The sequence below is a fragment of the Brachycentrus maculatus genome, unplaced genomic scaffold, assembly GCF_059751285.1.
Source record: "Brachycentrus maculatus isolate JH-2025_06_01 unplaced genomic scaffold, ASM5975128v1 h1tg000396l, whole genome shotgun sequence".
In the NCBI taxonomy this organism is placed as follows: domain Eukaryota; kingdom Metazoa; phylum Arthropoda; class Insecta; order Trichoptera; family Brachycentridae; genus Brachycentrus; species Brachycentrus maculatus.
Genome location: NW_028281145.1, coordinates 1,761,944 through 1,863,801, shown reverse-complemented (window position 1 = coordinate 1,863,801; position 101,858 = coordinate 1,761,944). Strand labels below are relative to the sequence as shown.

General features: G+C 34.7%; 4 protein-coding genes and 1 long non-coding RNA gene across 6 annotated transcripts; 1 reads left to right on the top strand and 4 right to left on the bottom strand.

Moving 5' to 3' along the window:
- Nucleotides 1–3,965: 3,965 nt before the first annotated feature.
- PIG-N (Phosphatidylinositol glycan anchor biosynthesis class N) lies at nt 3,966–18,092 on the top strand. Of its 2 annotated transcripts, none has more exons than XM_088270805.1 (13): nt 3,966–4,469; nt 4,541–4,996; nt 5,765–5,895; nt 6,104–6,285; nt 6,985–7,212; nt 8,309–8,573; nt 9,401–9,585; nt 10,472–10,659; nt 11,570–11,796; nt 12,317–12,510; nt 13,498–13,605; nt 14,445–14,636; nt 17,892–18,092. In XM_088270805.1, exons 1-13 carry the CDS (start codon nt 4,270–4,272, stop codon nt 17,967–17,969), a joined length of 2,634 nt encoding a protein of 877 aa, XP_088126931.1. In that variant the 5' UTR covers nt 3,966–4,269; the 3' UTR covers nt 17,970–18,092. The 2 variants fall into 2 exon arrangements, with proteins under 2 accessions (XP_088126931.1, XP_088126930.1); XM_088270804.1 differs by lacking the exon at nt 17,892–18,092 and adding an exon at nt 16,401–17,615.
- Nucleotides 18,093–18,632: 540 nt separating this feature from the next.
- On the bottom strand, nt 18,633–23,257 carry holn1 (CD2 antigen cytoplasmic tail-binding protein 2 homolog holn1). The gene is made up of 3 exons (XM_088270806.1): nt 22,868–23,257; nt 22,240–22,555; nt 18,633–21,508 (listed from the first exon to the last, which is right to left on the bottom strand). The coding sequence occupies exons 1-3, from the start codon at nt 23,063–23,065 to the stop codon at nt 20,988–20,990; spliced, it is 1,035 nt and encodes a 344-aa protein (XP_088126932.1). The 5' UTR covers nt 23,066–23,257; the 3' UTR covers nt 18,633–20,987.
- Nucleotides 23,258–27,352: 4,095 nt separating this feature from the next.
- On the bottom strand, nt 27,353–39,540 carry LOC148302953 (ras GTPase-activating-like protein IQGAP1). The gene is made up of 13 exons (XM_088270845.1): nt 39,274–39,540; nt 38,938–39,191; nt 37,086–37,163; nt 35,298–35,442; nt 34,122–35,201; nt 33,032–33,861; nt 32,074–32,945; nt 31,271–31,496; nt 30,834–30,998; nt 30,167–30,346; nt 29,611–29,881; nt 29,020–29,413; nt 27,353–28,007 (listed from the first exon to the last, which is right to left on the bottom strand). The coding sequence occupies exons 1-13, from the start codon at nt 39,311–39,313 to the stop codon at nt 27,644–27,646; spliced, it is 4,899 nt and encodes a 1,632-aa protein (XP_088126971.1). The 5' UTR covers nt 39,314–39,540; the 3' UTR covers nt 27,353–27,643.
- Nucleotides 39,541–41,728: 2,188 nt separating this feature from the next.
- nkd (NKD inhibitor of WNT signaling pathway naked cuticle) lies at nt 41,729–79,154 on the bottom strand. The gene is made up of 5 exons (XM_088270820.1): nt 78,306–79,154; nt 49,084–49,241; nt 45,435–45,548; nt 43,791–44,509; nt 41,729–43,348 (listed from the first exon to the last, which is right to left on the bottom strand). The coding sequence occupies exons 1-5, from the start codon at nt 78,421–78,423 to the stop codon at nt 42,361–42,363; spliced, it is 2,097 nt and encodes a 698-aa protein (XP_088126946.1). The 5' UTR covers nt 78,424–79,154; the 3' UTR covers nt 41,729–42,360.
- A 20,938-nt stretch (nt 79,155–100,092) lies between these two features.
- LOC148302951 (uncharacterized) lies at nt 100,093–100,965 on the bottom strand. The gene is made up of 2 exons (XR_015838558.1): nt 100,859–100,965; nt 100,093–100,666 (listed from the first exon to the last, which is right to left on the bottom strand). It is a non-coding gene; the product is annotated as an uncharacterized LOC148302951 (long non-coding RNA).
- Nucleotides 100,966–101,858: the final 893 nt, after the last annotated feature.

Here is a 101,858-nt window from a genome sequence, read left to right as displayed (position 1 = left end):
AACTGTATTTTTGCAAGTTAGCCATACATTATGTGCGCGGAAACTTAATTTTATATTTGCAATATTAAAAACGCGTTTCCTTTGAGGCATGCTCATAGTGCAATATGCCAAAAAGATTTAATATATTATGTGCCTTTAAAATGGACCCTTTTTAATACACATATGTATAAAACTTACTAATATTTTTACAATGTGTTGCGATTGTTTCACTTGTTTTGTATTATTCAGCATTACATATTGATGGGTGTGAGGTAAACAATCGTTAAATAATCTCCAAAATGTGAAATATTTGGGAAAGCCAAATGGATTTTTTAAAGATTTTTTTGCTGCTTTAGGAACAAATTACTATGTTCAATATTTTTAAACAGAAATTTATTCTTCTAACTCTTATCCGCACCCAATGGTGTATAGTGCATTGCACTGCACTGCTGCGCTTCGGTGATCAGTTCAGGGTAATATTAGAGTGTAAAATTACCAATATTTATTTTCAACCCCTCCTGGGAATCGAACCCGGGACCTTCAACACGGTAGCTAAAGTCGCTAACCATTACACCACGGAGGCGGACAATCTGAAATGTATTAAACTTATATTATAATAATGAGTTGGCCTTCTAAAATTTCAAAAAAAATCACTGCACATTTGTCTCTCCTGAACATGTTGGCTTTTGGTTACGATTATTTATGTACTAATATTATGTTTGTAACATTTTTTTTTATTCCATAGGTTGTAATTCTTTTTTACCTGTTTTAATTCCATTTATTTTTTTAAATTTCATTTTAAATAAGTAACATTAATCTTAATAATCTAGCTCATTTTGTATAATTTTTTAAAAGTATACTTACTAACCTTTAATGTATGGAATGTTTCTTTCGAGTAATAATTATATTTGTTGAATTACTTACTAGTTTAATTGAATAAAGCTTATTGTTGTACACAGTAATTGTACTTAAATAAATTTATGCCTTTTACTGCCTTCCCCCAAATCTACCGTCTTCTGTAGTGTTCAATTCACGCATTTAATTAAGTATTATATTTTTTTAATTAAAAATAGTAAAAGTATTACCTGAGAATTGTGATTTCTTTTGTTGTCAACGAGTCGTTTTTGTTATCGTTTATATCTTAAGGCTGTTGAAATAATGTCGAGTCCCTGTGACAGATTTGCCCTTTTTATGGCACCAAATCTTGTAACGCGCTTACAAAATATTATGTTGATGTTCTTTCAGATGCATATTCTAAATTTAGTTTGAACAAATTTATTTGCAAGAAGAACATTAACTTATAAAATTATCTGTCGCAACTCACATTTGATGCTAAATGATTATTGTTCATTGTTTATATGTAATAGTAATTGTTTCTGAAATGTTTATTTAATTTTAATAATAAAATGATATTAATTTTTACAAAGTGTTTCTTTTTATACCATGTTAATATAAGATTCTGTGAAATGTATACTCATTTCATGCATTGTTGTGATTAGTTGGGTGGATGCTTGGTTTGATTCCTGCCAATTACAAAATAAATTCAAGAAATATTTATTTTCAACGGGTCTGGGTATTTGTGGTGTATTTTCGCACTTATCTTCTCTATCCTTACTATCCTACTTAAAGACAAACCTCTAAAAATAGAGACAAGGTTTTTTTTTTAATTTGCTGAATGTGCCATAAAATTCAACAATAGTAACTTTCGAATAATCACAGTGATAATTGAGCCCACAACTTTTTAATAGTTCCAATAAGTTGTCATTTACAACATTTTGAGTGTGTCCAAATACTTGTTTACAAAATCTAGATTATCTCCAATTACTGAAGTTATTTTCATATTATTTTTTGACATCTCATCAAAGATGAAGAAGAATATGGAAGTCTTCCAAGAATTTGAGTAGTTTGGTTGTCAATAATGGGTAGAATTGGTGAATGTTACATGTGTATAAAGTGATCACTTAAACCAGCCTATGACGGTCGTCAGCCCCGTAAAAACCCAGACTTCCATACTCTTCTTCATCTTTGATGAGATGTCAAAAAATAAGCTGTGATTTGTCTATAGAGATATTGTGCTGAGTAGCAGATCACATTTATGGACACAATAGTATACTCTTGCGGATTACATCTACAGACATAATTTAACATGGTCAAAATTCACTTTTCGCTGATAAGGATCTATGATGAATTGGAGAAAATAGGTTATATCCTTGTGTATGTATTTTACATATTGAGTATGTACATCATAGTATCGAGATATCAATCTGTACTTTGAAGAATCTGGACTCATTAGATATTATTTTATTTATTTCAAGCATAATATGACATTTCTGTATCGATTTTTATATTCTTTACTCGGCAATGGAATAAAACAGTGTGGCATGGAGTTTTTTAAACGCATAAAAGTGATTATGCATTTCATTTTTTAAAACCTATGTTAAAACAACGCTGACAGATAATAAACCGAATAGAGAATGATTTGAGGAAAATATTCTATTGCTGTTGCAGGAAAATATAGAATTTTGCAAAAAAAGACAATAAAACGAGTTGTCAAAATGACCAAATTTTGAAAATATGCTGTCCAATTAGGATTTTATTTTTAATAATGCATACTAGAATTCATCACAAACATTGCGCATGTAATTTTCATTTGAAATATAAATATTACAAACAAAAATGTATATGGTTAAAATTTAATTTAGGATAATTTTTAGGAGAGCTAAATCCTTAAAATTAAATAAAAATAAATTGTGTTAAATACATCAAACTTCTTAGCCGAGCAGTTCCCTTTGAAAAGAGTGAATTAAGGTGTGCGAATTTTTCATACACATATAACATATCCCGCAAGTCCCTCGTCTTCTCGTCTCTCAGTTCCACATTTTTTACATCACGCTTTTTGTATAAATTCTAATACACATTTTTTACTATTATTTATGCCTTAATGAATGCCAGAATCTTGGTTAAGGGAATACAACGCAACACAGAATTCATTCACCGGCCGACCGACGTAGACTTAACACGTCTTTCCACACCCAATTTTTTCAATGAATGTATATTGGATATTTTTTTGTTTTTTTTTCGGAGATATATAGAGAAAAAAAATTAACTCCTAACCTTTCAATAACTCTTTTCTTTTCAAAACCATATAATTATTTCGAAAAAACTTATTCTTTCAATGTGAAAACGATGTTTTAATAAAAAAAATCATTTCACAAAATGTTACCTGAATTTAGAGAAAATTAATTTGCGAATACTAGGCCTCAAAGAGTTTAATTAAATACCAACCCATTTTTGGTAAAATCAAAGGATAGCATAACTCTATTTGTAAGTACTCTAAGCAAAGGATCAAAAAATGAAGAGTTAACCTCGAAAAAAATGTATAGGCATCGTTGTCGTGATTTTTTATGCAATACTATTCTAGAATTTCATCGGAATGAAAAGGACGTAGTTTTTAGATTCGATCTAGCATTCAGAATCCGAAAGACGAAAACGCCCGTTTGCTGCGAAGCTAAGGGCTAGGTTTACGTGGTTGAAAAAAAAATAACTCGACACTGGCTATAACACCTTAATGGGTGAAAAGCCATTAAAAAGAAGAAGTGGTTGAAAAAAAATTTGATACATAGAATTTTTTGAAAACTCATGTACTTCATCAGAATCATACAAAAAAATAATTAATCTGCAATTAGTATTTTATTACGTTTTTTGACGGAATATAAAAAATAAACGGCCAGAACTGTGCCGGTAGGACAGGGGAGACGCCGATCTTTCGTATCTAATTAGAATTATTATGTGCTTTCGTTTTATGTCAAGTAGTCATTTCATACCAGTCCGTATCATTGTTTTTTTTTACTCTCGGTAAATAAAAAATACTATTTTTAGCCGAGAATCTAAAAGGGATTCTATTAGTTCAGATAAGTTTAGTTATTTTTTGTTGGTAGGTACTCTCTCAATTTGTCTTATCTTAGTTGATTCTATATAAATTAGTTAGTCTGTGGTCTGTGGTTGACTCCTGTCAGCGCTGTCAGCTGTCAGATCGATTAATAAATCTCTCTAGCGGCTTGTATGTCCGATAAAAAAATAATATTCAGGGAAAAAATTGTTCCGTCAAGCTATTTCCACCCGTCCATCATTGAAACTCACTTCGAGATGCCGGTGTCGAGTTTTATATCACAGTATCATATAAAAGTACCGTTTTAAATTTGAAATATGTGTTAAAGCCGGTGTTTATTTATAAGTACTATTTACAAAAAAAAATCGTCACTGAAATAAGTATTGTGCGTTGGTTCCAGAATGTTAATTTTATCCGGATTTGTTATTCATGTGATATTCTTGGCGTCGATTTTTGATATTTATTTCAAATCTCCCGTTATTAATGATATCCCTGAATATACTCCCAAACACCCCGGTCCTGCTTCCAGACTTGTACTTTTTAGCGCCGATGGATTGAGAGTTGAATCATTACTAAAAAGTCCTAACGCACCGTACTTAAAGTATGTATATTTTTTCAAGTTATATTTTTACTTAATTTGTGCAATCTATTAACCCTGATGTTTTGGTTTAGGTCAATAATGAAGGATAGGGGATCTTGGGGCGTATCCCATACTCGAGTGCCGACGGAATCTAGACCTGGTCATGTAGCCATTATCGCAGGATTTTACGAAGATCCGTCCGCCGTCGCCAAAGGCTGGAAAGAAAATCCCGTTGACTTTGATTCGGTGTTCAACCGAAGCTCGGTGACCTGGTCCTGGGGCAGTCCCGATATTCTTCCGATGTTCGCTAAAGGAGCTGTCGGCGGACACGTCCACACCGACTTTTACAGTCACGAAGAAGAAGATTTTTCTGGCAAAATATCTTCTACCGAACTAGACGCATGGGTATTTGACAAAGTTTCAGAGTTTTTCTTAACAGCGAATAAAAGTATTTCCAGACAGAATAAGTTGAAAAAAGACAAAATTATATTCTTTTTGCATCTGCTAGGCTTGGATACGGCTGGCCACACTCACAAACCACATTCAGAGTAAGTAGGATTTTATATCTCGCCTTATGTCCAACTTCCTTCTTTTCTTACATTAGTAATTCTTCCATCATAAAAACAAAGCTACTCAATCTTAAACATTTGTTATTAATACTATTTTATTCCTCTCCTGTAAAATATATTAAATGACTTCTCGTGGCTATGACTGAACCCGATCAGTATGGCTTTTCTGCTAGTACTTGAAGTTTAGTCATTGTTTTTGTAGGTAGATGTTGGTGCAATGTCACCGCATGAATGATTACAAAAAATGCCCTTACACTAAGACCTCAATTTGCGTCGTAGATACGTTACAAAATATCGCGACGCAAATTGAAACAATGCAAAGTGAATTGCTATTTTCCATTGGAAATCATTCAAACATTAAAGATGGCGAAAATGAGTCTTAATTCGGTAACGACGCAACTTAAAAAAAACGCAAAGTGAAACGTCGCAAAGCGAGGTCTGAGTGTACTTTAACGGATAGGACTCCCATTAGAAACGACAAGATTTACCAGATGACACGCCTTTAAATTTGCAAATTGATTTATAAATGTGTAGTACCAACATAATAACATAATCTATTGTTAATATTTATATACAAAAAACTTATTTTGTAAACATCTAATGTAGAAGTGGCCTCTCCACTAAAACCATAATACAGGTACCTTTTGGATGTTAATAGTTTTACTATCCCATGTGTCATTTGTACATTTACCTGTTGTACCATTATGGTTGAATTGCATTTTCATGTTTTGTTATTTTTTAATGCAGCGAATATGAAGAAAATATACAGGTGGTTGATGAAGGTGTTAAAAAAATGGAGGAACTTATTGAAAACTATTATGGAAATGATAAAAAAACTGCATACGTCTTCACAGCGGATCACGGCATGACCGACTGGGGTAGTTATTATATAATTTACTTTGAGATTTCTGATGTGTTAATAAACTTATCAGTATTTCCATAGGTACTTCTAATGCTTGTTCCTCAGTTTTGTAACAATTTTTACCATATTTATAGAACTTGAAATGGAAAATCCATTAGTAGTATTCTCTGGTACATTCCGAGCCCTGGTTTTACAGTATTTCTTATTATAAATGTTTTTTTAAGGATCTCACGGAGCCGGTGATGACCATGAAACTGAAACACCATTAATTGCATGGGGTGCCGGTATAGAGAGTCCTAACGGGACAATAGAGAATTATCTGGACAACAGGAAGGATGTCAACCAAGCGGATATATGTCCCCTCATGGCCGCCCTACTTGGAATTCCTGTACCAGTCAATTCAGTGGTAAATAAAGGCTATCTATCTATCTAAATAAAATATTCAATTTCGCTAGGTAAGAAAATATTTATATTCCGGCGTGAATTATTTATATGACAAAAAACACTGGCCCTTATTCGCATTGAATTGGTACAATGTTGATCATTAATCATACAAAGGCACAGTCATCACTTCTACGCTAAATGTACCAATCCAGGGTAAAATTAAATTATAATTAAAGTGAAGAAATCATTTCGATCTCCTGGGAATGGAACTGTGTAAATAAATCTGTTACCACTATACCGTGGCGGCAGGCAGAGGATGTCATATAACTGTAATATGTAATAATAATATTTTTGGATAATTTATGTAGCCTTATTTTTGTAAAATACCACCTCACGCCCGCTTAATTGTGATTGAATTCATGAAAAGGAGTTAGCACAAACGATTTAGAAATGTTGGTTAAAACTCAAATGTAACGTAGATGCTCTTTTATATTTGCACAAATGTAAACAATTGCCATCATCAGAAAAGTAGTCAAAGCACCAAAATTAAATTATAAATGTACAATGATTTCCTTTTTCGTATTTTTTTCCTGTTTTTTGTTGTTTTTATTATGAATAAGTTGTGTCGAGGAAATTGTAGGATTCAATTAATTATATGTTTATAGATATTTAGTGTATTCAAATTAATTTATTTACATAAAACATAATTATTTTTGTTTAGGGGGTTCTTCCAGAAACGTATTTTGGGTCTAATACAGAATTATTAGCAAGGAGTTTCCATAGTAATGCCAGACAAATGATTGCTCAGTATGAAAAAAAGCGGGAAACAGTGGAAAAACATGTGATCCAGCTACTTTATCGTCCATTCACTGAATTAACTGAAAACAAAGTGAATGCAATTATAACCCAACTGAATCATCAACTCCAGAGTGAGGATTATCCAGGAGTGGTAAGAAATATGTACATATTCATCTTAATAATGAGCACAATATCCAATGTGACAAACTCTTTTCTTTCTTTCGTATTGCCTATTAGGAATATATACAATCAGGGAATATTTTACTGTAGTTTTTTATGTATTAATTATTGTTATTATTGAATTATATCTTTTTCTTCTTCTGTGTGTGTCTAGTCATGTCAGGTCCCCCTGATGTCAACTATCTTTTAAGGGTATATCTTTTTAGATTTTTATAATGTGAACTGCAAAATAGAAACATGAATAGTTTTAAGCTTACAGTGGAATAAAAACAGACAAACTAAAAAAAAAAATCTTAATATTGGTTTTTCACTGATATCAAAAAATAATATTATCCATCTACTCACTCAACAATTTTGGATGCATTCTATTCTCCTTCTCCATCTTAGTCTTCATTACTGAGGGTTATGACCCTTGTCAAAGCAATGACTCTTCTCCAGTTATCCCTTGAGTTCGCTGCACATAGCGCTCCAACCACCGAGGTGCCTGCTGCTGTCTTAATTTGATCAACCCATTGTGTGGGGATCTTCCTCTCCCTCTCTTCCCCTCAAGGCTACCAACCACAACCAGTCATTCCAGGCTATCCTCATTGCCACGCGCAACGTGTCCAAAGAACTGAATAATCCATCGTGTTCAGACATTGACCAGAGTCAAGCCATCCAAGTGTAAATCCTGACATGCGCCTCCAACACAATATTCCAAACATTGCATAGGCTTAGGAAATATAGTGAGATGCAATCCTTTTCTTCTAACCCTTACCCCCACGTAATGGTGCCCGGGGCAAAACATTGCTTTGACACAGTGTTACCTTAAACGTTAATTATGTGAAGTCTGGTAACCAGTCCTGCGGTTTAGGCACCAGCCTGGGATGATATTAAATAAATATTAATGTGAAAAATTAGATGTGTTTTTGATCCCCTCGGGAATCCAACCTGGGACTTCTAGTGCAGTTGCAACACCCGCTAACCACTACGCTAGGAAGGTGTAACAAATGGTTATGTATCTAATAGATACATTGAGCCTATTAGAGAGTTTGAGATGATTATCATAAAATGTTGTGTGATTTCAGATAAAACTAAGCAAAGAAGCCATTTCACTAAGCTTACTCGGGTTGGACTATTACCACAACTACTATCAAAGAATTCTCTTAAACTCCATGACCGTTTCCTTCTTGGGTTGGATATTTTGGCTCATCACTGTGATTCTCCAAAGATCTGTAATGATTACTAAAATAAGCAAACCACAGGCTGATGAAAAAAAAAATTCACTTAGCAAGGGATTCGTACAATGCTTTTTTGTGATGCTATCCTTCACTGTGATATTATTAATATACGGTTGGTATTCAATATTAATTTATAGGTATATAAATATATAGTTTATTGAAAGATACTCATCATGTTCAGAATGGAGTCTTAAATTTCAATTTAAGTACAGTAGTAAAATACAAACTTTTGGATTCATAGTATTCAGAATCCGGAATTCAAGGGTTGTTCATCAAGATAAATTCTTTTGAGGTCATTTATTGTTATTACTTTAACTAACAGATGATATATGCTAGGTTGATCACCATTCTGTGTACGATGGGTTTTGTCTTTAAACTGCACTTCAAACAAAATACCATTATGTACTTGGAAAATTGTTTTGTATGCAATCTATATAAATTAAAATGTAAATGTTAGTTAGTTCAAAATCTTAAATGTTCTTAAGTTATAAACCGATTGCTTTGAAATTTTGACACATCCATTCGAATATGCGTGTGTTTTTATATACCTGTGACAGGTAAAATATATATTTTTTTTAACTGCTTTTTTTTTACTGTAAAAGTTTTTACTTAAAGTAAGATCAATGCACGCAACACTATTGACAGCTGCTTTCACTGAGCATTTTTATGTTTTTAATTGCATTCTTGTTTCTTATATTTTTTTAATATTTTCATTGCAAGGATTGAGAAATTAAACATATTAGAAATGTGTGCCTTCTATATTATTTCTTTTCTATTTAACCAGACCGAGCCACAGCAATGTGTGGCTGGGTACAGCTATTAAAAATAAAAATTGAATATTCTCTCAATTTTTTTTCAATTCTTATATTTTAAGCGTACATAATTATGTTAATAAACTTTCAATAACACTAATCAATTTGTACTTTTAACAAATTCCAGTTCAAAACCTTGAACTGAAGTATTACATATACTTTCTCCTTCCTATATGTATATGGTGGAAAGTAATGTTATCTTATAAAGTTTGGACTAATTACTTCCAATCGGTGAAATTGCGTGGAAATATTTTTAAAACACTACAATTTATTGTAGTTTTGATTCTTTACGTGTTTGGCATTTTAGTACTGGTAAGTAAGCACTCAATATTTATAAATAATATATCTTAGTTCAATCCTATTTTATTTTATCTTATTGTTGAAAAAGTAGATATATAATAATAAAAACTGCTTATTTGGCACGACTGAGAGGTGGGTACAATACTCTGGTCGGGAAAATTTATCTACCAAAATAACATCAATTATAAAATAATACAATATGAAAGTATGAGAAAATAAAATAAATATAATTAAAATGAAATACGAATGGATGGATTAAGGTGGGGACTGACCGGAGTATTTCGTCGTAACGTAACACATTACGATGCGAGCATTCAGGCAGTTAGTACACCGAGCCGAGCGCTCCATCCATAGTTTCGGATGCTCGGTGATGCTCGCCGCGAGCGATGTTACGATGTTATGTTACGACGAAATGCTCCGGCCAGTCTCCACCTTTAGATGAACAGCTTTGAAAACATAACTGTTTTACTAGCTTTTTTTTAGCACTGTGTATTTCCCTTATTTACCCCATACATATTGTGGTATTTAAAAACTTGGCTGCCATGGACAAACTCTCGGATTTGATTCCTGAGATAGTTTACATAAAAAGTATAGTGTTTTCACTTTTACAATGAAATTAAAATATCTTACCCTGGACTGGTCCAATGTGGGAGACTTATAACTTGTTTTTTTTATGTATGTATTTGCCAACTAAGATAACATCGTATTGACCAAACGCAGTGACTTGTGCATTTTTTGTATATATAAAGCAGAAGAGAACAATCCATTAATCCATACAAAATTCCATTCAGTTGCGTAATTATTCAGTAAAATTATTTTTTCAAAGTCACTAAAAGTTTTGGATATATGCATACACTACCAGCAAGAAGCTCGTTTACATTGTGTTTTGTTATTTCAGGTGTACACATTCTTCCATCGCTGGTTATTAAGCATCGCTATCAGTGCTTTGGCTATATTTCCTCTACTAAATGCCAACAGAAATAAGGTGCCGGTCTTGTTACTTGTCCCCTGGATATGCACTAATTTGATGCTAATTTGTTTTTCATTAATGCCAGTTGTGGGTAAAGATGATAATGTACATCTGGTGTAGGTATATTTTTATATTACTAACAAAACATATAATGCTAAAATTTAAAAATACTCGGTAAGGTATTATAAATTCAATTAAATGTTTTGTCTTCCAGCAAGTGAGTTTTGAAGAACTAAATTGTATGTAAGGAGTGAGCTTTTGTAAACTACAACAGTGTAGTAAATACAGAATTGATCATGAGATTTTACATCTAAAATTATAACTTTTATTTTAACTGTATCGTAGATTAACCAAAAATATCTTATAGTCTTTTAAAACATCAGGAATAGCATTTCGAATATTTAGGGAGCATTTTTATAAGTCTTATTAGTTTTAAAAGAATTATAGTAAGAGTGTTATCATAAATAACGATAATGTTTTCATAAACATCTCACATCAGTTTATCAGTTTATCATCATTAAAAGACGTCATAAGCATTGGCGACAACCCCTTGTACGTGCCAACCCAACGGTCCCATTTATGAACTGCCCGTTATGCAGAAAGGAGCTAGTCTCCATGTAACTCTGGGATAATGAACTTTAAAGTTTGGAATGCAATATGAACTTATTTATTAATATTAAACCTTAGTGGATTAGAGGTGTAAATGGGATAGGGTCTTGTTTCCAATATAAAAAACGCATTTCATTACTTCTTTATTTAGTTCCATGTATATAAATAAACATAGTCCAATGCAATTGTTAGTTTTATCATATAAATATCTGAATACTTTAGTACAAAGTTTATTATTACGTTACTAGCGCTTATTAATAACTAGCACACGTACGTCACTACAAGTCCCATATTTTTAATGAATTCAACAGCCCTTGAATTATAGTAACCTTTAGGGCTAGTTTTGTTTGGAGGATAAGGTCCGCTCATACCCTACGAGGGGATAAGATTATATTCAAAATGATTTTATTTTTACAGTGCATTTTCGGGCGCGTTGTGGGTCGCGTGCTCTCTTGCTTTTCTGCATTACTATGCCCTCGAGACACTTAAAAGCGGACTAGAAACCAAAACGCAAAGCCTGATACTGGCAATCCCTCCCTTTTTCATAATTTTAGCCGTCCAAGTCAAATATTTTGTCGATGCTCAATTCATCAACAGGAGTGGCCTATCTTATATGTGCCAGTCAATGTCATGGAACTTGGCAGGTATGTACATTTTGATTTATTTATTTACTAATTAATTTCTATACTTACAGTTACATACTTTACTTATTACGTTTTACACTCTCCCGTAAACTAAGCCTAAATGGAGTTACAGATTAAGCTGTTGATATACACATATGAGCATATTGATGTGTCAGTTCCATATAACTACAAAATTATCTTTTTATTTGTCTGTGAATATCGCTATTTTTTCAGTTCCATAAAGGGACAACTCATTAAAAATTATTGGTTAGTTGTGAAATTTATATTTCCATTAGAAATATATGAACGTAAAAAATTTCTCGTAAACGTAAAGATTATATCTAGACATCCACTAACCATTGATCTTTGGCTACTTTTTTTATACTTGTTCAAATTTACATAGGTATATGACATTAATTTACTTCCATTTTTTGCCACTGCTATAGTGATAAGTTGAAAAGCCCTTATTTATTTATTTTTGACTTTTAGTTCACTTTAGTTAAGAGCAAACCGACTGAAATTGTGTTCTTTTTTTAACCAGTTTTTAGTATCATAACTCCGCTGTTTACGTCGAAGTGGATTATATCTCGCTTGTATTCCATCTTCACCAGCTTGGCAGCATTCTTCATTCTCCTTTCCATCAGTCATGAGGCAATATTCTTGCTGGCATTGGGAGTGAACTTGCTCTGCTGGCTATCCATCGAACATTATCTGATCAACGCTAAGGAATCAAAGGTTTACCTCTCATATTATTATTGTTTTATTACACAACACCAAATATTATAATACAGCAGGAGAGTGCAAGTAATAAATAGAGTACAAGATCCACCTACTCATAATAATGTTATGATTTAAGTATCTTGGCTACAGTGGAAATTATAATGACTATACTTTATTTCTTTATCTCCCATATTTCTTTAGAGATTTTAATTACAGTAATACTGATTACATATCTTGTGATTTTTGTATTACAGTCGAATTCGGTTATTACCAGGAAGAGGGACCATCTGAATTAGCTCTTATAAGCGTTACTAGTTATATCTGAGAATAGTTTTTTTTTTTAATATTCCCAACACACGAAAATGTGAAATGGAATAGTCGCATAACACAAAAAGTTGCAATTCAAACAAACAAAAACACACAATACACCTGTTACACACGTATGTGTTGTTTTTCTGTCAATACACTTTTCCTATAAAATTTGGAAAATCCTGCGCTTCTTTGAGTACAAAATTATTGTAGCAAAGCTCCATCAATGTTTGTACGATCAAATTTCCCAATTTTTATAAATATAATACAATGTATTAAAAATAAATATCAAACCACTTAATGAACTTTATACTGTGCAACAGATCTTTTTAGGTAAAACCTGAAGGTTTTTTCTCCATTTGAAAAATATTTAGTATATTTAAAAAAAATATTAAACAATACCTTTTCTTCAAAATGCAAAAACAACACTTTCTGCCCTATAGCGGGTAAATATTAAGTTTAAAATATGCCTCTTTTGCTGGGATATAGTACATTTTCTGGGCATTCCGAAAACATGCACAACTGAAAATTGAAGATTTTTGATTTATGACGTTCTTGAAAGGAGTGAGCGATATCCGAGATCTCGCTTTATCCTCTATCCGCTATATCTCTCTTTATCGATAATAGAGTTCGACTGTATTTCATTTGCTTAATGGAAAATTAAATAATAAGGAATATTAATTTCTATTTCAGATTTCTCAGTGTACTTTTGACCAACCTAACAAAAATATATTTTTTGGACGATTAACAACATTTGAAAGACCTCTCAACAGTGAAGACGTCAGGCGATCATACATATTTGTATCCTTTTTTTATTTTAAATTAAAGAGAAGCATGATGGATTGTGACTTGTCAGTTTAAATATCGATCATGTTTGTTCATTTATTAATTCGGTGACTTTGTACTTTAGTAATATCTGTCCATATTTAAGTAAGTTTTACTTGGCAAATACCACTATTCTCCTACTGACAAAAAAATAATAAGAAACAGCTACTTTTCCCCTCTTTATCCTTCAACGTCCCAAAGACAAAACATATGGTATTTGAAAATGATGTGAAATGCATTGAAACGCATGTCACAATAGATTTTAAGAAATAGTGGTATTTACCAAGTACATAATAGATAAGTCATGTAAGTTAGATAACGCACAAAAATAATTATTGCTGTTTACAAATATGTATGTACAATTAAATTTACAACATAATATTGGCTGTAGAAAGAGAAAAAATGAGAAAAAAAATGAGAAAAAAGTGCACAATAAGTACTTTTTTATTTATTTTTTCGGCATTAACTTTGTGGTAAGACATGTTACAATGATTAAAGAAAACACTTGTTTTTTTACCACTTGAGTTTTATTATAGACTACATGTTTCAGAAGTTAAACTTCCATCATTCAGGTCTGTATAATATTATTTATTATTTATTTTAGTTATTATACAGACCTGAATGATGGAAGTTTAACTTCTGAAACATGTAGTCCATAATAAAACTCAAGTGGTAAAAAACCAAGTTTTTTCTTTAATCATTGTAAGTACTTTTTTGTTATAATATTTGTAGCGATAAAAATTTCCATTATACAGTTATGCTCATATACCACATTTATATTATTTAGTATATTCCTTAACATACGTTATATCCAGCTGCTTTACGTAATATTGTCTTTCTTCGGTACTGGAAACTTGGCGTCCATTAACTCGTTCGACCCAAATTGGGTGCGATGTTTTGTATCACAGTTCTCACCGTTCCTGATGGGTTCCCTTATTTTGTGCAAGACCCTGATTCCGTTCCTCTTTGTGGCTTGCACTTTCTATGCTGTTAACCTGGTCGTGAAGGTATGTATATGCGTACTCAATAGTATGAGATCGACGGCCCCTACGTAAAGTACTCTATCTGCAAATCGGTTACTTTACAGGAGAGAGCTTAGAAGATTTTTTCAACATATATTTTATTTATTAATTAACAGTTTTATATGAAATTTTAAACTAGTATTGTACTGTGTGTTAAATCGTTTTAAAACTTTATTCTTTGTCGAAATTAAGTAGTTAGTGTTTTAGGAGTGAAATTCATTTTGAAAATTCGATGTAGATGGCGTCTTATACGCCTGAAAACTAGGCGTAATTTATTTTATATATTTTTTTTATTTGTTTATATATATGTAGATAACGGTCAGTTGATTACATACACCAAATACCTCAGTATTGACAAAAATGTAGTTAGAGCACTTTACGTAGGGCACATCGAGATAATAATTATAACAGACGACATTTCATAAAACAATCAATTGTGCAGTATGATAAAATTTTGAAAGAAATAAAGCAGTATATATCAAGTTTATAGACTTAATTGTATCATTACAATATCAAAACTTTTTTATTTGCACCACATCAGACTGTGAGCAGTTTTAAATTGGAATGAATAAAAAGGTAGCAACATTAATAGGGGACAATGCAGAAAGTATGAAAATACTTTTACCCTGTGGCTACATTTTTACTTACAGTGTATCCTCAGGGCAGCACGCTCGGCTACAGTACTGGAGGTCCCGGGTTCGATTCTCAGGGGGGGATCAAATAAATACAGGGTGGGGCGCGGTCACTACCTTTTTTGAAACTCTCGCCACAAAACGACAGTTACTCCTAGAATGCATTTCTATAGCGCGTTTGAAAGCACAGAATGTTAATTTTTTTTTAGGTTAGTTTAATATAAATCATGCCATGGACGAACGAGGGGCCATAGAGGCCTACTTTTTCTTCGGCCGTTCCGTCATCCCAACTCAGCTAGTAGTAGGGGATGTGTGGTTCCAACTCGATGACGCAACGGCTCACACGACACAAACTTTCATTAGTTTTTTGCTGGAACACCTTCCCGAACGGCACATCTCTCTTAGGGGCGATCTTCAGTGGCCAGCGCGATCCCCAGATTTAGCTCCTTGTGTCTATTTTCTGCGCGGCTACCATAAAACATTGATTTACACTAATTTTACAAAGACTCTTGGTTAACTGAAGGACAATATTCTTGCTGCTAATGCCGACATATGCACGGATATGGTGGAAAAACTTGACAAAGTGTCAAAATTCGCCTACCTTAGCGCGTTGACAATAACAGTAGCAGCCTTTGAGATGTTGTTTTTAAAACTAAATAAAAAAAAACTTTAAACGTGCCCCTGTATATAGAAAAAAGAATTCAATCCATACTGACAATACTTTTTGTGTTATAAATTTTTAAAATAAGGAATTGACGACGCGCCATCTGTATAAGTATTTTTTTCACTGTAATATTTATTCAATATTACCCTGGACCAGTACCTAAAGCGGAGGACTGATCACCTTTGTATTAACGATCTGCATTTATATGATGCAGTGCCCTATGCACCATCGGTTGCGGATGAGAGTTTGAAGAAGAACATACGTATATACAGTACTTATATGGAAGCAGATATATGTAGTACAAAGCAATTCTTATCTGTGCTAGTGGTGAAAAGAGAAATTGATTTTTTGATGTTGTCAACATTCCCCACCACTGACTGCATAAGTAAAGCGTGCGGAACTATGGAGTTAATGCAAGGACGCGAGATACATCTGAATGTTTTATATTTTCAGGCACCTACAGGACAACTATTTCTGATAGTTTTAATATTTTCCGATTGCATGGGCCTCTACTTTTTGCATCTGGTGAAAAATACTGGAAGCTGGCTAGAGATTGGAACATCGATATCTCATTATGTCATCATGGAGACTACAGTTTTATCTTTATCTTTGCTTTATGGACTGGGACAACTTCTAACTAACTTATCAGTATTGCCTGTGAAGCGCAAGGCGCAGTAATTCACGGAACCAAGGAACGGAACAAGGAAACCAAAGTATTAACGAAGTGCAAACTAAATAATCATTACTTTATTAAATGATAAATGTTAGTGTCATAAATGTCTAGCGTGTATACACATACACAATACCTATTTATCGTTAAATCACACATCAATGTATAAATGTTGTAACATGTCAAGTTGTGATTTTGTGGTAGTGATACAGACTTCAGATCTGAGATTCCAGGTGCCACATATCCAGTTACAACTTGATTCCTATGTTCAAGCACAATAATCATTTATAGCACAAATGTTTGGATAGATTATAAAAATCCAAATATTTATTTTCTTGTTATTCTATGCATTCTAAATGTTACCGTAGAACAGGGCTACTCGAACTTTGATGTGTTACTTGAGCCCAGTACAAAAAAAATATTTAGATCTGTATTTGGTCTATAATAATGAATGTATCGACATGATTCATTGTTTCCCTGACAGTGACACTTATTGTCACGATACGTTCATTATTGTAGACCAAATACAGATTTAAATCTTTTTTTGCACTGGGTTCAAGTAACACATCAAAGTTCAAGTAGCCCTGTTCTACAGTACTTAAACTGATTATTATTGTTTATCTATGTTAGATACCTATAAAACATGTATTCTTAATAATCAATTACCTTTAAACACATACATACTATAAAACAATGAGAGATAAAGATTTTATTTAGTTTTAATTTTCTTATGTGAAACACATGTTGAAAGTTAAAATGTCCTTTTTCTAAATTAACTGTTCTTAAAAATCTCAGATTGATTAAAAATGTTATCTAAATTTTATTGTGTTATTTGCACTTGAATTGCATAAATTATAATAAAATCAAATTTTCTGAAAGTCAAATATCTAATACAATATTTTCACTTATTTGTTGTTGTAAATTGTACAATTAAGAATAATGTATAAAATATTTTTTTATCAGTGTAAGTCCTTGAATTACATTTAAAAAAACCTGAATTTTTAGTTATGTTGTTCTCGTCAATAGGAGGTTTAGTAATTTTCAGATTTTCTTTACAATTAGAAATACCAAATTTTTATCAAATCCAGATGATGCTGTCAAAATACATGTTGACAGCGGGGATGACATACTTATTTAGCCAGAACTTTTTTTTACTTATTAACTAACCATTACACCACTGCTCCAGGGCTAGGCAGAGAAAAGAAAGCCACACCACTCTGACTTTGCATTTCCTCATATATTGATTAATTAATTAAACCATATCCGCTCCCTAGGTGGAGCATATGGAGTTCACAAACACTCTCCAGGCTTTTCTGTCGGCTGCCAGCTCCCTTGCATCCTCCCAAGTCTGATCCGCGTCCCGAAGTTCTGATGAGAACTGCCGACAAATTGTCAGCAGTGGTCGTCCTTAGCGGCGCGAACCTGATGCCTTGTAAAAGAGGCAAGCTTGATTAAGGCTCTCGGAAGGCATGCGAAGTACATGGCCAAGCCAACTGAATCGCCTTTTCTTGACGACAGTTGTGACCAAGATTTGCTGCGTCCTACGCCTTATCTCTTCATTCCTCACAAAGTCAAACCACCGCACCTCATATATACCCGCCGATTATTCCAACTCCTGACCTGACCACTTTCAAGTATTTCTAATACTTGATTCGGCTCATAAATTTGTTTTAACATTCTTTCCTCACTCATTCGTTTCACTGTCCAGTCCATCTTAACACAATTTTCATAATTTTATCGATAATGCTCATCCTTAGCTGACCTTGCATTCTTTCCGGATTTCACCATTCAAACATCTATCATACATCATTTGACTGCACATTCATACTTGCTTTTTCTTACTAGGCAAAGTTTTAAACTTATGGGGAACAGGGTAGGTAAAGAAATTTGAAGCAAGATTTATGAAACACCCTTATTATATCAAGGAAATTACAATTAACATTCCGAGTGTATTTATTCATTAATTTAATTTGAATGTACTGTTATTGGAAATAATCATAATGATAAACAAATTATTTAGGGTATATTATTTATTTTTCGAAACAATCTTATAAAATCATTTTTATCTTTTAATACATACATGTTATAATAACTAATAAGTAAGAATGGTATGTTGATTTTACCTTTTTAAAAAACAAAAATGAGCTTTTATAATGGATTTGAAAAGCTAACTGCATTTCATCAGAACCATTTTTTAAATTTGATTGAAAATTGATTCACAATGTACTTGACTCTTTACTAGACTAATCAAATAAGGTAAAAAAATATTAATCTATTTTTTACCTTTTGTATGGTGTGAATGGGAATCAATTCTCTAATAAAATTTTATTGATTTTAGTTATTAATTATATAAGTAGAATATTATATTGCAAAGAATTGTGTTATCAGGGGTGCCAACACTAAGGACGACTTGCCTAGTAAATTCATTTTAGGTTCCTATTTTATACCTTACTCAAAATAGTGTTATTAATATTATAAACCCTTGATGAAAAAAAGGACATTACAATTCAAACAATAAATAACATTCATAAATTCACTGAACCAACTTCTTCATATTTCATTGTTTTAGTAAGGCGTTAAACTATATTTTTTTATCAATTTTTATTATCTTATAAAAAAAATCACCATGATATCAATTATATTTAGAATGTTCTAGTCATACTCGTCATAGTAAATTAAATATATGTTGTATGTGCAAAACAAACAGCCTTTTATTTTTAAATGTTATATATGTATGAGTTTGGTGCGTTTAATGTTGCCATTAAATCAAGCCCCGCCCAATTATGACCCTACCCATATTATGTATCTCAGTATCAGTACCTAACTAAATTATTTTATTAATTTTATTGCCTGTTCTTAGTTTGTATTCTAACCTGTTGATAAGAACATCTGTAGTTCTATGAGCTGACTCCCTCAGGATTAGCAGGGTTTAGAAGAGTTGGCCTCTTTGGTTCAACTCTTCTTTCTACACCCCCTCCTATCTTAAGGGCAGCCCACAAAGTCAGAGTTGAACTAACTGAAAAATACAATTTATAATGGGATTGAATTTGTCCTATTTTATGGTACATTTCAGTATAATTATATTCTTGAATCATATGTCCACACAAACAAAGAATTTAAAAATAAACTATTTAAGTAAGGCATATTGGTGATGTGCAAAGACCTCTTATCTTACAAAGACTTTATTTTAAACCTGGGATTCCTGCGGATGTTTTTTCGAAACATTTACCCGTATTTATGAGGTAAACAAAATAATTGAATTATATTGTTAATTGTATTTAAAAAATAAGTTTTTTTTTGCAAAGCACCGAAAATTGAGTGATTAAAAATACATTATGCTTGATAAACCAGAGGTGTTAACATTAATGTAATCATGATAAGATATGCGAAATTGAATTTTATGTCAAATGGGCACATCTCAATATGTATTACCTACAATGCCAGATAAGAGGTATACACACATCGCTGTCGATATACAAATGTACATATATCATTTCAGATTTAACACTTACTATGTACATACATACATATATCACTCTTACAATAGTTTGCCAATTAAAAGTTACATTATTAGTTGATTGAAATCTACACACTGCTCACTAAAGATAACATGGAACTAGGTAAAAGATGTAGAAAGTATAATAAAGTCACATGGATTGTGTATGGTCTCGCAAAAATGAGAATAATACACAAATTTATTTATTTTTACTGTAAACCGGGGAAGAAAGACGAACTTGTTGACTCTATTGAGCTGTGTATTCCAGACGAATTGGTTGATAGATATCTTATGCTGCTTCGATTGGCTATAACAAATGCATTGGGTAAAATGATCTTACCAAGTTGCAACCCGCGCACAAAATTAGGAGATTGTGCCTTTGCTGTTGCGGACCAATGGTGTGGAAGCACTTCCGCCAGCAGTTAGAAACGGTGAAAGTGAGATGATCTTTAGAAAAAAACTAAACACGCATTTGTTTGCTAAATCATTTCCAATATCTCCCTTCCTCCAATTTCATCACAGTGAAACACCCTCGAGGTAGTATTTTACGAAAATCGCGCTAAATAAATTATCCAAAATTATATTATGTGACTAAATGTGACTGCTGCATACTAAACGTACATTATTATATAGCTGTATACTAAAGTTACCTTACTATGCAACCGAATATAATAATGTAACTTTAATGCACGCTCTACATTAAAGTTACATTATCATGGAACCGAATCGTGCAAGCTATACATTAAAGTTACACTATTAAGTAACCGAATATATGTACGCTGTATACTAAAGTCACATTATTAAGTAACCGAATATATGTACGCTGTATACTAAAGTCACATTATTCAGTAACCGAATAAGCCCACACTACACGCTAAAGATACAATTCAAAGTCTATTCTATTTGATGTGTAAAAAGGTCCTTCCTGTCCGCACTTTCTAACCCACACACCAGACTTGAAGAAACCTTCCTCCACCCACTGCTGCATCTGCTGTGTGCTGTTGGGTCCGTGTACCTCGGTGTCATCACCCTGACTCCATTTAAATTCCCACATTAATTTGGCCTCCGGTTCCGTGGTTTCCTCTTCGGCGACTTCTTTATCCATCTGATCGCCTTTTTCGTTCTTTTTTTCTTTCTCTTTGGTATCAAAATCATCAGCATACATGTCCAACTCCTCGCCGTCAGCTTTAGATGAACAGCCCGCTGCTTTTTTGGATTTGCCAACTATTGAAGTTATTTTTTCAAAAGTTTCTTGGTAAATATCCATATTTCCGGTCCTAGTTAAGATTTCATTAGCTAGCGATGTCAGTTTTGTAACACTTTCTGAACTGGTGTCCACAATCCCCGCCTTCTTCCTTTTCCATCTCTCGGCGCTGGATATTTTATTACTGGCACCTACAAAAAATTAATACAAATTAAACTTCACATAAAAATAAAGCGCTTAGTATGGAAAGTACGAAGTTTGTTCTGCATTACTTTCAATATAAAATAGTAGAATCTGGTGGAAGACCGAAAGTAAATTTTTGGATTTCCGCTCGTTTAATTTTGGATTTTAAATTTTGTAGAAGCAAAGTAAACTATTATTGTATTCCAATTTTTTTTAAACTACACCATGTCAAGAATTAATGTTATAACAAATTTATGCCACTCGTAACACCAAATCTAAATTGCTAAAAGTCAACTTCAGTCAACAACTGTGAATATTTTATTGCAAACCTCATTGATATTATTAATTTTTATCATTGAAAACCAGTGGCGGGCCTACCATTAGACGCACCTAGCACAAACCCTTGGCCACTGGCTTACAAGGGAGGGGAGAATAATATTAATGATATTACTAGAAAAATGCTAGACGATATTATGAGATATTTGGTGTCAAAAGTCTGAAAAAATATGGTTTATTCCCTTAAACAACACAGCTGATTGACAGTTATCCACGTTAACTATTTTTTTAAACAAACTTATCTCCATTCCAATTCACGAGACAATTTCCCTGTTACAATTTAATATTATAACATTAAAACTACACTAGCATTTAAACTATTTTATGTTCTATGTATCATCAAAACGTCATCAAGCTATATTCCTGGGGCATTAAGATATTTTGTATATAACAAAAGACAAACCTAATCGTTGTATCGACTTCAGGACTGTTTCTTTTGGTTTCATGAAGGCCAACATCTCCGCGTAGGATGCCTTCAAATCAAAAGATTTCCCGTCCTCTGTTTCACTTTCACTGCTGCTGTCATCACCGAGGCCCTTGAGGAGGTCGTCCTTGTGCACTTTGTACTTGTCCTCGGGTCGACCTTGAACCTTCACCCAGTCGATGTTGTCCAGCCAGCTGTCCTTGATCTCCTTTTCTTTCTTCCAATGGTAATGACCTTGGGTGTCGAAGTGACCCTCTTCCAATTCTTCTTTCATGTTGAATGGCGTTATTGTCACCTTTAATATTAAATCAACTATTACACATCAACCAAAACACATTAGATATTCATTTCCGAGTTACAAGCATTTTACGTCAGAGAGAGGCGAATAGATTAACTGACACAATCCTAGTTTTTAGAAAAATATTTCCATGAAAAAAAGGCGACTCGAATTATTATAAAAAAATTATCATTGAATCTAATATCGAATACACAGCTTTGAAAAAAAGGTGAGAAAGCAGTAATATAATCATTATATTTAAAAACAAAGTGATTTACGAGTTGTTTTGTATGTTGTACATTGTAACCCGAAACAAAACAAAAATACAACCTCTCCTTCCATTCCAGCAATGCCATCCTCTTCGCCCTCAATATCATCAGCGTGCAAAACATTCGTCTTTTCTTCTTCAGCACCACTGTCCTCTTCATCCGAATCTAAAGAATGTTTTTTTCCATCGTACTTTCCGGCTACATCTACGCGTTTCTCGTCATCCTCGAAATAAGTACTATCCAACTTTCTTTTAGGCATTTTGAAAACCAGCTAAACAAATTTACAAAAACGAATAACTCATATCAAAACAATATCATACACAATAAAATCACTGATCGGTATAATAAAAGTCAAGCGCGCGCGAATCGCTTCGACCAAAAATTTGCAAGTATTTTGGATTTACGATTATAGACAAATATCATAGATTATGTAGTGACAGTGACATGAAAACAGAATGCTAAAATTCCGTAAGGCTGCTCGCACACTGGCATTTTTCGCTTTCGTAATTTCGAACGCTCAAAGCCTGGATTTTTCATGCATTCAGAATTATGAATGAGCGGAAAACGCTCATTTAGTAATTATTTTTATTTTTAAAAAGACAAGTATTTGTGATTTTATCATGTACAAAAATGCTTCAATTTCATACTATTTCTGTGAGCCTAAGCGGTTCATTATTAAAATAGGTATCAAATTGTGGTAGAGTGGGTTCGAACCGAGAAACTCTGACTCAAGAGCCCGCTGCACTTACCACAATCCCGCACGTTATATTATGTTATTGACAAAAAATATCACGCTATTATTAATTTACAACATTTTGAGTGTGTCCAAATACTTGTTCACAAAATCTGGATTATCTCGAATTACAGGAGTTATTTTCATATTATTTTTTAACATCTCATCAAAGATGAAGAAGAATATGGAAGTCTGGGCATTCACGGGGCTGACAACCTTCATAGGCTGGTTTAAGTGATCACTTTACAAACGTGTAACATTCACCAATTCTACCCATTATTGACAACCACACTACTCAAATTCTTGGAAGTTCTGTATACATGAACCAATTTAGAAACCTTGTTCTTGAATCACTAAAACTTCACTAGAGACATCTATTGGTGAGATGTAATGAAGCTCTTTATTAAGCAGAAACTCTTATATTAGTATGTGAGGTCCAAATCCTGGATTTCAATCACACACATGAGAAACGCCAGAAAATACCATTTTAATTTTTATTACTTAAGCTTATAATTTAATTATTAATTATTTTATTTATGGGGTTGAGTTTGTTGGTAAAGTAATACAACAATATGGATGGTGGTGGTATGGAGAAAATGATAAAATCGTTATGGTGGGGACTGACCAGAGCCATTTTGTCATAACGTAACGATGCGAGCATTCGTATAGTCAGTACAGCGAGCCGAGCGCTCCATCCATAGTCGGAGTGCTCGCCGCGAGCGACGTTGCGAAGAAATGCTCCTTTCAGTCCCCACTTTTAGAGATTCTCTCGGAGGTGGAAAACTCGAATTCCACGATCACGCGTATGAATAGACGGTAACTTACTATCTCTCCGTGGACCGAGGCCACGGAAACATACAATGATCTCCCGATTCCCACTCAATATAACACGGAAGAGTACGTCTTGATATTCCGAGTTTGCGTGAGATGGAAGAAGAGCAACTATTGTCGTTGTTGGTTATTCGCTCTATATTAAAACTAGTCATGATAATTTATTTATCTAGCCTATTGAATTTAAATGCCCATAAGAAAGAAAGAACCCAACTTGCAAATAAGATGAAAACGAGTAAAGGAATGATAATTTAAAAACTTGAATGCTGTATGTGTTTATTAAATAATAAAACATGTTGAAAATGAGTTACCTAATCACACAATACATGGAATTAAAAAGAAAAACTTATGACTAAGTGTCCTTAACTAACCAATTCCGATCTTCACTCAACAATTAAATTGTAACACAATTTTAGGGGCGAGTCACTTTGTGAAGAGTTGACAAGATAATCCATGTGATTACATATACATGTATGCACATAAGAAAAACAATAAGAAAGGAAAATTTTACATTATAAAATAAAAACATTTAATTGTAAAAATGTATTATATTCAATAAATTTTTGCACACTATAATAAAATATTGACACTATTAATACAAATAATATTAAAGATAAGATTTGGTATAAAAGTAACATTAAGAGAAATAAATTTAATGGACTTAAAATTAGGGAATGTTATTAAAGTACACATTATACATAATTAGAAAAGAAAATTAAATACCATATCAATTAATTCTTATTATATTTAGCAGACTCTCATTGTACATACCAGGGCACTTCAACAATTTCAAAAATAAAATGCACAAATTAGTTTTACATAATTTTTAAGATTCTACATTTTGTGTCTGCCACAATGAAAAAAACCAACCACAGTTCATAGTTGTTCTGTTACAGTCGGGTGTTAACGTTTTGCAGGGGCTAACAAAAAATGTGAGATTTCTGAATATGCAGGTCTCTGGTCACATTCATGACGCATGGTAAGTTTGTACAAACAAATTTTTCATTTATGTGTGAAAGATTATAGGCATGTATTTAGAAAATTGTAAAAAGGTGAATATTTTTTGAAGAACCAGGAATTTTGTTTACGAGAATTTTTTTTAACCATCTATCCTGATAGAGTATACTGTGCATAAAGAAAAAATAAAGACAACATTTTGAGTGTGTCCAAATACTTGTTTACAAAATCTGGCCGCGTAAATGCCCAGACTTCCATATTCTTCTTCATCTTTGATGAGATGGCAAAAAATAATATGAAAAAAATACAGATTAGAATCAATAAGCTATTTTGTGCCAAAAACTTTTTAGATAAAAACATTCTATCAATTTGAAAAGGCAAATCATATATGCATGTAAGTAGTACAGTTTTTATATTTAAATTTGATATTTTAAAGCTTTATTATGAGTAAAAAAATCTGTAAAAAATTATTTAATCGTAGATGATCGATTTAGATACATATATAATATAAATATTTTGATAAATTATGCATTAATATTTTGAATATGTAAAATATGTACCTATATTATAAATGCCCTAATCCAGGGGTTCCCAATCTTTTTCAGCCCGCGGCGCACTTAAAAGTTTAGTATTTTAGTAGTTGGGTAGAAAGATGCTAGCTCTCAAAATATAAATGGTTGCTTTATAGGTACCCGAGAATATTTGTAGTTTCGTATAATGATAGAGGATCGACTCACGGCGCCCCTCTTGACTTTCTACGGCGCACTAGGGCGCAGCGGTGCACACTTTGGGAGCCCCTGCCCTAATCAATATTTCTATAGGTTAGCGCGTTTGACTGCCTTGTTCGCTTCTCAGATAGAATAGGTGATTTTTAACTCTAATATTTATTTAATTACACCCTGAGGTAACAACCTAAAGTGCAAGACTGATGATCTTTGCCTTCAAATAATTAACAATCAAAATAATACTGCTTTGATACACTTCATCACTGCGTGCGGATAAATGTTAGAGATATTAAAGATATAAACTGTTTAAAAAAAAAGGAACTTCAATAATGTCACGCTAAGTCAAGTCGCATAATAATTATAGCAAAACGATTTTACAAAAAAATATATAAAAAGTTTAAATCGTAAATATGTAATTTAATTACTAGATATTACAATCAAATTATTATTTATATTTAAAAACATGTACACATCACTTTAAGCTTTTTGTTTCAGAATCTTAAAAATGAAAATGTCAACACAAAATTATTTTTAAAAAACTCCATCATTGGATACAAATACAAAATGAGAAAAACATCCAAAATAGTAGTCCAATAATTAAAAATATCTAATAATAGTGTAAAAAATATTTGGTATCGTTTTTTGTATGCATTTTATATTTTATAATTTGGCGCGTGTTGAGTAATGGATGAAAAATGGGTAAAAACAAGTGCATGCGTATTAACTAATTGACATGAGTTGGAGGGACCAGAAGTTAATATTTTCAAAATTTATGGTAATATTGAATTATCGTTTTTGAAATAAACGAGCTTTTATTGTATCCTTATTTTACTTCTTAGATGTACAAATATAAATGTAATAGTACTTGTACATGTGAATGCATCACAATTTGAATTTGTATTCTGTAGTACAGAGGTGTCAAGCTCAAAAGGCACCAAGGGCCGCATAAGCTATTTTGGGTACGCTGGCGGGCCACATAAAAAAAAACTCGAAAATCTCATTTTCATCTTTATCTAATTTTAAGTGAATAATTTACTATCAAAAACAGTCACATGAGGCACAGTAGATCCAACTTAATGATTTTGTAAAAGAATATCATATGTTCATGGGAACAAAAGGGAGTAATGAGGAATTAAAAGAAATGAAAAATACAACCGCAGGTATCCGTGGGCCGCAAAAAAAATACTTGCGGGCCACATGCGGCCCGCGAGTTTGACATGCCTGCTGTAGTACATATTATGTTTTTTGCTGTTCAAAAAAAAATATTTGTGATGTATTACGGCTATAATATTGTTACTTATTTATTTTTAGGTAATAAAAAATACAGATCATTAATAATCTGGCCCTTAAGGTTTATAATTATAATTAATTTTCACAACTTTACAGGAAAGGCTTTTATTCTTTTAAATAATAAAAATTGAATTTTTATTAAATGGTTTTGTGGAACATGAAGATCAGACCAAACAACTCAAATATTTTTTGGTAACAGGGATCTTATGAGAAGTTATCAGCTTATTATCCGGCAGTTTAAGGGTGAGAGTTGTTTTGTTACTAAACTAATGCATATTGTGTATCGCCATAAGGTATCCAATTATTTAGTTTTACCATAAAACTTGGCATTCAATAAAAACAAAAGTAAATTGACATTGATTTTAGCTCTTCCAAACAGATCCATAATGCTGCAACCGTCGTACTGCAATTGTAGCAAATGTTGCACATCTAATTCTATTTTCTCCACCTCTACTCCCAGGAACTTTCCTTTGACACTGAATATACCGTTGTGATCCGTGGGTGATATTTCAAATAATACGTTCTTGAATTGGGACCCATTGAGACCATCAATCTCTATCAATATTCCCTTTTCATAGAGTTTTTGGGCCGAGTATTTGACAGACAGCTTGGATTTCACCTTCCCTGGCATTTTACTTCCTTTTCGACCTAATGAATGTATTACTCTGAAAAAAAGATAGCAACAACACAGTTAATTTTTTTTCAGATTTTACATAGGATATATGTATTTACTTTCATTATTAGCAAATAAATTTGAATTAAAATCACAAGATACCATTCTATACCATTCTTATTATTATCTGTAAAGAATTAAGGGAGGATTAAACTATCTATATTTTAAGTGTGCAAAAAGTGTAAATTGTGACATTATTGGGTGAGACATCAAAACTTGTTGTAATTCCTAAGTTCCCTAGCATGGACCTCGTCATTGTATTAACAATAGGGCATATTAAGGGGTAATATGACAGGCGAGAACACATCTTAGCGTTACAAAATTATCAACACAAAGTTATGCATGATGATGTAAAATGTCAGCACATTAGCAAAATGCTATTCATATCTCAATAAACTGATTTTACAAGTAAAGTGAAAATACCCGGTATAGTGACCAATAATAACTATACTGGAGATCTCATTATTTCTGTGCTCATTGTTATCAAGTTTCTTAACTTTCCCCTCCCAGTGATATGTATTTACTACAACTCGACATTAAAAATGAGAATATCTATATAAAATATAGCAGACATGGGCTCAGAATTTTTGTATTCCTCTGTAATAATTTTACGTGTTACATAAAAAGAATTAAAATGTGTAATAATAAAGTTATTCATTGCAGCGGCGGAAATAAAATTGGGGATAAAATCACTAATACACAAAACGTTTCTCAGAGTATGCGTGCGTGCCGCACTTTACCTACACACGCACGCGGCTTCATACTGTTTCCGAAGATCTCATTTTAGTTGCGCACAAGTCGTCGTTCAGGGTGGTCGTGTCACTACACTAGCTATGGCGGCTACTAATTTTTTATTTTTTATTCATATTAGCATTCAGGAATATTTACTTTTTCCCGTTTTTAAATCACGTTTTCATATGGTGTACAAAATGCATATTATCGGTGCACGCGGAAGTTTTTAGCACTGTAAGGGAAGGGTTAATATGTAACAAAAGAATATTTACCTTTTCCCTGCATTTAAATTCTCTAGACACTTATTTATGTATCGGTTATAATAACCACATTGATCTTCATAGTACTTTGTCTTTTGGTCGAGGCTCTGTTTGGTTCTCCTCATCATCTGCAGAGCGTTGAGCTGGCCGCGCCGGTACTTGCCCTTGTTACACAGGTCCATGGCGATGGCCGTCATGATGCTCTGGTAGCCGTCCTCTCGGGTTACGTAGCCCTTCTCCTGCAGGGTGTCGAGGTATTTCCGCAGCTGGGCTATGTGCTCCCTGAGTGTCATCTTCTCGTTGGGCTTAATCATGCCGGAGTACAGTTTCTGCTCAATGTATGCCTTGTATTGGTCCTGTTGGTGTTTTGTCGTACCGATACATAACGCTTCTAATAGATGATCACCTGAAAAAACAAAACAGAAAAGGTATATATGTAAAACAATTCCGAGAGTTTAACTATAGTCTAAAGATTCAAGTCTTTGTTCTTTGCATAAGCTGTACATAGACCGAGACATTTCTTTGCTTTTCACTGCCTAAATACGCATGTAGTCAGTGAAAAACAAAAATAATGTTACTAAAAAAAAAGGAGAGAGTTCTTACCATTCAAAAATGGCAAAACAGACACGCACAGCTCCTTAGTCTTGATGAAGAGCTTGTTTATGTCAGTCATATCATCAGCGGGGAGCTGAAACTTGTCCACAAGAGTGAGGCAGACCTCGGTGTTGGCGATCGGAGAGAGGGTGGCAAGCGGCATGACCTCCCCGGGATCCGTAGGACCCAGTGCATCCAACAACTCATGGAGAGGATCCGACGCCTCCGGGGCTATCAGATCCTCGTACTCCACCAACAGACTGTGTGTGTCGCAAATCTCCTGTGGAAGAGATTGTAAATTAGTAAATGTATGCTTTCCAACTCGCGAATTTCAATGTCAGATAAATTAATTTAATTTAATACTATTTGTCAGTCGCTTGAGCTCACTTTTTTTGTTGGGTTTATCAACTTAAATTTAATATTTTATTGATTTGGAATTACCTTCGTGGATTAACATAATGATTTGAACATATATTTTTTTAAATCTGTCATTATGAAGCAGTGTCCTGCGGACCGATGGGTGCGATAAGAGTTAGAAGTAAAAAGTTAGCCAAAAGAAACATACCTGAGCGCTGATGTATATAACTGGTTTGTACAGAAGGATGGCTTCAGAATATTCATTTACAGAAAAGTGTTCTTCTAATGATGGCCCTTGGCAACACTGCCGAAAGAAATTCTTCATTTTCTCATGGCACTCGATAATAAAAGGATTCAAACACTGCAGATGTGCTGATTCTTCTCCAAACTGAAATTTAACAGTACATTAATAATAATACACTTTGTTGTTTTTTTTAAGAAGAAATAATAGTAAAAAACAGGTCCAAAAAAAGTTGTGTATATATTTGAAAATAGTTTCGCATTTGTAATAAAAAGTTCTCAGTTATGAGTACTTAACATAGAAATTTCGTCAACTGATAGCAGCACATTAATTTGGAAGATGTAAAACATTCCTGTCACTCAGAATATAGATTTACAACTTTTGAAATTATTATTGTCAACCATGGACGGAATTTTATACAGTGTAAAGTGATATTATAAAATGATGACCTATACCAGCCAATATTAGCTTTTAACACAGTTCTTGATAGCTTATACTATGGTCTTCCGTATTTCTACATCAAAAACTCTTAATCTATGTTGATATTGTCAATAAAATCTTTAAAGTTAAAAATATCCATAAAAACTCAAAATTAATAATTAGGTCTTAATGAAATAGAAAATATATTGCTTACCCCTTTTTTAGATGCGGAAAAGTGTAAAATCTTGGCAACCGAAGCGAGATTACGGCGCTGGTCATTGGAGAGTGCTTTATCGTGTGGTAAAGTTATGATATCAAAAGCATCCGGAGCTACAATTGCAGCATTGATAAACTGATAATACACCAAATGGCCAATAACCTGTGAAAATAAATAAACCAAATATAAATCACTAAGAATTAAATTGTTACTGTAAAATGACAATCAAATATGATGAGAAATATTTCAAATCGCAATTAACCTTCTGTTACCTATAATTTGTATCGACGATTTAAATTTCAAACCAAAAGTAGGTATGAAAACGACTTGATTTAAATTCAAGGCTTAGAAAAATTTGACAAACAAGTAAATGCTGCTCACTCAATGTCCACCTTCTAGAGAGGCCTGACGTTTAAAAAGCTTAGTTACTTTACCTTGAGAATGTCTTTCTCGGGAGCTTGAGGAAACCTCTTCAGTAAGGCGTTATGCAGTACTCGCGCCATATACAGGATGGAAAAGGGAAGCATCGCTTTACATTCTGTGATGCGGTTCAGAAAAAGAGTAACAGTCTCTTTGAGAGTCTCCAATCCGTGGTGTAATTTTGTTTTCACTTCGTTATATATCAGAGCCTGCTCTTGGGTTATTGTATGGGGAAGGTGTCTGAAAAATGGTTTAAAATGTATTTAACATTACGTAAAGCAACATCTGTTTGCGAAGAAGAAGTCAAACAACAAACAAATCTTAACACATTTCGGACGGGTGTTTTTTACGCCTGCGGACCGCTGGCGACAGGATTTGAAAATTATGTACATATAGTTGAGACCTTAAGAAAGAGATTGGTATATAATATTCATATAAAAACATTAAATATGTAATTCCTTATTTTCTGACTTTGAAATGAGGTCAGCGCAGAAGGTTAAAACACCCTTCTCATCCTTTTAAGCATCAATCGACCGAACGGGTAGAAATGCCTTTCCCACCCTGAGTGTGTTAAAAAGATGCATTATTCAGTTTGTATATTTTAAATATACCGTTCATATGAATAACATAAGTACACATGTCATTTCTCAATCCTTTTTTTAAAACCAAACACAACTTATTACATGTCATTAGAAACATGTTTAAATAATATTTTCAAAGAAAAGTTTTTATTTAGTATTAATCATAAAGGTGAGAAACAATCGCATAGCATAAGTTCAAAACAAATGTATAAAAAATAGAGTAATATAAAACTTACGAAATTTGTCCAGTTTGTGATTCCATACGATTGCGCCACGTCTTGTATATGTCCACAGGACTGGTGTCTATACTCAAGCTCTTATCGTTGATCATCCTTTCTACGAGTGGTCCTAGTATATTTCTCAAACTACTTTGTCCGCTCGATTGCCTGGCATGGTTTACTGCCATCTTTAGTACGATCAGATTCCCCGTTATGACATCCTGAGGTTTACTAAATCTGGATTGTATCTCTTCCTCTAAGCTACTTCTGAATAGCTTCAACAAGAGGTACTCGTCTCTCGTATTCGAGCCAAAATTATAAAGTGTTAAAATGACATTTTGAAGGAACTGATTTGCCCTACTTTGAGGTAAACAAAACAACAACTTAGAGAGGTAAATGGGATTGGTCTGGAGCATGTAAAAGAGATGTTGGTAGCCATCGAGTAATTTTCTACTTTCTCTCGTGAGTGATTTTAGACCTCTGGTGCTCGTGGAAAGAAAAGTCTTGTTAGTTCCCGTTTTAGAATCATTGGGCTTAAAATTATCGCTGTGAAGAGTCACATTCTTTCTCTTCACTAGATCATTCAACTTAGTTCTATGCAGGACTATTTCCTGAAGGGAAATCCTGTTCTGCACCAGAAGTCCTATTTGGAGATCGAGCTCCTCGACTTGTTTAGAGAGCTGCTGGTTCCTACGGATAGCCTGTACGGCTTCCGCTCGCAATGTTTGCAGCTGGATTTCCTTCTCGTAATCTTCGGTGGAGAAGTCCAGTAACGGAACAAAGTGTTTCACTACTTTGAATGGTGGACACTGTTGATGAAACAAGGAAAGGAAAGCCCTCCTAGCACACCGACCTCTCCAAAGTGCTTGAATCCGAACAATATGTTTCTCCTAAAAAGATAAGCATTTTAGTACTGAGAAAGAGAAGAGGACATGCGCTATAATAACAGTTTTGTTACTGAATACTAAATAATTACCTGTGATTCATAGTAAGCGTTTAAATCTTGCGGTTTGCTTTTGATCGATCTACGCTTAGTTCTTTTCTCGTCGAGAATAGCTTTATATTGTCTACTTGTACGGAGAGCTCTCCACCAAGCCTGTATTTTAATTATTTCAGATTTCTTGCTGAGAAGGAAATTTCTTCTGTTCAATAATCTAGATCTTGTCAAGAAACCGCGAATATGCGCTTGTAACTTAATAATATTTTCTATTTTCTTCCGTTTTAAATTTTCTGTGTTACTTTTATTAGACTTCTGAATCAAGGTTTGAATGTCTTTCATGGACAAATATCGAGAATCCGGTTTAAAATCTTTGGGAGTGTCCCAAGAATAGGAGTTGGTCTCGATGTTGATATAAACAGTTTTACCAGATTTGGTATGGTGGACCACCCAGGAACAATTATTTCTACTGTTCTTACTTTCAAAGTATCTCAGAAAGTCCTCAAATAAACTTCTGTATATATCATTATTTCCGATTATTTCAATATGCGCGGCTTCTAAAGCTGATGCAAGACTCTCCGCATTGATTTGAAGTACTGCTAAGTTTACTTTAGTTAAAACATTGCAAGCGGAAAAGACCTCATTAGTTTCCTCCGCTATATCTGAGATTATGTTTTTTATATCCTCTAACCAAAGTTCTCCGTCGCACTTTTTTTTCATAGCCACTTTTAAATTTTTCAAATAGAGCGTTGTATTTTCCTCCAGCAATAAATGACCGAGGTTCAGATTTTTATTCCTCAAAGCAGACATTAGCTTCTGGATATCATCCTTCGTGACGGCATCATTCACATCATTTAGAGTATTGATCACTATAAAAATAAAAAACAAAATGTCAAATAAGAATATAAAGTGATGCATAATCTATCAAGATTTAAATGTGGTGCAATATTTTTAATAATAAATTCTTAATTCCGGCTTCACTAAGCACTGGCTGCGATACTAAGTCAGCATATTGTTTACAAAAATATAGTATAAGTAGATATGATAAAACAATAAATAAAAATTGTTAAAAAATATCCAAAATGATATATATCGATAAAAATTATTGTTACGAAGGGCAATCACGTACGTTCATTAGTGTCATCCGCATTCGAGTTGACTTCATCAACGCAGTCCTGGATATCGGAAAGAGTAAGTATGGAGCAGGATAGATTGGCATGAATCTTGGCTTGCCGCGCCAACATGATAGTTTTGCAGTATGACATGGACAGCTCTGTTTGGAGGCCTTCAATAGGTAAATTGCTGTCCACCAAAGCCTCCCACAACTCTTTGAAATTACACTGATCCACGGCCTTACTGATGTTCGCTATAGACATGAGCACTTTGGTGCTGCTGAGAATATCCTCATAAGTCAGATCTTTTCCGCATTCCATTCTATCTAGTTTCATCTCCTCGTACAGAAGAGGAAGAGCGAATTCATCAATGTGTACGCTAGCGTATTTTTTAAGGTTCAACAGATTATCATACAGCTCCCTTAAGCCGTCATCATCCAAAGCTTTATTTACACTCTTGACAGCCATATCGATGATTGAACGAGTTTCTCCTTTAGAGTTTGCTTTATTGATTACTCCTTGTAATGTTTTGGAGAATTCGACCACATTATCAATATAGACTTTATTAAAAATTGACTGTACATTTTTTATCTGTTCCATGTATAAATCAATATTGCTATATTTCAAATACTTTAGTTGAAGCCAATCAGAACTGAGATGGTGCATAAGAGCCTTTTCATTTTCTTCGTCAGCCGCCTCTATAGCTTTCCGCCCCGAATAGACGCAATTCACGGAGGTGATATACCCTTGGATTTCTCCGTGAGTGAGGAGTTCATCGTAGACATCCGGGACGTAGCTGTCATTCATGGAACGATTGAGAGTGTTTTTTATTTTTATTTTTTTTGCTTTTTGTAATATGGCTTGGTAATCTGAAGCTAATTCAGGAAGTACATATTTCAAGTTAACAGCGGGGTTAAGCAGAGAGGATTCTATATTGCCTTGGGAATCGATTGCCTGATTCACATTAATGACAGCCGCATGAAGAACCGCCATATCCCCTTCCAAATTTGAAGAAAGTAATCCGGCAATCTTTTGGAATGCGGGCATGGTTATGCCATACCTGCGGAGTTCCTCACTCATTGCGTCAATTTCTTCATCTAAAATAGAAAATAACATTTTTATATTTAAGAGATATGTAATAAATTAGGGACCCCACTACCCACTCCAAACAACAAGGACTTTATCAAACAAACCTGTAAAAGTCGCCTTCCCATACAGGTCTTGAATGAGTGGAGCTCGACCGAGTTTAAATAAGTGCGTGCTCAGAGCGTGAATGCAATATATTACACGAGGCATATTCTTTTTATCGTAAACATCCGTAGTTTCCGGATGGAACGTCTGAAAAAGAATCGATATTTAATACATAAACTAAAACATTAATCAAAAATTTACCCTCAAATATTAAATTTATATAACCAATCTTTGACATAAATATAGCGCCTTAATTCAAATACGCATTGGACTTCCTTCCCATCAGTTCTCAGATTGAACAGGAAAAAGGATAAATATGACACTATCATTGATGTAATTAAAATGATTATAAATTTGATAAAAGCAAGGTAATCAGTATTTATCTGAGCAATCAATACTGCCTTTCCGCCACATAGAAGTAAGAACATATAATAAAATTTTGTAAGTGTAACACATAGTCTTCAAGAGGCAAATAGTTACCTACACATATGGCAATGATATTAAAATTATTTTTGCGCATAGAGGATAAAATTCATTCAATATCATTACTATATACTTATCTACAAAGCTCTCACATGGCTTTCCTAAAAATCTACCGTATTTTACGGACTATAAGACACTGATATTAATTTCAAATATAAGACGCACCTGAATTTTAAAGGCAATTTTTTTAAGAAAACAGTGCCTCTTATAGTCTGTAAAATATGGTAATACTGTACTTTAATGGCTATACTGCTACTGACCCATATCTGTACTGCATAGGGCACTGCACCACATTGATGCATTGATAAGTTGATTACTAAATATATGAAGGCAAGGTGGCAAGTCCTGCGCTTCAGGTACCAGTCAGGGATAGTATTTAATAAATATTAAAGTGAATAATGCTTATATTCATTATGACCCTGCCTAACTAACTAACCATCACGCAGCTTCCCCATAAAGCAGAGAGAATAGAACACCATACACCCTTTGCAAACATTATTTGCCTCTTCCACATTCATGCATCTCGTCATACATATCCGCCGATAATTTCGACTACTGACCCGGCTGCATTCAAGTATTTGACATACCTGATTGTGCTTAGTTTTCCTCGGTCTTCGTCTGCTTCTTTTGCCTCATAAATTTGTTTAACCGTTCTTTCCTCACTCATACGTTCCATATGTCCATCTCAACACACCTTTCTTAATTTTATCAATAATGGTTATCTCAGCCTTCCATTATTTCCTTATTTAACCACTCAAACATCTATCATACATCATTTTGCCGCACATTCGGCTGAGGGATTGCATTCCTTATTATAACCTCCCCTGGGAATAGAACCAGGGACCTCCAGCACGGTTGCCAAATGTACTTACTACATTATGGAGGAGGTGGATGTACAGAAGAATAATTTTAACAAAAAAAATATTCTTACTCTCTTGCGATGTATTTTTATTTATTTTTTTAGTCTTTAGAACTTCAAATGGCTTAGAAAAAATAATAAAATATAAGATAAAACCCTTATCCGCACCCCAATAGTGAATAGGGCACTGCATCATATAAACGCAGTGTTATCTTGATCGTTAACACATGAAGGAAAGGTGATCAGCCCTCCGCTTCAGGTTACCAGTCCAGGGTAATATTGATTAAATATTAGTGAAAAAATCACTTATATTTATTTTACCTCCCTTGGGAATCGAACCCGGGACCTCCAGAACGGTAGTCGAGCGTGCTGACCATTACACTATGGAGGCGGACGATACAACAAAAAAATATTGATCTGTTTGTAAAAAATATATATATATATTTACCAATGGCAGCTCTGTTGTTTTTAAAACTTTCAGCCAGTGGTTGATGTTATCCGTGTGACGGAATTGCAAGCCTGCAATCTGAAATGCATCAATGCAAATTACTAAGGGTTAGGAACAATGCAATGAGTCATGCTCATTTATATATAAGACATAAAGTCTAACAGGCCTAATTCAATTAGGGAAGGGATAATCCCTAGCCCCTTTTAATGACCTGAATTCTGATCCTTATGGAAAACCCAATTTTACAACTTACTGAGAAAGGGTATACTTTCATATCAGGTATACTTAAATGAGAAATGTTATTTTATTTTTAAAAGGTTAAACCCCTATTGATGGAATTGTAATTTTAGTGGGATGAAAAATATGGAAATAATAATAACAAACTAAATATTGTTACTATATACTTTGGAGTTATATTAATTTTGTAATTCAAATGTAACTTTGTTTTAAAATCAATTTATAGTGATTTTAAAACAAAGTTACATTTTAATTATAAAATGGAAAATCACAAAGTTAGTGCTTCAAATATAAATTTATTAAATTCAACAGATCTAAGTAGCTTCTTCTTTTAATTTATAACTCATAAGTGTGTATATCTCTAAAAATCGTTATCCGCACCCAATGGTGCATAGGGCACTGCATCGTATTGACGCAGTGTTATCTTGATCGTTACTAACATGAAGGCAAATAGATCACTCTTGTACCTCAGGGACCGGTCCAGGGTAATAATAAATAAATATTTAGAGTGTAAAATCACTAAGATTTACTATCATCCCCCTGGAAATCGAACCTGGGACCTTCAGCACGGTAGCTAAACACGCTAACCATTACAGAGGTGGACAAAGTATGTACACTTTTTTCATTTTAATTTTTTGTTTTCAGTTAATATCTAACATTTGGATTTCATATTAGCATTTTCAATCTATTTACATTTTTTATATCTATTGTATTCTTCTTGTACCCTTTATTATAACCTAAAATAAAATTTATATCTACACACAGGCTATGTGGGATATTTAAAAAAAAAATAAAGTAATATAATTGTATTTTGTACTTGTAATTATATTATATTGTGAAATGAAAAAAATTCTAAAAATTTTAAATATATTTTTAAAATATATTTTTATATTTTTAAAATATAAAATATCCCATATATTCAAGAAAAGACATTGCAATTTAGATGGCATCCAGTCAACAAAAACAGAAAATAATCAGAGATTACATTCAAATTTTAAAATACTGTGTATACTATAAAGCGCCCATGTTTCACAAAAACGGGACTATTTAAATGAAACATTATTATTATTACTATTATAAATAAACCATTTTATGGTGCAGGATAGTGGATACAAAATATATCATTAGAAGAGTTTATTTTGAAAACAGCTATACATTTGATGGAAATGAAGAAAAAAAATTAGTCATATTTTGTTTACGTTTGAAGTCAACACATAAATAAAAAATACTACATTCATAAAAATATCGGTAATCTAAAGGCAAAGGGATATATCTGTCTCAGACAAAATTTTACAGGAGAACAAAAACAAACCTTGTGAAATTAAATAACTCACTTATTTTATGCATTTTTATATGTACATATCTTAATAAAACTAAATAAGTATTCAACTACAGCTATATCCTATTGAAGGATTATGGAATACACTATTTTAGACATATTGTAAAACAAACTTTGAAAATGAAAAATTTGACAGATATACCCCTTTTCCATTACACTACCGATATACAACATCATCAAAACCTATCTGCTCGAAGTCATACATACATTCTTACATGTTAAAACACTAAATAAAACTAAATTCTAATGTTGACGTAAAATTAATTCAATACTAACCTTGTAACGTTTCTGCTCCGCGTCGTAGATTTTGTTTAGCGGCAATATTTCAGGAGATATAAAATGCCCAAGCTTCGCAAGATATACTCCATTACGCAGATTTTCTTCGAGGTCTGTCGTCAAAGGCAGCTTCTCTTTTAGACAGGCTTCGAGCCAGATCCGAGCTTCTTCAAGATGACACAAATATTCGTAAGCCAACGTTCTGTGGCGCATTTCGTCCATCTCCTCGGCTGTTCTACGCTGGTCATCATAATCTGAAGAAATATTCAATGATTTTATAAGCTCACCAAAAGAATATCGGGAATAAATAACCACTAAAATGACAATAAGAACAACCTTTGTTATCAAATTTTCTAATATAACACTCGATGTCCATTTTTAAGCCGACATTAAAACACAACACGCTAGAATTGGAGTAACATTCGCTTATGCGATTTATATAAACGACTTTTAAAAAACTTCACAATAATAATAAGTATAATATAAACAGGTTTGAAAACTTTGAAACCGAAAGTCTATAACCGTTGCCGAGCACCATCAAGCCGTCAATTCAAAACAACAAATTATCAACCAATGAGAGAACAGCAGCTCATGCGATTGGTCATTGGTCGCAAGAGGATTTAGTATATAAACAGCTGTTCTTTGTGTTGCCAGTACACGAAGAAAATATTTCTATGGAAATAAGTACTTACCTTGTTCTTAACTAATATCCTTGGGTACTTATTTATGCTTTATCTTCAGATTTTCCCATCTCAAATGCAAATGACATTGGCCTTTTTTTAAAAAAGTTTCTCTCTAGCTTTGGTGTATTTTTTCCTCGAAGAAGCTCCAAAAAGTTTTTTTTCTGGTGATTTATGTAAAGTTATGAATACTCCCCAATTTACATTATGTTTTTTTTTGTTATAAATCTCATATTTCTTATTATACACACGCCCTGAATCTGAGTGGGAACGATTACCGAATAAACATATAATAAAATGTGGGGACAGTAAGCAAGATTCGAGATAAGGATTTTTTATAACTAATTTTAAGATTATTTATGTCAATTATAGTCATATGTACTTTTAGAATTTTTTTTTTTTTTTTATTTCTTAATTTTTTTTATAAAGGAATAACTCGCAGAGTTTATTTTAGATGCTTGTCTACAGGTAGGGTAGTAAGGATAGGTAAGGGAAATGTGAAAAACACATCACAAACATCCAGACTTGGCGGGAATCGAACCCGCGATGCCAGTTTCGCAGTCGAGCGTCTACCCAACTACACCACGGCGCCTATCTTAAGTACATATTAGATTAATAGAATTATCATAATATAAAAATAATAATAATAAAACCCTTATCCGCACCCCAATGGTGCAAAGGGCACTGCGTCATATAAACGCAGTATATCTTGATCGTTTACACATGAAGGAAAGGTGATCAGCCCTCCGCTTCAGGTACCAGTCCAGGGTAATATTGAATAAATATGACAGTGAAAAAATCACTTATTTATTTATTTTACCCCCCTTGGGAATCGAACCCGGGACCTCCAGAACGGTACCATTACACTACGGAGGCGGACATCATAATATACTTATATTTAATTGTACCTGTATTTATATAAAGTACCAAAATATTCTGAGCCTTTAATTCATTTATAGGCCTTCTGTATTTTATTTATTTGTCTTAGTATTAATAGGTTAAGCCGAAATTTAAAAAAATATCATTATACATAGGTTTGAAACAAAAAATTTCTTTATAATCAAAAATTCACCATCAACAGTGATGCTGTTGTTTGGTCCTCAATGATTTTTCTTATTTATTTTATGGAAATAAATTATAATAGAGTGAGAGGGGTGTTTATTTGTCACTTTTCAAGGAGAAAGTGTAAAACTGATCGAATCAAAATAAGTTTTCTGTGCTATTTCTGGAGAGTAGATTCATTTCAAGATCGCTATATAGCCAATACCCTAATAAGTTCTCTTATTGATTTTGTAATTGCTTAGTAACTACAGAACCTCGATTTTCTTCTACTACTACTGCTACCATCACGCCGTTTCTCAGCAGCGGTAGGCAGAAGGGATGGAACGCCACACTCTTCTGTTCTGACACACACTCCCTCACCTCCTTCACATCCATACATCTAGTCATATTTCCTAATCTTTTAAATTATTCCTTGTTCAGCCTTACATTCCTTTCTCATATCTTCGTTTTTAATTCTGTCATACAATGATTTTCCACACATTCGTCTGAGGGAGCGCATTTCAACAGCATTCACTCTGCTTTTATCCTTCATTTGCCAGTTCCATGTTTCGATCCCATACGTTAGTGTCGGTACCAGCACGCCTTTGTGAACCAGTAGCTTGGGTTCCATTGACATATTTTTATTTGCAATCACTGTTCAAAGCACCATTTATTCTATTCCCTGCATTCACTCTTCTCTCAATATCCTTATCCACTTTTCCATCCCTTGTGAGCATGCTTCCTAGATATAAAAATTCTTGCACCTGTTCCAGGGATTCATTGTGTATCTTGCATTCTGTCATATCTTTCTCTCTTTCAAACACCATGACCTTTGACATTCTTTTATTCATTGCAAGATCAATTTCCATACATACATCATACATTCTTGACACTATTAGTAGCAAATCTTCCGCGCTGCTCGCTAGCAGTACGGCATCATCCGCTTCCGGATGATTTTCATTATTTTACTTAATTCGCTAGATACAGCATCAAGCACAACTAATACAGAATAATTTTCTTTTGATTTCTATTATGTGTGATATTAATTTAATTGAAAAAGAAAAGACAGATTTTATTTAGAGTATGGTTTATTAGAGCAATAAATATTTTAACACTACATCAGTTGTTTATACATATAACAATGTACAAATATCAATATTTATATAATAATACATAATTAATCTATCTTAAGATTCTCTTTGAATTTAAATATTTTTAATGGGGCTTTATAATTTCAAAGGGAAAAATTACCCAAAACAAACAATTTAATATAAATCCATTGGACATTACATTATTTTACATACATAATACATATATGATAAACTGAATGATTAAATATCAATTAAAAAAAGAGGTAGTTTAATTCATTGAGAATTCTTCTCCACATCATTTGGAATACTGTAGTGGCATAAATACATAAGTAATACAAATTATTTATTTACAAATTTAACAAATAAAGTTATATCCCAGTTCACGTGATAAAAACTAATGTACATAAATAATACAATAATAAAACTGTTCTTCAATAATTAAGTACTATCAGGCAGTTAATAAATTAAAAAACTAAAAATCTATAATATATACTAAATCAGTCAATGAAAAAATTTGTCTTAATAATTATATCTTTAAAACATTGTCTTTAAATATGGTGATCACTTAATTGTCATGGCTATTGGTATAATTATAAATAACATACAATAACTTATACTACTACAGCATTTGTGGCAGGTATTTTATCTTCAAAGTGATGGTAGTGATGATGAATATGTTCATGTACATATCGGTGTACCAGGGATGTTCCTGCACTATCCGCTCCTTCCCCTTCTGCTTCTGAACTACGCAGTAATCCTCTCCACTCCACCGAATCATTAATATCTATATTAGCTGTTAAGTTATCTACTTTTTCTTGTATTTTGGAATCATTTTCAGTCCATTTCTTTTTTGCATTTTTCATTAGCCGGGTATTATTATCATTCTCTAACCACTTTTCAACTTGAGCCATCGCTCTAGCGTGATATTTTTCCCTATTTTGATGTTTTAAATGATGAGGTGAGCATGCGTGATTATGAACCGTAGCTTTTTTATTGATATTAGTCTTGCGTAGAGCTTCTATATTTTGTTCAAAGTCGTGAGATTTCGATTTTAATTCTGATCGATTAGGTTTATTTTTCGCATCAGTGGAAACATTTACTCTGTGTACAATTTCTTGTTCCTTAGCATAATCAAACGATTTGGCTCTTGTATCAGTGCTTGTAGTAGTGGGTTTTAGAACTTCCGGAGCATCGGGAATGACACATTCGTAGGGCTCCAGGAGAGTATACCGAAAAGGTCCTTGGTCCAAGTCGTGCGAGCGTGATCTGTGATGACTCTTCCAAGGTTTTTGCTGTACTGTGGCTGCTGCAGGTTGTCCTTTCAGATGGACTCCCGTTTTAGCATGCTGAGAAGAAGAACATATCACAGCGTGGAGAAAACTGTCATATCTGCATAAATTTGATTCCTTATGTGAATTGATATTTGTGTTTGCCAAATCCAAATATCCGTTGTTTGGTTGGTCGGTGAAGGCTGGACGATTAATTGGTTCCATAGTGTGTTTTCCAGTAAAGGTATTAGAACGGTTTCGCTGGCGCTGTTTGCTATTCACGCTTTCACATTCCAAACTGTTTATTCCACGCTGGTCTGGATAATGTTTTCTGTGAACAAAATAAATCTTGAATGAGATTTGAATAATAGCGGTCCATTTTGACTTTTTAATGTATAAAAGTTTGTTTAACGTATAAGAGTTTGTCAATAAGTATAAAAAAAATCCATTTATTTCTCTTATCCATATAGCGCTATGCACTATGTATCCACATATCAGAATAATGAAAGGTTATCTTGATCGTAAATAAAATGTGTACAGACGGTTAGATCAATTAAAATATTTCAGTGAAAAAGACAAAATGTTTAAAAACAATATATTTGTGCATTGGGTGTATAGAGTTTAGATCTTAGTAGATAAACTGTGAATTTTACAACAATATTACTTAAACTTATCCAGTTATAAATTATAAACAAACATGACTAAGAAATGAATCTAGGTACGATTTTTTCAATTGATTTATGGGAAAACATAAAATAAATGTTAATAATTACCTCGAAGTTTGAAAACTGAGGTGATTTTTTTCCATGTTAGCTTGAATTATTTCGAGAAGTTCACGCCTTTGTAAACTGCCAGATCTCTTTTTATCACCAGTTTTAATTCTACCTCCGCTTCCTTCCCCGGACATTCCTCCAGCCTGCTCGGGACTGGAGACACTCAGCTGGCCTTCGGGTAATAGATTCTCCTTTTGGGAATTCCAAATATCATTCCGATGGTGGCTGAGATTATTGTGTTGGTTTCTGTATCGCGGACTCAAGTTATTCTTTTGATACTGCCTCTGTCTCAAGGTTCTTTTGAAACCTTTGGGAGTTCTTAACCTTTCTGAGCAATCGGATACATCATCGTCGATGGACAATCGGGAGCGGCGCTCTTCTTCATTAGAAACTAGAGGCTCGATCGGGTCTATTTCGAGAGCGCAGATGGGCGGTGTTGCCGGTAAGGGTGGGGTTGCCCTCTCGATTCGCTTCCGTCGAGGTTTACGTCTTCCTTCTCTCACGTGGGCGCTGAGGTCTCTTTTATAGCGAATTTTGGGATCATTTCTCTGCGGGCTTACTCCCCCCACCCTCTTTGTCCTCTCTGCGCTCTCTTCTACACTTCTTCTTTGATCTGGAGACACAGTTAGTCTAACCTGTATAGTTTTGGACCCATAGTGTGGTACTGTTACTGATTTTCCCACCGATTCATAAATGGTCGACACTATTCCCGCTATATCCTGCAAAGAAAAATTAAATTAATTAATATTTGTATACTTTTTATACAGCAATTTAATGTAGAAAAATAGAAATATAATAAAAAATAAAATGTTAGATAAGTGTCTTAGTTTATGTCATAATAGAAAAAAGTTTTTTTTTTAAGATACCATTTTTGCAAATTGACAGGATTACCTCCCAGAATACATTACCATTACGTTTTTACACACACATAGGTGTATATCTTTATGTAAAATATTCATAGATAAAATGTGTTCAATATATTATCATACAGCTTGTCCGAATGAATGAAGCCAAAGTTATCAGTAATAGCAGTATATTAATATATTGCATAATAACTAATAATAGATTCTTATGGAACTACAAATGTTAATCATTAAATATAGTAGGTGCATTATAAAAAATAAACTGTTAATTTGTATATGTTTATATAATAAAAAATGAAAATTTAACAGATATAAAAATATTTTTGTGTTTATGATTTGTAAAAATCATGTAAAATAACTTTATAAAATAACTTTTTAATATACATAGTACATCGGTTTGTAAGGACATAAGGGGTCAAAATAATGGGAAAAAGTTTTGCATAGATGAAAAACGAAGCGTATAAATTTTTCAAAGACACAAGTCAAATTATTAAATAAATAATATTATCATCAAAAATTTTTGTCTGTGTGCTCTTTGTACACAAAAACTTAATTTAAAGGGAGATTTCATGAGAGATTGTAAGCCAATAATTTGTCTCTTTTGATATATTAAATGGCATAGAATGTAGAACAGTTTTTGTTTCCTCATATTAAATTTGGTCCTGGTAGGATAATAGATATTTCAGGTTAATTGTTGAAATACAACCGTACAATACGTACGGGTTTGACACTTATTTAGTTTTCCCATATGAAAATAGTCTTAGTGAAATTGAATACTAACATCCTTGGTAATCCGTCCATGACCATCAAAATCATATAGGGTGAAGGAGAAATGCAATGGCTGAGGACCTCCTGCTGCCTCTCCTCCTCGTACTTGAACATCACAGGTAAATTCCTGAAATAGAAATAAAAAAACATTTATGTTACATTCCATACATTATTAGGCAAGCTAATTTTTTATCAGCCATCGTTCACATCGTTACCCAGGTGTTGCAATAATATAACACAACAATATTGTGATATTGACATTTTTCAAAATTGTGAAAAGATATTTATTTTTTATCATCATTTTTTTTTTAAATCCGCCTCCGTAGCATAATTGTCAGCACACTTAGCACCATTCTGGAGGTGCCAGGTTTGATTTACAGGGGGGGGTCAAAAAAATAGAAGTGATTTTTTCACTCTGATATTTATTCAATATTACCCTGGACTGGTACTTGAAGTGGAGGGCTGATCACCTTTATTAAGAAATTCATTACATGATTAGAGTGAAAAAAACTTCAGAGGAAATAAAGATACGAAAATTTTTCGATGGAAATATAGGAATACCAAAAAAAAAGTCGAGGATCACATTTTCTTCATAATTTTCTTCACCAGTCTGATGATGTCGGCAACGACGAAACCCGGTCGCTGGTCAAATAAAAATAAAGTGGAAAAGCTAAAAATATTGGTTTTAATCTAATAATATATTAAAAATGCAATTCCATCACGAAGTGTCAGTGGATAATATAAATCTATTTTCTTCATAAAATTAATTATCAAGTTGACCTAAGCACCATATGTGTTCAGATAGAAGTCAGAAATTTTAATTAATTCGTGGATAATTGTAGAATCTCAAAGGAAATGAGATTACAATCAAGCCTCGATCGAAGCCGTGCAAATAGTAAAATGTCTCAGGATTTACAAGCTGGCAAGATAGTATTATTGAATGATTGCGTATATTACAACTCTCGGTCGCTTACTACAAAGCTTTTTGATAAGATTACGCGCGATAAAACGGGGGAAATCAGTCAATAAAGCGATATGTCACATTGAAGATGGCGCTATTGTCATTAGCGGGAAACATGAAAGCGAGTTATATCTAGCGACTTTCCAGCGCTTCACTTCATGCTTCGCACCGAGGTGATAAGCTCGACCTCAGATTGCTCTCCATTCATATTAGCGGCGAACGTGCGACGTCTGACGTCACCTGAGTATAAAGTACATAGCATAAAGAACAAGGCGGACTCGGTCGTCTCTCGTGAGAACGTGCGTATAAGACCGGCTTACACAAACACACGTAATAACAAATCACTCCGCGATGGTCGGCGCGATTCATGTTTCCACACACATACACGCGAAATAATTAAAGCGAGTTGAACAGGAATGATACGAAACAGATTTGTGGAGTCCGCGTTAGAACAGGCGAGTGAAGTAACGAGAGACGATTTGTTTTGTACACGATTCATGCGTAGGGACTAGAACATTCTCGAGATGTCATTTATTGAAAAGAGACCACGGGGCTTCGTGCCACGCATGCAGATGACGAAACCTCCCACGACGCCGTGCGACGGGATGGATACTAATAATACCTACGCTGACTTGTGGCGGTATTCTATGATCCTGTAAAAAGTTTGACCTTGTAACGAAAAGTTCACACGAAAAATACTAAACGGATCTTCATGCTCTGTAGCCTACCCATACAAAACCTATTTTCTAGTCAATTTACAAGCGCTCAAAACACTCACGTACAAAAATAAGTAACGCAACCTTATTGTTATCGATTCTTGGCTGATTGGCGATTCGATTAGCTGGAAAAAATTATATGATAGGAGAAGTGACAGGCAGTACGTTGCTGGTTTTGCGTTAGGTTAAATCAAACGAATAGTTGACAAAATTTAAGAATTCTACCATTGCAATACCAAATATCCATTCCCGTATTCTACAAACATTCCTTTGTGCCGTTCTCGGAATTGGAACACTAGACACAAATCTACAACATTTCCACGGCATACTGAACATTCCAAAGAGCCAATTATGTGAGTCATAATAATGTCACGCTTTTCTCAAAATCATATTAATGGAGCATTCATTGTCCGAGTGCAAAAAGAAAAAAAAACGTATATGCCTTTTCGTGGTTTAATGCTATTACAAACAGACATATAATTAGTTGTAAGAAGATTAGATTCGAGCGTGTCGGATAGATTAGAGAAATAGTAGACGTTGATCCCGCGCTGTCATTACGTGTAATATCAGGTACACGGTACGCGGTATCGGAGTGCCAGGGCTAGCGTTAATAGAAGACACGATGAGAGAGCTCCGCTGCGGCCACAGGCAATGTTTTATTTTATCGCGCATCAAAATAAATGGCAATTAAGATTTCCAAATCTCATTCGAGGTAATAAAAAAGCAGAAACGAACAGCCGGCGCAATTGCGAAACTATCTTACACCCGGAGATAACAGCATTCCGGCGCATTTATGGCCGAATGGTAATGACCGCTGTGCTTTGGAGAATCGAGTGAAATAAGTGACATTAGCGGGCGAGTTGATCAGTTGATCACAGCCGAACAGCTCACAGCCGGGGCCGGACGACTGGCTTCTGACCACTGGCCGCTAGTCACTGGCCGATAGTCATACTGGCAGCATGCGAGTACGGGAGATGGAGATGAGCGCGGATAGTGACTAATCTCGCCGCAACGTAATTACGGCGGACACGAACCACTGCGCACCGCCATCATCAACTATACGAGCTACTGATCGGATACTAGCACGGCTGTTCTTCATTCTTTTTTCAATTGCTTTTAAATTAGACAATTCGCACGTCATGGAAAGATTTGGATTCCGAGAAAGACGAGTGCTTTTTTACTGACTCGAAACGTAGAGCGATACGAAATACAATGACTTGCTGGCAGACATTAATTTGTAGAGCTATTGTAGCAGAAACAATCAACACCTGAAGAATTTCGCTCAGAATGAATGTTTCGCTAATGCTACGGCTGACATTTATTTTAATAACCTTCTTGTACAGAATATAATATATTTTCATACATATTATGTATGTGTGTATATACATTAGCGAGCTTAATGCTATGAAGCAATAAGCAAAGACAAAGTTCGTACCTTATACAGCTATTAGCGAGAAGAAATGAACACGTATTATTGGGATGTAAGAGCATAAGATTGTTCCAAAAGCATTAAAAACAATAAAATAGGTATATCAATTTCGATAAAAGAATTTCCATATCTATCTCAAAAGCGTTGTAAAAAATATTTTTTCCAAAGCTAGAGTTAAAGAAAGAAAGAAAACTATTAGTCAATATATATTGCCTATTTATCAAAGCAAAACATGGTAAACAAGAAAATAATAATCGATGTTAATAGTAGACATGGGCGATCGAATTTAAAAAACCTTCGTTAAAGAAGCCGTTACTTGATTCGGCTATTGGATTCGATCATTTAAAGCTAATCACGCCAATCAATGCATAAGTTTGGTCGCGTTGTGCGTGTTTTTAGCTCCTAATATATTTGACTATTTGAAGTCAAAAACTTAAGCTGGGAAGAAATAACATATAAACCGAGAAAAGGTAACCGAAACTATTCCAATCGAATAACCGAAAAAGTAACAGTTACTCATCAGTCACACCTCTAAAATATAGTGAGTGGTGTATACCTCAAAGTGCACCCTGTCGGTATGGGGGGCTGGCTCCTCTTCCTTGGGGGGCTCCGGGCAGGGGGGCTCGCTGGGCAGCAGGTCGGGGGGCGCGGAGCACTGCGAGGCCGCGCGCCCCACGAGCTCCTCCGTGTCCGTGCGCTCACCCTCCGCCAGAACTGGAAATATAAATAACATTTATTCAATACTCAAATTCTTGGAAGTTTTATATATATGATCCAGTTTCGAAACATTGTACGTGAATCGATAGAATTTTCAATCTATTGGTGAGATAAATTCAAGCGGAGGGCTGATCACCTTTCCTTCGTGTGTTAACGATCAAGATAACACTGCGTTTATATGATGCAGTGCCCTATGCACCATTGGGGTGCGGATAAGGGTTTGAAGAAGATTGATGAGATAAAGAAGCTTTTTTACTGAGCAGAAACTCTTATATTTATATGTGAGGTCCGAGTCCTGGATTGTAATTTGAGTAGTGTAGTTGTCAATCATGGGTAGAATTGGTAAATGTTACACGCGAGTAAAGTGATCGTTTAAACCAGCTAATGGACGGTCGTAAGCCCCGTAAATGCTCAGACTTCCATATTCTTCTTCATCTATGTTGGGATGTCGAAAAAATAATGTGAAAAATAACTCCTATAATTGGAGATTATCCAGATTTGTGAGCAAGTATTTGGACACACTTAAAAGGTTGTAAGTAAAACCTAAATTGAAAAAAAATCTTATTTGAGCATTTCGGCTGCAGTTTTACGCACGGTGAAAATTGTTTAATTTTGAAATTAAATTTCCCAGAACAGCAGCGGGCACAATAATAATGATTATTTCCCGACAATGCTTCCATACAGGGGGGCAGATTCGAGGATTCGGCACAATTTATTTAAGTTGGGTTTGGTTTTATTGTTGATACGTAACAGGTATAACAACGGCGAATTTCCGAAAAGCATACAAAGCGGGGCCGAAGCCTTTGTCAACAGGGCCGAGTTTAATTTGTACCTGAAGAAGAAGCCTTCTGGGAATTTATTAAATGATTTCGGCATACGAAGGAAGACGTATTATAATATAACATTAAAGGCGGCTGCCCACGTCTATTTTAGTTCCACTGCAATAATAACTATTTACTTTAACCGCTCTTAGAATATCTCGAGTAAAAAATAAAATGAAGAACAATTCTAATAAACGGATATAAAATATATATTAGCGAGGTTTTGCCTAGAATTTTCACTCGTGAATTACATGAAATTAAAGTAATTTTAAACATAAAGAGTAAATCCACTCACGAGTTGGCATAGGCTATAAAACTTAAAAATTTTAAGCCTGAGTAGGGTCATGATAAGCGGTGTTGCATAAGCCGTAGCTAGATATCAGAGTCACTTGGACGCTAGGTAGTTAAAAAAAAAGAAGAAAAATATATATACATGTATATATTTATAGTATATATTTACAGATATATACTAGAAAGAAATCTGGAAATTCTCATATGGTTAATCTGGAAATTGTTATACGATTAACATTATCGGTAGAAAAATTACTAATAAATATACAGAAATAATACATTATATGTACTTATTAATATCAAATCTCGTTTTTTTAATGTCCTTCTTTCGGTACTTTTATTCGCGTTAGACATGGGCGAACGAATTAAAAAAAAACTAATTAAATAACGATCTCGCTCAAATAATACCTTAATACGGTTTTTGGATTCGACTATTTAAATCACTCCAATCGGTGTTTAAATTTTGTAGCGCATCGCGTATTTATAGATCCTAAAATATTTAACAATTTGAAATTAAAAACTTATTCTGACAAAAAATATAAACCGATAAACAGTGACGAATACCATCTCGATAAAAAGTAGTATTTTTTATTAATTGTTATTATTATTTTGTTTCTAAATAAAAATCAGAAGAAAAAACATAAAAGGCAGAAACATCTTCTCATTGGGTGACTGCCAAAAAAAACAGTTACCTATTAAGTCACACTTCTAGTTCGTGTACTCATTTATTTTTTTATTGTGAGTTTTATTAATTGAAACAAAGTTCACGTTGATTTAATAAAAAATGAAAATGCTGGTATTATATAAATTTAATAAATAAAAAAAGAAATGCGCACTATATTACTTTAATAGAGATTATAAAAAAGAGCGCTGTCTAATAGCAAGTAGGTAAGAGGAATCACGAAAAACCGTGAGATAAAATGTAAAATGTACGTATGTTTATAAAAGCAACTCGGTAATGATAAAAGCTTTTGGCCGAGACATCAAACACGGCGACTCTTTTTTTATCTCACGAATAAAGATTAAAGCTCGCGTTTATCCTTTGAAGTATTTTACGTTTGGGCATTAAAAAGCGAGCGATTGCGGCAAAAGCTCCGAATACATCGCGATACGCGGGAGCTGCGGTATCTACAGCACTCAGTGTAGCGATTAGGAACTATTCTCTCGTGAACCAATAATAGTACGTATTTTATCATTAGACACATACTACGTAGTGACTGGTACGATACCTTTACACCTAGGGTTTGGGTCGACCCAACAGTGAGTAGTAGTGAGAACCGGCTGGCAGGAGAGTGACCAACTCGGTAGCGTATGTCCGAGCGGGACCCCTGTTCTCGCGTTTCCGAGAACATCGGCCGGTTTAGCGATACTATTAATTTATTTATAATCGAGAATATTTTCCACGTGTGTCAGAGTGCGCGCGTGTGTGCGTGAGGCGAACAGGGAACTGGCAGTTCATTAGAAGCCGCTCGAGGCTTATCTCGGGACGACGGAGAACGGAGAACACAGACGCCGGCGACAATGCGGCCCGGACCGGTTCTCATCAAAGGGGAGGCCGCGGCCGCTCCGACGGCCGCGGATTGTCAATAAAACACCGGGACTATCAGTCAGGAGGGCGGCGGCGGGCGGCGGCGAGCGGCGAGCGGCGAGCAGCACGAGCGGCCAGCTGGGCAGCCGGGCCGGTGACCACCTCCGCTATGTCGGCCGCTTCCATCCGCACGGCCGCTCTTAATGCGAAATTCGTGATCGGTCATTGTGATACATTAGCGGACGAGAAATATTGCCGCACTTTCGCGAGTGCGTCGTCCCGGGCATTATAGTCGGCGCGCCCTTTACTGGTCTCGGTTCTGGAAGATGTCCGCACAGCCGGCAGTGCCTACCCGCTCCGGTAGATTGATGGACCGATGGTACCGCTTTAGAGCCGACCGAACGAGCGAGAGTAGGTACGCGGAATTCTTTCCAGAGAATAATTATGATGAATGGTAGAGAGATAAACAATTTCCGATTCGTACGAATCCAATCGGTAAAGTAATAAAAGATCGCGGCTTGTGATTTGTACCTACTACTTGAGAGAGACCGAACTAGAAGAACTACATTCCGCGGAGCGGTACGATTACCGGCAGATACCGTAGGGTTGAAAACAACTGATCTCATACCTACTAGAGTCAACGTACCGAAGGTATTCTACAATTTTCGAGAACTAAACTCTACAATAAGACAACAAAAAACTAAACTCTATAAAACAAACGTTTCGCAACACATATCAGCTGTTATTCGTAAACTTGTTTTCGACATGTATCATGTACGCCGCTACATTCAGTTTTGCCGCAAAATTATTATGTGTAATGAAATTTAGTATGTATGCTTCGTATGTAGGAATAGTAAGATAAATCAATATTGTATCACACGTGTTAGCAAAAGTGTTAATTTTGTTTTGAATATCAACAACGTTTACAAGTATCGATATGTTGAATATTTATACAACATATTGTAATGTTTACAACATATTTATAGTATAATATATCCCTAACGTATAATTAAAGATTGAAACGGGTTGTCAGGAAGTTAATAATACCGAAAAGAAAATCAGTGATAAAAAACGAATTGAAATGTATTTAAAGTTATCTACACTACACATTGTTAAAATACTTTGCTCCGTGTGTAATCTATGTTCCGGAATTTTTTATTTCAGACAATTCGGTTAAAACAAAAAGGAGTTTAAAATATCCTCAGTTTACTTGCAATTATTATTGCTAAAGACGCTCGTACTTATTTCCAGTCTATTGAATGTAGAGGTACTTTAAATTTAAATGAATCAAAATCAACATACTTCATTATATACGAACATACTTTAAGTGGCTTGTACTTGTACGGTATTCCAGAACCAATGGAGCAAGAATATACTCTCGCGTGTAAACAAGTTCATCCTTGATGAATTCTTGGTAAATATTTGACGGAGATCATTAATGACTCGATGGGACCATTCACATTTCATCGCGAAATGTTTCGATATACACCGCACTACATATATGTACAATTATGTACGTAAGAGCAAGTATATCCTGCAAACCAATTGACCCGACTACATTTATTGAGAAAAAAAAACGGAAAAATATTTTTCAAATGTGAACATTTAATCACAAACGATGGGAATTAAAGAAAATATATATGATTTGTGTGATTTGTCTTTGACTGCATGGAAAGTATTTATAACCTAGATTTTGGGATTTTGAATATCTTTATGAGATAACATAGGTTCACAAATCCAATATACTAAACGTATTTACCATATGTGGCATAAATATTGAATTGTAAGCAACGTTGGATTAAGGAACTTTACAATAGAGCCAATAAGGTAAAATCGTATTATTTTTTTTTTTTGAGATAATCCAGATTTTGTGAACAAGTATTTGGACACACTCAAAATGTTGTAAAGGTATAATCGCATTATTCTTCTTCAGGGATGGTAGCATAGAATTTTTTTTTTAATAATTATTGGAATTTGATTTTTAGAATATACTTGTACATGGATTTTTTTTTAAACTCCTTATCTTTCAATAATTCTTTTTTTTATTAAATATTTATTTTGAAGAAAAACTAATTTTTTCGATACAAAAACAATGTTTTAAGAAAAAATTCAATTACGTTAAATGTTACCTGAGTTTAAGGAAAAATAAATTGTGGATTCGATTATCCCGCCTTAAACACACGTGTGCAGGTCGGCTGTCCAAATTTAAAACACAGTAAGGGACATTTATTTGTAGTAGTTTTTTTTTGCATTTATGGACTAAGTAGACTCTACTTAGTCCAAAAATGCAAAAAAAACCTACTACAAAAAAAATGTCCCTTACTGTGTTTTAAATTTGGACAGCCGAGGTATGGTTATGAGTTTTTGTGTAATATTCCTTTATGCTTCATTTAATCTACAGAGATTACCCTTTCGTCGTAAGGGTATTTAAAAAAATGTAAATTGGAATTAACTCAAATGCTTGTATCGTTTATGACGAGTTTGCAATTAGTATTATAAATACTTATCTGGAAGTATTATTGTTTGATGAAGAACATCCCAAGTAAATAAATTATCATCCTACGGGTGTAACATATGGACATACATATTGAATTTCAGGTTTTTATCTCTCGTATATATTTATCACATTACACAAACAAACGTATTATTTACACCACTTATCGGATTGATTTGTGAATGTAATATAATGAAACTTAGTAACCAGTCTCCTAGTGATGATGCTTTTACTGAAATCAAAATACAACCCGGTCACCGTCTGAAAACTTCACAAACATGTCGATGAATTAAGTTAACATTAAAATACCATACGTGCTAGAACGTATAAATACGTGAGCTTTAGGCATTTCAATGTACATAGCAATAGATGATCTTCAGAAAAAAACTAAAAACATATTTGTTTGATAAATCATTTCCACCATATTCTTTTCCACAATTCATTCACAGTGAAGCGCCCTTGAGGTAGTATTTTACGAAAATGGCTACGCTATTTAAATTATCCAAATATATTATTATTGTTATACATGTATAATAGTAGATACGGTCGACAGTACGCCGTGGCGCAGTTGGGAAGACGCCCGACTGCGAAACTGTCGTCGCGGGTTCGATTCCCGCCGATTGCAAAATAAATTCTAGAAAGATTTATTTTCTTTTGTTATGGGCGATTGTTCACGTTAACCTTATATATCCTCACTATCCTATCTGCAGACAAGGCTCTTAAAGATTTTGCTAGCTATTTGTTAAAATATACACGTATTATGTATGTTTATGTATGTATATTATATATATATATATATATATATATATATATATATATATATATATATATATATATATATATATATATATATATATATATATATATATATATATATATATATATATATATATATATATATATATATATATATATATATATATATATATATATATATATGTATATATATGTATATATATGTATATATATGTATATATATATATATATATATATATATATATATATATATATATATATATATATATATATATATATATATATATATGTATATATATGTATATATGTATATATATGTATATATGTATATATATGTATATATGTATATATGTATATATATGTATATGTGTGTGTGTGTGTGTGTGTGTGTGTGTGTGTGTGTGTGTGTGTGTGTGTGTGTGTGCGTGTGCGTGTGCGTGTGTGTGTGTGTGTGTGTGTGTGTGTGTGTGTGTGTGTGTGTGTGTGTGTGTGTGTGTGTGTGTGTGACACGCATGCTAAAGGATGTTTAAAGGAAAATAAATGTCAGACTAAATATTCGTAATATCGCGTTGATGTCGCCGGACTTCGCCGCCAAAGAAGATGTAAAAATAGACAAACAAACTAAGCAAATGCACTCATCGAAAGGAGGATGATTACAAGCCGTGCAGCGATCCAACGTAAACACTTTAGTGTACCGAAACACGCTAAGATGGAACGGAGATAGTTTTATTTGCAAATGTTTGTTTTAGACTAAAGGCTAAATAAATAATGTGTTAAATGAAGACCTCTTCTTATTGAAGTATATTAGCTTCCGAGTAAATTTGAATACACATGTAATTAGCCACAAAGAAATATGACCGGATAAACGCCTAGTGATTTTTATTCGGTTATTTGTGTAAAAAATAATGAACGCATTAATAAAACATTTGAAGACTTATTATAAGCAAAAGAAGCACCGCCAGACAGAAATTGAATATTATTTGTTTACACCGTGAATCATGAGAATAGCCGAGTGTTTAGTCTGATCGGATGTCTGGGTTAATGAACGGCTGCACCTGTGACCTGGTAAGCGGTGCATTCGGGCTACGGCCCACGGAATAGTTGTTTACCAATATTACGCATATCAGACTACCAAATTGGCCATAGATGAGCACACAGTCACGATAGGAAATATCATACTCAAATGGAATAAACACGTTTACTGCGCACACATGATAGGTTTCTCTCCTCGATAAGATAAGTTAAATTTAAAGACTCGGAAGAAATAAATGCCTTGTTTGGTGTGTGCTCATGGGACAATATCTAAATGGCCATCGCGGAGTGGCCGCCCAACATTCCGGCATTCCTTGGCGGTAGAGCATTCGGTATATTAAAACGCCTTCTCAACGATAATTTAAAAGAACGTCTCGCCGATATCTAAAGCCCCTGGACACAGTAAGGCTACACCTCAAATCGTCGTAGGGTAGGAGTAATTAGCAAACAGAATAACGAAGTAATGGGACACGCGATATACAAGTTAAACGTAAAAGAAAACATCAAGTAGAACTAGATGGAATAAGTAAAACCGAAGACTGAATTGAGATTTCATTGAAGAAATCTACTCGTAAGCTACCAATTGCATCATATTTCAAAAATATATATACATGGAACCAAAAAAGAATGGTGAAATGCAAACTGGAATGGAAATTTGAAAACCTACTTATCAGTTCCGATTATAGTGAAATCAAGAGGCTCGTTATGTCGCGACATCCATTACTGAATGCGACTGGCATTTTAACATAATGCGTCGCGTCAGTAATTGAACGCAATGTCCGTTACGCATATTTGTAGCGCTTATCAGTCCGCTTGAGCTTTCCATTCCGAGAAATGTTAATCTTCACGTCGTGAACCTTGAATAGTGAATACAGTCAGTCCCGGTGGACGAATGGACACTCCCAGCGCTCGACTGGTCTATGGCGCCACGCAGAACACGGAAACGTCTTGATAACAGTAAATTACACGCGCTTAGCCGAGTACTCCGCTCGAAACCATATTCCTGGTGCTCGCTAGGTGTCTTCTCCAGCTATTATTATGGTAATTAAAGACTGAGCATGGCCAAGGCAGACGCGATCTGTTATCCACTCGTTTCAATTGGAAGATGGTCTGATGAACACTGCACAAACTAAGCGCAACAGAAACATATTTTCAAACAACATATTTGAGCACTTCAAAAATGATCGAATCTCTTCAATAAGTTATGATACATTCATTTAGAAAGTTATCACGTTAAACAATTGTCCGATTTAGAGAATTAGATTCCTCCAAGAAGGCCTTCATCAAATAACAAATTAACCAAGACTAAGATATTCCTAACTCACCAAATTTTAACCGAGTTACCAAAGTACTGAAATATAACGAAAGAAAATGAGAAAAAGCGTACATGTAAAAGATACAAAAGGTAAAAAAACTAAATTGAGTTTCAAAATACGTAGAATACCACCAATAATACACCCAGCAGTTGGTTGTAAAAAATAAATATTTAAAAATAATAACACACAACAAAGTGTCTGTTTCCTGTAAGATTAATCAACTTAGCTCGGCTCTTTGATCTTGAAGGATACAAAAGTAAAGGATGAAATGAAAATATAAACACGCGAACGTCGTTCTGTGTACACATGTGTAAGTTTGTTCGTTTTGCTCGCGGGCGGCTCATCCAACTTTGTATACAGAATAATCACGCGTCTCCTCGGGTGATGAGAACTGCTCAGCACTAGATGATGGCAGGACTGGAACCTACCTACCTCTAGAAGCTAAATCTAGACATAATGCCACGCATCAATAAACACTACACGATTGTTCGAAACACTTTCCATGAATCGGGTTTTAGTAATTACCAAAACACGTTCGAAGAATAAAACATTACTTTTTTAATGGTTTCTCGTCAAATTCAAAACAGACATAGGAAAATGCACCAAAATAGGAAAATTTATACATAAAAGAGGGAGTCAATATGGGGGACGTGATAAAAAGTGCGAAAATTACTACTACTACCATCACGCCGTTTCTTCGCAGGGGTAGGCAGAAAGGATGGAACGCCATACACTCTTCGCCTGCTTCACATCCATACTTCTAGTCATACATGCCCTCCAATCAAGCATATTTTTGACACCACCAGATTTTAGATTCTGATTGATCTGATCGTGCCAAGTCTTTTTCGGCCGTCCTCGTTCTGTTTTGCTCACATTCGCCACGCACATTTTCTTAGTCATTCTCTCGCCATTCATTCGCTACACAAGTCCATACCACCTTAAAGCACTGAAAGCAATGAAATTCAAATCTTATGAGATTGGTTGCCAACATTTCTTATTTTCAGCAGAATTTCAGGCGATCATGACTGAAATATGACAATGTCGTACATTTTCTTTGACATATCAACATAGATGAAGAAGAATATAAGGCAGTCTGGGCATTTACAGGACTTACGACTAGATTAGAATAAAACAAGAAAAAGATCTGATTTGTGAACAAGTAATTGGACACACTCAAAATGTTATGAATATCAATTTCCATTTACAAATGTTTATCAGTGACTATTTGCCTGAGAAGTAATAATTTTCCATATATAAAAAACGTATATTTTTGTATAATAGATGGTTTTTTTCACACTTAAAAAAAGTTTTGATTTATTTTAAACTTATTTTTGTATAACTAACTGTCGGCTTTAATGGACACCTACTCCCCCCAATAAGTCCGTTTTATCGAGGTTTTACTGTATTGGCATATTGGATAGTTGTTATCAGTCAACTGTCGTACTTTTGAGGCTAAAATATAAAGCTAAGATTTTAGAGCACTAACATTACGTGATACAAAACGAGGAGTGTTGGGCGAGTGTGTGTGTGTTTGCATGTATCTGTGTGTGAGCGTGTAGCCGGGGAGACGCAAGAGTGTGAGTGTGGCTACAAGAATGTAACCGCTATAAAGTGTCGGCGGACGTTTGATCCCTCTCCTCTTTGGCCCAAGACTCTGACCGCCGCCGCTAGAGGCTGCCACTACTTTTTGTTCGTCTTTTTTGTAAGCCTTCGCACTGTACCCGGTACCCGATACCGGTACCCTCACCCTAGCTAAAGAGGTACCTAGATATCCGTGATTTCCTATCGCGCGCAGCGGCATATAAATAATATACTAATCCGTATGAGCTATACTTGGTAACAAACAACATATCGCTCACTCTTTTCAAGAACGTCATAAATCAAAAATCGTCAATTTTCAGTTGTGCATGTTTTTGGAATTCCCAGAAAATGTACTATATCCCAGCAAAAGAGACATATTTTTAACTTAATATTTACCCGCTACAGGGCAGAAAGTGTTTTTGCATTTTGATGAAAAGGTATTGTTTAATTATTGTTTTAAATATCCCTATACATTTTTCAAATGGAGAAAAAAATCCAGGTTTTACCTAAAAAGATCTGTTGGACAGTAAAAAGATCAATAAGTGGCTTGATATTTATTTTTAAAACATTGTATTATATTTTTAAACTTCAAAAACGATCTCCTGAAAAATCAAGTTTGTTGATATGTGACGTTGTTGAAAGGAGTGAGCGATATATGAAGCAGAATATGGACGTCGTGGCACTTACAGGGCTTACGACCGTCATAGGGTTGGTTAAGTGATCACTTTACACACGTGTAACATTAACCAATTTTACCCATGATTGACAGAAACTTCTAGATTTATTGATCAAACTCGTAACACAGTATGCGCGAGTTCAGAATAGCTATCTATGGTGGGATAAGGAAAGCTTTTATTAATCAGAGACTTTCATAATTTTATTATCATTCATATATTTATTCGGTGTCACTCGGTAATAACGACTTTGAGTTTTATTGCATTTTTTGTTTAGTTTTTATATTTTCTTATTATATGTAATTCGTCCGCCTCCGTGGTGTAATGGTTAACGTGTTTAGCTACCGTGCCGGAGGTCCCGGGTTCGATTCCCAGGGGGGGGGGGTAATGAATATTAGTGATTTTACACTCTAATATTTATTTGATATTATTACCCTGGACCGGTCCTGAAGGAGTGATCACTTTGCCTTCATGTAAGTAACGATGAAGATAACACTGTCAATACTGTGCAGTGCCCTATGCACCATTGGGTGCGGATAAGGGTTAGAAGAAGAAAAAATAATTCGTATGCAGTACGGCTGTCCAAACTCAAAACACAGTAAGGGACATTTTACGTTTTTTTTGCATTTCTGACTAAGTGTTATTTTACTTAGTTCAAAAATGCAAAAAAAACGTACCACAAAAAATGTCCCTTATTGTGTTTTAAGTTTGGACAGCCGAGTACTCTAAACGCAATATTACGTAACGATGAAATTATAGCTTTTGCCGCCATAAAACAAGATACGTAGGTTTGCGTAGGTAACAAAAGTTAACAATAATAATCGCAAGAGGACATGCAAAAAGACGAACAGAGGACATTACGAGTGTTAACTTGCCAGCAAGACAATAGGGCTTGGGGCATTTTTACAACACTCTCGAAAACTAACGTGAACAAATAAACCCGCGTTACTTCTATGATTCGTTTTTAAGCATGGAAAACGTAATTTATGACGTGTGTCTGTTCGTTTACCGAAGGTGTAATATGCAAAATATGCGACAAACTTTTTAGATAGACCTTTTTACTTGACAGTAGCGGTAAATGGAAACAAAAATAAGTGTGCGTAATAAAATCTATTGTAATAAGAAAAAAGTTTCATATTCTTATTTTTTATTTGACGTTACATCTTTTAATATACGAACACATACGCTGTCTACAGTGGCGGTCATCTATTTTTTTGCATACATTAAATCTGATTTATTTCTGTGGGGTATTTCTTTAAAGCAATATTTAGATATATTACAAAAATAATTGTTTAATGGCAAAAACTCACATTATATTCACATTTTAAAGAGAGAAGATTTTTATTGAACAAAGCTTAAATTTCTAATTGCGAATACGTGATTAGACATATCGCTCACTCCTTTCAAGAACGTCATAAATCAAAAAACTTGATATTTCAGGAGAACGTTTTTAAAGTTTAAAAATATTACACATTTTATTAAAAATAACTATCAAGCCACTTATTGAACTTTCTACTATGCAACACATCTTTTTAGGTAAAACCTGAAGGTTAATTCACAATTTGAAAAACATTTAATATATTTAAAAAAATAATTAAACAATACCTTTTCTTCAAAATGCAAAAACAACACTTTCTGCCCTGTAGCGGGTAAATATTATGTTAAAAATATGCCGCTTTTACTGGGATATAGTACATTTTCTGGGCATTCCGAAAACATGCACAACTGAAAATTGATGATTTTTGATTTATGACGTTCTTGAAAGGAGTGAGCGATATGTAGTTATATTTGGATTGGACATATCGCTCATTCCTTTCAAGAACGTCATAAATCAAAAAACTTGATTTTTCAGGAGAACGTTTTTAAAGTTTAAAAATGTAATACAATGTATTAAAAATAAATATCAAGCCACTTTTTGAACTTTTTACTGTGCTACAGATCTTTTTGGGTAAAACTTGAAGGTTTTTTCTCCATTTGAAAAATATTTAGTGCGTTTAAAAAAATAATTAAACAATACCTTTTCTTCAAAATGCAAAAAGAACACTTTCTGCCCTGTAGCGGGTAAATATTATGTAAAAAATATGCCTCTTTTGCTGGGATATAGTACATTTTCTGGGCAATCCGAAAACGTGCACAACTGAAAATTGACGATTTTTGATTTATGACGTTCTTGAAAGGAGTAAGCGATATGTAGGTTAATAGACAAAAGTGATTGCGTTTGCTATTTCTTTATCTGTGTTCTGATATTTAAATAACTCATTATAATATAACAATTATTTGGATAATTTGGACATGTGGAGCGAATGGATGACGAGAGATTGACTAAGAAAACATATGTGGCGAATGTGAGAGGGAAAACAGAACGAGGACGACCGAAAAAGACTTGGCACGATCAGATCAATCAGAACCTAACCTATCTGTCGGTGTCAAAAGTCTGCGTAATCGGACGGCATGTATGACTAGATGTATGGATGTGAAGGAGGCGAGGAATGTATGTCAGGACAGAAGAGTGTGGCGTTCCATCCTTTCTGCCTACCGCTGCGGGGAAACGGCGTGATGGTAGTAGTAGTAGTAGTGTATAGCGCCATTTTCGTAAAATACTACCTCATGGGCGCTTATAAAGACTTGGAAAATAATAATAATAATAAATATTATAGTGATTGAATTTTCGGCGAAATAACTCGTTAGTAAGTATACATGTAACTACTCTGAAATACTAAGAAACATGCGCCTTACTGTGTGATAACAAAAGTATTTTTTCTCATTCAAAGAACGCCGAATATGAGTCTGCTGGAAGTGCGGTCTTCAAAGTTTAGCGCTTTAGACATAACCCACCGAGGCGTGTGCACATGGTAATGCGGCGGCCGAGGGCCCGAATTACACGCCGACTCCTGCCCTTCACTGCGTGCCCCGGCCGAAGAAAAAAAGACAATCCCGAAGTTAGACGTGATTTCAAAATTACACTCCAGCATGTGGACGGAGATGCAAAAACCACAGTCGACAAAAAACACGCATCGCCACCATTACTACATTATATTTTCCGAGAAGAAATCTCGCCCCGAATGTTATTGTATAACAGTTAACAACAAAAAAGGAGAAACACAATCGGAGAAACGAGATAACAGACCGCGTGTGTCGGAGAGGGATGGAGGCATTCTAATTCACGGGCTCCTTTGGGAAGGATCCCAATTCTCGGAACACGGCACGGAACACAGGACCAGCTTGCGTCGGGCGGCTCCAATTGTACGGCCGCTCTAGCTCATCCACTTCGCGTGGATCTACCCATATATTGAATCAACTATTTTCACAGTTATATGTAATAAGCAGAATGTGCAGCATCTAACTGTGAAAATACCTACAAATATGAAATGATTACAAATAAAGTAGATATTATGTCGGCTATTTACTAAATATACGAGTACATATATTCTATCTCAAAGGCGTCTAACTTATGATAGTGATATTTTTATTTATTGTTTCGGCATTAACTTTGTGGTAAGACATGTTACAATGATTAAAGAAAACACTTGTTTTTTACCACTTGAGTTTTATTATAGACTACATGTTTCAGAAGTTAAACTTCCATCATTCAGGTCTGTATAATAACTAAAATATAAAATATAAAATTGTTCTATAAATAAGGAGAGGGGAAAGTAAGGGGAAGGGGTTAGTCAAGGGACGGAGTTTGAAAACAAAGGAAAAATGGAAAGCAAAGGTGAAGAATTTTTAAACAATATATTATTTAATAAATTATCATTAGAATTTAGGTTTTTTTGGATATCTAAATTTTCTCCTTATTTATAGAACAATTTTATATTTTAGTTATTATACAGACCTGAATGATGGACATTTAACTTCTGAAACATGTAGTCTATAATAAAACTCAAGTGGTAAAAAACAAGTGTTTTCTTTAATCATTGTGATATTTTTATTTTATTTATTACTTATTACTATTTATACTAATTTTTATTATTAATACGGTGACAAAAGTTTTTTTTTAATTATTTTAATTAATTTTCTAGACATTTCTACTTTTACAATCTTAAAATTAATAACGCGGTCCTCACCAATGAAGAGACTAAGCTCTTGCGCTTGGAGAGGGACTTACATATTTCTTAATTCAACACATTTAAACAAAATAAAAGATGCATTTATCAAAATGGTATACATGTAATTATTCTTTTTACAAGGCATAATTTTTATTAAGCTACAATATCGTAAATCAAACCTTTGCAATACATCACACAAATAAGAAAAAAAATCATGGAGAGTAATTATAATATTATTTCATTAATTGATTCGGCAGTCACATTGTGGTAAAATCTATTCATTTTTCATTTATGTTTTACTTAGTGATTTTTTTTTAAATGATGCGTAATGCATCGAAACACGTATCACAGTTGATTTTGAGAAATAATGGTATTTACTAAGTATAACTTAAATTAAAAATATATATAATATTATTGGTAAATATTCGTACTTTTTTGTAAAACGTGCATTATGATCCTATTCATTTCATGTCTTTTAAGACGTGGCCACCCTCAAGAACGGCTACTGAACAGCTTGATTCGATAATATACCTTGTTTTTACATTTTTAAAAGAGATAAGATTTAACAAGAAGGCTAACGCAATTTCGTACCGGATAAGGGTTGGAAATGGAGTTTCGATTTGTCGGGATTTAACGTTCCAATTCTCTCTTTACTTTATGGAAGATTTCTATAGGTAACAGGTACCTAGTATTCTAAAAGCCTCTTAACACCTCGTGTTTGTACCGACGGACTAAAATATTATGCTAAACAAATAAATAATAAAATCTTTGGAATTTTGTTTTTAAAAAAACTTTATGGCTGTGAGGTGTCGGAACATAAATGTGGGTTTTCTCCGGCGATGCTTGTCTGATCGAACCGAACTCAAAATCACAATAGACATTTTATTTTTATCACCTAAGAAATATTTATACGCGATACGCTAAAATTTTAAAGATGGTGTAACTATTTTTTTTATATCCGTCGAGACTTTAAATTAGTAGTCGGGTATGTATGAGAAAGACAAAGGTAGAATAGACAATGGTACGGTACTAAATACGTCTTTCCGCGTAGTGCAGAGTGCCGAGCGCCGAGGGCGACACGATGAGAAATTAGGTCTCCCGAGAGAATGCCGTAGAAAAGGAAGAAATAAAAAGCGCATTTCTTGCAGTTGGCGTTTCATTTATCTCCCGGAGAAGCGAGGCGCGGCGCTGTTCTTCCGAAAAATAATTATCTCTGTAAATGGCACGGCAATCAGCACTCTTCGCGTTGTCTTTTTTGGGGCTCCGGGCAGCTGCCAGCCGCCATTGTCGGAGCCGCCAGCAAAAGAAATAACAGGTATATGGTTTTGGCCGAGCCACCCCGCTCGGACTGCCGATCAAATCGGTCCACTTCGGCAAAAGGGTCGAGAGGAGCGCGAGGTCGGAGAGTGACGCGTAGGGGTAGAAGGGACGCTCGCGAGGCGGTGGTCCTCCCTGCCCGGAAGGCTGCGGCCGCGGGAGCCGCCCGCGAGGCCGCTACCTTCTATAATCCTAGCGCGACAGAAGCTAATGCGACGCGATCATCATCCCTCAAAACGGAAACTCGGATGATCGATGGAGCGGCACGAAACCCAAAAATGACAAAATCAACCATCTCCGGCGGCGTCCGTTGGTATTTTTTTCGACATCCGCGTAACTGGTTGCCGGCAGCAGGTTGCGGGCCTGTTAATGGAAGAATACATTAGGTGTTGCAATCATCATTTCCATACTCGTATTTACGCGCGATAAAAGCGGCATAACTTTTATGGTCGGTTTTGCAAGTTCTTTCAGCGCATTTTATGGATGTTTTCGATAGAAAAGAGATAATCGAATACACGATGTTATGTTTCTTGTCTAATACTGTTTCGTTGAATAAGATGACACCACAAATACATACGAAATAATATATTAACAAATCGCATCGTTACAATAAACATATTTTCATGCTTTTTAAACATAAACTTTTTATGAAAAAATAAATATTTGTAGATACAAAAATATTTCAATTTAACAATATTTTAGGTATTTGTTTGATGTTGGAAAATAAGTATAAAATAGTGGCAGGGCGGGGGGTCGAACCTAGAGCTTCCGACTCAAAGTCCACTACACTAACCACGGGACCACAACCCGGACATCATTTATGATATCAATAAAAATAAAATAAAAGGAATAAGCAGTTCATTTTCCATATCAGAGAATGAACAAAATCAAGGATAATAATTAATAAAAAGTAAATACTTACATTAAATTCGTTAAATATAGGACATCACAGGCATCAGGAAGCTGCCTGTGTATTCCTAGACTTTATAACTATGCCCGACTATATTTTATTTCCCTAATTAAATAATACACTCATGATCTAACGCAGATAATAAAAGTATTTTTTTGTTTAAATATTTTACTCTGTATCGCCGCCCGTTTTATTACTCGTATCAAATTTCTAAAAACCGAGAATAATTAACGCTTTTTTACGTGAATTAAACTTGAATCACTCTTAAAATTGAGTTGGATTAGCATATTAATCGTTCTTTTCGATATAAAGTTGATCAAGTTACTAATTCTCGTGTACGGAACTTGTCGATACGATACGAGTACACACATACACACTATATATAGGCAGGTATTTGGAGGTGATGTAATATAATGGTGAATAGATAAGATGCCTATTATTTTAATAAAATGGTGATCAAAAATTTGTTAAATGTTTTTGGGTCAATGACACATCTTTTATGAAGATTACAACTATGCGAGCGAATAAAATGTAAAACAAATTGCATTCACAATGAAACGCCCTTGAGGCAGTTTTTTTTACGAAAATGTACTATACAAATTTTCCAAAATTACTACTACTACTACCATCATGCTGTTTCCACGCAGGGGTAGCCAGAGAGGATGGAACGCTATACTCTTCTGTCCTGACATACGTTCCTCGCTTCCTTTACATACATACATCTTATCATAGATGCCCTCCGATTACGAGGACTTTTGACACCACTAGATATTAGGTTCTGATTGATATTATCGTGTCTTTTTCGGCCGTCCTCCCTCTCTTCTCCCGCTCACATTCGCCACATGTACTTTCTTAGTCATTCTATCGTTATTCATTCGCTCCACATGTCCATACCAAATGAAAAAAACAGTGAAATGTCCGGAGTATAAACGCGACGTTTCTGGACGTCTGGCAATCCTACGAGTAGTTTAGTGCGATCTTGACTTTACGAAGGATGGAAACGTGCCGACGTTCACATACCATGCCGTCCGGAGTTGTATGTATGTTTTAACATACCATCCATCCCGCAAACCTTCATAAAACTATCCACGTTCGCAAGTTTGTAAAAAATATATATCTACTTATATGTATTCCTGTTTTCCAGCTGCCTGACATTTATAAAATAGAACCCAGTCAGGGATCCAAAATGAATGATCTGAAAAATACTTTATTGAAAGATTTCTGTTTGTTTGATTAGTTATATTTTCTCATTTTTTCCTTTAAAAATGCTTCATACCTTACTTTTTTTTAATGCCCATTTATTGTACCTTGTATTGCTTTATGTTTTACATTTTGCCCTGTGTTTTCTTATTCGTTTTTCAGTCTTGTTAACCTTAATCCCGTGTCCCAAAATGAGTAATGGAAATTATATATATGATATTATGTATATATATGACTTAGGTATGTATGTGTAAATAAATAAATAAATAATTGGAAAATGCAAACTGCTTACCGGAACACTTGAAGTCATTTCTTAGTCAGTCACCTGTCGCCAATTTCAGGAATGCAGTTTTCTGAATACATTGCAAATATTAACGAATACATACTTGACACGATGGTTCATTAATACTCGTAAGATTGCATATTAAATCGATTATGACATTAATTTACATACTGGAGAGATTTTTTTGTTTGTTTGTTTGCGGAACGCGGCTATTATTAGCGGAACGGTGGCCTAAATCCTCAAGTTTGCGAATTAAATGTATGGCGCTAATGAAATAAATATATATTAAATTACAACGTACTCATACTATCGTCCGTATCACAAAAAGTCAACAAAAGAAGGATTTGATTATATTTTATACAAGTACAGTAGAACTAAAATTATTCGAACTCCGACTGTACAAATCACTATGTATCCGAATGTTTTTCATAATTTCAGAAAAAAGGAAGACGGAAACGTACTGCGATTCGAAACATAATGATTCTCTCCGTCCTTCCTTCCGCGAAGCAACCTGTCACTATTAGCATTTAAAGCTACTTTTAATTTGCTTTTTTTCAAAAACAACAGCTGGAGGCACGTTGCAGAAACCTGGGTGAGGACCTATCCGACATCGGATCCGTGTTAGTTCATAAGAAACTCTCACGAGCGGTGGTATCATATATGATTAAAATAGTGAAGGACATTGGTAACATAAACCAAGCTAGGACACAAAATACCGAACTGAATTTATTTTTTACCTTGCTTAATATATACAAGATGGATAGATCATTAAGTGGATTTATGTTTCTTGTAGCTAAAAAATGTTTTATTTAAATCTGTGTTTGGAAGAGAAGGGATAATCTAGTGTGGGCCAATCAGGACCTTCTCAGCATTTACTCATTTATAGCTGGGAGAAAACTACGTAAAATTCATCAGGAGAAGCCGGAATGCTGACTGTCGTCAACAGGCCTTCCGTTCCACTAAAAGACGGTTCGGCATTCTGTATCCTAGCTTGGTTTAAAGTGGAGACTGACCGGAGCATTTCGTCGTAACATAACGTCGTAACATCACTCGCGGCGAGCATCTGAAACTATGGATGGAGCGCTCGGCTCGCTGTACTGACTGCCTGAATGCTCGCATCGTAACGTGTTACGTTACGACGAAATGCTCCGGTCAGTCTCCACCATAATAGAACCAATGTCCTTCGCTATTTTTTATAATGTATGATACCACTTCTCGTGAGAGTTACTTATGAACTATCACGGATCCGATGTCGGATAGGTCCAGCAACGCGCCTCCAGCTGTTGTCTTTGAAAGATAGTCTATATAAATGAGGGCAATGCATCAACATGTGAAAGACATCTTGAGGCTCGCGGAGTGCCGTAGTCCGACGGAAGAGTGCATGCAGTGGTCGTATTATCGTTGTACGTCACTCTGGGGATGCACTCCAGAGCCGGGAGTCCGCCTTGCGTCCGCAGCACGCCGCCCTGCGTCCGCCGCAGCGGCCGCCGTGACCGCCCAAGGTCGCGGCCAGCCGGCAACAACGCCACCAAGGTTCATTTCCCTCCATACGGGCGCCATTACGCTTTCATTTGCATGCGAGACGGGGACGGGCGTACGCGCTGCGTCGCGCAGACAAGGACGGATGTTGCACGTACCTACCCACGTGTACACCGCTACTACGAATAGCGTAATTTCATTTTATTTATTTATCATTTAGTCTGTTAAAGATACAATTTAATTCATGAGTTTATTTATTTTATCATATACATATTTACTAACTAACCATCAAGCCGTATCCATGCAGGGGTAGGCATAGATAATAGAATGCTACACTAATCTGTCTTTGCACACAATCTTCGCCTCTTCTACATTCATACATCTTCTCATACATGCTCGCCGATTATTCCGACTCCTGACCTGACCACTTTCAAGTTTTTGAAATACTTCATCATTCCAAGTTGTGATCCTGATTCTATTACCGACTACATTCCCCTCATAAATTTGTTTGACTATCCTTTTTTGTGTTGACTACAAATTCAACCAGACTCCCCCACATCGCATTGCACGGCCAACCCCAAAGTAGACGACTCCCGGGCAGACCGCAAAAGAGATGAATTGACAGCAGCTGGGAATCAACATCGCAGGATGCTAATCGCTCTTAAAAATAGGCCACAAGGCCTACACCAAAAAGAAGAAGCTTTAATTATTTTTTGACCTCTAAACATAGATGAAGAAGAATATTAATATTAATTTTGTTGATCCGATTCAATGAAATGTCAATCCTAGTAAACAATGCCACTTGTGGATCGAGGTGCCACCCCTCGCTACACGCGATAAGATTGTCCAATAAGAGCTATTTTTATGCAAATGAGTCGTGAGATACCGTTCTACTCATATATATTACCCACCACAGTACCTATTCACATGGTAGCGCGTGCTAACGTCTCACTATTTGCATATTATAAAAACAAAATACGAGTGTGAGTCAGAAATTAATCGCATAACGATAAATTAAAAGTTTCTGACACATGACCATTTGTTGTTCGCCGCCGGAGGATTTCATCTCAAATATGTATCTAATACTACATTACAAATGTGGAAGTCCTCACCAAAAGTTACATTTCCGATATTACACAAAAAATCCATCAAAAGCAAATCTGTTCTGTTTAATGTGTTCTATCGAAATCTTAATTAAAGTTGCGCAAAACTTGACTAATCCCTTGGTAAACCAATATGAAATTATTAAATCGCACCAAAACGTACCGATTTTACAAGCTAGAATTTATTCCTGATTACTTAAAATCATTTATAATGAAAATTTAACGTTTTGGTGAAGACCTCCACAAATATAATATACATATATTTAAAAACCAAAACTGCATAATATTCCATGCAAAGTTTTACATCGCGATAACGATAGGCCTAGAAATTGGAGGTTTAGTGTTAGTCAAAGGTTAAGTCCACCTCCATAGTGCAGTGGTTAGCGGATTTGACTACCTCCCATAACATAAATATAATTTATTTTTGTTCTTACATTAATTTAATATCACCCTGGAGTGGTACCTGATGCGCAGGACTGATCACCTTGCCTTCACGTAATTGAAGATCAAGATAACACAGTATCGATGGAAACCAAAATTTTATGTATGTATGTATGTATTATTAAAACCCTTATCCGCCCACCAATGGTGCATAGGGCACTGTGTCTTATAAACGCAGTGTTATCATGATTGTTTTACACATGAAGGAAAGGTGATCAGCCCTCCGCTTCAGGTACCAGTCCATGGTAATATTGAATAAATATTACAGTGAAAAAATTACTTATATTTATTTTACCCCCCTTGGGAATCGAACCCGGGACCTCCAGAACGGTAGCCGAGCGTTTTTATTAAATTCAATAAAAAATGGTTGAATAAAACCCCGAGAATGAATTTTGTCGGATTGTGTACGTCAAATATATTTTTTGTCTCCGATATTGAATAAGCCTTGTCTCAAGTTACAATATGTTTGAGATGTGGTCGAAGAACAATTCCCTTTGTATTGTATTTCAATATGGACAATTCTTCGGATAGCTACGAACTGAATAACACTTTAATGAGTCACAGTGAAGTAGGCTTGCGACGAAATGTTTTCTCTTCAAGTATGTGACAGATGACAAAGTTTCATCATAATTCGCGGGTCCTACACGGGAAACGTGAAGCGAACAGGGGGTGTGCGACTCTATATCAGCGGGTGGAGGAAGTTTGTCCCAAGTTTGTCCACAATAGAATGTCACGGAGCGTCGTCCTTTTATGAAGCGAAACACCGAACTTTTCACGCGCGCGTATCGCCATTGCAGCCATTATTCAGCCGAGCCGCATAACTTCATATCAGTTCCACAAAGGAAAACATATTTTTCACGACACAATCGTTACATATAGAGGGGCACAATAGGGACTTTACAGAGGCTCAGTGCGAATACAAGAGGCGGTCCTTTGATACTCTCACATCAAAGGATTTGTTCTAGGCCCAGTGGTTCTCAAATCGTACACCCAGCATGTCACGCAAGAAAATATTTTTTCTTAAATAAATGAATATTTGATTCCTTTATCGGAAAATCTGGAGGATGGATCTCATTGCCTTCATATGTGTAATTAATGCGTGTCCTGCGCATCGTTCGGGTGTGAATTAAACCGAAGAAAGATTATAAATTACATCCGATTACGAGGTTGTCTTACATTAAAAACAATTAATTACACATATTTCCACATTTACAGGAAAATTTTATTATTTTAAGGGGCTATATTCGATAACCCGCACATAAAGTTTCGTTAAACTCACCTAATAATACTTTAAACAAATTCTAAATAAAGTGTTATAATGTTCTTATCAACAGGTAAAAATGTTAACTTTGTACAACACCTGTTCTCGAAACTAGTCGCGTTTACATAAATAAACTCAAAAAGTGGTCTTACACAAATGTTTTATTCTTTATATTTAAATCACCATGTTATTCCACAAAATTAATTCCAAATCAATAAACAATATCGAATATTGTTAGTCATGATTGCAAAATGTTTTAGAATGCATTATTTATTTAGAAATGTAGCTTTCATTTTGATTCTAGAAGTTGGCTTTATGAAATTGAGAGGTTTCTGGAAATAGAAAGAATATTAGGAAATACTAGGGAAAAAAATAATATTAGTAGGAAAGGTTGTGAATCTATGCAGGTTAACAGTCACCACAAGACTACATACGACTTGTAGTATAGAACATAATACTGGAGAAGGCCGCCCGCGTGCACTCTCTCCTCTCCAAGCGCTGGATCCAGTACCCGCTACGGGTACTAGCAGCCGCGGCCAGCTATCAGAGATGATGAAACATCAAAGGAGCGCCAATACACGAGCGTTTATTGTTGTCTCTAGGCGGTGGGATTTATTTGCGACGAAACAAAAAAGACCATTTTTAATGGCCTTCTCACATCTACGCAAGAAATTAAATGGCAACATCTACTGCTACCCATTATTATAATATACGACAAACCCAACAATAAACATATATTTTAATACGATGTTCTAAATCATTGTTCCACAAAGTGTGTGCCGCGGCACACTGGTGTACCGTGTTAATTAGTTGGTGTGCCACGGAATAAAGCCTAGTGTTGTGAAAATAACACAATTGCTCCAAATTTTGTTTGCCTGTGCCCAGTAAGTAGGCTCACATTTCGCATTACACATAATATGTTAAATATGTTACCATAATATGGTAAATATGCACCTTAATTTGGTAGGTGTACCTTGAATGGAAAAAGTTTGCGGAACACTTTTCTAATAGAATGAATGTCATAAATAACACTTATAAATATAATATATAGCTAAATATACTGGAAACTCGTAAACAGTCGGAACAATGTTCGTGTATTGGTGTTAGTGAGGACTGATTGAAACTAACACCAACGAAAGTGAATTAATCACTCAACTAGGATCAAACGTTTTCCCCCCTTCTTATTGACGTACTTAAGTAGGTGATCGTTGAGATTTTATTTAGCTTCAGCCTGTCAGCTCATAATAAGCAGGATCAGAAGAGACTGGATATCTAAAAAACACACGCTTGTATACAATAATGAAATAGGCATTTAAAAAAACTATTTCTATATTTTTAGTGTTATCGCAATGCCGCTGAGTTGAAAAATACAATAATTATTGTCTAATCTCAAATAGCATTTCGTTTGCGATCAACGTTAAAGACTAATCGCTAAAAACTATTTTCGCCAGTTTATCTGCGCCGTCGAGTGGCCACTCGAAGGTAATTACGCCGATTGAAAATGGATCAGAGAGAAGCGGTCCGAATGGCAGAAACAGCCGCTCCGTGGCAACAGATTGATTACGGCTGCTGACAGCGATTATCGGGGGGATACAAAGCCGAGATCAAAGAGCTGGTTCGAGTGTCACCGCTCACCGCTCGCCGCTCGCCTCCTGCGTCCCGTGGACCGCGTGTAGGCAGGCATACGATCCTAGATCTAGAACTGGGAGCTGCACGAAGTATGCCACTGGAATGTCTTGTGCAACTGGTATGCGCTCGGCGCGGGATAAAAATACACCGCACTCGCGTTATTTATTCACAGCTTCCATGAACCGTTGAGCTATTTTTTGTAGTTAATTGTTTAGAATAGAAACGCAATGATATAATACGTATATAACGGATGTTATCAGTATCAATGTTTGGAATACCGATGAATACCGCAATATTATAAACATTGAAACTTTATTCGAAGACGTTCTCGCAATAAGAAACAGCTGGCAACATCAAAACGGCAGTGCGCAATCAGTGTTGAATCCTTATCAACGCTAAGTAGGTACATATATGTTTACCGAATGAAATTTCAGCACTCGAGGTAAAGCGAATTGATTAGCGGAGATTTATACGGTCGAGTGTTCCGCAAACACCATTATTACAATTAATTGATCCATTATATACTAGCCGAAGCCGAATCTATTTGTTCTATAAACGCATTTAGAGAACAAGGAACCGAGGTGGATAAACAAAACCACGGCTGATCGATTAGCTCGCTCGGATACCACCGGCGATAGGATGTCGAGACTCAGCTGTTTGAATCGTGGATTCTCGTTATTGTGCAACGTATTTTAAAAGAAAAAATAAGTCGAATCGTATTACAAAACCGGAGAACAATAGACACGTGTGCGCATAATCAGCGTGCCCGCATCTACGAGATTTATATATTATTGTCTGACGGTTCATGTGGGTAGAGACTTCGAGGGCGGTGTTACTCGATACGACACACGAATCACTGGATCTAATCAAAAGAAAAATATATTACCGGTGACGAAGACAATTGAGAGAAAATTCAGAGGAATATGAGAGTTAAACAAACTCAAATAATAAATTACAATAGCGTTTGCTTTAAACGAGGTGGTGTCCGGGGTCTCGACTCTACCGATACTTGTAAGAGGAGATTAATGGACCTGGAGGAAGCTAATGATTTCAAACACATGATTGCGCCGTGATACTAAAAAAGGTGATCGATGCGAATGAAATAAAGGTCTCCCGCATTGAATACCGAATTCTCGAGGATCCGAATCGAATGGCCAAAACGTTATGCCACAAATGAATGTTCGCGGGTAATTTTTATCTGCCGTTCGAATCTCAACGGGTGACAATAAAATCCGATTTCGTCAGATAGTCGTTTGGGTGGGCTCCAGATGGGTGAGGGTGGGAGGGGGGGAAGAGTAAATATAGCGAAGTAGGTACTAAGTATAGGTACCCTGGCGCCGCGGTGTTGACAAACTGTATTTCCGTCCTCAGCAGCTGCTTGTCTTCCGTCTTCCCGAACCACTTTTCTCTTTACTTCCGAGGGACGAATTACCAACACGGCATCAACTTATACCAAGATAATAAAACTATATTTTGGCCTTGTGAACACATCGACTCCGGAAAGCAGAGATTTTTTGATAGGCCATATATAGCAATATTATCTCAGTAATTTTACAACAGTCTAAAAAGGCGTCGCAACATAGTACTTTTTATAAAAAAAAAATTATCATAAATTCTTACCCCACGTATGCCGTAAATGAAATATCATGTACATAATGTTAAAAACATAAAAATTAAGTAATAAATTTGGATAATTTATATAGGGCTATTTTCGTAAAATACCACCTCAAGAGCGCTTATTCATATTTATTTTTATTCGACTAATCGGCGTTTACCATATAAAATAATGTGAAAATAAAAATGACGGGTGGATAATATTTTTTTTTATATACTTAATACATTTTTTTAATTTACTACTACTACCTTTACGAAAATGGCAAATTATCCAAATTTATTATTTATTATTATTACAACCATCACGCTGTTTCCTTTCAGGGGTAAGCAGAGGGGATAAAATGACACACTCGAATACTACTTTGAAATACAGCTTAATTCAACAACTTATTAGAAATTTACAATAATATTGCACGATTATAAGACCAAGCAGGTTAAACGCTGTGTTGGTGTTATTTGCACTGATATTGAGGTATAAAACATCAATGGTTTGGAAAGCAAAACTTCTTACTCTCAGTTTTCCACTTGAAAGCTAGCGAAATACATATTTGTTGAAATAAATACATATTAAACTTGGGATGCTAATTTGCAAATCTAACTAGCCACATGCCATATGTCTACCTCCGTTTGAAGTGTTACACGTTATCTTACATACTGTATGAAATATGTATATATTTAGTTCTGCCAAATGTTTACAAATTCCAAACTACATACCTCGATCGCCTATTAATATGCCCGCCTTGTAATTACTGCTAGAATGCCAATTAATCGCGGTTTCCTTTGATTATATTTACGCATTATACAATGGAGTGCACAAATAAAAGTATTTAGGTAAGATATTATTCAAATTCAAGTAAATAATCACTATCCACGAACAAATATAAAGCATTTTTTTCAGAATAAAGTTTACTACTAAATAAACATGACCTTCAATTAGTGAAACACTGAAATATCCCATAATCAAGCAAATATGAAGTACCTACGTATTTACTATTTTTTTTCAAAGGCAACATTTTCGGGTAACAATTTCGATGATGCTTTGGGCAAACGGGAGTACAATATCTTGCAAATATTGTGAAAAAATTCTGTGAATTTTGTGTAAATCATTTTTAAACCGAGCCTGTTGTGTTTAATTAATCAGCTAGGAACGTAGAAGTCAAATTATGTTCGTGTTTCCAACATAGAAAAAATGGCAGATTTGAGAAGTAAAAGAGCACGAAGCGATAATTAGCTGGAGCATGACTCCGGTCTCTGGTCCAGTCCGTCACGCTCAGCGAACTCGCTTTGATGTTTGGGAGCAAAACAAATACCGGCCGAGAGCCAGATTCTTTCTGTACCCAAACAGTGCGCCGTTCTATACACCTTCGGTGCCAGCTGTCGTTGGACTTTGCGTCAAATGGTCTCTGCGGTCTGCACAATACGTAATTGGCGAATTCCATCCCAAAAATAATAATTTGAATCGCTGCGGTGATCGGGGAAATAAAAATCATCGTGTTATTGCTGGCAGACGATCTGAAATTTTTCGTCTTCTAGTATTTATTGAGGCTGCGAATACACCGGTTCCACCGCCAAAGAACTCCAAAACAAAGATTCTAAAATAAATTGACCTTCACTATATTTTCGTTAAATAAAGAAGTTAGAAAAATAATGATATTGGCAACAGTACAAGTCCGATAACTTGCCGTTAACGAGCAAGAAGTCGAATAGGCCAACGACTCCAGCATTCTTCTTGTTCCACGGTCCATAGGCCGCCGAGAGATATTCTGAAGTGATGTCACGAGCGAGAGGGATAGAGAAATGCCTGCCACTATAGCGAGCCATGTCATATAAAACAAAAGCTATCTTTGTTCCAGCGGGTGGAAGAAACGGTGGGTGAACTCGCTGCTCCGAGCTAAACTTAACTAATCTTCAAACAGTTCCTAAATAACGTCATGTTCCACGCCGCATGTTGTGGAATGTAAGTTGGAAGCCGTGATCGAAACACGATAACGACCTTTCACAAACAATATTAAGCTTTTAAAACACTAATATAACATTTTATGTGAGTATGTGGAGTATTTTAGGCAAAATTCGATAAGAAACGGGATTTCTTCTCGAAAGTGGTCGAGTTCAAGAGGGTTTGTAGCGGAGCAAAGCGACCAAAATGCCGAATATGAACAGATGTACGGATTTTTCATATTATTTTTATCTACGAATACGAAACTCTAAGATATTTTCCTATTTCTGACTGGAAACATTTTGGCTGTAATCCTTAAGGGTCGATAAGGTCGAGTGGTCTCAAGAGTCCGCATATTTTACCGAGAATTCTAAAACGAGCTTAGGATTTCTTATGGTTGATCTAGATTCAGCGACAGAACAAAAGGGGTCCCCATAAATATTCATGGGTCTCGGCGCGTATTGTATGTCAACTCAAGGATAATTAGCCGTCTTTATTGTGAGTGTTCGAAGCGTAACTCTCGCAGTAAAGTAAACCAACAATGAAAATTGTAGATTGGTTATGCAACATTAATGTTTCTTTAGAGTTTATGGCACACATGGCGCCAGTTGAGAGTGCCGACCGCGTATGCACGCACACAGCGGACTCAATAACCCATCTACTCCGACTGGACATGCTGCTTTCCATTCTTTACCTCCTCCGATATACATAATTCGTGCTCCGTTAGCGTACTTAGTTTATTGTTTAACTGCACCGAAACCAGCTATCGCTACTTGTATTCTTCGCAATCTCGTTGCCTATTTTTAGCTATGCCATGTGACCTTGCCAAGGCTGCGAGCAAGGTGTTATTTGTGCAAACATATCGCAACCACGTTGAACTATTCCGATTTATGCATAACTTAAATACCACGTTAACACATTTATTACTCGAACTGTGTATGTAAATTTTCTACATAAAAAGAGTACAGGATCGAAATTTTTATGACAAGATGGTACTTTTATATATTTGTAATGAAGCTTAAAAGCATTTATTTAATGTTCGTGGATGTATTTTAGGTAAATAAATAAAATAGAAATGCTCCCATAAACAAACGAAATCCCTTAGGTTAACGAATGTTCCAGGAAGGGAACCGACTAGTTGCCGGTGCAGTAAGCAGCCGGCCGGTCTACTTCATCTATCTTAGGATTGGTTTTTTACTGATCTGGTTCGTTTTATGATCTCCCATTAAATGTTAGACCGGAATGACTATCGTTTCCCGCTAATGTGAAGTCGAAACTCCATTATTCGGAATGTAGATCATTATCGCGGTATTTCGGAAGTCGTCGAACAACGGGTTGATGGTTACCTGAGAACTGCTTGTATCCATTCCGGAACTTGGTCCGCCACCAGCGCACGAGGTGGGCGGCCATGGGCGGCTCGAGGCTGCCGGCGGGGGCGCTGTCCAGGACCTCGTACCACGTCATGCGCCGCCCATCCACCACCCCGCGTAGCAGCGCGCCGGCCCTCGGGAGCCCTATGGTCCCGGCTGGCCGCGAGAGGGCTGCCGCCGCGACCTTCGCGCGTCACAAAGCCGGCGCGGGAGCGACTTCCAGCCCCGCTCGCCTGCACATCACGGCCGACTGGCGGCTGCGGCGACCGGCGGCGACCGGGGAACGGAGACGACCCGCGACCTTCTCGCTCGCTCTCTCCGCTCGTGTATTTCTTCTCGGTTCAAAGCGATGCCGCCAAAACGCTCTCGCGTAGGCCCCTCGCACCGCTCGCTGATGGCCGATAGATCTCCCGGGCCTTATGACTTCCTGTCGCGGGATCGGCAGCGCGGAGAACAAACTCCGATATAACGGGGAAACTAATATACGAACAAAAATTTCACTCAAACGCTACTATCTGTCACCTATTTACGTCAACTATTCGGGAACAAGAATGTCGATGTTATTATTCCTGAGGCCGAGTCGATGGTAGTACGAACCGAACTATAAAACACAGTTTGTAAAACGTAAACACAACACAAATTCACACGGATGTTTCACGGGATGAGAGGCGAATATTCCACAGGTTGGTCACTTAGTAGATGGATAATAGTAATCGCTGACCCAAATAAGTTTGGTAGTGTTTTGAAGACTTAAAATCCCGCGCGCCTGACAGCGCGTTACTAGAGAGCGACACGCAACACCCTCACCGCAGTTAGCTGAAGACTGAAGCGGACAGCGGAGTGGCGCTGAGCGCTACACACAGCACACAGCACACACAGCACAACATTACCAGTGGCGTACCAATTACTGCCTCCCTGTTGATCCGAATCACACTATATTGCATCCGTAGAATGCAATAAAAATACTTGTGGCTTTGTAAGGAAGAAATGTGAAATTATGAAACGTTCGAAGAAAGTGATAGGCGCACTTCTATTTGAGAGATGAGCAGTGACTCATTAGTGAACTAATACTGAGATGTGGTCGTTCTGCCAAGAATGCAGTGTAATGAACATATTTGGTGTTGTTTGAGTTACTAATTAAATTATTGATCACCAAATATTAATTTAAAAAATAATCATTATTGGCTTTTTATATGGAATTCTGACCTTTTGGCGTCCTAGTGTGGTGTTACCACCAAATAAAATAAATTGCCATGATAGTCTTCTCCACAAAGTCCGGTATGTATGTAAATTCTAAGAACAGTTATGGTCCTTATACACTATATTGAGAAACACTAATAAAATTCATCAAGATCGCTAAATTCCGTATTTACTGTTGATTTTATAGATTTTTCATTATATTAAGTTTTATACTAATTTAAAATCATCCCATGTGTATCTAGATTAACCAAATTTACCTACGTATTTTTTGTCAATTCTTCTTCTTCTAACCCTTATCCGCACCTAATGATGCATAGGGGACTGCATCGTATTGACGCAGTGTTCCTTACATGAAGGCAAGGTGATCACTCCTGCGCTTCAGGGTAATATTATATAAATATTAAAGTGTGAAAATTACTAACATTTTTTTCACCCCCTCCCCTCCTGGAAATCGAACCCGGGACCTCCAGCACGGTAGCTCAACACGCTAACCATTACACCATGGAGAACAATTTTGTCAATTACTTTCATATTATTATTACTTGAAAACCTGGCACAATCAGGAATGTCAAATACTTGAAAGCGGCCGGGTCAGAAGTCGTTATAATCGTCGGGTATGTATGAGGAGATGCATGAATGTAGAAGAGGCGAAGAATGTTTGCAAAGACAGAGTGATTTGGCATTCGATTCTCTCTGCCTACCCCTTCGGGAAAGTGGCGTGATGGTTAGTTAGTTATTATTACTTTATATTATTGTAGTAGGCACGATCAGCTGCCGGTATAAATAAAACTTATAACATTTTTGTTCATCTAATATCTCAGGTAAGCCCCTACCACACTGGCCAACCATTATCTGTCGGCCCGTCTGAGGCAACCCCCCTCTCCTCCCCGTGCCCTCGCCCCTCACCCACCTTGTATACTACACCAAACACCAGAGCCGTCCCTCCTCCCTTCCCCCCCGCGATCCTTCATACTATGCCTCGCCCCGCGCCGCCTTTCCCCCCTCGACCCGTCACAGACATCATCTGAGTAGTCTTCTCAAATTATAGCTCCGTCCCACTCGACCGTTGAACGTGGTTTTATAAAAATGACGCAGCTGCTAAAACTATTAAATATATATTTTTTCGCGGACGTTAGATGTAAGGTTATGTTTCGATTACCCACATCGCTGAGATCGTCTTATATATGATAGATTGCCAAAAATCGCACATGCTATATGATTTATTAATATTTATATTTTATTTTATTTTATCTGGAAAATTTTCACAACAGTTAAATAAATTCATTTACAATAACGGGTAACACAAAACAGGTATTTGTGGCATTCCAGTTACAAAACTTCACATTTGTAATTTAATATAAATACCTGGATGATGGACGGGAGGGAGGAAAAGGGAAAAGGGATGCGTCGATGTATTGAAAATAAAATGATTTAAAAGTATACGCACAATAATTACCCCTTTCTCGACACTTCGATGGATTCCGAATCAACGAATTAACAAAATTAAAACATTTTAGCAATGGCAAGTATTACAGTACGGGAATACATGAAAAGAAAACCAGTATACTGGTAAGTAATAATTGAATAATATTTTTTGATAATTTAAGTGCCATTTTCATAAAATACTATCTCAAGGAAGCTTTTATTAAATTACGAAAATAAATACATATACTCATGATGAAATTAAAAGGGGGAAATATTTACCATAAATTATGGTTGGTTTCAACCGTTTTGGCTTTGGCTTTACACGTTTTTTTACAACTATAATAATCACACGTCACACCTCTAATATGTAAAGGCAACTAGCCGTTATTCAAGTTGCGGCTGTTTGGCTTAACACGGCTCAAAGCATTCTTATAACGGGCATTCTTATATCCCTTTCCTTTATTGAAATATTCATTATCCAAAAAGCCGCAAATTTGTATTCATTTGATACATGTTTTGGCAAAAAGCATCATTTTAAGTAAACTATACACTCGTTTATCTCAAAACTACTGTTTTTAACTTGCGGCTATTTGCTATGCACCTTACGCAAATACGATTTAGGTGTTTTGGCGACAATTTGAATGTGTAGAGTTTCATCTTTTATCTCCTTTATTTCTTTACAGATTTCAAAAACAACAGTACCGATTGTCTAGTTATTTTTTTACTAATTAACTGTTTTACGTTGCTCCCTTTTAGTGTGGGTGTGTCCATTTGGCATCCTTGTTACACCCACGCGGCGGTCCTCTCGGCCCGTAACGTCTCGCGGTCGTTCCTTCTTGACGGCCAAACGATCATTGGGGATACTGAATTAACGTACGGTAACGAATGGATAATAGTAACGATCACAGAACCTCGTGTGGCTAGTGCCGTCTCCCTCCCCCGCCGCGGCGGTCCCTTTGGCCGCGCGGTGCCGCTCTCTGTGATACACCGACGCGGGAATGGCTTTAAAACCGAATGGCCGATTCATCAGCGGCCGAATTGGCCTTTGGAATCAAAATTACTAAAATATTTTTTTTAATTGAAATCTGGAAAAAAAATATTGGTCTTTGGCATCAAAATTTCTAAAATAATTTTAAGAATTAAAATAAACAAAAAACATCCTAGCTATTTTTGGACTTTAGTTTATTTCCTCAATTTTTTTTGGAATATACAATATTTGAAGCATATGATTCACTGGATTGTCCTTTCATTTAATGAAGACAATTTGATCAGCCTTCCGTCAATTTTTTTTGTAGATACTAGAGAGTGGATTTCTCTAGTTATTTTGGTGATTTTAATGAAATCAAGATTATTTCGTAAACTAATATAATATGACAGCGTAATTATGTAATATATTAATATTTTTAGAATTCAATACAAATTGCCAAGATTGAGGTTTCCTTTGTCTTAAAGCCTAGTAACTCAATTTAGAGACCCTTAATCCAGGTAACATTTTGTGTATTTTTTTTTTCTAATAACACCGTTTTTGCATTGAAAAAATAGTTTTTCTTCGAAATTATAATATGATTTTGAAAATAAAAGAGTTATTGAAACGTAAGGACTAAAAAAAATATAATTTTTTTTTCTTCATATATTCTAAGAAACAAAAAAATATTTAATATATCGGGCGTGAACAGAGATGTGACCTCTCCGGTGGTCTCTGGTGGAATGAATTTTGAGCTTGCGAACACCCCCTTAATATTTTTAGAATTTAATACAAATTGTTATGATTGATATTTCCTTTTTCATACGATTGAAAAAATATTATTGTAAATTTATTAAATGTCTAGAGTCACTATGGCAAAGCATTGAAACATTTAACTATGACCTAAGAGTAATAACAATATCATCGAAATTATTGTTATAATATTTAAAAAAAAAACAATTAAATAGAAATATTGTTATCTTCAAAATATTCCAATAATTTAAAGCAGTACTTTTTTGGAATTAAAAAAAAATTGGGTGAAAATCATATTATAGGGTCCGCCATCTAAAGTTTTTTTTTTCAACTAGTGCTTATTTCGTGAATGGTAACACTTAGCTCATGTCTGATTTGACAAATAATTAGTTTTATCCTTCCGCTGAGCGAATATGGTTGTGTATACGCTTGAACAACGCTGGGAAATATTGCGACATTACTTTGAAAATCATGGTAATGTTGCAGAATGTGTGCGAAAATTGCGTACGGTTTTTGGAAGAAGAGAAGCACCGTCAGCTCCGTATGTTCGTTATCTTGTGAAAAAAGTGAAAGAAACTGGCATCCTCATCGATAAACCAAAGCGTGAAAAGCCAAAAACAGTGCGTACACCCGAGAATATCGATGTTGTGGCAGAAAGTGTGCGTGAAGCGCCATCAACATCAATTCACCGTCGTTCTCAACAATTGAACATTTCGGAGACATCATTGAGACGAATTTTGCATAAAGACCTTGGTATGACGCCATACAAAGTCCAATTGGTTCAGGAGTTGAAGCCAACTGACCATCCAATGCGTTTTCGCTTCGCTGAGTGGGCCTGCGATCGACTTACAGAAGATGCCGATTTTGCCAAAAAAATCATCTTTTCGGATGAAGCTCATTTTGATCTTGGCGGGTATGTAAACAAGCAAAATTGTCGTATTTGGGGCACAGAAAACCCGCACGCATACATTGAAAAGCCGGTACACCCAAAACGAGTCACTGTTTGGTGCGGATTTTGGTCCAGAGGCATAATTGGGCCATTTTTCTTTGAAAATGAGCAAGGAGTGGCCGTTACAGTCAATGGCGATCGTTATCGGGCCATGTTGAACGGATTTTTGTTCACAAAAATTGAAGAGGAGGATATTGGCAACATTTGGTTTCAACAGGACGGCGCTACGTGCCACACAGCCGAAGCTACACTCGATGTTTTGCGCCCTGTTTTCAAAAAAAAAAAGTTATTTGGCGGACCCTTTATAATGGCATCAATGATTGCCATTTGACTAAATGAAGCTGAAAAAAATTAAGAACATACGTCGAATTCTGTATTATGCGCATTTTAAATCGGCACAAATTATTTATGTTAATGGAGTAGTTGATATATAAATTCAATTTTCATAATGCATAACTTATGTAAGTACCAAAAACGTTCTAAAGAAACTCATTTTTTACTTAAATATAATTAGCGTTTTTTATAAGTTTTATTAATTTACTTTTTACACTTTTTAAATGAGCAATTCGCGCTCATCAGATAGGATTTTAAAACCAGATATGGTCGGTGTAAAAAAATCAAATGAGGTAAGTTCTAAAACATGAAATACATAGTGCTATAAAAAGAGGACTCAAAGTAGTTTTATAGAAGCATCTCATATCTTTAAAAAAAATAAAGATAATGTTTGTGTTTTTATTATTTACACAAATATTTCAATTTCATATTATTTCTGTGAGCCTAAGCGGCTCATTATTAGAAATAGCTATCAAATTGTGGTAGAGTGGGTTCGTAGGTGGGACCGAGAAACTCTGACTTAAGACTCAGCGACACTAACCACGGGACCACAACCCGACACATCCTTAGTTACCTATTATGTTTATGTGTATTTTTTTTATCTCCTGAACTTTACATAGATAAGAATGTGGAAAATGAAGGTAGGTGTAGGGTAGTAATGCGTGACTAAATTTTTAGGGGTTTTTTAGAATTTGTGACATGTACGCATACTATTAGTATGTATATAATGTATTGTATCTACTTTTGCATAAATGTTTTTTTTATAATAAACTTTAAAATAGTACTTTTGTAAATTAGATGTAATAAGAATCTTAATGCGTTAGTGCGAAAAAATCTTTGGTTATAAAAAATCCTTTTCTAAAAAGTATATTTTTTTAAACCAGATTTTTTACTTATTTAGTGTGGGTCCTATGTACAGGTATATTTTTGGTTCAGTTTAATAAGATAATATTATTACTATAAAAAAATATTTGTTTAATTCGTTGTATTGAGTGCCGTATGACGATACCCAATGCATTTCGCAAATAAAATTGCCCAAAAAGTTGTTTGATTCCATCTATTCGTAATAATAAAAGTCATAAAGCGCTAATTTTATCCGCCATTGCCCATTAACCATTACAGATATGATACGCATCGAATATTAAATGGTGGTTCGCGATAATGACAGCGGGCTCCGAGAGGACCGACGGAATTACACATTTCATGTTCAAGAGTCACGAGATGATTTCAATAAGGCTGGCTGGTCACTCGTCTCCATCAACGTCGACCTTACTACTTACTACTATCGGTCGTTACCAGAAGATGAGAAGTGCCACCTACCACTGCGCTCCATACATGCCACATACCGTCACTTCGACTAAAATCTCTGAGTGACTTCTACGCGACTTTTTCGTCAGTCAAACAAATACTTCAGTAGGTTTATAACAGTTATACTGCGTCCACATAATTGTTCACAAAACTGGATTATCTCCAATTAAGAGTTATTTTTTACATAATTTTTTGACATCTCAACATGGATGAAGAAGAATATAGAAGTCTGGGTATAATAAAAGCTTTCTTCATCCCACCAAAGATGGCTATTGTGAAATCGTGCATACTGTGTTATAAGTTTGATCAATATGTCTAGAAGTTTCAAGAATTTGATTAGTGTGGTTGTCAATCATGTGTGAAATTGTTGAATTTTACACTTGTGTATTAACTTACTTTAATAGATTTATATTATCCACTGACACTTCGTGATGGAATTGCATTTTTAATTTATTATTAGATTAAAACCAATATTTTTAGCTTTTCCATTTTTTTTTTTTTTTTTTTTTAAAAAAAAGTGGAAAAGCTAAAAATATTGGTTTTAATTTAATAATAAATTAACTTACTTTAACTTATTAACTTATATTTAGATTTTTTGTTGATGATTTGACTTTTTTCTTATTTCCAAAAAAATGCACTATTTCTTTTAAATTAGATGTGTACCTACCTAAATAATTCGTGACCTATGAACTTATTCGTAAATTTTGTTTGTTTCCATCAAATTTACCACCTAATCATCGTCAAACGTCGATAAGTCCTTTTTTCCGTCTAATATTAGTCAAGAATAAAAAGTTAAATAAATACTAATGGGCATACTTAATAGTAATGAAATGATTGTACTGTTGTTAAGATACATCATGTCGTGTTAGAATAAAAAGAATATGATGATTTTGAACGTACAAGGTGTAAGAATACAGGGGGTAAGAATTGGTTAAATCCCTCAAAGGGGTTTAAAAAATATTATTTTAGAATTTAGAATGCAAGTTTATTTTTCAAAATTCGAACACTAACATGTATATGAAAAAAATGTACATAGAAAAGAAAAAAATATATAATTAAGGCATTTAAACTGTTATCTGAAGTGGGTACCTACAAGGTACGTAAGTTTTAAATTTAAACTAAAAATTTACAAGTATTTAATATTAAGTATAGTAATTTACATACATAAAAGTAATATTAAGTGTTTTTTGTAAATAAATATTTAAATATGTTATCGTTTATATGCGTACCTACTTTATTTTATATTACACACTTTTATACGTATTAATTTAATTAAGATATAAAAATGTTTGGAATTCGGGCGTTTTTCAGGTGATTTTATGATAAATAAACATTCAGAATAAGAGGCATTAAAATAAAAATCTACATAGACCAACGTAGAGACATTTGGTTAAGGTAATACAAGATTTCATTCCGTATAAAAGTTTACCTTAGGTTGGGTATTAAAGTTTTCTAAGATAATTGACTCGAATGGTGTGGAACGAATGATCTCGAAGATTCTGGAATACGGAGGTACCGGGTTAATAAGCAGCTGGAAGGTTCGATTCCAATTTATTCACAGATTGGAAGAGCTAAGTGATGGGGCGGCGATAAATCAAGTGCGGGGCCGAGATTCCAGATCTGGGATGGGTGTAATGTGTAATGTTCACTTCTAGGGAGTCATTATACCGGGTACCGGGTACCGGGTACCCATAGACAAAAAACATATCTAGATCAAATCGATTTTATTGTAATATCGGTAATCGAATCACAATTCAATCGAAATTCGACATGCGATAACTCAAATGTGCGGAAAGTATCTATAATGTTACACGAGAACCTAAAAGTGAATAGAAATCACACGGCTGCCCCATTTCAAACCTAGTGATAAAATAGAAATCAGCATTAAATTGAAGGGTTATACAGACGGGCAATACGGAAAAGGAAATGGAGAAGAAACGGTAAAAATAAAATTACATAATAAATATATATCTACATATATATTATAGATATTCTTCTAACCCCATATCTCCATCTGATAGTGTATAGGGCACTGCATGATATCGACGCAGTGTTATCTTGATCTTTAATTACATAAAGGCACGATGATCAATCCTGCGCCCCTTGTACAAGTCCAGGATGATGTTAAATAAATATGAGAGTGAAACGCGCTTTCCACTACACTACGGAGTCAAAAAAATTAGTCTATCATAATCTTACTTTATGTATATCTGAACAAATGATTCTGAAAAATATGTCAAGAAAAAAAACATAGGAATGTGTGATTATTAAATAAAAGTGCATAATGACGATGTCCCGGGTAAAATATATGTATACTTTTTTTAAAAATGAAATATGCTTTAATCGTGCGTGTGTTTAAACTATCTGCCTGTTACTTACCTTAAAATAAAAAAGTGTATTATTAATTTCACTTGCATTAAGAAAATGGCTTTAAATTACTGTGGTTTTCGTCTGAAATTAAATTTGTGTAATGACGACATTATAAAGGTTTTCAGATTTAACCCTTTACAAAAAAACTTAATTTGAGTGATCGCATCTCCGTCCGGTAACTATTATTAATATGCAGTGAATGGAGAGCCATTCGACATAGAGTTTTTGTATATTAAATTTAATATCCATATACTTATATTAAACGTGAGTTTATGCTAATTATGTAAACCGGTCGATGTTAGAGTTTACGGGAATATCTATCGACTATTGGATTTTCACACATGTAAATTCGTTAATGTAAAATGATGCAAGATACTCGTACGTTACTAATGATATTTATTTACAGGAACCATAAGTCATGAAAGTAATTTTCTCAGGCGTAACAAAATTTTAATAACAATTATTTTTTAAAAGTTACATTTTGATATCCCAACTTAGAAGTCTGAGTATTCATAGTATTTTTGATTTAAGGCCTCCAAAATATTTTGAAACCTTTCAGCGGAAAACCTATCAGCGGAAGCTAAACTGGCAGTGCACAACGGAGTCCTGGTTCCAACTCTAATGTATGGAAGTGAAACATGGAGTTGGCAAAAGAAGGATGAAAGTAGACTGAATGCAGTCGAAATGCGATCTCTCAGAAGAATGTGCGACAAAACGATGTATGATAGATGTACGAATAGTGAAATAAGAAAGGAATGCAAAGCTGAGATAAGCATTATCGATAAAATTAAGAAAGGTGTGTTGAGATGGTTTGGACATGCAGAACGAATGAGTGAGGAAAGAACGGTAAAACAAAATTATGAGGCGAATGTTAGCGGGAAAAGAAGCAGAGGAAGACCGAGAAAAACATGGCACGATCAGGTATGCCAAATACTTGAAAGTGGTCAGGTTAGGAGTCGTAACAATCGGCGGGTATGTATGAGGAGATGCATGAACGTGGAAGAGGCGAAGAATGTTTGCAAGGACAGAGTGGTGTGGCGCTCTATTCTCTCTGCCTACCCCTGCGAGGAAGCGGCGTGATGGTTAGTTAGTTAGTTAGTTAAAATATTTTGACAAAATTATTCCGTAGTTTCAGTGAAAAATTACCGATTTAATTCCGTAGCGTAGGTAACATAAACTTTAGTTCTGTCATTTTATATCCAACGAGTAGGGCATTTTAAACCGATCTGTCGATCCATATAGTAAGAACCTAACGTTACCAAAAAAAGTACACATATATATGTATATATATATAAATATATTTATATATATATATATATATATATATATATATATATATATATATATATATATATATATATATATATATATATATATATACATATATATTTATATAAATATTTATACATATATAAATATATATTGATAAAAAAAAATCTGTAACTTTAACTTCCTGACAATACGGGTCAATAAGGAGTTTCAAAAAAAAAAAAGAATAGCGGGAGTGACCTGGATGCGGAAGGCGGAGGATCGAAGAGGATGGAGATTCATGCGGGAGGCCTACGTTCAACAGTGGACGGACACAGGCTGATGATGATGATGATGATGAAGGAGTTTCAAAACGCCAAATTTAAATTTCATCTTGTTATGATTTAACTCTACGTAGTTAAATGGGTAACTTCCGTATGGAGGTCTTGGAGGAAACATGAAGCACATTATGAGGAAACATGCAGCAGTGCTTAGAAAAATCTTCAATAGAACTATTAATAAGATGCTCAAACTAGATTTACACTCGCGAGTGGACATACCATATATATTTTTACCTCAGTTCAAATTAACTGGCTGTAACGTGGAATTGAATAAAATATTACTTACACACATATGTACATACATCCTACGTGCGGTCATTGAAACCTAGTAGGATTTTCAATTTGTATGGTTTCTGAGCTTGTATCATTCTGTTATATAATAAAAAGTGTATTAGGTATAGGTGTAGTGTATAGGTACAGTTTACACATAAGTATGCTAATCAAAATGTAGGATGATGACATTTAAAAAATATGAAAAATTCACCGTATATAATATTATTACGTACCTATGACAATATTGCATGCATTATTAATTAATATTATTAAACTTAAAAATTACCGTAAACTTTTAATTCAAGTTTAACGTAAATACCACTATTTCTTAAAATCTATTGTAAAACGTGTTTCGATGCTTAAATTAAGTAAAACTTAATTTAAAAATGGATAGACATTTCACAAAGTGGCTGCCGAATCAATTAATGAAATGACTGTAAACGGTTAAGGGCCCTTCAGGCGATTTCAATAGGCCATTTTTATCATTATTGTTATTATGTGTACTTATGTACTTGCAAACCAAAATATTTGTTATTATTCTTGTTTCATATTTTTTTCTTTTAGATTAAATTAAGTTACCATATATATTTTTTGAACATATGTATGTAATATACATAAGTCACATTTATATAATATGCCAATGAGTAATTTCCATTACTCATTTTGGGACATGGGATTAAGGTTAACAAGACTGAAATACAAATAAGAAAACACAGGGCAAAATGTAAAATATGTGTATAGCAATAAAAGGTGCTTTATCACTCACTCCTTTCAACAACGTCATATACATATCAAGAGCTTGATTGTTAAGAAGATCGTTTTTAAAGTTTAAAAATATTATAAAATATTTAAAAATAAATGTCAAGCCACTTATTGAACTTTTTACTGTGCAATAAATCTTTTTAGATAAAACCTGAATGTTATTTCTACATTTGAAAAATATTTAGTACTTATATATATTTAAAAAAAAATTAAACAAAATCTTTTCTTCAAAATGCAAAAACAACACTTTCTGCCCTGTAGCGGGCAAATATTAAGTTAAAAATATGCCGTTTTTGATGGGATATAGTACGTTTTCTGGGCAATCCGAAAACATGCACAACTGAAAATTAACGTTTTTTGATAAATGAAACGTTGTTGAAAGGAGTGAGCGATATAAAAAAAATAAGGTAAGAAGCATAATTAAAGGAAACAAAATTTCATGTTATTCGTTACAGAAAAATTCTAGGCAAAAACACTCGCAATTGCATTCTTGCAAATGGAACCTCCGCGTTAATGCCGATAGTGGTTTGTAGTACCTAAAACACCGTGGTGCAATCGGAGCTTTTGAAGTGCGATGAGATTCAAAAACATATGTTAACATTGCGAGTCCTTAGACTGACAAGTGGACGAGGGCCGCTGCATCTCACAAACCTTATTGAGTTACAGCCGAGGCTGCTGCAAACAGATTCTAAAGGGTCTGGTTTGAGTTTCCGCTCAATGCGAAAGAGCTGCACAGCGAGCGATACAAGTAATATAACCCATGTGTCTATGGTACTGTGTAGTGTGTAACCCTTGTGTATTTATAATACTAAATCTCGTGTGAGCGTTTCAAATTCACATGATACGGACGCGACGGGAAGCGAATGGATAGTTAATGAATAGCAAACATGGAATACATGCACTTTGAGGAATTTAACCGTGTGCCAATGTATGTAATTATTAATTCTAAATTTGAATGACCAGGGCTGTGTATTTACTCTAGCAATATAGACATTAAAATTAATCTACAAAATGCCTTATTTATCGAAAATAGTAAAATATGTATTATCTGTTTATTATACTAATCGTTTTGATAAATTGTAAAAAAATAAGTAAACGTATTACTGTATGCATATCTTTTTTCTTGTGTGTACAGTATATCAAAATAAATTTAAATAATAATAAATTAACTCAAATTTAAAAAATAATAATCCGTCGACAAGACATGAGGTGTGACTTGGTAGTACTCCGCAAAAAATGTGTGTGTGTATAAAATAATGAATAAAATGAAGAGTAAAAAAAGTATTTATAAACGTGCTTTAAATAGCTAAACTTTCGGAAAATGAAAATTGAATTATGTTATATTATTTTGTGAAAAAAATGCGTATGTTATAAAAAATAGATTTTAGATCACAAAATATATTTTCAATAGAATAAAAAATATCATTTTATTTAAACATGTCCATACTTTATTCAATACAAAAATACTATTTAAAAAACCCTGAATGTGAAAAATCATTAGCAACGAAAACTCTTTGAACAATTTATAATGATTTAAAACATATTATTTTTAACACGTAGAGTAAACATATAGACAAAATAATCATTTTAGTTTTTTTTGTGTATTAATTTTAAAACAAAAGAAAAATATGTATGTACATATACTAGCACGAGGTGTGTGTATTTAGAATTCATGAGTATAAATGAATAGAATTTTGTATCGGTTGTATTGAAAACGAATTATACGAATATATACAAAGATGCGTAAATAGTATTACGTTTTCTCACGCTCAAATGTTCAAATACAAGATTTAGCTGAATTTCATAATCTTGCATGAAGCGTGGAATTTCATTAGTACAAAAAGACCAAAATTTCGAATCGGAGATAATAATTGTAAGTCGTCGGCGACACAAATCACGCAATTAGTCTCAGAGTCCTGGACCGACGCCGTGACAGGCCGAAAGGAGCTCAAAAAGAATTGTGACGAATGGGACATTTTGTCACTTTAGCGTGGCGGACAGGGGGTGAAATGGGGTCCATAATGCCGGAGCTTACCGTAAATGGCGGGAAAATAATGGTCAGACCATTTTTGACGTATACACAGAGCAGTGTGTATATATGAACGTAAATGTGAATATGTTTATATGAACGGGAGAACAGAAAAAGACTTTGCACGACCAGATCAATCAGAATCTAGTGGTGTCAAAAGTCTACGAAATCGGAAGGCATGTATGACTAGATGTATGGATGTGACGAAGCTAGGACTGTATGTCAGGACAGAAGAGTGTAGCCACACTATTCCATCCTCTATGGCCTACCCCTGCGGGGAAACGGCGTGATGATAGTAGTAGTAGTAGCAGCCTCTGATATGCATATAGCAAATTTAATAAAATAACAACTATGTAATTTTTTCCACATTAATTTTATTTGACCACTGAAATATTTTCCACATTTGAATTTTATTTCGACAATCATCATCATAACCGACATCATCAGACTGGTCTGATGATGTCGTTTACAACGAAACCCGGTTGCTGGTCAAATAAAATTCATGGGGAAAAAATTACAAAGTTGTTATTTTATTATATAAAATCCAGTTCCACCAAGAAATGTGAGTGCAAAACTTAAATATAGCATATAAGTACACTATAAAACGTACAATAAAAAAATTAAAAAAGATCGAGATAAATAACTTATTAAAACCATAATAAGGGTGGTCTTGAAACTACCCAGAAGTATTTAATTTACGCTTCAAGAAACCCCTCAATTGTGTGTTTTCTTTATTCTCTCTCCCCCCTGGCCGAGGCGTCCGACATCGGCGTTCGGCATTTTGAGACAATACTACATCTGTGGAGACAAAACATCTTGTGACTGTAATAAAACTCCCAGGGTGCGGTCGTAACCAACCAACTCCAAACTAATATTGCAGAATTGGTAATAGGTAAATAAATCTTTCAATTCACAATAGAACTACTACAATTGAACGTAAAGGGTTTGCTATAAACTTAAAAAGAAACTTGAGAGAATTGAATGTACTAGTAACTAGTTAGTTGTGCCATTTTTAAAAATCATTTCATTGCTGTTTGCAGCGTAGGTGTAGGATGGAGTATTTTACAATATTTTCCATTATTGTTATTTTAAAATTATTTTCGCGTTGTGTGCGGTACGCAGGCTAAACTTCTCGGGTTGGACGTGTCTATAAAAAGTTGTGCACAATAAATAAGTATTCTTATTAAATATATATAAATAAATAATTCAATATTAGGTATGCCGCAGTGGACTGTTGTAATAGGAATTATATTATATTCGTGGCGATTAAACCAAGAGCCTACTAATTTATATATATATATTTTTTTTTTACAAAGATGTTAATAATATTAGTATATAACCACTCACCGAGATTTTTATATCTACCGGTTTCGAAACGTACCCGTCTCTTCGTCAGGACAATCACTACCACAGCTTGCAAACAATACCACCCTTCACCACCATAGCACCATTTACACACTTAAAACTACATAAAATGTTTAGCACATGCGATTTTTGGTCGACCCGAAGACCAACATGCACTACTGGTTTCAGCACAAACATGCGTTACGAGCCGAGGTTAAATACAGTATGCACTATTTTATTGTTAAAAAAACACAAATAATCAATTTTGTGACATTTGTTTCGCCTAGTTATGATATTTTCAAACGAATGTGAAGATTAAATGGACTGACGATCCTTATACAGCTACACAATTCTAGGTACTTAAGGAATACATAGTTTAACATGTGCAGTAATAATTTACGGGAGGCAACAATTGTTAATGGGGCATGTACATGTAGGTACGTATACTTATATTCATTTTCGGAATACAAAGATTGACGATATCCTGATATGATTGGAGCTAACAGTTAGTTTGTTAGTTATGTCGAGGCTCTCAGCTGGCCGTTCACACGATAAAGCGCGCGCCAACGGACGCCAATCACCAATCACCCTATTCCGGCGCAGAATTCTGCATTCTTCGAGCTGGTCTTGCGATTTCCTCTCATGTCACTTTTCTCCGCCTTCCTCTTCCATTCACGATTCAACGTCAGTCTCCCGCAGACTCGGCTATAGATGGATATTAACTCACTGAGGTAAGTGCAGCACGCAGTAATGCCATGATAGAGGATTCGAAGGTTTAATCTAGGCTTACTTTAAAGGATATGTATGGTAAATACGTTATATTTTAACCATTGAGTTGAATTTACTTTAGATATTCGAATGGTGAAATGAGAAAGAAATGCAAGGCTGAAAAGAATTATCGATAACATTAAGAAAGGTGTGTTGAGATGGTTTGGACGTGTGCAACGTATGAGTGAGGAAAAACGGTTAAAGAAGTTTTATGAGGCAAATGTAGTTGGAAAAAGAAGCAGAGGAAGACCAATAAAATAAGACTTTTTTTTTGATTTGGCGTTTAATTTGTAGAACTCCATTTTAATTTATGTAATAATTTTTAAATCTAACACAGATATTTGAGCCTACTAAGTTGTATTTTATTAAAAAAAACACATACAAATTAATATTGTGACAATTGTTTTATCTAGTTATGGCATTTTCAAACGAATTCGTTTGAAAATGCCATAACTAGGCGAAACAATTGTCACAATATAAATTTTTATGAGTTTTTTTAAAAAATAAAATACTACTTAGTAGACTCAACAAATCTGTGTTTCACTTAAAAATTATTACATAAAAAAAAAGATTAGTTAACCTAGTAAGTACTTAATACATTTTCACTTGATTTTGTTCCAATTTTGTGTACATATTTTCGAGCGTTTTTACTTTTTTATTCTGATTAGACCGGGAAATGAACACCGGAACTAGAACGAGGAGGCTAAGCGGGCTAGCCACTACACTACAGAGGTCGTAAAAAACAAAGTTTATGAATTCTTTAGGCGTTTGCCCAGTTGTGCTAGAAGAGTAACCACCTTTGGAAGCCATATATTTATAGATACCCTCCCACTAGTCGCAAGACGTCACCATAAACTCGAATCGTTTCGACATTGATGTAGATAGGCAGGTACTTGGAAAGGTTCAAGACCGTAGTGCGTGCTCTTGGATCAGAGATGGATCATTCCCCCCGCAAGGAAGACAACAAACATAACTTTTTTCACCTCCAAGTATGAATAAAATGGTTTGATTAATACAATAAAAAACTCTCTTCTTTAAGGGTTATGTTTAAATAATAATAATGATAAAACCCTTATACACACCCCAATGGTGCATAGGGCACTGCGTCATATAAACGCAGTGTTATCTTGATCGTTTACACATGAAGGAAAGGTGATCAGCCCTCCGCTTCAGGTGCTAGTCCAGGGTAATATTGAATAAATATGACAGTGAAAAAAATCACTTATATTTATTTTACCCCCCTTGGGAATCGAACCCGGGACCTCCAGAACGGTAGCCGAGCGTGCTGACCATTACACTACGGAGGCGGAGGGTTATGTTTATTAAAGGTAATAGTTAAGATAAAGTCATTAAAGTTTAAGTTTTAAACGATAGGTACTAAAGCTTAGATTGTACGAGAAAGATCGTCCAACAATGGATGTTCTGCAGTTAGATTGGTTAAACCTTTTGTTATCTGAAGGTTAAATTTATTAACGTGAATTGAGTGGTGTTAGTTGGCATCGTTAAAAATTAAAACAGCGAACACGCATCAATAATTGCACTGAAATAACATTACAAATTGGAGAGTAATTATTCATATTGCATTAAAAAAACGGCGAAATTTCAGTTTTCGCTGATCGAGTTGTCATTTTTAATTATTTATCAAAATCGACGAAAAATCATTTCAACGGGGGCTCAAATTTACAAGCTCACACAGAAACCCTTTATGCCCTGCCCCGCAAAATATCACAAATGCCAGTTACTTAAAGACTGTTTTCTTAAAGTTAATGTTCTCACAATAAATATACGCATGGTATAGAAAAAAGTGCATTTGTGAACGACCCGCAGAGTGTCTTAGATGATTAAAAATGTACATTTTTCCAAATCACGCGTGCTTTCATTTGGAGCAAATTTACTAAAACAAAACAATCATTACGTAACTGGCGTTAGCGATAATTTGATGGAAAAGGACCGATTAAGGCAGTAATTTCTTTGTAGTCAAAAGAATTTAGTAATCATATTTGCCGTTGCTACTGTGGATTTTTTAGGGTGAATTTTTACTAAAGAGGTGAGTAAGAGTCGATCACGAGCTTTATGGTCTAAGGAGGGGGCTTGTATAATCTGGATCATGATTCAAAAGTCCCAGAGGACTTTGCCCCATTTCATTGAGTTTGGGAATCCCTGAATGACTAATAAATTAAAATCGAAGTTTAAAATTTTCACTAAAAACTGTCACATTAAATTAGCTTTTCTTTGAAATTGAGTTATTGTACCTGCATCAAAACAAATATTCCCTACTCCTAATTGATTATAATACCCTTTACCCTAATGGCCGTGACTCAGATCGAACCCTCATTACAAACAGTGTTCATGTTAATTATTTTCGTTACGTCCACCAATTACTGGTTCGGCAGTCACTTTGCAGTAATATCTATCCATTTTGAATTTAAAGTTTACTTGATAAACGTCACTATTTCTTAAAATCTCTTGTGACACGTATTTCTATGCATTCGTATCATTATCAAACGAAGAATGTATGTAAAGCTTAGTCTCAATTTTAGAGTCATGGCTTTGGGCCGTTGAAGGATGAAGAGGGGTAGAATCTGTATTTTTTTAAAATCAAATTTAAATCATAAAAATATACCATAATCTTTATTATGAAATCCTACCATTGTATTTACTAAAATTATGGAGCCAGACTAAATAAGGTGAATCATTTTTTTAAAACGTGAAGAAGAGAAGCTGTTCTTAGTTATTTATCCAACTCAAGATCCTTAGGTTTTGAGTAATGATGGTTTCACAATTCTATTTTATTGGATACAATTTACTGTTATTGCTGCAATCTGAATCTTTAATTCTAAACCACAGTAGAATGCTACTTCTTGTGGTTCAATACTAAATTGTATTATGAGTGATTCAATTCATGGGACTGATAAATCAAATTAAAAATTAATCAATACGTAAGAATCTTTTAAATTTTGATCTCCAGACTCTTGGAATCTATATTTTGTTAGTCAATATGGAAAATGGTTTATTTATCGAAAATAGTAGAATATTTTGAAAGCATATTTATTTATAATAATATTTTTGATGAAATATAAAATATAATCTTTTTTTCTTCTTCACACTTAGAAATATAATAACTTTTCAGCAAGATGATGCTATTTCAATTAAATTATAAATTCCATGCCGTCTTCCTTCAAGCAATATTCGTTTTCTTTATTGTTTTCTGTAGAATGTAATTGAATTATTAAATTCAGTTTCAGTTCGTATATAATACATAGCATAAGAAATATGTAGTAAATAAAAAAATGGCGCTATATAAATTACCTCAATATTATTATTATAATAACTAAATACATGTTTTTCTAATTATTTTATGTATACATATACATTTATTTTTTCCACACATTTGGTATGAAGCATATCGACATATGCATCCGACAGGATTTGAAGATTGCAAATTTGCCGACAAAGAGAAAAATAACGTCTGCATGTATTGAAAATTTGCAGCTGTGCTCAGATTGGAGATGCAATCGTAGTGAAATCGATTATATTTGCCAAAGTATGCCAATTAATCCGTATCGATACATAGCACAGGCACAGCAATAGTAATATAAAGGAACCGGGTCTCCCCTTTAATGCGTGAAGGGGGGAATCGATCTACATCACAATGAAGTTTTGTTCATGACAATGCTGAGGTCGAGCTTTGAGCAAACCGCCTTGCAGTCGGGGACGTCGTGAGGACGCGAAGCTCGAGCAAATACCAGGCGATAATGGCTCTAATGGCCCTTTGCTGTTGGCCTCTTGTCTTCTGAGCTCGATCTCCGAGATAGGGCTGCTATATACTATGAAATAATATACAACGACTTAACTTCAAATAAAAATAAATGAAAAATAAATAATGTGTTGTTGCTCTTTTCGTTTTATTATGTATGTTGACTTATTTATTCAGATATTTCAGTTAAACCATATATAATACTAATACTTATTTGAATGTGTTGTTTTTTTTTAATCTGAAAAAAAATACGTAAATTTCAACTTTAACTAATGATCACATTAAGAAAAAAGTAAATTGTTTATTTTAGGAGTCTTATCTATGGGTCCCAGGTTTTAGTTCCAAGGGAGTTTTTTTTTCTTTCTTATAATCATTTCGGACTGTTATAATTTTTTTCTTTTTAAAAAGTTTATTGAATATTATATTTCAATAATTATACATTTTCAGATGAAGTTGAAAAAATAATTATGAAATACGAGTATATATATGATAGCTACTAAATTGTCAAAAATATTTACAACCAACTTGTTTGAACTGCAGGAATAATCTTCAGGGATTGTAATTCTAGCACTAATTTAACATAGAAATTGAGCAAATAAAAAATACTATTACGTGTAAAATATACATTAAAAATAATCATACAGATGTGACATAAAATAATCTGGTAGTACCGGAAGAAATTTTGCTAGTATAATTCATTCTTTATATATTTTTTCACATTTATTTTCCTGGGGAAGTAATGTAAATAAACTAGTAAGATGTCCAATAAAATAAAAATTAATATTATAATACAAAGAACATATGTACATGCATACATAATATTATTTAAAGTGTTAATAAACTCATAAACTTTCATACATGACACATTAAATTCAAGTGCATCGATGAAAAGAAGCGCGACAGGTAACTCTGACTTGAAGTTCAGATTAGTGCAAAAAAATGTATTGTATGTAATTTCTACCTCTACAAAAATACTCGAATATTACTGTTCTTGGTTATATATTTTAATTATCAGAAGGAATATCTGGCTCGAATATGGCGCAAAACACTAATGGATCTGCTCATACTAAAAAAAATATGCGGCGAAATAAAATACAAAATACTCCAAATGGGAACCGCGATATCCAACTCATTATGTGATATTGCTGCGGCTCTCGTAAAGCCGTCAGAGCGTCCAGCGCGGCCTGCATCAAAGGGCCCCGGGCACTTCCCCGCGCCCCGCCGCCCCCCCGACCCATCTCACCGGCACTGCGCAAGGTGCAACCATATTACATTTTATTTTTATATAACGCATATATATTATTATTATTATTATTACGGAGTACTTAATACCCCAAATAAAATATACAGTGGCTGTACGAACGACAGATGCAGCGCAACGTCCATTTTAATTTTCGTAGCCGAGATGAATTCGGTAGAGCGTGCTCTCGATATGGTGACATGATCACCATGCAGAGAGCGCCAAAAACAATTTTTGATTGTGTTTTTGAAAGCTTTTTTCGGTGCGTTGGCTGGCGAGTCATTCTGATTGATAGTGTGATGTCGCACGGCGTCGAAAAGGCCACATGTTTCTTACTAAATGCATTTCGAAGGAATACATACCACAATTGGAAAACATATGCATTAATCAATAGATTATAGATAACTGATACTACTAATCCCTTCACTGCCTACACCGAGGCACTTCTAGAAAATTTGGTGGTGGTTTTACAACCTAGTATTTATTTAGATTGGCAGTCACGGGGATATTGAATCTTTTAAATTTTAAAATCGGGATACAATTTCGTTTCAGATTTTCTATAAATTTCGCAACTTAGTTCATTAAAAAATTGCTTTGCAAGAGGTCTGTCAGGAGCCTAGATGGTTCTTTGTCAGATCCGGGAATAAATGAGTATTAAAAAATATATATAAGTATGTATATAAAAATAAAAAGAAATAATGAGAAAAATTAAGTTTTTTTTATTGTTTCAACAACAATAATCATTATCTGAATTCTAAAACTATCTTACGTCATCAGACTATCTCTGACCAGCTTGAATAGTTGCTAAGTAGGGAACTGATTCAATACTGATTAGAAAAAATGATGACGAATTGATACGAGTGTTTATTTAATGGACCAGTTTGAATTCGATAAACTATTACAGTATTATGAACGAAATAAAAAAAGAAAAACAAAACCATTGACATTTGTTTGTTTCAACTAAGTAATTTTTGTCTTATCTCTTCCAAAACAAACCCAAATGTGTATAATCGTTTAGTGATCTTGGATGTTATTTCAGTGCCACATCGGCCCACGGTCCACCTGTGTCGGCTTCTATTGAGTAATCGTCCTTCATTGTTTTTGTGTTACTTTGTTTGGCGTTTGTCTTCAGACGTTTGCCGACAAAGAGCGGCAAAAAGTGTGGCCAATTATCTACAGTTACTGATCCATTAGTGGTCTGCCCTCGCGCAGAAAGGCTTAGCGACCAGCCGCCATTCTGCATTCAATAAACGTCACGATACTTTTTCTTTTTCTGCAAAAAAAACTATCATCAATATTTTTGCAGGCGTCAGAGGTTGCTCAAGAATAAAGGCGTTTAAAAAAACATTGACATGATATTGTCAATGTGTTTTCGTAGTTGGTGATTTTCAACGAAGCGTGATCGTGGAATGTCAATTCCAACATCATTTTTTCTCGCCAATTGCTTTTCGTATGTCAACACAACCTGCAGTATTTTTTTCTTCGATTAATGATTTAAATATCGCGGTATAATCCAATAACAATTTTTAATCTTGACAAAACAGGTACAATTTGACAGCCAGCCGCTTTGCCGCCATAGACAAAACACGAAGAATACCAGAGATAAATACGATTGTGAAACGGTCAATCTGTTGAGCCAATGGCGCCTGATTATTTTTCGTGACAAATATCAGATGCAAATCTCAATACTCCTCTTTGACTATCACTTTGTTACGTCAATGAGAAACATTCACGGAAACATTGCCAATCTTATTGACATTCAGCCATAGTACCTACTCATACATGTCTGTCATACCCATTATATAGGCAAGTATGAGGTAGGTACTTGTATCTCGAGGCATATTTTTTTACTTTTATGTCCCCAGCGTTCCGCTCGCTTATGACAAAGCCAAATAGCGCCTACAGTCTACCTGTTAAACAAATAATGTTTATGAACAAAACATAGAATAGCAAACTGCCTTTACAGCCACCTCAATGACGGAAAGGCGGGAAGCAGTTTATTACTCCGCCCGCCAAACAACTGCAGAGGATTTTACAACTTTTGTACCGTAAAACGCCATAAACGTAAGTGAGAAAATTCGCTGCATCTTACCAACAAGCTCTACGGCAAATATTTCCTTTTGTAGACGTGTACTTAGTTACAATAAGCACAATGTTTTATATTGTACCGCAGAAATCATAGCACGTACAATGTAAACAATAACAATTCCCAAAGTAAGAAAGCTCATAAATATTTTTGTGACTGTGGAGGTCGTTTTATTTTTATGCATAGTTTTTTATTAAGTTAGATATAAAATCCACTATAATATTTGTAAGTAAATAATTATTTGTGTTTGTAATATTATATATAATTGAAAATACATCAGATTAAATGCAGACTAAATGCGATTTCTTAATAAAAAAAAACCTTGAATCACACCAAAACTTCGAAATACAGAAATAATGTAAAACATTATCGACAAAGT

Excerpts from the sequence above, each read along its gene's own strand:
- PIG-N (XM_088270804.1), top strand. The coding sequence starts at position 4,270 with ATGTTAATTTTATCCGGATTTGTTATTCATGTGATATTCTTGGCGTCG. Across the intron at positions 4,470-4,540 it reads CCTAACGCACCGTACTTAAA|GTCAATAATGAAGGATAGGG; the intron begins GTATGTATATTT and ends GTTTTGGTTTAG. Across the intron at positions 14,637-16,400 it reads CTGTTAACCTGGTCGTGAAG|GCACCTACAGGACAACTATT; the intron begins GTATGTATATGC and ends TTATATTTTCAG.
- holn1 (XM_088270806.1), bottom strand. The coding sequence starts at position 23,065 with ATGCCTAAAAGAAAGTTGGATAGTACTTATTTCGAGGATGACGAGAAA. Across the intron at positions 22,556-22,867 it reads TTGCTGGAATGGAAGGAGAG|GTGACAATAACGCCATTCAA; the intron begins GTTGTATTTTTG and ends TTAATATTAAAG. Across the intron at positions 21,509-22,239 it reads GAAGTCGATACAACGATTAG|GTGCCAGTAATAAAATATCC; the intron begins GTTTGTCTTTTG and ends AATTTTTTGTAG.
- LOC148302953 (XM_088270845.1), bottom strand. The coding sequence starts at position 39,313 with ATGGACATCGAGTGTTATATTAGAAAATTTGATAACAAAG. Across the intron at positions 29,882-30,166 it reads TTATATACATCAGCGCTCAG|GAGATTTGCGACACACACAG; the intron begins GTATGTTTCTTT and ends TCTCTTCCACAG. Across the intron at positions 28,008-29,019 it reads AATTTAAATGCAGGGAAAAG|AGTAATACATTCATTAGGTC; the intron begins GTAAATATTCTT and ends TCTTTTTTTCAG.
- nkd (XM_088270820.1), bottom strand. The coding sequence starts at position 78,423 with ATGACGTGGTACGAGGTCCTGGACAGCGCCCCCGCCGGCAGCCTCGAG. Across the intron at positions 44,510-45,434 it reads ATGGACGGATTACCAAGGAT|GATATAGCGGGAATAGTGTC; the intron begins GTTAGTATTCAA and ends TTTTCTTTGCAG. Across the intron at positions 43,349-43,790 it reads CTCAGTTTTCAAACTTCGAG|AAAACATTATCCAGACCAGC; the intron begins GTAATTATTAAC and ends TTTTGTTCACAG.